Below are 104,271 nucleotides of genomic sequence, written 5' to 3'. Positions count from 1 at the left end.
TTTAGCGAAAAAAAGAAAACTTTATGATGTTCTAACTCTATTGAACCTTTTAATAAAAAGAAAAATAACCATTATGATGATCTGAAACGTAAAGTTCCAATCACCATAGAGTAATAAGTATCCTGGCTCGAATGTTTTTTTATTGGTTGTTCATTGTTTCAGTACAATGTATTCTCTCTCTCTCTCTCTCTCTCTCTCTCAGTTCAATGTATTCTCTCTCTGTCTCTGTCTCTCAGTTCAAGGTATTCTCTCTCTCTCTCTCTCTCTCTCTCTCTCTCTCTCTCTCTCTCTCTCTCAGTATTCTACCTAAATAGCCCTTTCTCTCTCAAATCGTCCTATGCAAACCCTTTCTATCTCCTTATTTATATATCTATATATGTGTGCATATCTCTTTTGATCTTCTCGCTGTCTATTTCTCATCTAAATATCTATCTACATTATCGTTTACATATTTTTGGTAACTTTATTTATCAGCGTATGGTTTTAAGGAGCCAACATAGTTAAAAAGAAGCAATAGCTAAATAATTATAACGCGTTTTCTCAGGATCTCCCATATTTTATCGGATTCTTTTACTTGTGTTGCAATGTTATTTTGAGGCAAGCTCAAATTTCCAGTCAGCTTGCCGAGGACTTTTATAAAATGTGCAAGCCCCCGCATCATGTCCACAATGACCCTGATATTAAGACCTGCGTCTACCAGATAAAGTCGTCTGTTGCAGATTTTGAAGTAGGAAAGATGCATAATAATTATTACATTCATCATTGACCTGTTTATAAGATAATATAACATACTGTGATTTATCCCACATTATCCACGTGAAGTTCAATAAGTGATATGTTATGTATATTTCATTTTTATTGCGTAATTGAACTTTGTCCATTATTGAGGGTAAGAGTTTGGTCATACATGACTAATGTAATTTTTAAAAAAAAATGTTTACTTGAGTTTGAGATCTAGATACAGCATTGATTCTGACCTTAGAAGATTCCATAAATGAATTTTATTTACATTCTGGAGTAACTTTCCATTAAGATGACAGGGTATCTTCAGAATATGGTAACTGCGACATTGGCCAAGTGGGAAGGTATATAAAGGTTGTTTTCATCAGAATTATTTATTCCTATCTTTAACTTATGTTGCAGTCAGATATAGTTTGAGAATAATCTTTTATTAATTGGAATTAGAAAGTGCTCATTAATGCTTTTGGAATAAATCACTGTTTTGGGATTATTGTTAATTTATTTAGAGACTTTTTAGACTATATCATTGTGATACATCATGATTGTTTTCACATCATCACTATTCCAGACTACTGGTACAAGAATGAAATTGATCCGGGACACTATTGGAATTCATTCGGAACATTAGGGACTTGTGATATAACTTTTATGACTATTTGCATTTAATTCACAATAATGTAAGTTACTTTTATATTTTTTTTAACTTCCGTTCTAGAGAAATATATTTTTTTTGTTGAAATGGACTAAACTTGATGGATTTCGCTCTTTTTTGTTACGTAGTTCAAGACCATAATGTCTTAATAGCTGATATTAATAAAACACAACTCGTGGTTAAATTAATTCATTTTATTCAAAAATATTTTGATATTAATGCACAAGTATAAAAACAGATAAAACAGTTCAACCTCCTTTTAATATATATTGATATACAACATAGACTGGTATCTCAGCTCGTTATTTATACAGTCTAAAGAGATATTACAAATTACTAAAAACAATTAACGTTACCTATAGGTATGATAATACTAATTGCACAAGCCCCAGGCGAGCGGAGCTATACGTGTTGGGAACATTCTACTCAGAAATAAACAACAAAGCTAGCTGTAATTAATGCAATATGCAGGAGCTATAGTTTCTGTCAGGCTTAACTACAAGTTTAGTCTCTTGACTATACATGAAATAATCTTAATTCATATCTATATAATGTTTTGTAGTTTTAAAAATATTTATTTCCTTCAAAATCTGATACACATCACTGAAAATACGACTGAAGAACTCTTACTCCTGTCTAGTTCCAGCAGTCATCTTTCTTAAATGCTATATAGTACATGGTTTTGTCCGTGTTAAAATGATGGTCTTACATTTATGCCATGACAATGTGTAACACGCGTGCTGAAGTAGGATTGAAGGTATATTTTTTTCACCAAACATTAGCATTCAGGTCTATGGAAAAACAGTTTCTTTCATGCTACTGACATGCACATGGGCTCGTATCATTACTTACAGTTTACCTGTAAAGCATATATGTATTATATAATTGTATTATTATAAGTAGATACATGGTTTATAGGTAAACTGAAAGCAACGATACGAGCCCCTGTTCCTACATAGGATGTTGTGACTGGAAATGCGTTATAAACGTCCGTGCCATTGCAATGTGTGCGGATCTAATTCATCAAGGCGTATTGTTTATCTCTACACTGATCAAATTGATGGTTGACATGTTTTTGTGAACACATATACACGTGGAGAATTTCATTCATTTGTGCTGTGGACATTCACATGACATCACGACGAACTGTGATCTTATTTTCCGTACATTTTCTTTTCAATACTGGATTCGTATATCTGTAACTGACATCTGTTTTGATAACTTTGGATGGACAGTGAAATTGCTTAGTTATTTAGTTTTGAAGGACAGTTATTACTTCAGTTTTTATATCTAAGTTTCATTTGAGTTCTTACCGTTTGAGTTTGTTGAAGGACTTGCTTGATATTCATTTTCCTTGAATCTTTTATATGGCTTCATGTCGCCTTTTTCTTAGCAGTTTTAGGTCGTATGATCTCACTATATTTATTATTTATCAATCTGCACCTTTATTGAATTGGCGCGTGCAGATTTGTCATATGCATTTTCCTCTATTGGCAATCTCTCCTTCCTTCATTGTTTTATTTAGTTCATGGCCTAAGGACGTTTTTGCAGTATCATGTCATTAAGTACCTGTAATTAGTTAAGCAATTACAGAAAACAATGTAATCTTTGGCTTTTCATGTTTCTTCTGTTCACAGACCTGATGGCATTAGTACGATGCAGAAAGGTCAATAACAGCAAAGGACCAGACAAACAAGCCAGGATTTGAAAAGACTATATACAGATTTTAATGAGAAAGCACGATTCACACATTTATATGCAGACTTTTGTATTAATTAATTGTTAATAATCATTTAGGGATATGGACTTAACACACCTCACAAGTACAGAGGCGTAGCTGGGGGGGGGGGGGGGGGCAGGGGGTACATATGTCCCCGGGCGCCAAGGTACAGGGGCGCCAAAATGAGGCTTACAACGTTACATTATAATAAGTAAACAAGGGTAATATTCAAAAATGTGATTAAACGGGGAGGGGGCTGGGGCGCCAATTTTATAGTTCGTCCCCGGGCGCAAAATATCATAGCTACGCCTCTGCACAAGTACATCAAGGCATACTCCGGTATCCCCTTTTCGTGTATTCCGAGGTATCATAATTTGTCCGGTCATGTATGATACATGTTTGAGTGGAAAATCAGCTTATCGTTTTATTTTTTTCTGACGTGTTGTAAAAAATTAAGTAGGTTAAGAACTGTTTCATGTAGCTTTATTGAAAGCATGTTAATATTTTCTTTTTGACATTTTTGGTGATGTTTTGTATTTTCAAGATAACAAATTACTCTTCTAACGTTCAGCATACAAAGTAAAAATAGACGGCCTTTTTTTAAAAAAAAATTAAATAAAATTAAAAAAAACAAACAACAACACCTGTTAATTTAGAGCATTGACTTTAGTCATAAAAGTCAAAACTCCAGTTGATACCAAATTAGCTTTTGTTGGCTGTCCTTGTGAGTCGGTTGACCTTATTCTGTCTGTAATCAAACACTATCAGTTATTCTGAGTCGAAGATTTGCTTTTGGTTATAGTTGCTAAAGCTATTCAGTTTAAGTGAAAAGCAATTCACTTTGTGTTTTCTTTTATGTTAGAAAGACAAAGCTGTTAAAACAACTATATTAAAACAATATAGATATTTTTGGTTAGGTTTATTTACAGTAAAATAAAGCAAGCAAAACCTCAGTTTTTCAATCGTTTCCTTTACCTTTATATCTGACCTTGACTTTTTGGTGTCAAAATAGTTCATAGTTTTTGCCATATGTGTCAGAATTGCATTTCAGTATTAGGACTCTGAAGTCTTCACTAGTTCTTTTGTTTAGTGTAAGCTGCTCTATTACACTTCAGTATAGTAGGCAAGTTCGGTATGAGTTAACATTGCATGAAGTGCATTCTTTAACTTTTGTCTCCTTTTCTTCTGAATCCAGTCATAACTTACCTATTTTTTTCCGTCATAGTTTGCTTTCGGTTTTGTTTTTGGCTTTACAAAGCTTAAATAGAATATGAAATTTTGGTGTTTTTTAAAAGAGTATATCAAAGTCAAATCTGATCTGTAATCGACTAATACTAGAGTTGACTAGAGTTTTGATTTGGTCTTTCACATTTAACAAACAAATCTAAGAAATGTACTGCATTCAGAACTATTACAGTCAGAAATAAAGTTAATGTCTATGGCTGTAGAAGAGAAGCCAGAAGAGCTGAAAATAGAAGAAGCTGAACAGCTAACGCGACTGAATGTCAGTCTTGTTACTGATGTACTGAAGAAGAGAGTATGATCTACATTATTGACTAATGAATAATGCAAACGTCATTAGTAGAAAGGACATCTACCCCATAACCTGTGTTTAACATTTCATGGTGGAGTTAGTTTTGAGGTTTAGAAGTATGAAATTAGATGCTTGTAAGGGACGAATACTATCCTGAATCTATGCATAAAGAAGTTGTTGGAACATCTTTTAGAGGGATAGCAAAAAGTAAAGTGCTACTCTCAAGAGGAGACGAAGACTTTGTAGAGGAAATATGGCGAACACAGGAAGCACTTTTGGAAATGTTTATTCTGGTGAATCCATTAGGCAGAAGTGTTACAAAGACAACCAGAACAAAAACAATGCTTCTGCTGCTTAGTGGACATGCCGCGTGGGGGAGATTCTACAAATAGCAGTTGGAAAATGGTCATGTTAAGGAGACATCTAAAGATGACATGCTGAGGAACACGTGAACTTGATTAGGTAGTGAAAGGATAAAAAATGCACCCAGGCACAAATACGACACAGTTAAGGAATTTGATATGCTGCTCAGCGAGGTACGAAAACTAGATCAAGAGCTGCCAGGACGGGATAGATTTGCCACACAGGGGAAAGGTAATATTTCCAGCAGCATGTTTTGACAGCAGATAAAAAAAAGAACCTTCCAGTGTCATCAACGATATTTTCTCTCAGCTTGAGAGCTTCATGAAGAGGATAGAAAAAACTTAATGGAAAAAATAGAGAGTCAGAATATGTAAAACACTCAACCCGTAGACAACAAGAAGGCTAGTCATGGAGTCAAGGCTGGTCCTTCACCAGAATAGAAATGTGCCCTGATCTGAAAAGTAGAGCACATAATCATGGAGTGCAGAATTTAAACTGGAAGAAACTATCATTAGGCAGATTGGAGGAATCAAAGCAGTAGGCCCCAAGGAAAATTTATTAACGATATTCTTTCGTCTGAAAGTATTTTGCCCAACTTTAGTATTACTTGACTTGCAGGACTTTTGAGTTGAAGTTAACCTTGCTAATGGTAATACTTTACCTTGTATGGGCTACAGAGAGGCACATTTTAAAGTATTCTCGTTTGGAGAGAAAATGTGTACTGTCCATGATTACTTTGCCAACAACAAAGTGCAATAAAAAAAATTACCCGTCATTGTTGGGACAAATTTCATTTGTCGAGAGCTATTTGATAGTAGTAAGTCTGTTCCTGAGGAATGGGCTATGACTTTTCAGACCATAAACTCATATTGCTATAGTATTGGTGCAGTGAAAACCACCCTTAAGATAATAATCACAGTGGCCCCCATTAAGTCCGTCATCATCTCTGACTTTTTAAAAAAGCAAGGTAACTGGGACACAGCTGTGATGAGACCACGTAATAAGCTTCCTCGTTGGTTGACTATAGGCCCCAGAGAGGTATTATTGGGAGCAGCCAGAAAAACGCAAAGAGTTCCACCTAGTTTACGTTACATTTCTGCCAAAGATTGATCTATACGACCCTAGATCACTATCGGAGAGCTGCAAGAATAAAAGTCATGAGCACATGAATTCCAGATGAATTGCGTTCTAAACAACCCAAACCGTTGAATGGTCGAAAGATCTAAACTGCTTGGAAAATGAGGCATCGATGTTGACAGTGATTTCCTTACCCTTCTGCAGCAGCAAGAGGTCAAAAACTAACTCGAAAATGGGAATCTTTATTTTTCAAGGAAATAGCTGACTTGTGTTGCACTAACCTAACTGATCATGAACTCAGGTTGATGGATGATATTCCTTTTAAGGAAGCATATAAAAGATACCCCCTGGACTCTTTAAAAAAGTTAACATCTCCAGGAAATGCTAGAATAATGAGCAGTAAGGGAATCTCAAAGCTCCTTCTTATTCAGCATTGTCTTCATGTGGAAAAAAAAAATACAACCTAAGAGTTTGCATATATTTCCGAAACTGTATGAAAGACTCATAAGAGACATGTACTCCTTACGAAGCATTAAGAAACGATTGACATACTGGCTGAATCAAGCTACTTCAGAATTTGGATCTGACCTCCAGTTACTGGCTTGTCTTCATAAAAAGCTTAAAGTTCACGTTGCAGGAAGATAGCCATATATGCATATAAAGATATGTTACTTATATATGCAAATTTTGAATTGAGTTTAGACTCCTGTAAACCTAGAGGTTTTAGGGTAGTGAACGGCGAAAAAATGACATAATTTAAAAGGGAAATGTATTACTAAAATTGTCCAGTTCAATAGATGAACAATTTATTGAAGCTTTAATTACATAAATATATTTCGATAAAAGTAGTCTTCAAAATATAGATCTATGCTTTATTGCAATGGTGTATCCTAAATATTCAAATGGAATGACAAGAATGATCGTTCATTTTATTCAAACAATAAATGGCCAAATTTCACTAGAATAACACATATGATCACAGATTGCAGTGATTAAACAAGCACTATAATTCAGTTAATTTTCTCCGCTTATGTTTGCCACAACAATTTCATTAATGACAGTTATGATCATAGATTTCATCAAAACAGTAATTTGCCATCATTACATGGAACTAACAAATATTCAGATACACCAAGTATGTTAGACTGCATGATATAAAACAACAGAGGGCTGCATCTGGAGGCAAGTTTTAGTCAAAAAGGAAGATAAACACAATCAATGTTAGGACCTTTGGGCTTTATGAATGCAGTCAGACGGCATTTGGACTCAAAAATGTACCAGGTAATTTTGAAAGGCTGATATCGTGTTGTATGAGTGATCTCAATCTACAAGATTGCCTGAATTACTTTGCACAATAATGTAAAATGTTAGATGCTGTCTTTAGCCAGCTAAAATAACATGGTCTAAAGCTTAAGGTCTATAAATAAGATCTTTTTCACCCAAGGGCGCAGTACCTGTGCCTTATTGTATCAGACATGAGAATGGAAAGTGATCCCGCGAAGGCTGCAGCCTTAAGAAATAGCCAGTCCCCAAAGCATCAAAGATGTTAGAAAATTGTTATGGATTACATCGTATTTCAAAAGGTTTACGAAGGACTATGCCAAGACAGTGAGACCCTTAAATGACATTCTTTTGGGACGAATCACTAGAGAGGAAGCAAAATCAAATAAAGCCGGCGTTACGTGGTAATGGACAGTGGTCAAATATGAAGGTTCTGATGGCTTTAGAGGACGACTGATATGAGACATATTCCAGGCTGTACATTATACTGTCGCATTCATTTTGAATTTTGATGCAAGTACTGATGGTTTGGGATGGTGCTATGTCAGAGTCAGACTGGAATTGAAGGTGTCATGGGTAATCAAGACAGAGACTTTACACTGTGCCTTATTGTTTACAGTTTTTATCTGTCCTAGAATGGACAAGGAGACTGTTAAAAAGATATAGACTTGTGAGCGTTGCAGCAGGAGAAAACACCATACTTAACAAGGCAACAACACTTTTACCCATTCATTCAACTTCATTCTTGGAGTTCGTTTGCCTGAAGTATCTCTCATTGTAGAGATAAAAGGGTGGCTAGTTATAATAATCATTTCACTTATTATGCTCAAGCCATACCTACCAAATGTTAGACTGCGCACACAATAGAAGAAGAAAAAACACATTATTGGGCCAGTTTATTGTTCCATTGGTTTTCCTTGTAAGACTCATTGTGGTCAAGGTAAAAGCTTCGAATCAGTTGTCATTAAGAAGTTGTGTAAAGAAATGTACAACTCCTTGTCACCTTATGGGCAATGTAATGGTAGAAAGACACACCCATACACTATGCAGTAGAACCTATAGATGCATCAAAAACAGGGCTGCACGTACTACGGCCCTACAAGTAACTGCATATGGTGTTGCCAAACATGAAAATATGGGTTATCCCTCTTTTTCTCGTTTTTGGTAAACACCCAAACTGGTAATTGATGCATTTCTGGAATATCTTCCAAAGAAACTGGAGGCGGACACAAAAGCAGCTATGCAGCTAAACTCGAGGCCAGATTAGGTTTTGTCTATACCACTGCTTCATCAGAAGCCTCAAAATCATCAGGACGACAAAAGAAATCATATGACACAAATGTCTTTTCTTGATGTTGGTGATATATCTTTAGTGAAGGATATGCATCTTGACACGAACACGAAATTAGGTGAGTAGTGGTTAAAAAAAAGTTTAAATGTTGAATGCTCACACAAATAGGGAGAACCCCATTTATAAGGTAGGGAGAGAAGATGGGTGCGTTATGAGTAGAAGTTTCAATCGTAACTATTTTATTTTACTCTCAAGACCAGAAAGCGAAAACTTAAGTTACGGGGCCAGTAAAAGACCAATTAAATATGCAATCAAGTTCTTCTGATAGATACACGGACACATAAATTTAAACTTCTTATAACACCAATGACTCTTATTCAGAATATATATTCCTGGCGTTTCCTCATAAGAGGTGCTAAAAGCTTCAATCCAGAAGCCGCAAAATTCATGGCTCTTTCTATCGAAGCTGACCCATTTACCTGTATCATGATGACGAGACATGCACGATCGTGGAGACACAGGAGACCGAATATGGACGTAATTATTTTAATTTGTATCCGATTTGTACATTATGACTGTAAATAATATGTCAGGACGACCTTTCCAGAAGGAGAGAAGTGTGTCACAGAATAATGATTTGACTTTTTGATTATTTCCTTAAGAAACTCATTCAGTTATATATACACAAACACTTGATAAAACAAATTATCACACATTTCATAATGAGTTATTGAAATGTATCATTGGGGAAAACTTAAATAGCCACAATGACGATATTACTTTTGGAACTTTCTTTTTCCACATAGGATGTCTATCTGTCCTTATGTATATTCTTTAGACATGTATTTCTCTCTTTCTCTTTCAGTCTGTCTCTCTCTCTCCAACAGGATGAATAGATCGTAAAATGTGTTAACCCTCTAGTATACATTTATGTAATCAATGAATTGGCGCCATCAAGAATGCATCAAATTGAACACAACTAACAAAAAGACAGCTGTTAGCAGTATTAACTGTTTATAATTAGTTTTCCACATGAAACATACAAATTGTCAGTAACTGAACTTACATTACCTGTTGTTAATGGATTTTCTGTTACACCCATATTGTACTGTTGTTGCCTGTTACGCTCAACGACAAAAGGTACACATTGTGAAGAAAAATTCTTGAATACATATCGCACAAAATTGTTTACGTAGCGATTTTTACTCTGATCACGATTATAAGCATGTCTCAAAACGATGGAGAAATTAGGCATTGATTAGTGTCGACTGCAAATAAAAATTAAGCGAAAATCGAAATTTGGGTGCAGCATCGATCACCACAACAGACTTCAAGCCTGCGAACCTACACATCATTCCACGTCTGAATGCAAAAATAAACAACAAATGCGGCCAAAATCCTTAGAAGTTAACTGACAATCAGTAAAATCTCGTATTTAATGATGTTACACTCAGAAGTCTGTTGCAGTATTCTGGCATGTTGCTATATTACATTCACCACTGCAATGTTCGCTGTATCATTACCCGCAAGAAATGTGTTAACGAAAATAAAAATCTCTTCATTTTTGCATGAAAACATACTTTAATTTGAAGAATTACATGTACAATCTAAATTTATAAAAAGTCGCTGCCTTAACATTAGTGTAAAATTTCGGAACTTCTTTTTATCGATGCAGTAATGCAGCCGTTAGTCGCAGTGGCATAGAATATAAAAAATAAAAAAACAAATTGAAAGAATCTGCAATAAAATTATACAAATTAAACAATCTACCTTTTTTATATAGATTCAAAGAAATATTTCACTCGTGAGGTGAACACAGTTTGTTACGTCACGAGTGGCTTCGCACGTATGCCATTCAGCCATGTTAGAATTAAGATTCCATTTTTGCTGTGATGAAAACTAGTCTTGTTGTCATACCTATATTGCAGATACGTTATTACATTTTTCCTGGCTACAAATAATGTTTAATTTATTATCTTTATTGTAAATTTGATCAATAGATATTCATAGAATATGTGATTTCAGTAACGTTTTTTGACGTAGATCTCTATTGATTTTCTTATGAATATTGATCACATATTGAACGCTCTTCCAAGAGAACATTTATGTATTTAGAGATCACTGTCTCAGCCTTTCATTTCTTAACTAATTAACCCCTAGTGACGCATTTATGCATAATAGGGTTGTACCCAACTTTCGAGCTCTGTAGCGTCAAGATCACCAAAATGTAGACAGATGAAGCTCTACAATGATACCAAATAATCTGGACTTTTTTTAATCAGAAGGAAGCAGGAAAAACAATTTTTTAACCCGACTTTTACCCTTCTGCACACGCGCGAGCGAAATAGCCAACGAAAAACGACACTTTTCACACAACTAGCATCCGGTTAGACGGAAATCTCTTGGAAGCATATGTATTTGGATGTATTCAGAAGTAACCCCAAAATGCGTTTCCTGCTCCCATTTCAGTCGAAAATGATAAAAGTCTCTCGGCCTCAATGAGTTAATACGTAAATTTGCTGTTCTCGTTTAACGTTCTTATTATAATTATTCATTACATATTTTTCTGTGTTCAAATGTATATCAGACATTTGCCATTTAGCTATGTTAAAATGAAAATGTTATTTTTGCATTGATGAAAATTAGTACCGTTTTCTTATCTGTATTGGAGTTCAAGTTATGCATACGGTTTGAGCTGATGAGATGCATTCTTGGGACTATTACAAACCCATGACAGAAATATGCATCAGGAACACATGTATGCATATAGGCTTAATAACATGTCAGCACAATTTTGGCAATATAGTGGTGACTAAAAGTAAAGTTCTAAAAATAAAAGGAGAGAAATGGCAAAAAATTTTTAGCCTGAAACTATGTTCAGTTACGAACCAAGTCAATTAATTAAGAAGTGGTATAGAAAATAAAAAAAATTAAAAAAAAAATGTTTTTGGTGATAATTGCCAAGCCATACCACCTGAACGTGGAACACAGTTTTAGAAGTTCTGCAATAATAATCTCATGTGCAATGAAAATAATTTTGGAAAATTCTGTAATATTTTTATTTACAGAACGTGACGTTTTTTGAGCAACGGCTTTCAAAAACACTTGATCATTTCGAGAATGGTCCATTTTGTCATATTGTTTTTGATGAGTATACCATTGTTATGAAAATACGCTAGAGCTATGAAATCTGAAACAATTTAAAGCTGTTGTAGAACTTAAAAACTGTATAAAACTGAGAAATGGAATGGTATGCTCATGGTAAATATTATTTTATTACAATGTCATGTTATGCCTGTTACCACAAAGCATTTTCAAAAACCTAGTACAGTCAATGGATCTAACTAAACACTGTTACAACGAAATGGAAATCAATGCAAAATCTTCAGTACTCATCAAAACGTGAAAGTACGTTACTGTTGCCTCCTTTTGCTGGTGTTTGGGAGTATTCAAAACGAAAGCAATCAAACTTCACGATTGTGCAAGCAAATGTTAAAATAAAACATACTAGCTAAACGATTATCTGATGATGCTATACAAATTTTAAAAAATTAAACAAATACTGCTTACATTAATGTTGATATAAAAAGAAGAATGGGAATGAACCTGAGGATTAAATCAAAGACAGACAGACAATGTCAAAGCATAGTATATTTAGTTGTGTAATCTTACATGAGACATAGAATCCAGTGTATGACTAATGAATACAAAACCTTAAGGAGAGAAGAGGGGAAAAGGGACGGGGGACTGAATAAAGTGATGACTAAAGAAATTATAGTTACCTGCAAAACAAGGTTTTACTTATAAACATGAATCCACTCACCAAATCGAGTACATGTCAAGTATTTGACAATATAGAGCGTGGTATGGAAGATTCGTACTATGGCTATGGGAGTCCACAGGAGCACATGTCAAGTAGTTGACGATATCGAGCGTGGTATGGAAGACTGATGCAAAGGCAATGGGAGAGAGTGCTATGCATTGAGGTATGCTATGACAGCAGATCGAGGCTAGTTTGAACAGGACTAAACCTGTTACTGGCTGGTTGTGAGTTGTCCAAGCTAACCATTGCAATATTGTGTGGTGCAAGGGAATTAGGATGCATCAACATGCCAAGGTTCATCGGTGTAGGATCGAAACAGAGTTGGATTTGTCTAGATATAATAGAATTTAAAAAAATACCAAAAATGAAAGACACAAATGGCTGAAAATAAAAAACCTTTCTCAAGCATGAATATTAGGTCACAGTGGCCTAAGTTTGGTAGGGCTGAGCTACTCTCTTTGAGATGCGATGTTAAATGCAAGACGAAAAAACGAAACGATGAGTACATGAACATAAACACACAAACAAATGAACGAACACAGGACTGAATGAGCAAAATATTATCTCCCATTCGAGCTTCACTGATGAATGGATAAATAACCCTTCGACCACAATCATGACCATATAAACCCTGTCTCAGAAGCGATTATTAAGTCTTATCTATGTAAAAAATGGATCTGAGATGAGACGAAGGTCAAGATGACCTATTTAACATCTGAAAAGTGAACACCAAGGACTGTAGCTACAGTTGTAATGATGATAACTATGACGATGACAAGCATCCACTTGATGCAAAGCTGTCTCCTTTTTTTGGCAATGGTTCTCTGCAAAAGCCTATCATATCTTGGGACCTCCACTCCTATAATCTTGCCATTCTGAAAAGCAAACAAATATACAACTGTATCGACAAGTATTTTTTTTTTCTTCAGAAATCATTAATATGATTGCAAAGAATTAAAAAAAAATGGTCGTTAGAACATGCGGCCTCGCCTACACATCATGATCTATTCTACGTACTCCATCTTTATATGACTCGCAAGAACTTAACTAAAGACTTTGACAATCGTAACTTTTACCGTGATAAATCATTATTATTGAAAAGGTGAAAGTTCTGTTGGTCCATGATTATGCTAATTAGATACAAAAAGAATAACGGAAATGTCAGTCATAGTTGAGTAATGTTACTCAAGCTTCAATCATCTAACAATTACCTTAAGACTTTGTTAGTCTACATCATTTGACAAATCCCCAACCCCACCTGACTACCACCGGCTTTGTAAGTGTTATTTATTCAGCAATAAATTGCTGCCGAGTCTCCAGCTGAGTTCAGGTTTGATTATTACATAATGATACACATGGGGTGATAAACATATCTGAACATAATATTTTATTTTCTTTCAGCACTTTTTGCACAGTGACATTGACATTTTACATTTTGATCCCAAAATTTATGGGGTTCTTCCTTACCGTAAACGCAAGCTATCCACAATGTTTGTTACTGTAGATGTCGGAGAGATTGAGTTATTGATCTGAATATTGAATATACTTTCATAGAGAAAACTTAGATATGCATTACGCTGTTTACAAAATAAATGTCACTGGTCAGGTACACCGTTAACTTGATTTTGGACAAAAGTCAAGTGCAAAATACAGATGTACATAACATATAATCGTTAAGAAAGCGAACAAACAATACGGATTAAATATACATAAAAACAGCAATATGTTAGCTATCAGGCGAGATTATCTCTGATAAAGCAACATTATTTAGACTATTAGGTGTGATTATATCGGATACAACAACATTATTTAGACTATTAGGTGTGATTATCTCTAATAAAACGACATTATTTTGACTATTAGGTGTGATTATCTCTAATAAAACGACATTATTTAGACTATTAGGTGTGATTATCTCAAATAAAACGACACTATTTAGACTAATAGGTGTGATTATCTCTGATAAAACAACATATTTTTGACCATTATATGTGAGTATGTCTGATAGAACACAATACTATATTAACTATTAGATGTGGTTATCTCTAATAAAGCATCGATATTTTAATTAGATGTGGTTATCTCTGACAAAACAACATTAGCTTTAATTAAGTGTGATTATCTCTGATAAAATACAACAATATTTTAACTATTAAGCGTTATTATCTCGAATAAATCGCAACAGTATTTTAATTAGGTGTGATCAGCTTTGATAAAACACATTACTTTAACTATTAGGTTTGAATATGTCTTACAAAACAACACTTTGTTAACTATTACGTGTAATTATCTCTAATTAAACAGCGATATTGTAATGATTAGATATGATTGTCTCTGATAAAACACAACACTGTTTAAACCAATAGGGTGTGATTTGGGGATTAGCCAAACACAAATCGAGTTTTAGGAATTTAAATAAATTTCTGCATGATTCAGATGACAGCCTGTTGTAGACCTCAAGGTGGAGGAAACCATAGACTTTGGAAGGGTTGAAACTGGCGATTGAATCCCGGGACGCAGATGCGTAAAACAAACAACAGGGTGCAATATTATTGCCAGCTTCTCAGCCGGAGGCCGGTATTTTTCGTTTTGAACTGGGGACATCAAATTTACAAGTCTTCCTTTGCAGCTGATTGTTTGACTAATATTGCTAAAATTAATACAGTTAATTTGAATCTTTATTTGCAGGAGATTTCATTAATTCCTGACCGAAGGGAAGTACCCACTGAAATTATAGATGCAAATATTTTACCATAGACCTGACTTCAACTACTGTAAGATTTGATTGGAGATCTCCAAATAAATGAGCCGTTCTATAATAGCTATGCTAATGCCATGTTTGACATAAAGAGTCTCTTTCAAATTGTGTGGTCTCAGAATTAAGGAAGTTGATCTACTTGTTCATAACTACAAAGTTTATGAAACAGCACCGTCCTTGATCAATTTTTAATTTTAAAATTTCTGAAATAATGTGTTATAACCTACAAAAGCCATTAAGTCATACGTATACTAATACTTATTTAATGAAGGGTCATGAAAATGGTGGTATGTTGCGTAATATTTCGAACTCAACATCTTTGTTCTGGCGTTTTAAGTAAAAAAAATAAATTATTTCATTGAAATGCCATTGTAGCGAAGTATTAGTCCTCATTAATAACTTAATTTTATTTCATACTTCTACGATCTGGTCTACTAATATACACAGAACGAGAGAAGTCCATCACGTAGAGGATATATAGCTTTCCAAAACGTACAGGACATGCTAGTCGGTAAGGACTTACTGGACCTGCTTGTCAGTAAGGGCGTTATATAAGGTTAAGACTCTGTGGGATGCTTTCCTTTGAAACTTCTTCCAGTGTTGTTGATTGCATACGCATTATGAAAAAAATGGTTCAAGGTTTTTTATCATCATCCATCTCTGATGATACATCACCGTCATTTGTCCAATAATGACTGCTCCTATGTCAGGACAATTTGTTCAACGTTAGTCAAGCCATGTTCAGCAATTAGTTTTAAAGATGAAGCTAGTAAAAATAATTCCACTTTTATATGTTAATTTAAACCGCTACCTTGGCCTAGTGGTTAGAGCGTTGGCCTCGGAAGCGAGAGGTCGTGGGTTCGAACCCCGGCAGAGTCATACCAAAGACTTACAACAAGCTTGGCGCTCAGTATTAAGAGGTTAGTGTTAGGACTGGTCGGCCTGGTGTCAGGATAATATGACTGGGTGGGACACCATGCTACATGTCTGCGGCATGATGCCCCAGTGCTAGACATCACTATAAACTGCCACACTGCAGACATCGTTGCCATATGACTGAAAATGTTTTAAAGCTACGTTAAAAATTCTAACCACATACCCACGCATATATTGATTTTACACCATCTACATACTCCCTCTCAAACCTGGTCTGATACAGTTCATTAGTTTTTAGAAGTCGCTTAAATGATTTTTTTAATTCGAGGTCATAATGGCCACATTTGATGACAGATTGGTATTATTTGCGTAAATCTGAAAGGTCTTCGTGACTGGATACTTTCTATAAAGATTTATCAAATTCTTTGCGGTAATTATGAAGAAGATATTTTAAGGTTTTTCTATTTTTAGTAGTGATGTTTATATCTGATGGTGGATCAGCATTAGATGTACAAAATTAGAAGCCTTCGTTGTCAGGATGCATTTCGTCAAATTCCGTTTTCAAAAAGATATTTAAAGGCTTTTCTATTTTTAAGTGACAATGGCCACAACTGACAGCAGGTACGCATTATTTGTACAGACTGGAAAAGTCCTCATTCCATAATGTTTTCTGTTATGTTTTATCAGCTTCTATTCAGTCGTTTTTTTTAGAGAAGTCATTTAAAGTTTTTTTTTTTAATGATTCAGTACCAGTTGTACAAATCTGTGACCTTTCTGTTTAGCGATTTTTAAGGATAAGTCGTTTACATTTTTCTGTGTTTAGTAACAGTTACCATATTTGATGGCCGATTAGGGTCTTCTTTCAATCTTTTAAATGTTTTTATGCCAGGATGCTTTCTTTCAAGTTTGGTCAAATTCTACTCGACAGTTTAAGAGAAGTCGTTTCGAGTTTTCTGTGTTTTAGTAACAACTTTGATATTTAATAATCTTTCAGCAGAAGTTCTACAAATTCAAACGCCTCTACGCCTGAACGATTTCTGTTAAATTTGGCTAAATTCTCTTGAACAGTTTTTTGAGATAAAATCGTTTAAACGGTTTCTTTTAAAACATTTCCTGTAACAGCGGCTTGTCTATGTTTAGTTATAATGGCTATTTTTGAAGGCTGACCAGCATCATTTGTACAAACACGAAAAGTCTTTCTGTTTTGAATGCTTTGGGTCAAGTTTGACCGAACTCTGGTAGAAGGAGTCTAACAAAAGCTGATTAAAGCCTATTAGTAAGAATGGCTATATTTGATGATGGATCTACATCATTGCAAAAAAATATAAAAAATCACGTCAAACTGCTTTGTGCCAAAATGTAATGTTCGAAAGTCCTACAAAACTTTAACAGAGAAAGTTAAAAAAGCAATAGTTGATGGACTCATCAGGCAGGGTTATACCATAACCTGAAAAATCGTGCATATACTGCCTCATTGATGAAATTACATTAACGTATTAGTTTACCAGGTAGAGTAGATGAGACATATCATTCGTTTATCCCATACCATTGTGATCCTTGAGTCTTTAATTTTGGTTTATCATAAAGCATTCAGAATCTTGTAATATTCTTTTGATGTCAGTAAAATGTGGAATCCAGAATGAGAAGAAACGTTTTTGAAAATTAAATTCTAGTTGGGCAAAATTATGTTAAAGCTCCTTCAAATGTTGCTGGTTTTATTATAAGAATAAGGATTCCTTGGATACCAATGCTTCACCTGCGTAGATAGGCTGATAAATCTGTCCCGATAATGTTTTATCTGATTGCTATTGGGACCAACGTATGGGTCTACGCATACAGTGCTATAATGTACTCACGGTGATTCACAAAACCTTAAACATAACGCTTCAGCTTAATGTTGCTGCTACACTTAAATTAAAATTGTCATGCTATTTACTAATGCAGCAATGATCTAAGCTTTTAACTTACAGAATACTTAATATTATTTACATGCAAAACAAGGGATGTATGGCATGTAGTATCATGAACTTTTAGGAGTTATGGACTAGCTTGCACACCATCTTTAATGTTGGATGGCAGACAAATTATACTATTGACTCAATACCACCACTGTCGGTACAGTAGATAACATCATAATTGCTATTTCTTGCAAAGTACATGCTTTTCTACAAATTAACCAGCAATCATGCTTATGTATGTGGTCTTACCCTGTAAGCGCTTTGTCGGTCTGTCCTATGGAATGAGCGTCGAAATTCCATTTTTTCATCATCTGTCATGCTATGAGCTTTTTCTCTGTCAATGTCACTCAAGTTCTCCACATAAACTGGATTCATTTTGACAAAGGCTGCATCATTGCTTATTCGACCACCATAGATTTCACGAAGATTAATTTGTTCTGCTTTGTATTTCTTTGGTCTGTCTTCATTGAACACAGTATCTTCTGTAAACTTAACAGACTTGTGTTCTGATACAGAATTAGTCTGTGACTTACTTTTGCTATTCCCCGTTTGCGCATCAGTATTTGTAATTGTCAATATTGATTTAATTGGTCGACTGGAATTCTGTTCAACATTACCTGAGTGGGATTTACGCTGTTCTTTGTCATATTCAGAATATTTATCATGACTAGAATGAGATGAATTTATTGGCTGCTCATTGCTAAGTTCACCTGAATTTAAGTTTGTATTTGTTGTCACCTCAACATCAAGATCAACATCAGTTCCTGTAGCAATCACAAAACTGTTCACATTTGAAAGAGAATTGTTTTCCCCCTCTGAAACTGATGCAGAAGATGGATAATCTGATTTTGAGGAGTTAAAATGTTTACTTTCACAAGACTTGGTATCAGAAATTGTGTTTTGAATTTCACGATTAGTTACCAACTTTTGTTTTAGTAAATTCTGTTCATCAATGTTCTTTTCCACTGTTGGGCTAGGCTCTTCATCAATTGATAGAGTTATACTATCTAAATCTGGCCAATCTGAGATGGGGTCAGAGGTCAAGTCAGTTGTGTTCTCTGGCTCTTTTTCCTTACGCAAAGCACTATGAACTACAGCCTCTGTAACAAGAACATTAAAGTTAATTACTGACTGTGACCCAGTCTCTAACTCTGGCTGGTTTTCAGCTTTGATTATCACCTGAGACTTTGAATCAATGGGATTTTCATTCTGATCAAAAGCTGGATTTCTTATGCCAAATATATTCTTTCTATCTGCATTTTCATCCCTCTGGATTAAACTACTGGTATCCTTTAAAAAAGTTTTGGAATTTGAGGTCACATTATTCATTATTTTCTTATTATTTCCGTCGCTGAAGTTTCTTTTCACTGTTGCATGAAGAGCTCCTTCATCCATTTTTGCTTGTAAAATCCGTATAGGTTCATCCTTAATAGTTTCATTATTCGTGATTCCTGACTTTGTTTGTCCACTATCTTTATTCTTGGGTGGAGCACTTCTAGTTTTTTGAAGGATACGTTTGTTATGCACGGAAGGAAATGTCTCATAAATCTCAACATATATGTCTCCGTTAGGATGTCCACTGGAATCTTTATTCTGAATACCCGCGCTGTACTGCCCGGATATGTCACTGTAGATTGGGTTCACCTTTAACCCCTTGGATCTTTGACCAGAAATATGGCCTCTAAATATAGCCTGTCAACAAAAAATATTCTAAGTTGAGTAAATACCATGAGCAATAAATGATCTAAGTACATGTGTACTTGTAAATTACATATGATTCTGATATAAAGTCATGAAAATGTAATCAGGTCATTACTCATATGCAAACATGCCAAACCAAATTTCAGGTATCTACCTCGTGGAGTTTTTGCTTTAATATAGTAAAAAGGATTTCATCAAAAACACATAGAGGTATTCTTGGCTTAATTGTGCTAAAACGTTTTTGCCAGAAAAGAAAGTCCCAAAAATCAGGAAACGTTTTAATAAATGAAGTTAAATGCTGAAAATCTAACTATGTCATCTAATGACTACATACTTTCATGGATGACAACTTTGTTTATTCTTACTGTTTATAATTCTTTACGGCATAATGTTTAATTTGAAAACAAATTGTAATTTCATCAGCATGTAATTCCAGGAATGGATACTGAAAAAGGTTCATATTTAAAATTTTGGCATGAGTGACATTGTGCAAAACATGTCCAGGAGGAAGTATTTTGTTGTGTTTCTTGCTGTTGTTCCCTGGAGGACTTGATATCTTCGTGAATGAAATGCAATATCCCACTATTTTACTCAAACCTGAAGCCTGTTTGAATCGTTTGTACGTGTCTATCTGATTAATTATACGGCATGTCATCGGTAGAAAGTCTTACTCTTGAAGTATTAGAATTAGGCAAATAGTTGTACTTTCATCTTATAATCATTACTTGAGCATGCGTGTGGTGATAGCAATTTCCTGAAAAATAATTGCACGTGTTCAAAGACGGATCTTATTAACCCGGACATAAATGAGTCCGTAAAATAATTTAATCGTACTAATCACATATGACACTTCTACAAAAGTTCGTGAGAATAAAACTGACTATAATGGTAATATTTATAAGAAAACAAATGATCTGTACTGCGATGACGTGCATAATGCTTATGTAACTCTATATCTTGGGATAAGAAAATTGACATGGTATTGGCCTGGGCGGGGGGACAGATTAGGAGAAACTACATCACTTTGAGCTAATCTGTACAAAGCAAGAGAGTGCTTTCAATAGTCTTTTTCTGTTTTACTAAATAAATGAGTGCCTATGCCTATAAACAGCTCAGATAAATTCTCAATTTATAGAATAACAAGGCAAACGACACATAATTATTCACAACTGCTGAAGATTAAAATAACTTGCATACGATATGTATCGTTTTGTATCGATTTGTCACCTCTTGTATCGATACATGTATCGGTACCGATATGTGCATCGGTAAACCAAAAGTACCGATGCATCGCTTGACCCTTAGTAATGGGAGATAGAAAGCATTAAATGAATTCATGAGTGATGGAAAGTGTTTCAGTGGGAAATTGTTATGAAACATTAAATGTAGCAAAGGGTGAAGGAAAGTAGGTGTGTGGTAATTCTTATTGAAACATTAACTCCTGTGTAGGAAAGTGCTTTAGTTTAAAGATACTAATGTTACCAGTAGCTTTTCAATGTACAGTGTCATATTATAGGGTTTATATGGTGGTACTTGGCAGATGCAGTTGATTCTTACGAAAAAGACGCCTGGCCTTTTATATTGTGAATATTGTGAATATTAAAGCAGGAAGCCGACAAAACATTATTAATTAGAATGAATTAACTACATTACAGACCGCTCCGGTGGCCTAGTGGTTAGAGCGTCCACCTCGGATGGGGGAGGTCGCAGGTTCGAACCACGGCGAAGTCATAAAAACGGCACTAGCAGCTGCCTAGCCTGGTGCTCAGCGTTAAGAGGTTAGTGTTCAGAGTGGTTGGCCTGGTATTAGGATAATGTGTCTGGGTGGGACATGATGCTACATTTATGCAGCATGATGCCCCAGTGTTCGACATCACTATAAACTGTCACATATCGTAGTGATATTACTGAAAATTTGTTAAAGCTACGTTAAAATCCAAATCACACACACACACACACACACACACACACACTACATTATTACACTTAAAGGCTTAAAAACAGGCATGGGTAGACAGGCAATTTCAGCCATTCCACTTTTACGTTAAACAATAACATTACATACTGGCCATAAACAACAGTCATGTGCAATTATTTTGTTAACAATCATACAGTGAAATATTTAAATTCTTGAAATAAAACGAAAGTAAAAGAACGTGTTCATATGACCTGTATCTTGCCCCATCTCCGAGCTTAAATGAGCAAAAAAGCACTCAGAATGTATGCATCTGATGCAATGCGCATGAACATCTGAAACAGATATTTCGAACAAAAAAGAAAGAAAAGAGGCGTAATTTGATTAAAAAAATCATTGAAGCACAATGACAGAGGATGTTTCACCTGGTTATTCAGGTTATTCCATCAAAAGATGTAGGACTAGATGCTCATACAAGAATTCTCACACATGGTATAGACATATAACACCTGACGGTATAGACATCATATAACACCTGATGGTATAGACATCATATAACACCTGATGGTATAGACATATAACATCTGATGGTATAGACATCATATAACACCTGATGGTATAGACATATAACATCTGATGGTATAGACATCATATAACACCTGACAGTATAGATATCATATAACACCTGACGGTATAGACATCATATAACACCTGACAGTATAGATATCATATAACACCTGACAGTATAGACATCAAATAACACCTGATGGTATAGACATCATATAACACCTGAAAGGGGAGAAACTCTGGAAAAATGGATCTGAGCGCAGTACCAAACCAGATATACATATTCATCTGATGTCAATAATACCTGCCAAGTCTGAGGACAATTCGTCTAAAACTGTTAGACCTGCTACCACACATAAATTAATCATAGAGTATATACATTTAACACCAAAAATGGACATTACTTTGAAAAACACATCACAGTGTGATGACAGAATGATATGTCTATAGTGTCACCCAGTGTCGATAATATCTGCCATGTCTGAACACAGTCCATGGAAAGTTGCGAAGTAGTTGCACACACACCACACACATAAACAAAGAAGATTTTTGAGATGAGAATACAAATGAAAAGACAAGCCTAATGCAATTTTCTCCTGCCATGTTTATGGGAGGTGGCATAACTACTACACTGTTTTCAAATAAACAAGAATATATTCTCATCTAAATTATAAAGAAATGTTCTTTATCCTGACAAGTTCTTTACAAGCTATTCATTTCAATTTCATATGTCTTTACTTAGTAACAAGACAATTTTATATAATATAAACATTCTTTCAGACAGTACCCCACAAAAAATTAACACTACTTTCATCAGTAAAAGAAAATCAGATTCTAGGTACAGTCTACCCTTTTACATGTTTGATTTTAAAAATAAGTCTATCAAAGGCATTAGGGGGCCCCGAGTGGCTGAGTGGTCTAAAGCACTCTCCGTTACAGATCACTGCCATCTCACCTCTGTCTGCGCCGATTCGAGTCTTGGATTCAGCCAATGTGGGTATGTGAGAAAGCATACCAGTAGCTTCTCATGGGTCCATGGTTCTTTCCGGGTTTTCCAGAGTTCTTCCTCCACCATTAATACTGGCCGCCATGTATAGCCTATCATGTGCTGAAAAATGGCATTAAACCCCACAACAACAACAACAACAACAACAACTATCAAAGGCATTAATGCTCTTCTTGTTGAACAAGATATGCAGAAATTCATAATATGTTCACTTCTTCCCTCCTTGTATCATTTCAACACTGATCATGGAAACCATTCCGATATGATGCGATTAAACTGTGAAAATGTTTGCCTTGATGGCCTTTCTAAAAGTCTTTATATGTCTACTTTTTTAAAGAATGGTCTTATCTGAAAACTGGCCAGATACACCATCAAGATAGTGGTGGTCCTGAGTAACTCTTGCATTGCGAAAAAGGACAACTTACTGAAGTAGAAAACCAGCTACACCTTTTTCTGCAGTGGCAGGTGATCTCAATAGCACCATTCAAACCTTACTTTGAACTGTGTTGCCACTTGAGTTGATAAACATATACACAAATTATCAGGAAAAGTAGTCTTATAATTTAATAGTTCATATTTATGTAAAACAACCCCAACAGCACCTGCCCTGGGAGCTGTTTCAAAATTTTAGAACCAATGTCCACATCTACTAACCTCTCCCAATCAAAACACAGAGTCTGAAGTCTCTAACTCGAACAGTTATTGGAGCACTTTGATGACAATCAAAGCACCTGAAATCATTAACAATCTTGCATATAAAATTATTTAGATACAAAAGTGTACCCATCCCAAGTTCTGCCTTTAAAGGAAGGATGGAGTATGATTTTAAAACTACTCTACACATCTACAGACCACCTCCTCCACTCTATCATATCCTATTTAAACAGTATAGGAGGATTTGTGTGACATTATACATCTCCAGATAAGCAGCATGGTAATCCTTGCCTTGTCTTTGATATGTGCTGTGATTAAAAATTTAAAATTTCTTATACTTAAGAGGGGTAGGTTTTTTATTGAGCTTAGGTTCATAATGGAAGTACTATTTCATTACAATTCGAATTACAGAAATAAAGTATAAACTCTGGTTCCTCTTCCAATAATCTAAATTTCAAGGATACAAATGTCAAGGAATCATACCTAATTATACTTATAGACGTGTCCATCCATCCATCCATCCATTTTTCCATGTGTCCATGTATCCATCACTCTACCTGTCCATAATTTTTGTTGACCTTGTAACATGAACTCCATCTACACCATTTTAGAAAAAGTGATAAAATTTGGTAGATGGCAATAACCATTTCAGTTCCTGCATGCTGCCATCAGGAAAGGAAGGGGTGATGGTCAAATGTTACATTCTCATGAGTGATATAGATTCTTCCTTGTAACCTGAACTCCATCTACCGACTGAGGTAAATGTCCAATTTTGTTATATTGTTTCATATTGTTTCTTATTGTTTCATAATGATGTACAGATGAGAACATTTCTGATCCTATATGCTGGCAGAAAGTGTGTCTGGCTGGTGAGAAAAATGAAGAAAATTAAATAGCTTATGGCAATGTTTTATATCTCCATTTTTGTAAGCATCAGCTTGAGTTACATTCCTAAAAGGTTTAAGAATATGGGGCTAACACAAATCACATAGACTGTATTCCTTGGACTGGAAACACAAAGCAGCAAAACATTTTTGTGCAAAAAGTTTGACATGGTCACCAACATTACAAAACACTTTTTTTACCCCCTTAATTCAATAGGCTCAAACTTGTTGAAAGTTAATAAAATAGCCCATATTAGTCTATGAGGAATCTAACTAAAATAACATTCTCCACTATTTATACAAATGGCCTCAGTTACTGGTAGTCTATCAGGAGTCTAACTAAAATAACATTCTCCACTATTTATACAAATGGCCTCAATTACTGGTAGTCTGTGAGGAGTCTAACTAAAATAACATTCTCCACTATTTATGCAAATGGCCTCTATTACTGGTAGTCAATGAGGAATCTAACTGAGATCGCATTCTCTACTATTTATGCAAATGACCCAAATTAGTCTATGAGGTGTCTAACTGAGATAACATTCTTCATTATTTATGCAAATGACCCAAATTAGTCTATGAGGTGTCTAGCTGAGATAACATTCTCCACAATTTATGCAAATGACCCAAATTAGTCTATGAGGTGTCTAACTGAGATAACATTCTTCATTATTTATGCAAATGACCCAAATTAGTCTATGAGGTGTCTAGCTGAGATAACATTTTCCACTATTTATGCAAATGACCCAAATTAGTCTATGAGGTGTCTAGATGAGATAACATTCTCCACGATTTATGTAAATGACCCAAATTAGTCTATGAGGTGTCTAGCTGAGATAACATTTTCCACTATTTATGCAAATGACCCAAATTAGTCTATGAGGTGTCTAGCTGAGATAACATTTTCCACTATTTATGCAATTGACCCAAATTAGTCTGTGAGGTATCTAGCTGAGATAACATTCTCCACTATTTATGTAGCTCATTACAAAAACATTTCTTCAATGGTTTTGCATGTGTGTGTAATTGTTAAAATGGCAAATCGGCACATGAATAATATATTTTCCTTGAAGCCAGTAAATGATTTACCCAGGAGTTTGCCATGGCAATTGATTCAGACTGATTCAGTTAAAGGGTTCGAACTTGCATCCATCTGGTCATGAATCCAAAACACTAACCATGCCAAGAAACTGCTGCTGTTCTTCATTCATTAGTGCCATGTGCTAAGAGAATAAATTCTCATACACCCTTTGTATCATATTAGTGATGTGATGCTTATTTTCATTCACAACTGCGCTGTTAGTGCCGGATTTACATTTAATTGAATAACTTTAATTATATAAACTGATTTCTCATTTCTGGAAATAGTTTTGAATGTGTGAATATATTTTTGCAATGGATAGTACAGTAAACTGACTAAATATATGGCACTTGCCTAAGGGATGACTCAAAATCACAGTATTTACCCACATCACAGTGTGCACTAACTGATGGGCATTGACCTATATCTGCCATTGTATACGATGCCAGTAGAGCTGGGTCTGTCCTGTTCCCTTGAAATCATATACCAAACAAAAAGCATACAATAGACCCTAATCTGCCTGTCCATTATGCAAGAGCAGATCTAGGTATACGCTACTTGCAGTTGGGTGCACATAAGACAAGAACATAAATGCTGAGCAGCTTCAACAACAAGTAGTTGGAATAACAGAAAATAAGACCAAGTTAAACATCCATCTAACTTTATGGCTAGGGCTCTAATTAGTGGAAACAAATGCTAGATTTAGCTTTAAGATTGTAGTAAATGAAATCTTCCATATTAATTGAGAAAATATTTGATATCAGAAATTACATTTTCAGATTCTATGCCCCAACTCATTAAACTGAATAGATGATCAAAAACTTCAGCAATCTGGCTTTAAATAAATATTGTTTCCTTTATGGATGAAAACTCTCTGTCATCATTTATTACCTATGCATGAAAATTACAAATCAGAGATTGAAATGGAAGGTACTTTGGTTTCAAAATTCAAATATTAGTTACAGCAATCATCAATTATACATAAACATTGTTGGAGCATGTATGATTAATTGTTCCACAACAGATTAAAGCTGATTAATCAGACAAACTGCAATATAAATTACAATGACTTATCTTGTCTGCACTTAATTTTGCTAATGTGATCTTAACCTTTTCACCTTTTGACCTACCAACCTTAACCTTTGATCCCTGAAACTATTGGACAATATTGAATTTCTTTTATCCATTTGGTACACTTCTTTGCATTATAATAAAAACAATGATTTATATTTACACAGTAGCATTAATTCTCTTATCGTTAAAATTATTTCTTTTAAAGGCAATAACACTTTTATAATGAATCAAACTGTGTTTTGAGAAGCTGGTCTCTCAAGACAGGTGGTCTCTCATATCACTGGTCTTTCAAGACACGTTTTACTGCAGTAATATATGATAATATGGTCTTTTTACTGAAAGGAATATGAGTGGACTACTCAAGCCAGATTACACTAAAACTAAACCAGGTAGTTATGTCTGTACGTAAACATATACAGAAATTTGTCTAAGTAAAGTAAATGAAAATAAACACTTCCATGCTTGATTTGCAATTAATACCAACAAAAAAAAACAAGTGAGATAAAATATCTTCCAACTAGAAATTAATTAAAATGCATGAACAGATAGACAGACAGAATTTAAACAAAAATATAATGAAAAGCAGAGCTTTGAATGAGGATAGGCCTTTTGATGGTAACAATCAAGAATGGTATGAATTATTTTTATAACATTGAACCATACCTGAAGGAAATCAACATAATAACAATTTGGCTATTTGATTCTGTAAAAGCTCAATTAGACTTAATGAACAGACTTATGAAGAAACCAACAAAGGATGTAGAGCAAGTAGTGCATCAAAGGTTTGGGTACAGGTCTAAAAAGGCCCCCAAATGTATTAAATGGAGGTGAAATGGGTAACATGATTTGTATTCATCCAAAATTTGACATATCAAATTTGGACAGGAAATAGGTGGATGTTTGACAGAATACAATTTTACAAAGTTACATATGATCTAAAATGCAAAATTCATTAAGAGAGTTGTTATGTGGAAATGACAGTGGGTGGGACTGGCAATCAGGCAGTGGATGGGACTGACAATCAGACAGTGGATGGGACTGGCAATCAGGCAGTGGATGGGACTGGCAATCAGACAGTGGATGGGACTGGCAATCAGGCAGTGGATGGGATTGGCAATCAGGCAGTGGATGGAACTGGAAATCAGGCAGTGGATGGGACTGGCAATCAGGCAGTGGATGGGATTGGCAATCAGGCAGTGGATGGAACTGGAAATCAGACAGTGGATGGAACTGGCAATCAGGATCTATAACTACTCAATAAACATGCAGAATGATAACAAACCAACTCAGCAAAGGTCTCATCTGTATCAAGCTACATGCCAAATTGGAATGAAATGCAAAACTAATTCAGGAAATTATTGTTCAGAACAAAAGTAGAACAAATAGATGAATGAACAGAAAAACAGAAGGTTAGAAAGTCAGGATGATTGAAGGATAGACAGGCCCAATCTAATACTGTATCCCCTTTTTATACAGAAAAATGGTGACAATAGAGTTAAGTCCAAAAAAGATTCCTGTTCTATTTAAAAGGTTGCATTTCTGGCTTTCCAAAAGTGGTTTCTTTGGAAATGTTCCAATGCAAATGTGTCTTACATTAGTAGCTACATGATTAATCAATCGTTTATAGTTAACCCTTACTTTCAAAACTCTTCTAAATATCACATTTTCCAGAAGTCATTTTTCAAATAAGTCAGTTAGTACTCTAACCCTACAAACTGCTATAGTGACCACTTCCTGTATTGGAGGTATGCTCCAACAAGGTTGTGTCATACTAACACATCAAATCAATATAAGGTATTTCATAATGTTGAATAATAATTTGTTCCCATAAGCCAGAAACTAAACTGAAGTAAAATAATTCAAGTAGCAAAGATAAAACAGAATTCAGACAATTTAATGGAATGAATGACTATACCCATATGATCAGCAGTAATTTCATGAAGGACATTGTACCGAATGATCACTTTATTGGGTAGCTTTGATTATATCAAAGTTCTTATTAACTATATTAAACCCTGGTTTGCTATTTGCTATCTGATTTGACATTCATGCCAATAAAATAATTAATATGTTCACATTTTTTCTTTAAACTTGTTGATATTTCACTGTTAACAGCATTTTTTAAAAAATACTTTCTTTCCACTTTGGTGAAACAAACAAATTGATGAAACCCAGACTGTTAAAAACAGTCTGGCAGTTGATGCATTGGTTACCATGTTTTTTCTCAGTACCACTGAAGTTTATGAAACAATTAAGTATGTATTATTCCTGAAAATTAAGTACCCTTATAAGCTCATTGAGCAATGGTCAATGTTGCTGATAGTTCCCAATTATTAAAATACTTAAGCACAAAAAAGTTTACTTACATCAAGTCTAACCATGTAAAAAGACCTTTTCCCTGTAAAAAATATAATTTTCAAAAGGTCAAATCATCTACATTTGGCTCAGTGCATACAAAAGAAATACTGTGGAAAATACAAACACGGAATTAGGAAATTAATGAAAATGCTGAAAAGTGAAACATTAACCAGAATCCCCATTTTTAAGCTATACTTGAGGAAAGTTGTGTCTGACTAAAATAACTGGTTGAAATTTTTCATATCTGATAACAAAAGTTCTGTGTAATGTACGTTGCACCCCACCACCATTGTTAGTAGTACCATATTTATATCCTACAAAGGCATTCCTGACTCTGAACAGCATCATAACAATGGCCACAGTTACCTTGACCTTCTATTTCCCAAATCATTTTGTTCTTCCTTGACCAAAAAGGAAACCTTTCATATACATGTACTTTGTTAAAAAGATATGGTGCAAGATATGTTATCATTAAAAACTATTTGTCCTTCTTTAGGCCATTGTGACCATGACCTTTAAGCTGTCAACCCCTGCATCTATAACTTACTTCCTTGCCATAACAGGAAACTGTCCAGAAGCTCTGGTTCACATTGGTGGATCTTAATTTAAAATATTTTACAAAAACTATTTCTCTTTATTGTGTTACAGTGATGTTGACCTCTGACATTTTACTTTTGAGCCCCCAAAGCACCATCCATGAAATGTGATCAAAATACATGGTTAAGAACTAACTTTATTGTAAAGAAACCATTACCAATTTTCTTTCTTGAGAATTGGTGATTTTGACTTAAAATGTTTTGGTCCCTACACCATAAGTTCCTTCATAAGTTCCATAAGTCCACAATGTTTAATCAAGAAATGCTGTCTATTGAATAAATTAATAGTGCAGACATTATTATTTTGCTATCATGGCACCATTTTCATGACAAGAATTGGTTTTTTTTAGTTCCTAAAATCTAAAATCAGTAGGGTACTTTCTGTCCCCAAGTGCAAGCCATACAAACAGTTTTGTCAGAGTAAAAGGTATTAAACTAAAGTTATTGTACAGAAACCAGACACAGAGAGATACATAATGTTTTATCACGATACAGTGTTTTCAGCTGGGCATTAAAAAAACTAAGCCTTGAAAAATACCCAGGTCCAGCTGTGATGCCCCATGTCTTTGAGACAGTTTGGTCACCAAAATTTTAATATTACAGAACTGATCAAAAAGTTAACACAGAGTGAATATAAGGACTTTTTTTAATGACAGGTCTCGTGTCCCACATGCTGAATTTAAATGATGATTAGAGACACACATGATAAATGTCTAATTATTTCAGACATGTCTAAACTAAGTGTGCTTCAAAACTTTCCAAAAGACAAGGAGCTTTCTATCTCTCAATTTGTTTACATTAAAACATATCTCTCATAATCCTTCACATACTAGGCAAAATAGAAGTAGCCATGCTGCATCCTTACTTTCCTAAAGTACTTACCCCAACCCACCACATACTGGTACATGTTGGTAAAATAGATGTAGCAAGTCTACATACTTACTCTCCTTAAATATCTACCCCAACCCACCACATACTGTAACATGTTGGTAAAATAGATGTAGCAAGTCTACAGACTTACTTTCCTTAAATACCTACCCCAACCCACCACATACTGGTACATGTTGGTAAAATAGATGTAGCAAGTCTACATACTTACTTTTCTGCTGTCTTAATGATTCACCTTTGTAGAGTGTATACAAAGTATGAACAGACTGTGGTGTGGGTGGACATTGGTGTGGCATTTAATCAAATGTTTGCTGTAATTGGTCTTATCATGTAGGATGTGCAGACTGTTTGTGTTACTATGCAAGTTATCTCAACACCTCTAATCGGGAAAAACTAGCAACAACAAAAATTTCTACATCCATTTTGCAAAGTTATTTGTAAAGAAAAAGATGTCTGGAGAAAGATGCACACATAAGAATGTTTAATTTTTAAAAAATAAATTTAAAGTAAGTATGCTCCCAAATTTTAACAAGGCAAGGTTTTCTAGCTCACAATTTTTGTAGTTTCTTTTACTCAAAAAATATCTCTCCCAATTTATAATTTTACCTCCTTTGGAAAAGAGTGTTTACTAACATTTGGGTCAACCTTCTACGGCATTACTAATGGTGGTGACATAAGTTTTAACATATTGTAAAACTCGACTAAAGAACATTGCACACTTCTTTATCTTTAAAATAAAACTTAGTAGCAATATTACAAGGAGTATACTACTATTTTATTAAAAAACAGAAATATCAACAAATAACTACAAATTGTTACTTTTTCAAGGGATGGATTTCTCACAAACATTTCATACCAAAGAATGACCTATATAAACATAGCAGTCAGGGTGGATGATCTCAATAAAGATATCTATATAGTGCTATAATGTCATATTAAAACTTGTATATACAAATATATATATTTCTTAGCTCACTTTTCCATCATATATATATGTATATATGTTTTAGGTGAACAGGATTAAATGATGGAAATTAGTTCACATTGATGAAACAACTGACACTTTTCATCCAGTGTGAAGTCAGTACAAGCTATCATTAGTTCACATTGATGAACTTCATACTTAAATGAGAGAACACAACACGTTTACATAAATAATGTTCTGTCTGAACCTGAAACAATTAGATATGGAGTACCACAAGGCTCAATTCTAGGTACACTACTATTCATTTTATTTATTAATGACCTACCACTTTTACTAAGAGACTCAATATCATCTACAGATCTCTATGCAGATGACACAACATTGTCAGACATCCAAAACACAAAGCATGAGCTCGAAATTTCTTTACAGAATGCACTAAACAAACTGGAAAACTGGTGCACATGTAATGGCATGGTGGTAAATACTGGTAAAACTAAAATATTACTTATCTCAACACGGCAAAGAAGGACAAATCTTGATAGTGATGAACTATGTCTGACATGGAAGGATACAAATCTGCAAATTGTCTGTCATGATAGGCTACTTGGTGTTCTGGTAGATAATAACCTATCATGGACTGAACATATCAAACATACCAGTAAAAAAGTCAATTCAAGTTTATGGCTTCTCAGTAGGATAAGACATTTTCTCCCTGAAAGGCACAGGAAACTATCTTATAACAGTTACATACAACCCTATTTGGACTACTGTAGTACAGTATGGGGTAATTCAAATGATAAAAACATAGCAAAGCTGGCACATCTTCAAAAAAGAGCATTTGGGCTAATATCAATCCAGAAAGAAAGCAAGGAAAGTTTAGCTGGTAGGTTAAAAATATTACCTATTAAAGACTGAATCTGTTTGAGAAAAGCCAAATTAATGTACAGGATATCTCAGAATAGTGCTCCTGAATATTTACAATCACTATTCCAGTATAGGCTACCTGGTAATACTCCCCACCTGCGATCCATGTCTACCAAACAGTATAAAATTCCCAAACCAAATAAGGAGTTATTTAAAAAAAGTTTCCAATACTCTGGAACTCTGCTCTGGAATAGTATTCCAGCTGAGATTAGAAATGCCCACTCTATTTCCTTCTTCCAAACCCAATATATCCAGTGGCTTCAGAGATGCAGCTTAAATAAATAAATTCCTTTGTATGAGGGCCTCAAGGTAGATTAGTTTTTAGCTAATTGTGTTACCCTCTTTAAATAAGGTCATTATTAGTATTATTATTATTATTATTATTATTATTATGAAACAACTGACACTTTTCAGCCAGTTTGAAGCCAGTAGAAGTTATCATTAGTTGACATTAATGATACAACTGACACTTTTCATCCAGTGTGAAGTCAGTACAAGTTGTCATTATTGCACATTGATGAAACAACTGACACTTTTCATCCAGTGTGAAGTTAGTACAAGTTATCATTAGTTCACATTGATGAAACAGCTGACACTTTTCATCCAGTGTGAAGTTAGTACAAGTTATTATTAGTCACATTGATGAAACATCTGACACTTTTCATCCAGTGTAAAGAAACTAAATAAAAGCTCCCAAGTATTCATAACTAAAACTATTTCATGGTTTCGCATGACAAATCCATGTCCTTTGTAAAAAGAGGATCTCTGCCCCTACCCCTTCCAGAGGTTAGAACCCAAAAATCTGTTACATATATTTTTCTCTTCCTAAACTATGACAGCACACAGAGGGCTTAAAAATTCTACTTATCTACTCGACCTGATGGGTCAGAGTGCCTTTTTTATAAAAATAAAAAACAAGAAAAACAAAACATAGTCACATTATTATCTTTTGTTCCATAGGATAGGCAGAAATTAAAAAGTGTAAGGCTTGAGTCACAAACTATCTGAAACTGTACATACACCGGTGTAAATATGACTTTTGAGCCCCTCCCAGAGACTCTAGGTGTGGGAGCCAAGAAAAAGTATGTTCCTCTTATACCTGGTTACTATATGGAATGGACTGATGAACTGATAGATAGAAAACTTTATCCAAATAGTAATATATTTTGATATGCTTAAACATATAATTCAATAAGATACCTTGGATGTCCATGGATAAGTAAGCCTCCTGTTTGTGACGAAAATTTCCTGCTTAAATAAGGATAGCATGACATCGATTACCATCACTTACCACGGCTGGATTGGGTATGCTCCAGTCATGACCCTAATGTCTGATGCAACTGGTAATCTTCTAAAAGAGTTTGATAGAAATTAAAGAGCTGATTCCTCCATTCCCCAGATAACCAGCAATGATGTTTGTATCATCCCAGTATCATCACACATTACTGAGTGGAACTTTTAGCACTTACCATATATACCAAAATAAAAGCACAACAGATTTTATCATAATTCATAAAAGACGTCCCACTTAATGAGATATTGCAGTCTTTATATATATATATATATATATATATATATATATATATATATATATATATATATATATATATATATATATATATATATATATATATATATATATATATATATATATATATATATATATATATATATATATATATATATATATATATATATATTGTGTGTTCTTGTTTAATCCCTGTCTTATTCACTATTGGTTATTTAGCTTCTGGTGACATCTGAATGAGTATCAACAACAGGAAGATTCTTAATGCATTTTTATGTCTATCAATTTTAAAGAATTCCAGAACGCTAAAAAAAATGCTTAACTTGGTCATGAAGTTTTCATATGTATATGAAAGATATTTTGAACTGTTTGGGTTTTTACTGCAGAAAAAAAGTAATGCATTATGCATTGATAGACAGATGGAAAAATCATAAAGATACTGAAACTGACAACGTTATCTCTCTCTCACACACATACACACACACACATGCGTGTGTACACACACACACACACACACACACACACAGAGGTCAGGTGTCATATGATATACTGAACAGTTTTATTGTTTTCCTCTGAAAAGTGCAGTATGTTTATGGTTGGATGGATGGACAAAAATGTAATAAATATTGAAAATTTAAGAATTTCCTTATACAGGCCATATACAGACCACTAGTCTAATAAGTGTATTCAGCTTCATAGGATTTCTTCAGTGATTTTGGAGTTCTGCTATGGAAATAAGGTGTGAATAATGGATGGATGGATAAATGGTTAAATGGATGAAAACTTCGAAAATAATGAACTGAAGAACTGTAGATCTGCAAAAAGCACACCTGGACCACTAGTCTAATATCTGTACCATGTTTCATAGACATTTGGACCACTAGCACACCTGGACCACTAGTCTAATATCTGTACCATGTTTCATATACATCTGGACCACTAGCACACCTGGACCACTAGTCTAATATCTGTACCATGTTTCATAGACATCTGGACCACTAGCACACCTGGACCACTAGTCTAATATCTGTACCATGTTTCACAAAAAATTTTGACCACTAGCACACCTGGACCACTAGTCTAATATCTATACCATGTTTAATAGAAATTTGGACCACTAGCACACCTGGACCACTAGTCTAATATCTGTACCATTTGTCATATACATTTGGACTACTAGACTATTATCTGTTCCAAATTTCATAGACATATTTTGACCTGATTTAGAGTTATGCCCCAGAGACAAATGTATAACTGATGGATGGATGAAATAAATAATAAATAATACACTAAATCTCCAGGCATATGAAATAAAGAGTCATACAATAATAAATCTTCAGGTAGAGCAAACAGAGTTTGCAACAACAATAAAAACATCTGGATTGACCACAATCACCAATATTTGCTCACCTCTAATGTGCTTCAATTACACATAGCTTTGAGTCCAAGTATCTGCCATCTTAGAATATGCTGACAGATCTATGTCAACTCTTTATTTTCTGCTAATGATTTCAAGATGAAAGTATAGACCTTGATTTGATGGCTTATTTTTACAAGTCAGATCTATGTCTATACTGTATTTAGATGTTTCTGTTATACATGGGTAAATACAGTACCTTTGAATCTGCTTGCAACATGCATTGAACCCAGGACCACAGAGAAGCTAAGTGAGTGGTTTACATAAGTGTTTTCAATGAAAGAAAGTTAAATAGTATATACTGAAGTTTTAAGGTAGGCCATTTATCAAAAGCACATAAAACTATGTAAAATCATTTAATTTTCATGGACTGAAAATCTCTAATACATTTGCTAAGGGGATGTGGAGATAACCAAAATCATGTCTGACAGGAGTGTTAAAGGAAGCAATCATGAAAGCATATGACATCATATGAAAACTATCTATAATTCTCTCTTGATAGTATCAAGTCTACAACTAAGGATTTCTGCAGTCCAGTTTCATACTTTGCAATAATGAACCCCTCCTATCATCACAGAAAACAAGGGATTTGCATATACTGGTTTAATACATTCACAGAAACATAAACTTTCATCTCAAATTTGTTTTGTACTTCATCCCCTGTATGAAGGGTACTGTGTGTATTTCACTGATAAGTCGACTCAACCTGAAAAAAGCAAAAATCCTGATCTGCCATAGCATAATGCCAATGCAGATCAGGGTCTATGTTGCTTGTTCTTCAGATTACTCCCATCAAACTGCACAGACCCAGATCTGCTGCACTTTATGTGACAGCTGATCTGGGTCTGTGTAGTTTGTAGTTGGAGTCGTTTTATAAGTGAGTATATATGGTATTTTAGCTCTCACATGTCCATTTACACTTTGATAACAGTACCTGTGACTATACATTACACTTCAACAAACGTGATTGGAATTAGAATGTACGTGTGTGATTTGGATTTATAATGTAGCTTTTAACAAATTTTCAGTCATATTGCTATGATGTCTACAGTGTGGCAATTTATAGTGATGTCTAGCACTGGGTCATCATTCCACAGACATGTTGCATAATGTCCCACCCAGTCACATTATCCTGACATCAGGCTGACCAGTCCTAACACTAACCTCTTAATGCTTATCACCTAGCGAGACTGAATTAGAGTGTGCTTATAGTTACATAAGATGGTGCTGTTTATATATAATTTTTTTGAATTTCTTTATATTATTTTATTCTTTTATACTTTCAAAATCTAGAAAGAAACATGAAATAATGGTTTTCTTATTTTTTTTCCCTCGGTGCTTTAGTAGATCAAACATTTCTAATACAATAAAAACCTGTCTTGAGGAAAGATCCCCCTTTCTGCCAACAAAAGTGGTTTCTGAAGATAGAGGGTCTTTCAGTAGAGCTCATCACTATATATATATATGGACACAAAAATTTATAATGGTGCAAATTCAAAACTGTTTCCCAATGTTTTGGGCTAACCACACACACACACATACATTTGGAATCTACAAATCTGAGATTACTGAGACTGACCTAAACCAGATAGAATAAAAATAATTTCCACAAAATTATTTTTCATCTACAAATTTATTAGGCTGGTCCTATTTTGGAAATAAAACTTGAAGGAGAAAATTAACTAAGATCCTGATCAACTGATACATTTTACAACAACTGATCTGGGTCTACATTCTAGATATGTGCTAAACTTGAGCAACTCTAGTAACAAGTCACATGACCATTCTAAATTTTCCTTCATCACAACTCAGTTATTCATCCAACCATTTTCCACCAAGGCCCAAAAAAAATATATGCATGTTTCCTATTGCACTGGTTTTAAAATTAAGCTAGGTAGGTAGGTAATTTTTTTCTTTTAAACATTATATATATTATAATGATTAGTATATATAATGTCTAAGCTGCTTCAAGTACTGGTCAAAACTGGCTCAGTTAGATGCACAAAATCAATTTGGGGAATTTTTTAAAACTTTTTTAATTTTTTAATTTTTAAATCTGGGGTGGGGGGCGATGCTAGGGTTGGCAACAAAAACGGATTGTCAGCTGACTGTAAAACACATATTTTTTATTCCCAATTGTAAATTCCATCCACTAGCAAAGGATCTGAATTCTTACAGCTTGCTGCCCAGCTCTAATAGGATACACTCCAGGTATCCAAAAGGTTTTAAATCTCTGTCTCAAAATGTTGTTCCAAAACATCATAAGCTGTAAAACTTGTGCATTAAAAAAAATGGGCGGACAAAAAGTCAGAGGTGTTATGGACTAGATCTATTTGCCCTGTCTATGAATTCTAGGTGATAATGAAAAATCTGTGTGGTGATTTTGCCTTAATAAAGCCCAGTAACATATTAGCCTCTATCTCCTCTACAACTTTATTTATCCAATGACAAGCCCAGGCTTTATGATTAGTATTTCCCAATTTGTTCAAAAGTTTGGAAAATATTTCAAAAGGATAATCAGTCTCATGATAAGTCCACTCCTTAATTGTTGACCAGCTACCATATATATTCTCTTGTAAGTAAAGTCTGAAAACTGTACAGACCCAGATCTACCATTTTCGTTTGTTAGGAGTAATTAGTAGTACAAACATAATAGATCCTGACCTGCCAGCGTATCATGTGACAACAGATGAGGATCTACATTGTTTGCTGTTGGATTTGACTTATAAGTGAATATATACGATGATTAGGCTTGTCCACAGGTTTTATCACAGACTCACATACTTAATGATATACCGCCCACAACTTTTCCAAAATTGTGGTAAAGTCTTATTAACATACATTTTTCAGTGACACGTCAATCTCCACTTTTGCACACACAAAAGATAAAGAAATTACATGGTAGGCCCTATACGTCTGTGATGAGAGAAATACTGTACTCATAATTCTTGATTTAAGTCACTAGTTACTTTACCACATTTAAGTTAGACCACATAAAATTATGAAATTATCTATATTTAAATGATATTATCAATGTAAAAAATGTTACAGACATTATCAAAGTTCTAGAAGCTAAATATACATATTATGAGTTAATTATACAGAGTTGTCTTATTGTATAAACACTATTTAATACTTCTCTGTAAATTGTTCTGAGAATGATAATCCCAAAAAATTGTAGGCAGAAAAACATAAAATTATTTCTTATGGCATCATGAATCCATCTCATGACCATTAGCTTTAATTTAGAAATTCCTGCAATAAGTGTAATGATAATGATAATAATGTTGTCTTTATTTATAAAGGAAGTTTGAGTGAGTTGATGAAATACTCTCTCTCTCTCTCTTTTCTACACACACACACACAGACACATAAATCATAGCTATAACAAACCATCAGCACACGTCACATACACACTTGAACACTCTCAGCTCTTTCCAAATCTGCCACCCCACCCCACCATCACTTTCAAATAGATTAGCTAGAAATATATAGCTGTGCTAAATGTAACTAATGAAGTGTGCTTTACAACTTAAATAGATCTGACAACAGTTCATTTTCCAATGTTAATAAGGCATAAAAGAATAAAATCCCAGGTTACCATACGTCTCCTACTGGAAGACCATGAGGACTGCCTAGTAAATTTGTCAAGATCTGAGAGCTGGACTTAAAATCAACATCTACCATATATACTCTCTTGTAAGTCAAGTATAGCTGCAAACAACATACACCATGATCTGCTATCACACAACATGCTGGCAGATTATGATCTACATTACTTGTTTGACTGATTGCTACTAACAAATTGCATCGACCCAGATCTGCAAGCTCATTTTGTTATTGCAGATCTGGGTCTGTACAGTTTGCAGTTGGACTCGACTTATACGCGTATATTTATATGTTACTTGCCAAAAGAGTACACCAGACATGCTCTGTTGATTTTTAACAATTCACCAAAACTAAATGAAAACTTTCTAAAATGATGAAAGTGAAAAATGTAATTTTGAACATATTGTGGCTTACAGTAACTCTCTCAAACACAAAATGCAATGCTTAAACTTACAGACTACTCTTATGAAGTGGACATGAAAGTATAGTGGTCACCAAAACGTGAACTCGTGTTAATGCCTTTCTGATCTCCATTGTGTCTGTGATATTTAGTGTAATCATGCTTCCTTTATTATTGGACAAATACATCCTTAGTTGATATCTACCACAATTTAACACTTAAAACTCTTTGTCTTTCTGTGTAATTCTATAAACAAATCAAAGAATCAAAACATTATGCTGTTCACACCAAGCGTATGACATTGTACAATATATTTATATTTTCCCATTATAATAACAAGTAATTATTATAACTGTACATTTATCAATATTTCATATCTACTGTAAGTAATCATTTGATTGGTTAGCATTTCATTCCTGTATTAGAAGTTTAAAGTGAACTGAAAACAATATCGAATCAAAACTGCTGTATGATACTCACATTTGAGCCAAGGTAAAATCCAAACCATCAAAAAGAGTTTATTCTAGCTTCCTGAATACAGTACAAATTCAACTCCATCGAACTGTTGACAAGTGAATCAAATATTCATGAGTCTATATGTCAAATTACATTTTAACAATGGTACATATACTAACTACAGCAAAGGTACAAAACAGTGTAATAACTAAATCAACTGGAATAATAGAATGATTTACTTACTTTAAATCAAGACACATTCCAATCCATGAAAAGAACTTGGACTAGCTTCCCCATACGTAACGTTAGTGTTGCTCTAATAAAATGCTGAAAGTGAATGGAGACTTATATACATCAACATCAAGTCACACTTCACCAATGCTATTTGCCTGTAATTTTATAGCAACATCAGATGTTAGTGTCAACTATAAAGGGCATACAATTTTACCTGCATACTTACTCTTTTAGCAATATCCATTTATATATCATAAATTGGGAGCAAATTACAAACTTGAATCCTATCATGAAAATCACCATAATATATAATCCATATATATTATGGCTCATAATCCATGTTCTTCTAAACTTGACAAGTGGAAAATATTAAATTTCCTCATTCAAGAGTGATTTAAATTTTTTCCAGACATGGTTGCCATGGCATACCCAATTAATCTGTTTTACACTTATTTTATATTCTCCCCTCACATGCCACTGATCTATTGATCAGCAGTGACTCTACGCAATAACTGATGACAATGTAAATGATGTAGGAATGGCATTAACTCTGAAAAAAAGATGTAGCGACAATGCCTTTTGTGGTTAAGAGATATTTTCTTGGTAGTTATTTTAAAGAGGGTAATGACTGATATAATGAAATGATATCTACATAGCAGGTAATATCAAATTTGATAACATCATCAACAATACCTGTATTCTTAAATCCCAGAAAACAAATATGTGTAACTCTAATGTCAATAGATTTACTGGCATAGACAATATTAATTTCTGTATAAAGATTTAAGGGCATGGTGCACTGATGTTTGTAAACAAATTTAAGAATATGTTGTTATTGGTGTATGTAAATCAATCAAAGGGCATGGGTAATATTGGTGTATGTAAATCAATCAAAGGGCATGGGCAATAGTGGTGTATGTAAATCAATCAAAGGGCATGGGCAATATATAGTGGTGTATGTAAATCAATCAAAGGGCATAGGCAATAGTGGTGTATGTAAATCAATCAAAGGGTATGGGCAATAGTGGTGTATGTAAATCAATCAAAGGGCATGGGTAATACTGGTGTATGTAAATCAATCAAAGGGCATGGGCAATAGTGGTGTATGTAAATCAATCAAAGGGCATGGGCAATCAAAGGACATGGGCAATAGCGGTGTATGTAAATCAATCAAAGGGCATGGGCAATATTGGTGTATGTAAATCAATCAAAGAGCATGGGCAATATATAGTGGTGTATGTAAATCAATCAAAGGGCATGGGCAATATAGAGTGGTGTATGTAAATCAATCAAAGGGCATGGGCATTAGTGGTTTATGTAAATCAATCAAAGGGCATGGGCAAAAGTGGTGTATGCAAAACATATAACTCAAGTTCAGATAGAGTTAATAACATGGACAATTTTGGTGTAAGTAAAACAGATAACTCAAGTGTAAAAAGAATTAACGACATGGCAGTTTTGGTGTGTGTAAAACATTCAACTCATGTGTAAAGAGAGTTAAGAGCATGGGCAATTTTTGTGTGTAAAATATTTAATTAAATCGATTTTAGGGCAAGTATAATATTGGTGTATGTAAAACATCTAACTTGAGTGTCAATCGATTTAAGAACATGGGTGCCACTGGTGTATGTAAAACTTCATACATGAGCAAACTTTCAGCACAGATAATTTTGAAATGGCTTGTTAGTAATTAGACTGAGTACCCAGTAGTCAGCATGAAAAATGGATGCAGAAGATTGGTCTGAAGCTGATAGTATGATGTTGTTCTTATTGTTATGGGTTTATCTCCATTTTCAGCATATGACAGACTTAGCATGGTGGCCAGTATATTTGGTGCAGGAAGAACCAAAGTAAAATCCTGGGAAGAGCTATTAACACATGGAAAGCTACTGGCAAGCTTTCTTTCATAACAATGCTGGCTGAACCCAAGACTTGAACATAGACAGAGGTGAGATGTCAGTGATCAGTATAGGTGTATGCCTTAGACCACTTGGCCATCCAGGACCCAATAGACCACTTGGTCACCCAGGGCCCCTTAGATTACTTTGTCATTTGTGGACCCCTTAAACCAATTGGTCATTTTGGGGTCCCTTAGACCCCTTGGTTATTTGGGGGACCCTTAGACCACTTGGTCATTTGGGGGCCCCTTTGCTAATACATAGAAGTTTAATAGAGAATAATATACATATGAGAACTCTTATGAATTCTTAAAAAACCAATAAGAAGAGAACCAAGTGGGCTTTATAACACTCACCTGACATACACTAATCTCAAATGCAAATGTAGCTGTAAAGAAGCAAGCATCATGTGTTGAAAGGCACCAACATGAAAATAATTTACAGCCATTTGGCAGAAATTGTTGGTATTTGACATCTTGTGTGCAGCAAGACTAGATGTTGTGTCAGCATATTTTGTACAACTGTGAAATTATTCAAGCTAGGACTCAGCATATTTTGTACAACTATGAAATTATTCAAGCTAGGACTCTTTCTATCACATCTGGTCTCAAAGCAGTTCTTAATAGAAAGTCATTCTGCACTAGTTTTCTTTATGTATTAGCAACAATAGCAGTGCTTGATGTGGGATGAATCAATTATTGATGGGTGAGAAGTGTCATTTGTAGGTTATTCATCTGGTTGTTGTGGAAGCCATGACACTGCTTAAGGGGAGCCATCTCTACCACAATTCTGGCATATCATATTCTAAGCAACATTCCTACCAAGCTTGATGAAAATTGACTGATCCATGCTGGAGACAGCTTGCTTGAGAAGAAAGCTGAAAACAGATTTTATACATGGTTGCAATGGAAGCCATATCATTGATGGTGGGAGCCAGCCAGGAATAACGTTTGGTAGAGCATTTTTTTAAGAATTGTTCATACCAAAACTGGTCCTAATTGGCTCTGACATTCTGGAGAAGGACTTAAAAACAGTTTTTCAATCAACTTGCTAAGGAAGCCACACCAATGCTATGGAACCACTCTGGGGTGACATGCATGGTAGAACATATCCAAAATATTTAGTATAAAGTTATATAGGCTCAGCTGTTCCAATGAAGGAGATGGAAACTGATTTTCTGCATGGTAGCCACAGAGGCCTACAACACATAAACTTCTTGGCAAATTCACATAAGGTCAACCTTTCCAACCCACAATCCAAGCATCCCATGATGGTGCAGAAATGTGGCCTTTAATGGTCCTTTGTCCCTTTTTGCATGAGGGGGAGGGTCACTTACTAGTTACATCCATGTTACAGCCTATCACTCAGTCACAGGCTGTACCTGAACTATGCCATGCTTTAAATTTCAGTAATTTGGACACACACCCATAAAAGAAACTGGAATGGGGCTGCTGCTGCTGATGACGCTAGAGGTCTTTCTGATTCCTATATTGCTTTTCTGGTCAATGGAAGTCTGATGATAGAGGTCTCTCTGACTCATAGATTGCTTTCATGGTTAATGGAAGTCTGAAGCTATAGGTCTTTCTGACTCCTATATTGCTTTTCTGGTCAGTAGAAGTCTGATGATAGAGGTCTCTCTGACTCCTATATTGCTTTTTTGGTCAATGGAAGTCTGTAGCTCTAGATTGTTTTGACTCCTAGATTGTTTGTTTGATAAATGAATGTCTGAAGCTGTAGGTCTTTCTAACTCCTAGATTGCTTTCTTGGTTGATGGAAGTCTGATGATAGAGGTCTCTCTGACTCCTTGATTGGTTTCATGGTCAATGGAGGTCTGATGCCAGAAGAATTTCTGACTCCTAGATTGCTTTCTTGGTAAATTGAAGTCTGATGCTAGAGGGTCTTTCTGACTCCAAGATTGCTTTCTTAATCAATGGAATTCTGATGCTTTAAATGCTATATCAGACACTCTACACTGTAACATGCAACTTCCACCACCTAAGTAAAACTTTAGGACTACAGTATCATGTCTCATACTATTAAGAATATTTGGACCATTAGTTAGAATGGCATATTTTCCCTTCATTACTTCTTGGCACTATGGGACTCATGACATCACATGCCCTGGCCAATCATGCCCTTCAGTCCCTGGCATTTTCTCTATATTTATTGTCAGTAATTTGGGAGTTCATGGGGTCAAATGCCCTATCCATTCTTACTTACAAATTAATGTCACATGAGGGTCTACTCCATTTGTGCCCAATTGATCATTCAATACTGTCTACCTGAGTTTATTTCATATGTTAAGTATTTATATGTGTAAGTTTTTATCTAGTTCTGTTTCATACTTTGGCATCATTTGTCACAAACTATTATAGATTTCTTTAATTCATATTCTACAAGTATACAACACTTCACACTATATAATATGGTCAAATGTTTGCTGTCAACTGAACTAGTATATGTCATTGGTTGTGGGGTGTTTTATTTGAGGTAATTCAATTGTGAATCTGGGGAGTCCAAGCTGATGATACATTTTTCACTTTCATTTTAACTGAATAAGTTTTTGCATAACAGTGATGTGCAATCTGTTTAATCTGGGATTAACCAGGAGATTATTGTGTTGTGATCCATTTTTACATCACCTTGCACTCATCATCTACTTTCATGAATATTGGGGAGGGGCACAAAATGGACCTGCAATGGATATCAGGCTACAGACATTGCTAATATGCATTCTAGGTATTCCTGTTTTAGTATGAAGATTTTTTGAAGGCACAGCAACACAAGTAGGTTATTTGCTAAATTTAGTACCAAGGCAATTCGAGTAAAGTGATTTTCACAAGGACACACAAATAAACTTTATAATTACTCATGTAACACAAAAGAGTGAAATCCATCATGTTTTGTAAAATTCAACAAATAATTTATTTCCCTATAATACAAGTGTCAATTTTAAAAGAACCTACATTACTGTCAATTAAATACCAAAAAGTCCTAAAAGTTCTATCACAAGTCCAAAATTATAGAATATTCCAAATGAATTCTAGTGGCATTAAAATGAATTTGAATTTTGAATGTGCTGATGTACCAATAGCATGGAATAGTGTTTATGTGCTACCAGTCTTGATGTATCACAACTATATAATTCAAAATCTCTCCTAATGAAATCACAATAATTCCAAAAAATAGTGATTAAGTCCAAAAGTATTAATGAGCGCTTGGTAATTCCAATGAATAATTTAAATATAAATAAAACCTCTCAAATATTATTTGAAACAACTAAAAGACTGATTCCACTTCAGATGTTAAGATTAGAATTAGTAATTCTAATATAAACAATCATTATATAAATATCTGAGTTTCAATAAGAGGACCAGGATAATAATGATGGTCATCTTAATGGAAATATCCATCAAACTGTAAAAAAATTAATTTCTAGAATCTTATAAGGAAAGAATAATGTTGCATCTTGAAATCAAAATCAAGTAAACATGTTTACCTAAAATTAATAATTATCTTAATATATAATCTACAATCATAGACAAATACTATCTTTGTAATATGTTACTTATAAGAAACATTAGACTGGTAGGCTCAAATTCCTACCCTCAGTTATGGACAAAAGTCAGTCACATAATACAAATTAAATATAGATAGCATATAATCATGGACAAAAGCCAACACACAATACAAATTAAATATAGAAAAAAATACTTTCACTATTATTTGTGAGGACAGTAATAGAACATGCACATTCAGTGACTCACAATTGTATACCATTTACTGCTGTATGTGTTATTTGTGATGAGATGACACTAATAGAACACATGCACTCAATGGCACACAATCTGATACTATTTACTGTTTATATGCTATTTAAATTACTGTGGACTACTGGCATATTCTTTTACTGACTTCAGTGGTTTTGGCATCTGCCATTCATATGCGATTATGACATGTTTTTACTGATTTAATTTTCCCATATCATTTATATGGTCACTACTTTTTGATTTAATTTTTTGGTGTGCAGGAACAGTAAGTCTCTGCCATAATTGCCACCTGTGTGATAGTCATTTTTATATGGCTGCATTCAAAGCAATATGGAGATTTTTACCATGTCATTTCCACAGAATTGTGTATTCTAACTTGTATATAACTGTATATCTGCAATGGAACAGTGTTTTAATTTTTCTTGCAACCTATAAAATCCATCCAAAAGCAGTCAATATGCATCATCAGTACTCCCAGATCTATTCTATGGTCAGCAGGAGATCAGTAATCATCAGTACTCCCAGACCTATTCTTTGGTCAGCAGGAGATCAGTGATCATCAGGACTCCCAGATCTATTTTATGGTAAGCAGGAGATCAATGATCATTAGTACTCCCAGATCTATTCTATAGTCAGCAGGATATCAGTGATCATCAGTACTCCCAGATCTATTTTATGGTCAGCAGGATATCAGTGATCATCAGTACTCCCAAATATATTCTGTCGTCAGCAGGATATCAGTGATCATTAGTACTACCAGATCTATTCTATGGACAGCAGGAGATCAGCGATCATCAATACTCTCAAATATAATCTGTTGTCAGCAGGAAATCAATGATTGAGAGTTTTGCAATGTTTCCAGATTTGCTTTTCAATGATGCTTTGGCAGAGATTCAGTGTGAGTCTTCTCGTCACCAGTCATGGCATGTACAGCTCCATTTACATGGAAACTAAATGCCATTAAAGTAATTGGAGTCAAATTATCACTTTTAAAATCTTATAATATCATCATGCAAAGAAATTTATAATAACAATAAACCTCCATTGTATCATTATGATATTCCCCATGCTATCACTGTATCATTATGACATCCCCAATGCTATCAATGTATCTCTATGATTATCCCCATACTATTACTGTATCATTATGATTTTCTCCATACTATTACTGTATCATTATGATTTCCCTGATACTATTACTGTAACATTATATTCCCAATACTATCACTGTATCTTTATGATATCCCCAGTACTATCACTGTATCATTATGATATCCCCAATACTATCACTGTATCTTTATGATACTATTATGGTATCATTACAATATCCCCAGTACTATTGTATTATAACGATTTATTCCTGATACTACTGCTCTATCATTACAATTGCCAGCTAAGTATAACTATGTGTAGGAAGTTAGCTAAAACTGAAATTAGATAACAATAAGTGCAGTGAAACAAAAATTTAGGAAATTGAAGTATTGACAATTACAGTTGCAGGGAGTCTGGATCTATTATTTACTGACAAAGATGGCTTATTATCCACCTGAGACTAATTAGAAATTTCCTATCCTCTGAAATTTACTGATCATTAACAATGATAGTGAGTTATAAAAAGCTGAAATTAAAAAGAAAAAAAAAGTGAAAAAAGCACTGCAGTATCTTCTGTCCTGGAAGAGATGGAGCATTAGCTTTATCATTCCAATTTTGCTAAAACAGGAGAGAGAAAAAAAGTTTCTATCTGAAAATAAATCAATACTTTCTTAATACCAACAATTGACAAATCATAGTTCATTATATATAGGTTAGAATGACATTTAAATGCACAACACTATTTACAAATTGCATTCATCTCTTCTCAGGATACAAGTATTAAAGAGATTCATGGCTACCCCCTACATCAATAAGAATACAAGATATATTCACTTACAAGCCAAGGCAAACTGCAAACAACAAAGATCCTGATCTGCCATAGCATAATGCACCTGCAGTTCATGGTCTATAGTATTTGTTCTACTGACTACTCCTAACAAACAGCACAGACCCAGATCTGCCAGTGCATTATGAGCTGGCAGATCTGGCTCTGTGCAGTTTGCAGTTGGTCTCAACTTATAGGCAAGTATATATGGTACTAATACTGGTGTCATGGTCAGAATGCAAACCACGATATACCGGTCCCAGTGATCTTGACTTTCACTGATGGCTGCAGTAATTCTCATAAAATATTTACATAGCAAGTCATGGGACTCAACATGCATTGATGTCAGATAAAAATGGCCTACCTCAGCGCTGATGCCTCTTGGATAGACAGACAGATTTCAGTTGAGACATTATCAACTAATAAGATGAATAGCTTTGCACACTGGACAGTAAGACATCATTTGATACAGCATTCACTTTGAAAAGGGTAGCAACAAAACAATCTTAGCCAATCAGACACCATACCACTTCAATGATATGCACGTATATTTATCATAAACTTATCGGATAATTTGGCAAATAAGCTTGGATATTAAGTATGATAAAAGGAAGAAATCTATTTACATAAAAATATAGTCTCTAGGGTGGCAAAAATATAGCTTCTAGGGTGGTAAAAAGCTCAGCTAATCAGACACTGCACTAGATAGTGCGTCATTATATGTATGTGACTCCCTCATTTTAACACACCTGGATAATCCATGAACCCAATATAAAAACAGGTGTGGAAATGGCAAAAGTTAATTAACTGAATAACTGTCTTCAGTCAATTACAAATCATGAAAATTGCTCACATCACAGTAATAGTAAAAGCATTATAATGAGAAATTAACCAGTGCAAATACATTGATAGGTTTGGCCCCTGAATGTAATTCTAGCTATGAAACTTGAAAATCGAAACATGCTTTGATACTGAGAGGAACGCAAATCAAACTGACTCAAAGCATGAATTTGTGAGAAATGCATGTCAGCTTGATTTATAGTAAAAGTCTGTCATCAGTGTATGAAATTCAACTTCTTAATTTCAAACATTAAAAAAAATTTATATGAAAAAGAACATAATATTTCTCCAGTATTGTTGAAAAATTGCTAACAACAACTCCCATTCAACAAGCAATTAATGTTAACAAACTGAGATACCCTCACTATCTTATGTCATTAGTTATTCTAAGTCAATGTTTATGGACCCTGTTGCTCACAAGTGTTTGAGGCAGATGTACAACTGTCCATCAACAACTCACAATGGTGTCAAAAAACATAGACTAAATAGAAAATGAAGTTATTTGCTTTTCTGTATATATTGCCTTTATTTTCAAGAAAACTAACCTTTCTAAAATGATTAAAAACACTCCAAGAGGTTTTGGTATAAATCACAAGAGGAAACATTGTCTATTACATCACTGATTTTTGCATACAAATGTGGATACATTCTAGTATTATTGTTGATTCAGACCAAAACTAGATTCATTTTATAAAAAAATGGACATTTGTTCTGAGAAACACCACAAACATGTACACATGTAAGCACACATTCACATAGTCACATCCATGCAACATATTAAATAAAAGCAATACACCATGTTTCTGTCTTTAAACTCCATTGAAGAGTGGAATACAGTCTTAACAAGATGCAGTCTTGCTGTCCTCAATAGTTCATTTGTGTGGGGTGGGGGTGAAGGTGATGCAAATATTAGCATTCATCTTCTCACTCATCAGAGACCGAATGGCAAATTTATTCAACCTCTCCAAAAATGTTGTTGATGTTGTCGATTTTTTCTCAGCATATAGAAATTGGTCTTTCTGCATCAGCATCACTCTTAACGGAGTGTCAAACATACAATGAATGCTCTAGTTAGAATGTTTAAACATGACAGTTACTTATGGGATTGACTCTGCATTCAAGCATTGATTCAATAATTGTTCACATTACTAAGTCAATGGAGGTTGAATACTCCAGAATGACTGATGTTGATATGGTTTGGAGTATGTGCAAGGAATTAAATACTCCCCTTGCTGCTGTGTGCCACAAAGTCAAACTCCATGAGCCAGGAGTTAAAAGTTAGTTTTGCTGGGCTTTGCAAGCACACTGATGGTTCATCCTTCCCAGTCATCACAGCTGCATTGCAACATTTTGCCTTCAAAATTGAATTACATTTCCACACAATTCTAACTAAAAATATATTATGTGATGTAAAATCTGACTACAAAGAAACATTGTCTTTACAACGCATATTTTTGATTTATTTAACAGAAAACAAAATGTCTGGGTTGATCCACTTTGTACTTTATTGGGACTGAGACTAATGGATTCTTAAGACAATATTACCCTAGCTATTGTGGGTCAAATAAGTTACTCTGTGCAAGGCTAGATGTTTATCTCTGATTGATTTACCTTTTGATCACCTCTATCGCAATCAACCGTATAAACTGCCTTAAGGTGATATTTTTTCAATAAGCATTAAGAGAGACTGTTTTCTGTTTATACTGGCTATATGCAACTGTCATGGTGTCAACAAAGTTAGATAGCTCTCTCTCTCAAGATTATTGCAAATAGTATTTTTTAAATAAAGCCATGACAGATGTTTGTAAGTAAAAAAAATCATGTTTTTCATGTAACACATCGTGTTATAGTATGTATAAGCATACCTTTTGTTTGTTACCTTGCTTTCCACTAGCTCTCATGCAGGTAGGATTTGCATGCCTTTTGATTTTCTTTCAATATTCAAATTACTTGATTAATATAAAAGACTAATTAACTTGACAATACATGTATAAGGCAGGTATACTTTTAATTGATTTATTTTTAAATCCAATGACTCTTCTGCAAGTTGCAGATCAAAACACAGTCAGCACTTAATCAGGTTTTATGGAAATGCTCTGGCAGTATTCACATGGACGATTGTCACTTTTTGAATTGAAAGACAATAAATTTAAATAAATCACATTTATGATGAATGAATTGAAAGTGAATTAAAAGAATAAAACTAAAACATGAATTTCATTTGAGAAGAATTATTTAATTGGTATTACCAACATTTTCATCAATCAATTATTCATTGTACATTGTTATTGCCAGTGTCTTGAGAATATATAATCTTTATTACTAAATTTAAAATTATATGATCTCTTATTAAAAGTTGTAAATTTCATGACATTGATTCCAAATTTCCAGGCACAAATCACCATTTACAATAACAAAATGAGTGATATTACTGTACCAATTTGTATTGCCATTTTCGTCATACAACAAATAGTGTCCTATGGAATATTTTCTGTTTATTTTTTAAAAGAACAAAATGTAATACACACCTGTTCCTGCATTATAATCAGGTTCATAAGTTCTCTAGGCATGCTATAATGAAGCAGTTGTGCAAAAGTACAAAAATAGAATTAATACAAGTTGGTTTTTTATATCAGGTCATTTAGCAAATTTGAACAAAATCTGTTGAGTTCCTATTGTAATAATGAGCTTTTTTTGAGTTCCTATTGCAATAATGAGCTTTTTTTGAGTTCCTATTGCAATAATGAGCTTTTTTTGAGTTCCTATTGTAATAATGAGCTTTTTTTGAGTTCCTATTGCAATAATGAGCTTTTTTTGAGTTCCTATTGCAATAATGAGCTTTTTTTGAGTTCCTATTGCAATAATGAGCTTTTTTTGAGTTCCTATTGCAATAATGAGCTTTTTTTTAACAATGCATTTTTAACCAGCTGAGTGAGAAAAAAACAATCATATAATATTTTCTACCAACCTTCTGATCAGTGACTAAGCCACATCAATACAGTCTGATCCTTTCTGATATTTCTTCCTCTTTAAGACACAATTGAGAGCTGTATTAACAATTATACTGTGACAACAACTGTCCTTTGAGTATCTACATCGTGAGTTTGTTTCTCCTGGGTAAATTAATAATGTCCTCCATGATTAAAAGTACCTTAATAATTAAAAATTTTTTACCTAATGTTGGAAACATCTATATCCTATTAACATTAATATGACTGGTAAGCTTTAATGTGAAATATGTCCTTGAAATGACTCCAGTTCAAATCCAATTGTTACACTGGTTGTTGTGACCTTAATTAAATCCTTAAAACGAGTTGCTTATTCAAAACCAATTACTTTATTATTCCTGTGGGCAGAATAACTTTGTTGGAATCTTCCATCCATATTGGTATGAAACCACAGACGTCTCTGTTCAACCAGGGATTCTTAACACAACATAACCCTAATGTTTGTCAGGCAGTTAAGTAGTCTGTGCAAGGGTGGTTGCTTATTGATGACCAATGTACCTTTTAATCACTTCTATTGCAATCAGCTGTAAAAAGTGCCCCAGGTGATAGTTTCCCCTGCCCATTAAGTAGAACTGTTTACTGAATAGACAAATTATGGGCAAATATCATTGTTTTCTATCTCTCTCTATTTATTACTCGGATCACTGAAAATCATTTTTTTAAATAAATACAACCATGTCAGAGATGCAGGAGTCAAAACTCATGTTTTTTTTTGTGGCAAATCATATTCTGGCAGGTATGAGTACGTCATTCATATGGTTTCCTTGATTTCCTTGATTTCATACTTTAATTATATTATTTAAAGAATATTATTTAAAACATTGTTTGTTCAAGTGAAATGAGCTGACCTGTCACATGACCATGACCACTACAGCACTAATGCTGGTAGAATTTGCACACCTTTTAACATTAATACTCCCTTTTTTTGATTTGATACAAAATACTAATTAACATGACAATACAAAGCAGGTCTACTTTTAATTAATTTTTTTTCGATGTGACAGATAAATCTGCAAAGTCATAGATGAAAACACAGCCAGTAATTAATGAGGCTAATGTTTTATATTGGTTTTGATGGTCAATTGACACTTTTAAGTCTAAATTCTAGAAAACATATCATATCTATGATGGCTACCCTGAAGCTGAATTAAAAGAAAAAACTGAAACACAAATTATTCTTGAGAAGACTTAAGTGGTATTTATTTCTTAAAGTATTGATACGAGAGGGCAATGCCAACATTTTCATCTACCGATATTTCATCATATATATTTTTTACTTGACGGTGTATCGAGAATTTTCATTTTGAAACAAAATTATATATGGTATATCATGTCTAATTAAAAGCTGTGAATTTCATGATATGGATTCCAAAATTCCAGGCACAAACCATCATATGTTATGATAAAATGAGAGATATTTGCAATTTTTATTAATAATTTAGTTTGCAATTTTATCTATATTCATCAAATAGGGATCTATTCTATTATTTTGCAAAAGAATAAATGTCATCCACACCATCCACACATTATAATCAAGTTCATGAGTTAAAATGAGGGTGATATGTACTATACATAGTAAAATAATAAAGCAATCAAAGTAATTTTCATCAAAATTTATGAAGCTTCCTGTGTAATAATGAGTAATTTATGACAGGGCACCTTTAACTAGCTGAGTGACGGGAAAAAATCTTACAATGTTATTTTTCATGTATACTAACCTCCAGATCAATGTTGGAGCCACATCGATACAGGCTGATTTCTTCCACAGTGATCCTTTCTGACATTTCTTTTTCTTCTTATATGACACAGTTGAGAACAGTATTAACAACCACAGTGATACCAACTGTACACCAAGTATCTAAATTGTAAGTTTGTTTCTTCTGGGTGAATTAATGTTGTCCTCCACGATTTCTTAATAATTAGTTCCAAAGTCATTTTGCTACTTAATTATTGAAAACACCTATATCTTCCTATTCATTACACAATTGTGTTCTTGCAATGACTGTTCCATTTAAATCCATTTGATTGATTGATTGATTGATTGACTGATTGTTGTGACCTTGTTCTCAAAATTACAATTTCCTATGGCTAGAATAATATTGCAGGAATTATTCATCCATATTGCTCTGACACCACAGAATGTCATTGTTTTATCAAGTAAGAATGAAATGAAGATTCATGAAAAACTCCATGTCCCAGTACCTGAAAAACAAAGATAGTTAATACATATGTATAAATTTGGGCATAAATATTTGAACAGCATTATTATCAACATTTCCTTTTTGCAATTGAACTAAAATCCAAACAACGATAATCCTTGTGTATACAATCAAAAAATCTAGATGAATAAAAAAATAATTTTCTCAAAAATCAGTTCAAGATATACAAATAAATATGTTTTTGTAACCATAGACATGGCTAAACCTCATTATGACCATAGACATGGCTAAACCTCATTATAACCATAGACATGGCTAAACCTCATTATAACCATAGACATGGCTAAACCTCATTATTACCATAGACATGGCTAAACCTCATTATGACCATAGACATGGCTAAACCTCATTAAAACCATAGACATGGCTAAACCTCATCATTACCATAGACATGGCTAAATCTCATTATAACCATAGACATGGCTAAACCTCATTATTACCACAGACATGGCTAAATCTCATTATAACCATAGACATGGCTAAACCTCATTATGACCATAGACATGGCTAAACCTCATTATTACCATAGACATGGCTAAACCTCATTATGACCATAGACATGGCTAAACCTCATTAAAACCATAGACATGGCTAAACCCCATCATTACCATAGACATGGCTAAATCTCATTATAACCATAGACATGGCTAAACCTCATTATTACCACAGACATGGCTAAATCTCATTATAACCATAGACATGGCTAAACCTCATTATGACCATAGACATGGCTAAACCTCATTATTACCATAGACATGGCTAAATCTCATTATAACCAGAGACATGGCTAAACCTCATTAAAACCATAGACATGGCTAAACCTCATCATTACCATAGACATGGCTAAATCTCATTATAACCATAGACATGGCTAAACCTCATTATTACCACAGACATGGCTAAATCTCATTATAACCATAGACATGGCTAAACCTCATTATGACCATAGACATGGCTAAACCTCATTATTACCATAGACATGGCTAAACCTCATTATGACCATAGACATGGCTAAACCTCATTAAAACCATAGACATGGCTAAACCTCATCATTACCATAGACATGGCTAAATCTCATTATAACCATAGACATGGCTAAACCTCATTATTACCACAGACATGGCTAAATCTCATTATAACCATAGACATGGCTAAACCTCATTATGACCATAGACATGGCTAAACCTCATTATTACCATAGACATGGCTAAACCTCATTATGACCATAGACATGGCTAAACCTCATTAAAACCATAGACATGGCTAAACCTCATCATTACCATAGACATGGCTAAATCTCATTATAACCATAGACATGGCTAAACCTCATTATTACCACAGACATGGCTAAATCTCATTATAACCATAGACATGGCTAAACCTCATTATGACCATAGACATGGCTAAACCTCATTATTACCATAGACATGGCTAAACCTCATTATGACCATAGACATGGCTAAACCTCATTAAAACCATAGACATGGCTAAACCTCATCATTACCATAGACATGGCTAAATCTCATTATAACCATAGACATGGCTAAACCTCATTATTACCACAGACATGGCTAAATCTCATTATAACCATAGACATGGCTAAACCTCATTATGACCATAGACATGGCTAAACCTCATTATTACCATAGACATGGCTAAATCTCATTATAACCAGAGACATGGCTAAACCTCATTATTACCACAGACATGGCTAAATCTCATTATAACCATAGACATGGCTAAACCTCATTATTACCATAGACATGGCTAAACCTCATTATAACCACAGACATGGATAAAACTCATTATTACCATAGACATGGCTATATCTCATTATAACCAGACATGGATAAACCTCATTATAACCACAGACATGGCTAAACCTCATTATAACCATAAACATGGCTAAACCTCATTATTACCATAGACATAGCTAAATCTCATTATAACCATAGACATGGCTAAACCTCATTATTACTATAGACATGGCTAAATCTCATTATAACCAGACATGGATATACCTCATTATAACCACAGACATGGATAAACCTCATTATAACCATAAACATGGCTAAAACTCATTATAACAATAGACATGGCTAAACCTCATTATAACCACAGACATGGCTAAATCTCGTTATTACCATAGACATGGCTAAACTTCATTATAACCACAGACATGGCTAAACCTCATTATAACCACAGACATGGCTAAATCTCATTATAACCAAAGACATGGCTAAATCGCATTATAACCACAGACATGGCTAAACCTCATTAAAGGAATTATCAGTTAAGTTTCTGCATCTCCCTAGTACAGACAGATAATCAAGGGAACAAACTTTTACAGGATATTCAATGGTTAAGGTGAGCTCATACCCTAGTGCTCACATCACCTCAAAGGGTTCATATCTGCAAGTTACCACTTTTGGTATTAAGGATAGACCAATGGTCGTTGGAGTCACAACAATAATCTGAAAAGATTCTGTTCAACTATCAGGGTTTTCAATAGTCACCATATCACATTATCAAGGGACATATGTTTAGCAATTGTTGTTGTTTCTGATGGATGATGGTGAAAGTGAATCCATGTGACTATTACAACAGTTGGAATTTTTTCCGCACAATATTTACATTGAGACATTAGATAATTTATCCACCTACCCCAAAAGAGATCTGTAAGTTGCTGACATTTTTTCCAGCAGATATACGTGTATAGAAATTGTAAACAAGAGCACAGTGAATGGAACATTACATGCATACTCCAGACCTTTTCCCTACTAACGACCTTGACCTTTGAATGGGAGACTTGACTTTAGTATGATATGATGTATATCTTGGTCAAATTTCATCAAAATATCTGTAGGAGTGTTATGTATATTTGATTTAATTTATATTTGATTTAATTTAATTGTTTGTTTGTAAATTTTAATTTTTTTTATTCCATTACTTGCTATTGTAATGTAACTTTATTTACAGAGTTCAGTTCTGACTGATTTTTAAAAAATATTTTTGAAGCAAAGAACTTTATAGAAACATTGTTTCTAATGCTGACCTAGTTCCTGACCTTGATTCAGAGCCAGTGATAGTTTGTAGTAAACAAGTTTTTCTTTCTCAGCATAAGATTCATAAAGTAGCATCAAGGCCAAACTTGGGCTACATGTTAAATAACATGTATCAATTAGGTTTTTCCAGAGGACTGACCCACATCTGTGCATCTGTTTTGTGTTGTAGTTAGATTTATTACTAATGTTCTGAGAAATAATAGATATACTTGCCTTAACACTGAAGACATCCAGGTGTTTAATGTTGTGACCAGTTTTTGAGCTAATTATTTTATTTTCTTCAAATTATTTTAAAGAAAAGTGATTATTTTCTCTGGAAATACTAGTGCTCTAAATTATTTCTTGAATAAAGACATTTATTGAAATTTATCCAGAATTCAAATTGTAATATTATTTTCTGTGATTCAACAAAGAATTGTTGACACATCAGTACAATGCTGACCACAATATATGTCATCGCCATTTTGGGTATCATCAGGACTTGAACTCAGTTTCGTTAGGACTTTTTGTTTCTAAGACTTCTTTTTCTTAATTCTTGGATTATTTTTGGATCTGATTCGTAAAACCATAAGTTCATTTTTTCATTTTTAACTTGTTTTTCTAGGGAAATAAATTATTTGTTAAATTTTATAAGGCAAGTTGTCTTCACAAGGTGTGACTGATTCATAGTTTCTCTTGCAAATGGCATTTGACACAATGTCTAGTCATGGTTAAGTTTCATTAAAATATCTTCAATGGTATAAAGGCTACCATCTCCTCCAGACAAGAACAAATGTCATAGTCACACTTTTCCTTGTTGTAACCTTCACCTTCTTGTAAGGAGTGTGGCTATGGTATGTGACTCACCATTCATACATGATATACTGGACTGCACAAAAACGGGATGGTTCATCGGTTCTATCAGTAATATTTAGGAAAGAACTTCTACTCCCATAATCAATGTAAAATACTATTTTTACTATGTGGAAAAGTACAATCTGGATTTATCTTAAACATCTATTTTCATTTTGTTTCTATTTAATGATAAAGTCAACAAACAATCTAAGCTATATTTATGTAGATTTCCATGGGATTCTTGTAGATAATGATAAGAGATTAAAACATGACCAATTCTTTTTCTTCATGACAGAAGTTTTGTTTTTCAATATCCTTGCATTTTCTGGTGGATTTAAATAAAATAGGCAAATTTAGGCAAGTAGTATTAACTTCTGTTCATTAACATAAGCATAACGTATGATTACTTTGCTGTGTGAAATAGCCTAATATATGGTTCTAATAATGGTGGCATGGTCATAATAGCCTAATATAAGGTTCTAATAATGGTGGCATGGTCAGAATAGCTTAATATAAGGTTCTAATAATGGTGGCATGGTCATAATAGCCTAATATAAGGTTCTAATAATGGTGGCATGGTCAGAATAGCCGAATATAAGGTTCTAATAATGGTGGCATGGTCAGAGTAGCCCAATATAAGGTTCTAATAATGGTGGCATGGTTGGAATAGCCTAATATAAGGTTCTAATAATGGTGGCATGGTCAGAATAGCCGAATATAAGGTTCTAATAATGGTGGCATGGTCAGAGTAGCCCAATATAAGGTTCTAATAATGGTGGCATGGTTGGAATAGCCTAATATAAGGTTCTAATAATGGTGGCATGGTCAGAATAGCCGAATATAAGGTTCTAATAATGGTGGCATGGTCAGAGTAGCCCAATATAAGGTTCTAATAATGGTGGCATGGTTGGAATAGCCTAATATAAGGTTCTAATAATGGTGGCATGGTCAGAGTAGCCTAATATAAGGTTCTAATAATGGTGGCATGGTCATAATATCCTAATTTAAGGTTCTAATAATGGTGGCATGGTCATAATAGCCAAATATAAGGTTCTAATAATGGTGGCATGGTCAGAATAGCCCAATATAAGGTTCTAATAATGGTGGCATGGTCAGAGTAGCCCAATATAAGGTTCTAATAATGGTGGCATGGTTGGGATAGCCTAATATAAAGTTCTAATAATGGTGGCATGATCAGAATAGTCTAATATCATTTACATATGGGCTTGGTTGCTTTGACTTGGATTTATGATTTGTGACAAAGTTTAACCTAATATCATGTGTGGGTTTGATTTCTTGGGCTTGGATTTGTCACTTTGATGAGATATTTTTGCATGTTTCGGGATAGAGAAAAAATTAAATTAAATTAATGTTTTTGCAATCATAAAACATGCAAATAACACAATAATAATATTTTACATGATGGTTGAAGATAGAAAGAAAAGACAGAAGAAAGAAAAGCAGTAGCAAACTTTATAACTGTAAATATATTAAAGTCCTCCAGTCATTCATAGGGAACAAAATAATCACGAGGAAATAAAAATTATGCTTAAGGACTTTTTTTAATTTCATGTTTAAATTTGCTTCAAAAATTAGAGGAAATACCATGTGCACCTATTTTCCATCTGCTGTTGTATTCATTTACACTTTTTTTTGTGAAATTGTATAGAAATAACAAGCTATCATTTATATGTTGAAATCACAATCGCTGTTTTATCATGTGAAATTGTATAGAAATAACAAGCTATCATTTATATGTTGAAATCACAATCGCTGTTTTATCATGTGAAATTGTATAGAAATAACAAGCTATCATTTATATGTTGAAATCACAATCGCTGTTTTATCATGTGAAATTGTATAGAAATAACAAGCTATCATTTATATGTTGAAATCACAATCGCTGTTTTATCATGTCTCACAAAATGTACCTGGAAACTTTAATTATCACTTGTACACAGATTATCCTCTAGATTATCTCAAGGCTGAACAAATACAATGATCTTTAAGAGTGCTTGTAAATCATCAGATCAATTAATGCAATTACTTACTCATCCAATTCATCATAACAAGACCACATGCTCCTAACAAAATCAATAGACTGTCCTACTTTTCTCTGTTTTCCAAATTCTGTAGTACACTGATGAAACAAACATGAGACCAGTTTGGAATATGTTAAAGGCTGAACAAACAACTATTAGTGAAATTTACATAAACTATGACATAAACATATTGTTTTCCATACTGATGTTTACAGAAATTGATCTCAGTTCCTTGTATTCATTTAGAGTTAAAAATAGTTTATTTTTTAAATTTCCAATGACATTGGCCTTCATTTATGGCCTTTCAACGATTATCTTTAGAACAATAGTTGAATGTAGATGTTTGTGAAATTAAAACACCAATATTTTTTTTTGTTAACAAGAGGACTGTGAATCACACATTATATACTAACCCCATGTTCAGTAGTACTTGGGGGATGGCTGCTTCTGGAGAGCATGGACAATAAAAAAGGTTGACTGTATGTGGATTCTTGTAACCTTGACCTTCAAGCTGTCAACAAGTTTTGCAAAGTCAACAAATAATTTATTTTTCTAAGTTACAAAGTAAAAATTTAAGTTTAATTTATAGTGCTGTGAATTAAATCCAAAATAATCCTAAATGTCTTATCACAGGTCCAAAAGTATAATGTTCTGAATGAATTCCAATAGTCTGGAATGTCTTGATGTACCACAATCACAGAATCCAGAATGTCTTTGAATGAGTTCCCACCCGTAACCCTCAAATTAACCCTTTACAGTGATCCCCACCCCTTCAATATGAGGTACATTATTTAGTATGTGATTATGTGAGAAATTTGATTATCTAGTAGAGAGACACAAGTTACCAAAAATTTGACAGTTCTATATTCAAGGTTTCTTCTTATTAAAGTTATAGCTTGTCAAAGTTTTGGCACTCTGAGCCTTAATTTGAGTTATAACTTGTCCAATGGTTTGGCACACCAAGCTTTAATCTGAGTTATAATGTGTTCAATGGTTTGGCACACCGAGCTTTAACTTGAGTTATAACTTGTCCAATGGTTTGGTACACCAAGCTTTAACCTAAGTTATAACTTGTCCAATGGTTTGGCACACCAAGCTTTAGCTTGAGTTATAACTTGTCCAATGGTTTGCAACACTGAGCTTAATTTAACTTGAGTTATAGGTTGTCAAAGTTTTGGGACATTGGGCTTTAACTGGAGTCTCTTGTTTAGATAGTTGTATGAATACTGGGGCTTGATCTTGGGTTTTTATAAAAAGAGCTTTAATGAAGTCTACTACACATGATAGTTATAAAATAAAGTTGAACTGTTTCAATATTTATAATACAGAATAATTTCGAACAACCATAGTGCTATAGGCCCCTCCCCTCCGATTTACTAATTTAAGTTTTGAGTCATTAAAGTTTTTCATCCATGTTCCAAAACCAAATAAATAATTGATTCATGCTGAGCTAAGCAGAACCATTGAATGCTGTCAGATACAGAGATTCCTCACTATGAAGTTCCTCACTATTATGCTGTCCTCTGAAAACAAATACAGGTATCATGGATTCCATTAAATTTTGAAAAATTTGTTTACCAATGTTACTGAGTTTATTTCATATATTGTAGTATTAGTTGTTAGCTAAAATTAAACAATTTGTATGTGATGTTAATATCCTGTACACTGTTGCTTATACTTTTATTTGATTTTAAAAACAACAAAAAAGCAATGAATTGGGGGTGACATCAATAACATTATATTTCTTATCTGCCTCAGATTTGCACACCAAAAAAAACTCCTTAAGTGAGAACAGAATGATAGCATTGTAAATTACCATATATACTTGCTTATAAGTTGAGTCCAACTGCAAACTGCACAGACCGAGATCTCCTGTCACATAATGTGCTGGCAGATCTGGGTCTATGCAGTTTATAAGGAGTAGTCACTAAAACAAACAAAATATACCCAGATCTGCAGGTGCATTATGCTATGGCAGACCAGGATCTTAATTGCTTACAGTTTGACTTGATTTATAAGTGAGTATATAAGGTATGTTAATTTACCCGTGCAAACCTAAACCCACACTGTAGGGTGTGTAATTGATTGTACCCAATAATTGTCTCATTCACATCAAATCCATAAAATGTATAATTATACTACATTTTTGAATATTTGGTATATAGGGCATCATATAATAACCAAGCAAATTTCAGGTACCTAAGAATAGGAAATTAACTTTCTTGTTCAAATAATTATTAAAGAGTATACAAAATTTAACTATTAAAGAGTGTACAAAAGTTAACTATTAAAGAGTGTACAAAAGTAAACTATTAAAGATTGTACAAAAGTTAACTATTAAAGAGTGTACAAAAGTTAACTATTAAAGAGTGTATAAAAGTTAACTATTAGTGTACAAAAGTTAACAATTAAAGAGTGTACAAAAGTTAACTATTAAAGAGTGTACAAAAGTTAACTATTGAAGAGTGTACAAAAGAACCTGAGTGCATAACTTGTCAACCAATATAAAAAATGCAAATATCTACAAATATACTGTATATTAGGAAATTTTTTACGCTAAAAATAAAAGGCAAAGTTTGTGACATATTATAAATTGCAAAACAAAACCATGCAGATTGAAATTAAATAATTTCTGAAAAATTGCAAAAAATGAACCATACAAATTAGGCAAATAAGACGTTTAAAACAAATGTACATACAATATTGAAATTTAAAGTTGTAACAACTACTTTGGTCTTAATAGTTGCTGTATTCATCCCGCATCTTAAAAAATGTTTGTCTACAGAAAAAATACATATCCCAACCAAAACCTTTCTTTTTTTGCAAAGATGTGTCACTATGTACAGTGAAATCTGTCTTTATAGTCTCCTCTCTTACCACCACCCATCTTCAGCAGGCACCTTTGCATGACCCTTTATTTTTATATATAAGAAACAGACCGTATTAAACAATCACCTGTCTTGGAATGTCCCTTTCCTCACTTTTAACATGTGACAAAATCAGTTGACTACATATTGATAAATTTGATGGTTTGGAACTTAAAGATTCCTGTTTCAACTTTACAGGGATGTTTGAACTGTATACTTACTGACTGACCTATTTTCCTCTGCAAATACTGCAAAATATGTTTTGGTTTCAGTCTTGTGGCAAAGTTCATTGAGTATCATTCTCGTATGTTACCTGGATTTTAATTTGTAGACTCAATAAGATTCTCAGTGTTCATTTCTTGTCTTCTTTTTAAGACTTAACCTTGTTTTTGTATTTTGTATTTGAACTCATCAAAATGATCCTTGTTTCATAGCATCTATTATTACTACCCAACACAGACTAATTTTCAATGCTTTTTTCTTGTTGCACAAACAAGAAAGTGGCGACTCATGCTTAAATTTGCCACATATACCATTGGCAGATTGTCTGAGTCAGTGCTGTATGCATGATCAACTAAAGTCTTTGATGTTTATGTTCCTCTGCTTAGTTCATTCACTTACAAGGACATGTTTATAATTGACATATACATTTAGTCAATATGTTACTCCTAAGATTTTGTTCATATCAGCCATCATAAGGATTTCTTTAATGGCAGTTAAGGCCATATCTGTTCAAATATGTCAAATTACCCTGCCCTAGCTTGAGGCTGTCTATAAAATATACACAACAAAAACAGTTTACTATTTTGTTCCTTTGTTCTTTACCAAAACACTTTTCAGAGCAGACTTGTTAAGAAATGTGTCATTAAGAAATAAAATACAAATGAAGCTTTTTTCTGACTGCAGCACAATAGTATTGGTCAGTAGTTATAGGTGTCTACAAAGTAAGAGTCTGGCTGACATACAGAAATAGGTTATTGCAAAGGATGTGAACAGAACAACCTGTGACTGACATACAGAAATAGGTTACTGCAAAGGATCTGATGTTGTTGTTGTTGTGGGGTTTAATGCCATTTTTCAGTACACAATAGACACGACATGGCATCCAGTGTTAATGGAGGAGGAAGAACCTGAAAAAATCCAGGAAAGAACCACCCACCCACGAGAAGCTACTGGCAAGCTTTCTCACATATCCACATTGGCTGAATCCGAGACTCGAACCCATGCAGACAGAGGTGAGATGACAGTGATCCGTAACAGAGAGTGCTTTAGACCACTAGGCCACTCAAGGCCATGCAAAGGATCTGAGCACAACAACCTGTGACTGACATATGGAAATAGGTTACTGCAAAGGATATGAGCACAACAACCTGTGACTGACATACAGAAATAGGTTACTGCAAAGGATATGAGCACAACAACCTGTGACTGACATACAGAAATAGGTTATTGCAAAGGATATGAAAACAACAACCTGTGACTGACATACAGAAATAGGTTGTTGCAAAGGATATGAGCACAACAACCTGTGGCTGACAAACAGAAATAGGTTGTTGCAAAGGGTATGAGCACAACAACCTGTGACTGACATACAGAAATAGGTTATTGCAAAGGGTATGAGCACAACAACCTGTGACTGACATACAGAAATAGGTTGTTTCAAAGGATATGAGCACAACAACCTGTGGCTGACAAACCACCTAAATAATATATCAGAAAATCTGGAATGGCTCTCAATCACCATGCTTCCAGTTTGTGCTGCTTATTTCTAAACCCTGCCACAGAAACCCCACCCCACCCCTACAGTAACCCTACACCCAAAATGCAAAATCAGTCATATATAAGTTGCGTCTTCTTGCTATCACTACAAACATGAAGTTTCATCCAAACTATTTAAAAATGTCATTGCAACTGATTTTTTAAAATATATTTGACCTTTGACCCCTCCCATGGACATCAGGTACAGGCAGGGTTATCACAAGTTTGGACTGGATGAAACAGTTCCCCAGGAGAGTGACACCTTTGGTGCCCACCAATTGAAAAAAATAAAGCACACTCTGTGATATGGTGCCATTGGGAATTGTCTGTATTACATGCCCATTATGATGTCCCAAGGCACAGGAGCAAAAATCACACACACATGCACACACCCTCTTGCAGACAGTCACCACTGGAGAAATACCATAGATGCTTCAGATCCATGGTTTACCATGGAAGATCCCCATGTCACCTAATGCTCCCCTCCCTATACATTTACACTCATATCCCCCACTCTGGACTATGACCCATAGGTCATTATGACCAAAACAGATTAAACATATATCCCAGAGTTCAAAGCCTAAAACGCATCATACCTATTATATGTCCTACTCCTAAGGATTCATTTACAAAGTTTGGTCCAAAGATAATAAGAAATGCCACCATCTGGATCCAAAGAGGTTTGCAACAAAATCATTATACCCTCTCACACATGGTTGCCATTTGGGCAAACTATGTACATGTACTAAGTTTGGTGAATTTCCACCCAGCAGTTTAGAAGGGGAAGCAGTCACAAACAGACAATGGTGTGTTTCACAATATCCCCGAAACTTGAAAAAAATTTGGACATAATAAGTAACACCTACCCTCATCAAGCTCCTCCTTCCACCCCCACCCCCTCTAACCATTACCAGGAATCATTTGCATCCAAAAGTGAACTTCTTTCTCTACAGCAATCAAAGACTACATTTTCATCACATTAGTAGTAATAAAAATCTACTTTAAAAGAAAACAAACCAAAAAAAAAAGCAACAAAACTTTAAATCAATCATGTGATCTTTATGACTTTATTAAATTTGATTATAATGAAATGACATTTTTTTTCTTCAAAATTAAAATGAATATGACTTCATAATGTCAGATGACTGTGATGTTGCTACTACAGTTATTATGACAAAACCAAACAATAGGAAAATAATAATAATTCAATAGGTACTATCATTTCCAAATTATTTACCAATCTGTGTCTGGATTATCCAACAATGCCTACTTACATGATAACACTAAATGCTATATTTAACAAGCAGTTCATAATTGAAAACTTTGCTATTAACCTTAAGAAATTGTCATCCAGTTAAGGAATGTTTCTTTTGATATTTTGGACTATTGACACACTGCAACCTTACAAAGTGGTGGATTAACTTTGAGTAATCCTGGCACAACTGGTATTTCTATTTTAAACTTGCTAGCATAATTAAAGTCACCAAACAAACGACCCACTTAATCTTGTCACAACTGACAAATTTAATCCCTTGTGTATAGAACTGACATCCTGATGGAAAGTGATGTCAAATCAGTTTTACAAGTTTGACTTTACCTGTACTATGCTGTAACTGTGTTTGTTACATGGTAAAGCCCCGCTAAGAACATGACATACACAAATGTAAAGAGCTTGTTGACAAACCGAGTTCCTTGCTAACATTTTTTTCTTTAATTTGGCATCCCAAACTTGTCTAATAAAAGCTCTGCCATCACTCCTACACAAACCACATTCTTCATGACATCATGTACAGTATTTCTGCCATGACATGCTAGACAATGTGGGTGGGGAAGGGGGCACCCCTTGTATAATTTTTCTAAACAGTAGAGAAATGTATTCATCATTGAGAAAAAAAAACTTACTTACAAAAAATTGGTAAAATCTTCTTAAAACGAGAAATGGATTATTTTTAATCATGATCTTATCTTAGAATCACAGGTATTTTAAATATTGCAGTAAACAATACTGGATTACATTTGTTGGTATAATTCTGCTTGCTACTGTATGGGTTACACACAAAAAAATTGCTTCTCAGCAAGCTTTCACTCCTCATGGATTGTGAAACACAAAAATAAATACAAGAGTTAGTGTACTAAACAAAAAATGCAGTCAATTTAGAACCACTAAAATTACCAGTGATATGGTAAGTGAAATCATGACTGGTTCATTCAAACCACTGTGTACAAACCATATGTACTCGTTTTTAAGATGAGTATAACTGCAAACTACACATACCCAGATCTACCAACATATAATGCACCAGAAAATCTGGGTTTGTGCAGTTTGTTAGGAATAATCAGTAGAACTAACAACATAGACCCTGATCTTTAGACACATTATGCTATGGCAGAGCTGGATCTTTGTTGTTTGCAGTTTGACTTGACTTAAAAATGAGTACATATGGTAGGTACACATGACTGGCTTCAAAGGGATTATTTGAAAGTAGCATATAGAGTAAGTTTAGCATATTTATAGAATATAGCACTTAATAACTTCCATGCTGACAGATTGATTGATTGATTGATTGATTGATTGATTGATTGATTGATTGATTGATTGATTGATTGATTGATTGATCAATTGATTGATTGATTCCAAGGGTCTGCCTTCTCCCTTCCATTTTAGGGAATTTATTTTCAGAGTACATTTGAAAACTCTACCTGAATAAAAAAATAGCATCATCACCTTCATAATGGACATGACATCATTTAGGATGTCAATGGCCAGTAATTGGAAATAACAAACAAACTTTAACAATAAACAAAAATGAATTGAAATCACATCAAATTGTTAGTTTCCTATTATTTGTACACATGCAATAATAGTAAACAGCTGAAATTCCATGCTGTGAATACACATGTATATGTATGGGAAAGATGGGGTATCCCTGTGAATACACATGTATGTATATGGGAAATATGGAGTATCCTGTGAATAAATATTTAGACATTGGGGGTCTATGGGATACTGGCATCCCAGTGAGTACACTTGAATATATATGGGATATCCCTGTGAATACACATGTATATGCATGGGAAAGATGGGGTAATTCTGAGAATACACATGTATATCTATAGGAAATATGTGGGATCCCTGTGAATACACATGTATACATATGGGAAATATGGGGTATCCCTGTGAATAAACATGTATATGTAGGGGGTATTTAGGGCATCCCTGTGAATAAACATGCATATGTATGAGAAATATGGGGTATCCATGTCAATAAACATGTATATGTATGAGAATTATGGGGCATCCCTGTCAATAAACATGTGTATGTAGGGGGTATATGGGTATGCATGTGGATTTAGGGAGACTGACTATTCTGCATGCCATAAGAGGCTACTAATGGGCACACTCTGGGAGGCATCCCATGGTGATGTTTGAGATTGGGAGGTCATGGACTTTATAAATCAGTGCAATTCACACACACGCACGCATGCACACACACACACACACACACACACACACACACACACACACACACACACACACACACACACACACACACACACACACACTGTATGTGTGTGTCACTACTAAACATAACAGCAAAAGCTGGAATTAAGTTAAATATATCCCTATTTAAAGAGGAATCAGCAAAATAATATGTCATTGCCTTGCCTGTCAACATGCAGTAAAAATTCCATAAAATTTACAGAAAAATGTACAAGTCGCATGTTATCTGTTCAAAGATTAATCATTACAAATTTCCTTACTCTAAAAAGTTTCTATTTCTGTCTCCCTCTCACCTTTTAATTAAACCAGGTAATCACTAACATCTAACCATCAATATAAACCAAAAAACAGTACGATGTTAAACAGCTGTCACATGTCAAAGTAGTAGTCACCATGAAAATATTTCATAAACCTAATACAATATTTTCTGAGTACAAAACTCATACAAATGGGAACAGTGAAGATTTCGATCTGCCATCACATAATGGACTGACAGATCAGTGTCATTTGATTCATGACTTCCTAAAGTGAATAGTATAGAATCAGATCAGCTGTCACACAAGGGACATAATACAGATTTGTGTTTATAATATTCATTTGATTTATGCATACTGACAGTGAACAACGTACACCCTGTTTAGCTGGTACATTGTATGATTGTAGAGCTGGATCTACAATATTTGTAGTTGGATAAAGTAACATATTCAATGTAATATTTGCACTATGTGCTTCAAACATTATTATTTGGGTAACTTTCATTGGGCTGAATTTAATCATAACAAACACATACAACACACACCAGCAATGTAAAAATAATGGCCCCATTGTGTGTATGTTCAGCCTAAACAAATTACCTCCCTTTGGCTAGGAGCTCATGATATGGAGGTGCATTTTCTCTCCCAGCATAAAAAAGATATAAAGATCTTTTTTGGACCTTGATTTAACACCAAAATTTAGCTTGCAACAAGCAACCATGCATGGTACCATAGTAAATTCAACAAAAAATGACAATGTTCTAGACAGGTTTTAGCATTCACTTCCCGGTGCCACATAACATGCCAGCAAACAGTTATATGCAGTCATAATAATTATTGTTATTATGAGAGTTGAAATAAAAGATGGATGTACCATCTTAACAAGGTATATGTAGATATTATGCCCAATATGGTATTGACACCGGTAAATGTAAAAGATATTCTGCATCTTACCAGAAATTTGTCATTAAAACACAGGAATTTTATGCTGTAGTTCTCCATAAATTGCAGAGTTCTTGTTACTACCATATATTGATCGAAATCATTGAAGTTCAACAAAACTCTTTGTAAACTACAATGATGCAATTCACTGTATTTTTGCAACTTTTCATTGATTTTTATTCATTATTTTATCAGTTGTATAAATAACTAGTGAAAAAATATTTCTTATTTCAATCATTTTTAAGTACAAAACTTTCAATATTTTCAATTTAAAAAAAAACAAAACTTCTGTTTAAGGAAACATAAAGTGTACAATTTCATTATAACTTTTATGGATTAATGGACAAAAAAAGGACAAAAAATAAAGTTTTCTGTTGGCATGAACACCAGTGACATTGATGCAAAATAAAGCTTTCCATCGGCATTAACACCAGTTACATTCATGCAAAATAATGCTTTCCATTGGCATGAACACAAGTGACCTTGATGCAAAATAAATAAAGCTTTCCAAATGGCATTAACACCAGTGACATTGAAGCAAAATAAAGCTTTCCATTGGCATTAACAACAGTGACCTTGATGCAAAATAAAGCTTTCCATTGGCATGAACACCAGTGACATTGATGCAAAATAAAGCTTTCCATCGGCATTAACACCTGAGTGACATTGATGCAATAAAAAGCTTTCCATTGGCATTAACATGAGTGACCTTGATGCAGAATAAAGCTTTCCATTGACATTAACACCAGTGACATTGATGCAAAAATAAAGCTTTCCATTGGCATGAACACCAGTGACATTGACACAAAATAAAGCTTTCCATTGGCAATAACACCTGAGTGATATTGATGCAATAAAAAGCTTTCCATTGGCATTAACAACAGTGACCTTGATGCAAAATAATGCTTTCCACTGGCATTTACATCAGTGCCATCCATGCAAAATAAAGCTTTCCATTGTCATTAACACCTGAGTGACATTGATGCAATAAAAAGCTTTCCATTGGCATTAACATGAGTGACCTTGATGCAGAATAAAGCTTTCCATTGACATTAACACCAGTGACATTGATGCAAAAATAAAGCTTTCCACTGGCATGAACACCAGTGACATTGACACAAAATAAAGCTTTCCATTGGCAATAACACCTGAGTGATATTGATGCAATAAAAAGCTTTCCATTGGCATTAACACAAGTGACCTTGATGCAAAATAATGCTTTCCACTGGCATTTACATCAGTGCCATCCATGCAAAATAAAGCTTTCAATTGGCATTAATATCAGTGACCTTGATGCAAAATAAAGCTTTCAATTGGCATTAATACCAGTGACCTTGATGCAGAATAAAGCTTTCCACTGGCATTAACACCTGAGTGACATTGATGCAAAATAAATTGGCATTAACATCAGTGCCATCCATGCAAAATAAAACTTTCAATTGGCATTAATACCAGTGACCTTGATGCAAAATAAAGCTTTCAATTGGCATTAATACCAGTGACCTTGATGCAAAATAAAGCTTTCCATTGTCATTAACACTGGTGTCATTCATGCGAAATAATGCTTTCCATTGGCATTTACATCAGTGCCATCCATGCATATTTCCATCAAAAAACAAGTTGACTCAATTCTTTTACAAATACATCAGATGTTATAAAGATCCATTATTAAAAAATATAAACAGATGTTGTCTCCACATCATAAATATCATGCAACTTATAGAACAGTTTTAAAACTGACAATTTTTCCAAGTTCTAATAATAAGTGGAAATTATATGTATGGAGATTTCATATTTCATCTTCCATCACATTTTTACAAATTTAATGCTGAAAGGACAAAATCCCAACTAATGAAGAGATAGCATTTAACAACTTTTATTGATGATTTTTTCTTATGTAAAATATGTTCACCTTGAATTAAAATTAAGTTATACTTGTGCAATATGAATTTATTTTTTTCCTGTCATTCAATCACTGTTAGCAGTAATATTTTAGCTTCATTAAGCTTTAATAAATCAGGTAAATGGAGTATATTTTTTATGCAAAATGTACAAATTTTGCTCATTGACAATTCTGCAAATTATATACTTGTACAATGCAACCTCACATAGTGTACACCTCCAATATAAAGGACACCTCATGATCAACAACATTGATAAACCCATTTCTTTACTATATACCTACATAGAGTCTACAAAAAGGTACACCTGTTTATAAATGACAACATTTTGAAAGTCCCTTAAGTGTCCATTTTACACAGCAGAGGACAACAATTATCTAGCCCAACTAGCTAGATCAAGTCAAAATCACTGCTGGGCTAGTGAAAGAACAAAAATTAAAATATGAGACCACATTTCTTGCATCAACATAGTAGGTCAATGAGTGAATTGTTGTTCACTTGAAAATGTTTTCTGGATATCATTATGGTTGTTAATGTAAATCAAATATTTAAAAGTTCACTTGAAATCTGACAGAATGTATGCATGGCTTGAACATCAAATTTGTGCCATCTTTTGTGATGATACGATGTTTTTTTAAATGAAATGAAATAACCATCCAGAAAAATTATGAACTCACCTGCTATAAATAACATTCATCCTGATAAATTTCCATCTGATGTTTGTACTCCTTCAATGTGCTGAATTGCATGTAGCCTATCATTTGTATACATCCAAACCATGGATCCTTTCATACAAACTTTGATTTGTGTCATTTTCCATTGGCAGTCCTTGTTGTATTATCCATAAATCACCTCTACTTTGTTATTGATTTAATTATTTTCAAGAGAAGTCAGTGAACAACCCTGCTCTGTTTGGCATGCTAAATTGGGATGAATGGAGCTATCCAAAACACACCTCTAATTCTTGATAACATATGTTAGAGTTTGATGACAGATTAGGTTGGACTCGAGAGCATTCTTTTTTGTCTGATCAATGGACAAATTCCTCATGAAAGGATGAGTGTTTTTGCATCTCTGTGATTGACAACAGTAAAGCTCCAAATCTAAAAGTGACTCTGATGGAAGGTGTATGCCTAAAAATGTTGACAGTGAATAGAAAATAATACAATCAATAGTCTGAAGGGTTCATTACTTCAAATGAAATGGTTGAAAGGTTCACAAGTTCAAAGGTTTGTAATTCTGAAATGTCCTTACAAGGGGTTAATTGGTCTGAAGGTTCATTAGACAAAAAATATTTGTTAAGGGTTTCACAAGTCCAAAGGTATTTGAAAATAGGTTAATTGGTTAAAATAGTCAATATTTTCATTCTTTAATTCTACTTGAATCTTTGAGCAAATGGCACCTTGGACAATTTAACCTTTCTTACAGACCAAAGAACTTTTGAATTGATGCACCTTCAGAGCACTGAATCTTCAGAACATTGAACTTTTCTTTCAGACCGAGACACCTTCATAAAACTGAACCTTAGGACCACTGAGTCCCTCATTCAAATTGGTGACCCTTCCAATCAATGAAACTTGGAAACAGTGAACCTTTCTTTCACATCGATGAAATCATCAGATCAATGTACACTACTGAAATATATGCCTATAGCATCAATGTTGCAAAGCAAATCAGGTTCAAATAATTTGGCATTGGTTACAATTCACCAAAAAACAAGAACTTTACCAACTGTTCAAGGATGATGTAACTCTCCAACAAGTGTGAAATCTTAGCAAAAAACAAAATCTGCATATAGTGAACACACGTTCCTGACATGTCAGCTCCTCGTAAGTTCTCAGCTATATAAACTGGTAGCCTTTGAGGAGTCACCCCCATGTGTCCAAAAAGATAATGGCTTGTTTATGTTGGTGTGTGCCCCAAAGGTTTGTAGCATTGTATCTTTGAAAAATCTTAAAATATATAAAAAGAATTTTGACTTAAAAACTTAGTTTTACAATTTGGGGTTTTCTACTTAATATCAGTACTAGTCGGGGTACCTGGTCTGGTTCCCCAACATTCCCTGTTCAATGAGATTAAGGGATTCATACTCCCTACTAGATGCAAATGTATTAGGCAGGTTTCCTCACTCTTCTCTCTAGCGACTTTTTGCCACAAGGTTCCCTTACTGTCCTATGTTTGCTATGTGATATGATATATTATGTGTATGGTTGGATTTTGTGTTAGGATGGCATTTGTACCAAATTGGTCTTTCCATTGGTTGTCTGTTCATTTTTGTTTTATTGGTAAAGACCTTTACAAAATAATGGGAAGGTAGGTTTTTACTCTTCCTCTTTTATTCATTTTGCTTTGTATAAAAGAATTTTGCCTAGTATCATGGAGAGACGTATTGTGTTCATATGTTCCAGGTTATCCTTTGTACCAGCAGTTCTAAGTAGCAAGACCAGAAGTCCAATAATCAATACTATTGATGGTTATCAAAGCAAAAAAATACCCTTTTCAAATGATATTACAAAAACCAACAGAATCTGTTTTCATTTGAACAGCTAAGCAGAACAAACAAGGTAAAACATGTGACATTGATAATGAAGTCCACTGGCGGCACCTGTGCTACAATGTAGCTGGAGAAAACTCGACTGGGAAATACCATATATACTCACTTATAAGAAGACCAACTGCAAACTGCACAGACCCAGATCTGCCATTGCATAATGTGCCAGCAGGTCTGGATCTATGCAGTTTGTTAGAAGTAGTACATAGAATAAACAGCAGAGATCCTGATCTGCAGGCACATTCTGCTATGGCAGATAAGGATCTTTCTTGTTTGCAGTTTGACTTGACTTAATAGCAAGTATAGATTGTATGCAGGTCAACAAATTATAGTTTCTTTCATCTGTGTTGAAATTGCTTTTAAGGGGACAGAACAATGTTGCATATTTGGGAAAGCTATAGTAACATGGACAGAGTTTTTGAATTTAAGTTGGTTAATTATGAGAAAGTGTAATCAACTGATAAACTTTATATTTAGAAAATGAATGGGGGGGAGGGGGATTCCTGTTAAACTCTTAAATGATGGTCAATCAATCTATGCTGGACCTATTATAGATCTAATTAACAAAACATGACACTCAAATGTTTTCCAGATCATTTTAACAGCAACTTTGACCGGTAGTTCCAAATTTCAAAATTGATAATCCTCTTGACAAAAGAAGGCTCAGACTACACAATATTTTTCATATTACACACCAGCTCTGGGAAATAAAAAGCAACCTGTCTGGCATCATATGATGAGAATATTTCTATCTAATATTTTGGGTACTTAATATGAAATAGATACCAGACCAGCTTTTTACATTTACTGGGAAGAAGACTAAATATTTTGTTGCTGCAGTTCTAATGGATTTATCTTAAATTTTTTAAATGTCTCCCTCGTGACATTCTCATTTAAATCTAAGGGCTTATGGCTTTTTCAGATGGCTTGGAAAGTCTGTTATTTGGCAACTGTCAAATTTTAAATAGCAAATTAAAATGTAGGGTATCCTAAGTAGCTAATTCAAAAACTTCAAAACAATTTCCACAGGAATCAATTCATTAAGCTGCCATTATTTTTTAAAGTTTTGATTACAATTACAGTTGTTCACCTTTTGTGAGAGTAACATTAAAGCTCTAACTCATTTTAACACAGGTCTGTATATAACACAGGTCTGTATATAACACAGGTCTGTACATAACATGGTACCATTTTATAATGGGCTCTGAGACCAAAATTAAAACCACTGTACATGAATTGGTCAATTAGCTGTATGGCAATATGGGTTGAAAGGAAAGAACATGAAATTAGTACTATATTGTTATTTCCTTTTAAAAACATTATTATTTGATAATATTAAATACCATGATGTGAAGAACAATTTTTTAAATACATAAATTAAATTAATTAGTATACATTTCCTTCATAATCAAACTCATTCAACGTCTTGATAATACAAGACTATTTACCAAGTCTGACCAAAATCTGAACAGAAACATGGTTGCTAGAGTGCTCACAAGTTCAGCCAATCAGATACAAAATAGTATCATTAATATGCAAAAATTTCAGTCATAATCCCGCTTAACCAAGATCTTGAGAGCATAGGCATATTGACTGAGTCTGTTCAATATCCTATCAAAAATACAGTTTCTAGAGTGGTAAAAATACTCAAAACCAATCCAGTACATAGGTCTCACTCACAACAAAAATCTACATCTTGATGATCCTAGTCTGTTATAAGTTTCATTAAAGTTGGTGAGAAATACAGCATCTCATGTGGCAAGAAGCTCAGCTAATTATATATAAAATTACCTCTTTAATATTTGTAAATCTTGCTCATCCCATAATACATAATAATAATAATAATAATAATAATAACACTGGTCAACAGTGAAATCATTACTGACTTGAAAAGGCCCTAATCTGTAGTATTTTGGTGTGCCGAACACGAATATAACCGTGAAAAATTTGTATTGGCTCTCGTTTTGAAGATATTCATATACCTCATTTTCTATGTTTCACTGTGTAAATTTCTCCAGTAGGACTGCAGCAACATCCGGAATAATGATGTAACATTGCATAATACCATCATGCTCACATCATCCACAGTTGATTGCATCATTTTCTGATGCAATGCAATACTAATGCCATGCGGCTGCTGAAGTAAGTTGACGTCAGCAGTGTACTATACATGTGTAGGCCTATTATACTAATGCCAGGCGGCTGCTGAAGCTGACGTAAGCAGTGTACTATATAAAGCCCAATCAGATAGGTTCAGCATTTAAAATATTTTAGACGTTGTGCGAGACAGTTCAAGCTACTGTTACATAAAACTTATTTTTTTATCCATTTACGTACAATAAAGAACAGTAATGCCTCGAAAGTGTGTTAATACCACGGACAATTTTTGCTATATTTGTGGGGAAGTGACATTTGCCAACCAGAAGAAAAGTATCAATTCTCAAGTGAAGAAGGCATATCATCTTTACTTCGGATGCAAGGTTGGTGACCAAGACAAGCCTTGGGCTCCGCATATATGCTGTGCTACATGTACAACACAGCTTTCACAGTGGTTGAATTGCAAAAGGTCATCAATGCCGTTTGCAGTCCCAATGGTGTGGAGAGAGCCAAGCAACCACCTAAATGACTGTTACTTCTGCTTGGTTCCTCCTCTTTCCGGCGGAATAACGAAGCGAAAGAAGTCGAGAATAGTCTACCCAAACATTCCGTCTGCATTGAGACCAGTTCCACATGGTGAGGGACTTCCTATTCCAGAACCTCCAGCAGAATATTCTCTTGATTCATCTGACGAAGACAAAGGTGAGTCGACCTGTTCTTCTCCTGGTCCATCAGCATGCAGTGATCCAGATTTTCACTGTGGTGCATCATCAACCCCACACAGAATAACACAGGAAGAACTAAATGACCTGATTCGTGATTTGGACTTATCAAAGAACAAGGCAGAATTGCTAGGATCAAGACTCCAACAATGGAATCTTCTAGAAGAAGATGTCACAATTACTGCATATCGAAAGCGCCACCAGCAATTGGAGCCTTTCTTCAGAAAGGAAAGTAATCTGATATTCTGTTCCGATATTGAGGGCCTCATGAATGCTTTAAAAATCACTCATGACCCACAAGAATGGAGACTATTTGTGGACTCTTCGAAACTGAGTCTCAAGGCTGTGCTTTTGCACAATGGAAACATTCTTCCATCTATTCCAGTAGCGTATGCTGTCCACGTGAAAGAGACATACGATAACTTAAGGCAGCTACTGAATTCCATTGAGTATAACAAGTACAGCTGGCACCTCTGTGGTGATTTGAAGGTAGTTGCCCTTTTAATGGGACTGCAGCAAGGATATACAAAATACACGTGTTTCTTATGCGAGTGGGATAGCCGAGCAAGGGAAATGCACTACATGAGGAAGGAATGGACTCACAGGCAGAATGTAGCCATTGGAGAGAAGAATATCCAACACCCAGCTCTGGTTGAGGCTCAGAAAATCTTGCTACCACCCCTTCACATCAAACTAGGTTTGATGAAGAACTTCGTGAAAGCCATTGACCGGACTTTGCCAGCATTCCGATACCTGCATGAAAAATTCCCTCGACTCAGCGAAGCAAAGATTAAAGAGGGAGTTTTTGTGGGTCCTCAGATTCGAGAGCTTTTCAAAGATGACCGGTTCAACAACTTGCTGGAAGGTGACGCGAAACAAGCATGGAATGCTTTTCGCCTAGTTTCTACAAACTTCCTCGGAAATGTTAGGGCAGAAAACTATAAGGAACTAGTAGAAGACATGTTGATGAAGTATAAGAAACTTGGCTGCAATATGTCTCTAAAGATTCACTTCCTTCATTCCCATTTGGATTTCTTTCCTAGCAACTGTGGTATTGTTAGTGATGAACACGGCGAACGTTTTCATCAAGATATCGCAACAATGGAACAAAGATACCAGGGAAAATGGTCCACTACAATGCTGGCTGACTACTGCTGGACACTCCTCAGAGATGCTCCCGAACAGCTGTACAAGAGACAGGCGAAGAAATCTAAGATGTAGTCAATGACTTGATTTTTTATAGGTAGGCTATTACAGTTGACCTTTTACTATTGGAATGCATTTCGTTATGTAAACATTAATTTCTTGCAGATTACAAAAAAACTAGAGCCAATTTTGCAATTTGACTGTCATATTCGTGTTCAGCACATAAAAATTGATAAGAATTGACTAATTTTATTTCAGTAACATGACTTTTGTAAAAATTTGTTGTCCAGTGTAATAATCATAATTTATTTACAGTGGGTGACTCATTTAGTCAAGGACTATTCTTCCTTGAGGCCCTCTTAAGAAGAGTGTAATAATGTGCATTATATGAGAGATAATAGTAATTATTGTTCATTTTAATGTGTTTAGTAATAAAATGCTAAATTCCATTATCTATGTGAAACATGTACATAATTATGATATCTCTTCTTAAATACTGTATATTTTCAACAAATTTTACATATAGTGGAAGCTCATGTTCCACAGAACTGTACCAGAGTATTGGAATGCATTTTTCAAATTGCTCTGTTCTTGGTTTTGGTGCTTGAAGGTTTCCAAGTGGCACTGATCACAACTGGTACTGAGTTGAAAAAGACCTGAATAAATCCTGACGATACTCTGCTGCAGTTCCATGTAGACATTTAAATATAACAACTGCCTTGTGAAAATATGTCCTTTCATATATTGTGAACTATTTTAGTTATGTAAACAATGCTTTTGAGATATGATCAATAAATGCATCTAAAATAGTGCAGGCTGCCTGTTTCTGAAGTTTTGTAATCTCTTCAAGCTGAGATTTGGCACACTTTCCCCATACATTTGAATAAGAATCCATTTTTGGAAGAATGTATGAATTGTAGTATAGATTGCGAATTTCTATAGGGAAATATTTCTCGTTTCTGCTGATTTTGAATGACATTGTTTTACAAAGCTTATCAACATGGTCATCCCATTGTAAATTATTATCTACAGACAGACCTACAAGCTTTTCATGTTTAACATTATCAATTGATGATTATTTATTTGAAGAGATAGTTCTGGGTTCCCTAACTTGTGTAGCTTTTGTAATACATATCCCTAAAATCATACATTTTTTCTTACCTTCATTAATTACCATCCTATTTTGTTGTGCCCAATTTTGAACTCTAATAAGGTCTGAATCTATTTTGGATAACTTCAGTGTCAGAGCTAGATCTATACAAGGTTGCATCATATGCAAACAAATCTGTATTTGTGGATTTGTTATTTAATGGTAGATCATTTACATAGATAGGAAAAAGGAGAGAACCTAAAACAGAGCATTGAGGGACCCCTGAATGAATAGTGCAAGTTTGTGAGCTAATATTGTCAATGCTTACTTGTTCAGACGTTTGGTTTAGGTATGATCGAAACCATTTTAAAGAAGGATTGTCAAATCTGTAACAGTTCAACTTTTGCAGCAGAATTTCATGATCAACAAGATCAAAGGCTTTCTTGAAGTCAAGGAAAACAATCCCAGTCATATGTCCATTGTCCATTTCCTTCAGCCAAAGATCAATTAATTTGGTAAGTTCTGTTTGGCATGAGTGGTATTTTCTAAATCCTGATTGACCTTTATGAAATAGAGAGTATGTTTCGAAAAATTTATAGACCTGAATGGCTACATGCTTTTCAAATAGTTTTGACAATACAGGTAGAATTGATATTGGTCTGTAATTTCCTGGATCCTCCTTTTCTCCTTTCTTAAAGATAGGTGTAACCTTTGCACATTTCAATGTTTCTGGAAAATTACCACTCATTATACTTAAATTTATGATATGCGTTAGTGACTTTGTTATTACTGGTGCAGCAATTTTAAGAATTCATGGACCAATACCATCCAATCCAGAGGATTTATTAATATTAACCTTAATTAGCATATCAAAAACATCAGCTTCACTAACATTAGCTATTGAAAAATAATTATCATCAGGAATTTTAGCTCTTATAGATAATAGAAGAGCATCAAGTTCAATTGGGATGTTAGTCTGGTTCTGAATACTCTTACTGGAGATGCTTATGAAGAAATTGTTGAACATTTCCACAATGTCTTGTACAGATGTTGCTATATCATCATTTTGCTTAAGTCTAGGGGGAAGACAACTGTTCTTGCATGGGTTCAGCTCTTTTAGATGCTTCCACAATGTTTTGGTACTCTTACTTTCATTAATAGCCTGTTTATAGTAGTTCTCTTTTGCCTTATCTATCAGGTGCTTGGTTTTATTTCTCCACTTTCTATAGCTTTTCATGTCTTTTTTCTTGTGGAAATTATCTCTTAGGTGCCTAGCCTCATTGATCTCAGGGGTAATCCACTTGGGTGTAATTTGGTGTTTAACCCTTTTTGTTTTAATTGGGGCATGCTTGTCTAAGACTGCATTGAACATCTGATACCATTTGTCCAAGGCAGTGTTGACATCAGCTATAGTGCAGACTGATTGGAAGGGTAGCAGAATTTCTTGATCAATGAGATCAAAGGCTTTTTTGAAATCAAGGAAAATAATCTGAGTCATAAAACCACTATCCATTTCTTGTAGCTAAAGATCAGTTAATTTGGTAAGTTCTGTTAAGCATGAGTGGTACTTTCTAAATCCTGATTGTGCCTTATGAAATGAAGAGTAAGTTTCCAAAAATTCATCTACCTGCATAATTACTTGCTTTTCAAATGATCTGGATAATAGATAGGTATAATGGATATTGGTCTGTTATTCCCAGGATCCTCCTTTTCTCCTTTCTTAAAGATAGGTGTAAACTTTGTGCATTTCAAGGTATCTCTAGGAAAATTACAATTCATTATACTTAAGTTTATGATATCCATTAATGACTTTGTTATTTATTGCAGCAATTTTAAGAATTTGTGGACCAATACCATCCAAACCATATGATTTAATAATACTCAATTTACTGAGCATATTAAAAACATCAACTTCACTAACATAAGCTAGTACTGACAAATATTTATCATCAGAAAGTTTAGCTCTTACAAATAATAGAAGAGCATCAAGCTCAACTGGTATGTTAGTCTGGTTCTGAACATATAATTGGAGATGCTTTTGAAGAAATTATTGAACATTTCAGCAAAGTCTTGCACAGATGTTGCTGTGTCATCATTTTGATTTAATCTAGGGCAGTGCTGTCCAACCCGCAGCCAGCAGGCTGCATGTAGCCTGTGGGCTGGTTTTAAATGGCCTGCCAGAGCTTGAGCAGCTATATAGTCATTGCTTTTTAGTTTTCTGCTGCGGCCCTCGGCTTCAAGAAAAACATTTTTCAGTGGCCCATGGTGTCAGAAAGGTTGGACAGCACTGGTCTAGGGGGAAAACAACTGTTTTTGGGTGGGTTCAGCTCTTTTAGATGCTTCCACAATGTCTTAATACTCATAGCCTGTTTATAGTATTCTTCTATGAGGTGCTTAGCTTTATTTCTCCATTTTCTTTTGTGGAAATTACCTCTTAGTTGCCTAGCCTCATATCTCATGGGTACTCCACTTGGGTGTATCAAGATCTTGATAATATACACCCATATTTCAAACACAATTTAAATTGGATCAGAAACATGGCTTCCAGAGTGGTAACAATCTGATTGAAGATCACCTCATTAATATGTGTGTATCTCATTATCAAAATTGTCTGAGATCTTGATGATTTAAGCATATGTTCCAATGGTGTGCAAAATCAGTTCAGAAACTCACCTCCAGAGAATTAACAAGGTCAGACAATGAAATACAAGATCACCATATTAATATGCATGGATCTTGCTCATTAATGAACTAATGCATGCTTTAAATGATATTAGCCAGTATTTCATGTCTGGTTGAAATCAGGTAAGAAATATGGCTTCAGCAGTGATAACAAGCTTTTGCTACTGGACAAATGACTGATGATGGATGACATGCAATAGATGCAGGAACAAACCATATGCTTACTTGGTCTTATGGCCATATGAACTAAAATTGCAGTTTAAGTGATATTGCTACAAAATTCCATGAAACACAATGGAACTCCATGGAAGTAACCAGAGTTAATAATTATTTTCCATTACAGGTCTGAACTATGAAATTATTTCCATAACGGTGTCCATATCTTCTGCTGTAACATGTCTGCTGAGTTATTACTGCAATGTCACAATATAATTCTCCAGAGGTACTGAATTCCTTTCAATGTGTATCTCTGCTGATTTTTTAAAAGTTTTTATTTTATATTTTATAACATGCCTGCCAACATCTCAGACAGTGCTGAGGGATTTTTGAGACTCAGAAGTGTGTTTTGAGGTCCCAAGAGGAGTCAGTACATGCAATGCTAAAAAAGCACTGTCATACAATTGGGACAAAATTTATCTACTCATAGCCACACATTAAATAAAGAGACATAATCTAACAGTGGAATCCAATCTTAACTAGATGAAGTCTTTGCTATTCTCACTAGTTCAGTTTGCTTTGGGGTTGAAGGTGTATTAGAGTTCATCTTTGTACTCAACAGTGACTGAAGGTACTGCAGTTCAAATTTACCCAAAGATCTTGCTGAATGTCTTTTTGCATAGTAAACAATATGTGCTACTCTGAGGGAGTGTCACATATTCAATGACAACATGAGTTTAAACATGTTAGTTCTGCGACTGAGCTCTGAATTGTTAAACTGTCCTGATGCTGGATGTTGTTACTCTAATTCAAGGCAATGAAGGGTATTAACCTTGGTATTTCCATAATAATGTCTCTCACCTGATCTAGTTCTACCACAAAGGATTCTCAACACAACATGACCCTAGCTATTGTGAGTCAATTGATTAATTTGTGTAAGGGTGGATGTTTATCTCTGATGCATGCCATTTCATACCCTCTATGACAATAAACAGTATAAACTGCCCCCAAGTTGAGCTTTTCCATGAACTATGCACCACTTCTGTTCATACAGTTTATGGGCATATATCATCATGTCAAGAAAGGTCTCTCCCTAATTATTTTTGTCTAACACTAATGAAAATGTTGCTTTCAAAATACAACTGTGCTGGGAATGGGAGGTGTGTTTAGGAGTAAATATTCAAGTTTTTCACACAACACATTCATTTTATGGATAAGGAGGGCACTCAGACATTATCATCATAAGGATTATATAGAGTTATACAGATGTTCAACAAAAAGAACTCCACAGAATTCTTCTAAGATTTTACTGACTGAGTACCTCTCCACATTGCTTGACAGAGTTATATTCAGACTTAAGGAGAATCATCTCAAAATGTGATTTGCTTTGTTCTTTTTGTTTTGGAGACCTTTTCTCTGCAAAAGCCTGTGAAAATGTTGTCTAGTCAGGTCAGTGAAGACCATTTCTGCAGAATTCCATGAAGGATGCATTTTGTTGGCACATGTTAAGTCACCCATCTTTAAAAAGGGCAACAGAATGATTAAAACTAAGTATGTCACTTACCATATTAGAATTATAACTAAAGTTCAACCTTTCTTCACAGTTATTATCCTTGGCAAAGATGGTTGTAAATCTCTATTGTAGTTTTGGTACTCATTCACACCCCAACATATCACCAGTCCAATATTTATTCTAATTATGACATTTAGCAGTGCCATGCATTGTTATTGTTATAGCATCACCTCTCAAATATACAATAATAATAATAATTATAGTAATAATAAACACTTTATTCTATGAGGGTATAGCAGATAGTAACATGTAACTATTATGAAGTCCTCAGGACACATTAGGTATAAAAAGCACAAAGTGTACATGATGTCCCTTAACAGAGTAAAAATTTGAGTACAGGTATTTAAATATTACAATGACAACTGCTACTGCAGATTATCATTATGCAATTTTGTCTTAAACACATTTAGATTTGTTTCTGATCTAATATTTACTGAGAGATATAAGATACCACCAGAGTAAGCAAATGCTGTTTTATAAGTATTTCTTTTTGGATATGGTGTTCTGCAATGATCATTTGTAACAAATCTCAATTTTGGTTCTTGGTGTTGTTCTCCTGACTTAAAATGAAACCTATCATACAAATATTGAGGGCAACAGTCGTTCTTAGCTTTGAAAATTAATAAGGACATGTGGTAGGCTAAATTAATAAGGACATGTGATAGGCTAAATTAATAAGGACATATAGATAAGTTCTTGAATGTTGTAATACAGTGGCAAGTCATATATAAACAATATGAATAATGCAGGCCATATAATAGATCCCTGTGGAACTCCTTTGTTCATGGGCATTTGTTCTAATTTAATGTTACCAATACCAAATTGTTGGCTTCTATCACATATATATGATATGAGCCATGAGAATGATAAGTCAGAACATTTGTACTTTTCAAGTTTACATGTATGTATATCAAAGCCAACTAAGTCAAAATCCACCTTAAAATCAAGATATATAGTTCCAACCAATTCCCCACTGTCCATATCAAGCAACCAGTCATCAGTGAGTTTTGTTAGTGCAAACTGACAGGTGTAGCTGTGTCTTAATCCTGACTGGGATGAGTGAATAAAATAGCACTTTGAAAGGTAACCATAGAGATGACTTTTAAACAGTTTAGAAATGGTTGGCAGAATGGATAATGGTTTATAATTATCTGGATTTGATTTTAAAGCCTTCATTTGTGATAGGAAGATTTCCATAGTAATGCTTTAATTATATAGGAAGGAGATGGAGCAATAATATCAAAACAAATGTTTAAGATTAATGGACCTATCTGATCCACTCAAGTTGATTTTTTTAGAATGTAACTTTTCAGCTCACTTACTAGATCTACACATGACACAAATGTTTCATGATTTTAGACCCGATAAAACCCTTTAACTTTGTATTTGTTTATTTTAGTATTTGATATTTTAAAGTTACATTTGTTAAATTAAGGAAGAGCTCATTAAATCTGTTAACAATATGGTGTCTTCATCAATTATTGTCCATCAAGTATTAGTTTGATGTAGGATCTTACCATTTCTATCTGGAGTGAAATCCTTCAGAATTTTCCACATTTCATTTTGGACCCTTTGCATATTCAACTGATCCTTTCTGAAGCATTCATTTAGCATACTAAATGTTAGCAGTGCATTTTCATGCCAGAGTTTATAGTTATTGCTTATCCTTGACTTTATGAAGAAAGAAAAAAAAAAGTCTGGCTTCATTAATTTCTGTTGTGAGCCAAGGTTTCTGAGGGTGTTTCACTCATTTTGTTTTAGGAGGAGCATGTTGATCTAAAACAGTTTATAATAGTGTGCCAGGTTTCCTCTACATTTCTTAAACAAAATAGGTTGGGACTTGCTAAATCAGATAAAAAGTTTTAAATTAATTTTTTTTAAAATATCTATTGGAGATAAAATTATGCTCTGCATCACATATATCCTTACTATTTACTTTCCATGTAATACAGATAGGATAATGGCCACTTACTGATAAAAAAGGGACCTGTACTTAAATGGTATTCTCTGATTTATTGCTATAAACATGATAAATTAGAGTACTTAATGTTTCATTGACTCTTGTAGGCAAGGTAACAAGGTGAGATAACCCATAAGATTCAATCATGCTTAGCCATCTACACTCCTACAACCTGAACTCTGTATGCACAGCATTGTTAATTCAAAAACCTTCAACGTGCTTTGAATTAATATTGTAGCCATATTTCATGCAATCTCACTCAAGAATCAAATCCTGATTCCTAAAGGTACCACATCGTACAATAACTGGCATAAAAATACTGAAAATGGAGAATAAACATTGAACAGGTAAACAATTAATCTTTTTTGATCACCATGCAAGACAACTGGAGGCAGACTGGTTATAACAAATTCAAATAACAAAGGTACCCACAAATTATTGCACTCCTGAACCATCCCACTCTGAATATCTAGGTTGGTAAAATGTCTGTGATATGGTAATTTGGTGATTTTGACCTTTGCCCCTTTTTTGACATCACCTACTGGTGATCTGAGAAGTTTAAAGGATCAACAGCATACATGTAAAACCAGTAGACATACACAACAGTTTAAGTATGTATAAAGAACTAACACACACACACACACACACACACACACACACACACACACACACATACTAATAATAACAACTAATTTCAGTATATTTATCTTTACATATGATCAGGTTGCATGTAACAGCCAAACCAGTACATAATTCAAGAGCATAATACAATTATCACAACTGTCTGTACAGTAAAGCATGTAATGTCATTACTTCCTATCTTAGAGATGTAGCATAAACTTGGTCACAGTTTCTATTTAAACAGGACTGCATCACTATTATTCACAGAAAAGTATGATTGCATATCCATTCTCCTCTGCAAAGTATACACATATCCACTATCATCTGCAAAGTATACACATATCCACTATCATCTGCAAAGTATACACATATCCACTATTCTTAGTAAAATATACACATATCCACTATTCTTAGTAAAGTATACACATATCCACTATTCTTAGTAAAGTATACACATATCCACTATCATCTGCAAAGTATACACATATCTTCTATCCTAAGCAAGGTATAAATATGATTTCTACATTTACAGGATACTTAAAAGGAATAGCATTTATGGTGAAATGTTTCAATCTCCTTCACAACTCCCATATTTGATTTGATTTTTTTTTTTAGTCTGGAAAATCTTTTTTTATGAAGGATGATAATTTTGGGCCTAAAATTCAAGATTTTAATGATGCAGACTTACTTAATGTCTGGTTTTAAAAACACAAAATGCATTTAAAACTAGCTTACTAGCACAAGTTCTGATTAACTGTTGATTTTGTTTTATACTGCAGTGTACATTGATGGGACAAAATGAAGATATAGTCATACGTGAAATAAGATCAAGGACATTGGTGTACAACATTAGTGACATATACATAAACCTATCGGGGAATTAAATAATACAGCTGGTAATGGAAACACTGTAAGATCAAAAGTTACATGTCTACCTCAAGTGTGAATTTTTACAGCAAGATGTAAACATTATTTGAGCTACTATCATGAAAGGCCACTGATGCTAGGTATAATGTCTCACAAGTACAAGGTTATCTACCTGCTTTTACCTCTCCCACTTAGAGGTACATTTTAATATCACTTCAATACTCACTTAAAGTTTTATATATATATATATATATATATATATATATATATATATATATATATATATATATATATATATATATATATATATATATATATATATATATATATAACATGAAGTACAATATTTTTCAATCAAAATCTCACTAAAATAGCACAAGCCAGAGATCCATTATCTTGTTAACTAAAACTATTATTTACAAACATGCCACACCTGTTGTTGAAATCAACTTTTTACAAACATGTCACACACCTGTTGTTGAAATCAACATTTACAAACATGTCACACCTGTTGGTGAAATCAACTTTTTGCAAAATGTCACACATTAAATATCCCATTAACCTTTATCATAACACTCTGGCCAGTGTTTGATTTGCTAAAGCTTACCTGATTATATTTTTTAAACAATTAAAAATTAAAAATTTAAAATGACTGTCACTGAAAACAGGAAGGAGGTAAACAAGCGGGATTGTCCTAATTTTTTGCTATACATTTTAGATTAGTATATGCACTAAACATTTTAATTTCAGTCAGTAAAATTATGTGTAAATAATAATAATAATGCAAATAAATTTTTTTCAACACACACCTTTTAAAGGAGTAAAATAAAAGTAATTAATCATAATTTTTCCTAAACAATGTAGGACATACCATGGATCTATTCTTCTGCTTTCTAAATCAGCTTTATTTATTATTCCAGCATTAACCATTCAGAACATATTTACAAACCCCTCTTTGATGCATATGGCTTGCTGCAGTTTGGCATGAGTATATTTTTAATCTATTTATTTCTTCTAAATTACTGGTAGCAGAGAAGGAATAAATTGTGAGAAAAGTCCCTGATTTTGTAACATAACTACCTGGGTTGATACATGATGAGAAAATAGTTTAAGTGTTTTGTGTATTTGATTGAAAGTTAACTTCAAAATTATCTGGACTGTTTATGCCTTGCAGAACTTTTTAAATTTAAACATTAAAAAAATAACATTTTTTTCAGCCACTGGCAATTGTGAAAGGAGTCTGTGTGGAAAAATTCCAAGGATTAAACCTATTTAAAGTAATATGTGATAAAAAGTTTAAATTTGAGGTATTTATTAAAATATTATGAAACTGACAATAAGTTCTTGATTTAAAATTTTAATAAAGTTTAGTAAATGAAAAAAAATATTTATAAAATTAAACTGCCTAATAAAATAGCACCCCTCTGCTCCCAGAATATCTTTTTTTTTCAAATTTGTCAAATGACATCCACATTGAAGCCTTGGTGAAAACTGTTTAGAAGTATATCATTTGTTGCAACTGGGTTCTAAAATATTAAATTGTATTTTACATCATAAAAATAAGAAATTATGGACAAAAAGTAAATGATTTCAATGGGAACATTTCTGATGCTGATAGTTAATTTTCTAAATCCATTTTTTATTTATAAAGTGAAAGAACTGAGCATTTTTTTAAATTTAAAAACTTTCACTTTTTAAAAAAAAATTATTTAAAAGAATCTCAGTTGTGTAAAGTCACTATCATTTGTCAGAATATTGCCAAAAAGGTGGCACAAACCAAAGATCCACATCTTTCTTTTCAAAACCAAGCTTTGAAACCAGGCTAATGTTGTTTTAATTTTAAAGCCTTTGAAAGTGCTACTGAGAGTCTCTGATATTTTGTGGCCATTCATAATAGATGGTAAAGTTGTACTTATTGCATGGTTCTCTGGGACAGCTATTTAATCCCATTGACGTTTGCTGCCATTTTCATTTCATGTATTGTTTACTTCTTTACCACTCCATGTTTCAAAGATTGGCATGTTCTGAAGTATTCAGTGGGTATTTTTGTTGATGAAATGATGAATTGCCAGGTCACTTAGGCACTTTAAATGAATTGCCAGTCACAAATGTGTTCTAAATGGATTGCCCGGTCACCAAAGGCACTGTAAATGAATTGCTGGACACTAAGGCACTTTAAATGAATTGCCCGGTCACTAAGGCACTTGAAATGAATTGCCCAGTCACTAATCACACTTTAAATGAATTGCCTGGTCACAAATGCACTCTAAATGAATTGCCCGATCACCATGGCACTTTAAATGAATTGCTGGTCACTAAGGCACTTTAAATAAATTACCACTGATCACTAAGGCACTTTAAATGAATTGCCAGTCAAAAATGCACTTTAAATGAATTGCCCGGTCATAAGGAACTTGAATTGCTGGTCACTAAGTCACTTTAAATGAATTGCCAAGTCCCTAAGGCTCTCTAAATGAATTGCCAGGTCACTAAGGCACTTTAAATGTATTGCTGGTCACTAAGTCACTTTAAATGAATTGCCTGGTCATGAAGTCACTTTATATGAATTGCTGGTCACTAAGGCACATTAAATGAATTGCCAGGTCACCAAAGGCACTTTAAATGAATTGCTGGTCACTTAGTCACTTTAAATGAATTGCCAGGTCACTAAGTCACTTTAAATGAATTGCCAGGTCACTAAGGCACTTTAAATGAATTGCTGGTTACTAAGGTACTTTAAATTAATTGCTGGTCACTGGGTCACTTTAAATGAAATGCCTCGTCGTTAAGTCACTTTAAATGAACTGCTGGTCACTAAGTCACTTTAAATGAATTGCCAGGTCACTAAGGCACTTTAAATGAATTGCCTGATCATTAAGTCACTTTAAATGAATTGCCTGGTCACTAAGGCACTTTAAATGAATTGCCAGGTCACTAAGGCGCTTTAAATGAATTGTCAGGTCCGTAAGGCACTTTAAATAAATTGCCAGGTCACCAAAGGCACTTTAAATGAATTGTCAGTTCACTAAGGCACTTTAAATGAATTGCTGGTCACTAAGGGACTTCAAATGAATAGCTGGTCACTAAGGCACTTTAAATGAATTGCCTGCTCATTAAGGCACTTTAAATGAATTGCCTGGTCACTAAGGCACTTTAAATGAATTGTCACTTCACTAAGGCACTTTAAATGAATTGCCAGGTCAGTAAAGGCACTTTAAATGAATTGCTGGTCACTAAGGCACTTTAAATGAATTGCCAGGTCAGTAAAGGCACTTTAAATGAATTGCTGGTCACTAAGGCACTTTAAATGAATTGCTAGGTCAGTAAAGGCACTTTAAATGAATTGCTGGTAAATAAAGCACTTTAAATGAATTGTCAGTTTACTAAGGCACTTTAAATGAATTGAACAGGTTACTAAGGCACTTTAAATGAATTGATTGCTCACTAAGGCACTTTAAATGAATTTCCTGGTCACTAAGGCACTTTAAATGAATTGCTGGTCACTAAGGCACTTTAAATGAATTGTCAGTTCACTAAGGCACTTTAAATGAATTTCCTGGTCACTAAGGCACTTTAAATGAATTGCTGGTCACTAAGGCACTTTAAATGAATTGTCAGTTCACTAAGGCACTTTAAATGAATTTCCTGGTCACTAAGGCACTTTAAATGAATTGCTGGTCACTAAGGCACTTTAAATGAATTGTCAGTTCACTAAGGCACTCTAAATGAATTTCCTGGTCACTAAGGAGCATTAAATTAATTGCTCGGTCACTAAGGCACTTTAAATGATATGCATTCTTATGTTATATATGCAGGCATTTAAAACAGAGATTTTACTAATAAACAAACAGCATGATCAGTATGCACATTGATTGTGTGGACCTGGAAATGTTGTATTGAAGAAAAAAAATTAAAACAGGAGATGGGAGTTTGCAAACCTTTACAGGAAGGATGGGAGGCATTGATGATACCATATGTACTTGCTTGTAAGTCAAGTCAACTGCAAACAATAAAGATCTTGATCTGCCATGGCATAATGCACCTGCAGAGCTGCTGGGTCTGTGCAGTTTGCAGTTGGACTCATCTTATAAGTGGGTACATATGGTAGCTTAAGAATTATAACTGTCTTAGGAGGTTCACATGTTTACAGCAGTAAATAAAAACTCCTTGAATGATACTATCTATTATGGGGATGCTTTAGAATTAATCACAAGGAGATATGCATCATGTTCAGTGTATACTCATGGATGCAATGGAATTGGATATTATAATTCCTTGTTTGGGCACACAGGACAAGTCAAAACTTTCCTGGACAGAAATTGTTTTTGTCAATTGCACCAAAAATTTACAAAGAATATAAAAATATCCTGCTTTTTGTTCAGTTTTATAACAAGAAACATCCCTTTTTTATGCCTGCCTTTTATTCAGTCAAAGTAACAGCTTTAACGTTGTGTTAAATTTAGCAAACTTTACCAGAACCATAATCTTAATTTTTGGCAAAGACATTCTTTTTTTAACTTTTCCAGATATGTTCAAATTATTGATGGGAACATTTATATCAGTTTAATAAAAAATATTATATAAGATAAAATTCATAGAATTCTGTAGAGATTAATTTTAATATATTGTGCCCTAAAGAACATAAATCTAAAACTGACCATGAAAAAACATGATCAACATGTCTTACACAGGATATAAACAATTCACCATCAATTTTTTGTGACTCAAGTACAGCCACCAAATTCAGGCTACAATCCAAAAATGACCCCACCCCCATAACAGAATTTACAGAACAGTCTGATACTATTTAACAAAATATATGATAGAAACAATTTTCATTTAAAAAGATAATAAATGTGTTTCAATCTTTAATTAAATTTTGAATGACTTCAAAGAAACTAATATCATTTACATTACCCCAGGAAGTCCACAATTTTAAAACATCTCAAAATAAATAAATTCTATATGGTATGATGTAATTAACTATCACTTATTTTAATCTCATTTTTCCTAGAATATGATTGGATGAAACATTCTGGAATCACTCAAACTAGAAGAAGCCAAGAACCCCATTTATGACCATTAACTTGAATTGTTTCGTCTGATCACCTGGAGGTCATAATTAATTTTATAATGTATACAAGCAAATTCAGCAATTTTGTCCCCAGCCTACATTGGCAAGGTCACACAAATTGATAGTAATTAAAACTGGCTATGTCCTAGGCAAAGCTGTCAAGTTACTGGGCAAATATAGAGATAAACTAGTCTGATGACCCTATCCCTTAAAGGACATTAGAGTAAAAGTGCAGAAAAGGGGTAAACACAATTGATTAGTAACCTATACTAATAAGATCAAATTTTGTCTCTGACATATAAAATGCTACAAATTACAAAGTGTAAGGGTGCCATGGTTCATTCCCATAACAACAAATAGTTTTTAGGATATAAAACAGAAACAACAGTAACCTTAAAATACTTACCTGTGACCCTGACCCTGTGTATTGGACCTAAATGTGGAATGCAACACATTTTAAATGACAATTAATAAAAATGTCAAGTTGAATCTGTTTATTTAAAATACTGCTTAAGTTAGAAAACATTAAGAAAAATGTGACTGAAATCCAAGTTATTGACATGTGACCTTGACCTTGAGGATTGAACCCCAAATGTGGCATGTAACATACAATCTATTCATGAGATTTGGTTGTACAAAGTTTTATCCTTTAATCTCACATGGCTATAAAGTTATAAAGTGAAGAAAAAAAAGAGTAACGGAAAATTCAAGACATTACACCATGAAATTGACTTTAAAGATATGACCCCAATTGTGGTATGTGATACAATTGCTAATGATTATATATATTTATACCATCTTGCATTTATTAAGCTCAAACAGATCTAAAGTTATGGAGTGGACTTGAAGGGGTGGTGGAAAACTTAAAATATTGAGATGTGACTTTGACTTAAAGAAGCTCAGTGTGGCTCACATCAAGTCTTCTGATGATAATTTACTAAGTGTAACACAAGGTTCTAAAACTTATGGAGCAGAAAAGAAAGTGCCATGGAAAACTTAAGATAATGAGCCATGTTCTGAACCTTCAAAATAGAACCCCAAAGCCATTGACCTTCTAATGGGGATGCATAGGCATATTAAGTTTCTTGTTCTTGTTATTATTTTTTTTAGGGTTTAATGCCATTTTTTAACACAAGATAGGCTATACAATTTGGCCAGTATAAATAGTGGAGGAAGAACCCGGGAAAACCCCGGAAAGAACGACCAACCCACGAGAAGCTACTGGCAAGCTTTCTCACGTACCCACATTGGCCGAACTCAAGACTCAAATCCATGCAGACAGAGGTGAGATGGCAATGATTCATAATGGTGAGTGCTTTAGACCACTCGGCCACATGGAGCCCCGCATATCAAGTCACATCCCATAATCTCAAACAGCTCTAAATTTACAGAAGAAAATGAAAATGTGATTGAAACTTATAATAGTATTCCATGACCTTGACCATAAAAACATTAGTCCAATGTGGTATGCAGCACGCTTTCTAGGGATGATGTATGATTGTGCAAAGATTGATCTAAAACAGTTCTTAAGCAGAAGGGAAAGTGTTATGGAAAACTTATAACACTGAGCAGTGACCTTGACCCCTATATTATGTGAACCCAGTATGATACACAACAGACGGTCTAAAGATGATGTATAAAAATATACCAAGTTTCATCTATTATTCACAAATGACTTTAAACTTAGAGATGATAGAATCACATGATGGAAAACAAAATATTTAACCCTGATCCTGAACTGGAAGATCAGTCTCCATTTATGGGATGCAGGACATCTTCTAGGGATGATGAAATAAGCATACCAAATTTAATTCTTTAATAACAGCTTTTAAAGATAGAGAATGTCATGAAGAGTGTGATGGGACACTTAAAATATGGAGCCATGACCTTAATATTCAAGTCTCCCAATGTGGCAAACTGCATACCTTTTAACAATATATACCAAGTTTCATCCCTTAATCTCAAGTGACTTTAAAGTTATAGTGGGTATGAGAAAGCATGATAGAAAACTTGTAATACTAAACCATGACCATAACCTTCAAGATCTATTCCCCACCCCTGCCCCCAATGTGGTATAATAACACAGCTTCAAACGGTGATGTATATGTATATCACATTTCATACCTTAATCACAAATGGCTTAAGCATTATAGAGCACCGAGACAAAAATGTGATTGACAGATGGATGGATAGAAATGTATATACTATGTCCCCAAAAATGGGGATACTAAATTAACATACTAGCCTTATGTCTGTGTAATGTATTATATCATGAATTTTAAATTGAAACTTCTCTGGCATTTACAAGCCGTTTATAAATGATATATATTTTCATACATCTTCATTCAACTGGAAAAGTGCCCAAATAACACAGAGAAGAGGGGGAAGGGATAGCTTATTATCTCATAGTTCCACCTTCTAGACCAAGATATGTATATATGTATGTATTAGCATTTAATGGCACATTAGCACACTAATGGCTATACAGTTCCCATTAAAAATAATGACGCAAATTATTTTAATATAAACCCTTCCATAGAAACATAAACATGAAGCAGCAGTACTGCAGGATCAAATAAGAAAGGTACAAGTGCTAAAATGATGCAAAAGGTATATTAAATAAAAAATAACAGCAAAACATGTAAAATCCATAAAACATTTGGTTAAAATTTGTTATATAATCTGCATTCCCTCAAAAAGTTCCAAATTTGCTCGCATAGTTTATGATCATAAAGTTTGTTGAATGATTTTTTTTAAAAATCGTTTGTCTCACAGGGTGTTGAAGTCGATACACTTGACAAGAGTGTGTCATGGAGAGGAACTCACTACCCTATAATCAATGAACACCCATTTGATTTTGAAAATAACTATGATTTTCTTTGTAAATGTTTGAATTGTTGTTACAATACATTCACACCTAGATGTAATAATAAATTTACCCTGAATGCAATTTAAATTGAATACAGGTGATCTATCATGATAATTAGGATCTATTAAAATATTACATATTTAACACTTACCATTTAGTTCTGATGTCCAATTCAAGTGTTAAGTCAGAATTTGTTATCTATAACTGAAAGCGAAAAATACAGGAAATTCATAAACAGATATACATTGAATTTACCTGGAGCATTTAAATGTCAATATAAGGCTATTAATCACACGATTTGACTCAAGGCATACATGAACTAATAATGACTGACAACTTAGACTGCCCATGTGATACAGTCATGCACTGTGTGAGAGAGAGAAATCAAACAGTGTGACCTCAACCTTGATAGCATCCAACTGCCACCAAAATAATGAGGTACACATTAAATAATTTCTTTTCAAACACTTGGATTTCTGGCCAAAGGCTATTTACTGATACAGTCATCAGTGACCCAGTATGAACATCAACCTTTCAAGTCCTTTCACCTAAGGGAAATCAAGAAAACAGATTAGGTTCACAGATTATATTGTTGATTTTTAAACAGTATGACAGGCAGTGGAAGATAAGACAAATTAGTAGTAATTGATGTCATTAATTTGTATCATGGTGAGGCACTGTGCTTTTTGTACCACTATGTTCAAAGGAATTAATGGTACATAATGTCATAATGAACCCCTATGAGAGAGAGAGAGTACAAGTACATATTTTCACTAAGTGTGTTAACCAGTGTATTAGGCTTCAGAATATTTGACTAGCTTTGAAATAGATTGAATGTGTTTTTGACTTCCAAGTTGTACTACTTAGCAATCCAATAACCTATTCAATAACCTACAAACGTACCTACTACATATGCAGGGTATTACATTATTTATTGAAGTAAGGGCATTACAAGTTTATTCAAAGAGGCATTGAGAGTAAGCCTGTTTCATTCTTATGATGAAATCAAACATGAATTCAAATAAAAAATATTTTGACTGACCTACAAGTAATATGATTAAACATTAAGAGATCAAAATGAGATTTTGGACGGTTGAATCAAACCCCAATTAAATTATAATTTGCAACCAAAAAGAGGAAGTTGCTATAAAATGAGCCACCACAACACAAAATAAATACCTTGTAGAAAAATAATATTGGATCCACCTTTGTAAGATATACTGATACAAGGTATGCAGTGCGAGAGTCAAACCTGTATCTGTCATCAGCTCCATCTCAAGCTGGTTACCTGCTTATAATGGTCACTAAGCCGCTTTGATTAAATTTTATATAGATGTGAACACAAATACAGGTTTGAACTCTGAATCCAGTCCTCACAGTCCTATCACATGTTGATACATAAATTTATTTACTGTATATAGTGATTACTTGCTTAGTGTGTTTTGTGGTTACAGTAATTGGTCCCCGGTAGATAGTGTTTGTGTATATAGTGTCATTACTTGCCTAATGTGGTTTGTGATTACAGTATATAGTGTTTGCAAATGTAAAAGTTACCTGCTCAGTGTGGTTAGTGGTTACAGTAAATGGTCCCACATACATAGTGTTTCTGTATATGGTGGTTACCTGCTCAATGTGTTTAGTGGTTACAATCAATTGTCCATATACATAATGTTTCTGTATATAGTGATTACCTGTTTTGTGTGATTTTGGTAAATGGTCCCATATACATAGTGTTTCTGTATATAGTGGTTACCTGTTCTGTGTGATTTTGGTAAATGGTCCCATATACATAATATTCCTGTATACAGTGGTTACCTGTTCTGTATGGTTTTGGTAAATGGTCCCATATACAGTGTTTCTGTATATAGTGGTTAATTGCTCATTGTGATTAGTGGTTACAGTTAAAGGTCCCATATACATAGTGTTTCTGTATATAGAGGTTACTTTCTCAGTGCAGTGGTTGTAGTAAATGCTCCCAAACACGGTGTTTCTGTAGTGAGACCCAGATGGCTGAGTGGTCTCAGGCACTTATTTTCACAGATCACTCAAATATCTCATCTGTGTATGTGTGAGTTCAAATCTTGCCTCAGTCTAGGTGGTATATGAGAAAGCTTGCCAGTTAATAGCTTTCCATGGGTCAGTGACTCTTCCTGGGGTCTTCCCATGTTCTTTCTCTGTTAGAAATACTGCTGCCATGTATAACCTAGCATGTACTGAAAAATGGCATTAAACCCAACAACAACAACATTTCTATATAGAGTGGTTACTTTCTTAATGTGGGCAGTAGTTACTGTAGATGGTCCCATAGACAGTTTCTGTATATAGTGGTTACCTTATTCATTGTGGTTAGTGGTTCCTGTATGTGGTCCCAAAAATTAGTGTTTCTGTATATAATGATCAGTTATGACTAAGTCACATATACTTATGTTTTAAATGGTGAGAGTTTAATCTTTATTGTTATAGGCAATATTATAGCAAACAACTACTGTCTAAATTCTAAATACTGCTTCTACTTTCTCTTGCTAATTCTTGTGCTCTGTCCATCCATCATCTCTTGTGTTGCCCAGATGGGTGTCCCGGATCAATATATAGGGCTATAGGCCATATGTTTATAAAGATTAATTCTGACCTGTCCACAAGGTGACTATTTACAATTTAATTGTGGATGGTAAGGCAGCTACCTAGTTAGAGCGACTGACTGATAAACAGACAGATGTAGTGAGATATAAAATATTACATTAGCTAGCTAGATTGATTGACTGAAAAATAGACAGATGTACTGATATAAAAATGTTACATTAGCTAGCTAGATTGACTGACTGAAAAATAGACAGATGTACTGATATAAAAATATTACATTAGCTAGCTAGATTGACTGACTGAAAAATAGACAGATGTACTGATATAAAAATATTACATTAGCTAGCTAGACTGACTGACTGAAAAATAGACAGATGTACTGAGATAAAAATATTACATTAGCTAGCTAGATTGACTGACTGAAAAATAGACAGATGTACTGAGATAAAAATATTACATTACCTAGCTAGATTGACTGACTGATAAATAGATTAAGATGAAAATATTATTTTCCTAGCCAGAGACTGTCTGATAAAATGACAGATGGAATGAGATGAACATTATCTATTGAGAGACTGTTTGATAAAATGACAGATGGAATGAGATGAACATTATCTATCGAGAGAGACTGTTTGATAAAATGACAGATGGAATGAGATCAACATTATCTATCGAGAAAGACTGTTTGATAAAAAGATCGACTGAGATGAACAATGCATAGCTAGAATGTCTGATAAAAAGATCGACTGAGATGAACAATGCATAGCTAGAGAGACTGTCTGATAAAAAGATTAACTGAGATGAATAGTGCATTAGAGAGACTGTCTGATTAATAGATAAATGGATTGAGATGAAATATTTAATTACCACATACTAAACCATTCATATTTTCATAACCATTCTACAGGTCACAAGATCGGCAAACATGGTCAGATCTAGAAACATCTTGCATGCATGAGGTGATTAAACCAAATCCTCTACCACACTTCTCTCTCTACAATGGCAACTAAATATAGTAGCAAGGGTGTTAGATTCAGCATGTCTCACTTAGTAACTGTGCAATGATATAGTCTCCCATTATATAAAACCCTGAGAAAAAGAAACTGCCACAGAAGAAACTCATAACATTTTAACTGTTGCCATCAATGCAAAAACATGCTTCTGTTCTGCCATAAACACAAACTTGAACAAAAAGCTAATTTTGAAAGTTCTATGATGCATGTTATCTACAGATGCAAATAAATGTGATTTCTTCTTAATTTGTGATTTCTTCTTTATAAAAAAGAATGTATGATGCTGAGATTTTTATCATATTTTGCCATACAAAGCTAATTATATTGTTCTTTTGAATTAGATAGTTTCCTCTACTTACATCTTGTCCTGCATAGAGTACTTACCTTTATTAAATTAAAATATTTGTTATCACCACTAACTTGTTTCTTATATACTAAAGTGATGAACAAACCCAGGTTCTCAACAATAAAGACTCAACTTTATCTCTTGTCAGGGGCTTGAACGGTGCAGCTTTGTAGCCCTACAGTAGTTGGCTTGCTCCTAGCTTTCAAGGATGTACCATTACCCTTTGAAAATGTTTGTGGGTTTGTCTACATTTTCTATTTTCCTGCTGTATGAAGTAATAATCACATATATAAATATTAACCATTATATTTAGATGAATCATATATATATATATATATATATATATATATATATATATATATATATATATATATATATATATATATATATATATATGTAATGCGAATTTCTCATTACAAAGAATAAAAGAATTACGATATTTTATCTGGATCAATGGTGTATACATAATTAGAGACTTTGGTAAATTGCAGGCAGTGCTAAAATTATATAGTAAATGATATGGAAAATCATTGTAAACATTAACATCAAACTTGGTCTAGGGTAGCATGCCCAGCTGTATGCATCCAATGTTTATCTTCCTTTAAATTGGATGAATATACATGATTATTATTATATTTCCAACATTTTACAAAAGGGGTTAATTTAGTTTGGATTTTCATCCACCAGACATATCTTACATTAATGAGCAGTTTGCATATGTCTGTAAGCTAACTTTTTTCTCCCACCAATTCAGTAGCATAGGACACAATTACATAACCAGGTCAAAAGTTATTACACCAGAAAACTCCTCTATAATGCACTCTATATAACACAAATTCAGTAGCATAGGACACAATTACATAACTAAGTCAAAAGTTATTACCCTAGAAAACTCCTCTATAATGCACTCTATATAACACAAATTCAGTAGCATAGGACACAATTACATAACTAAGTCAAAAGTTATTACACTAGAAAACTCCTCTATAATGCACTCTACATAAAACAAATTCAGATAAAATGCGGAGGCAAGGGGGGAGATGGTCATTGATGCCTCTTATTCCCTGACACTACTCAAAATATCAGCCAAGCTCACACATTAGAAAAAGCTATAACTTACAGGTCATAATTAATGGTTTTAAACAGTAAGGTGCACAAATTCTTTTTGAACTGCAAAAATGTCCCTGATGTCGAAAATAAGCTATGACAGTCGTGTTGACACCATACTCTGTCTGAACACCCTTGCAAAGGTAGCAATACGGCTTTAATTTCTCGATTGTTGATGTGGAGGGTTGATTCATCCAGAGTCCCAATGACCCTGGAGGATACTGCCCTCCTGTTCTAAATGAGCGCCCCAAATGGAATCTGATATGAATGAGGGTTGGGTGTGTGCACAAAGTCTTCAGTCAGAAATCTGTCCTGATTCATCCATGAATGGAATCAGAGCTGACAGGAAATCTCTGTAGTTTTCACCTTGTGAGAAGGAGAAACTGATGAGAGCACATATAGCAACATTGTGGCTCAGCCAGTCATTGAAATACTGTATAATTGGAGTTCCCAGTATTCACAGGCATATTGCTAATGTTACCCATGATATCTCAAGTGAAGACTCCGTACATGGTAGTAATTTCAAATGGCAGAAGCCAGAAATGGAACACTTTCTGATCAAGTAAAACTTGAGGTATAAGTGATGTGGAGGAAATATAGGGATGTGCATGTATGCATTTTGAAATTTTGAAGGTCGAGAGACTGTCCAATCTGAAGAATGCATTGCATTCCAGACTGATTATACGATCTCTGTCTTGAAAGATTCCTCAAGAAGAAACCAATTTAAAGGGAATAGATCGATTATGAGACTAAACATCCAACTTTTTATGAATGAATGAATATTTTAGAGTAGACTGTGGGAGATAATTGTTCAGAACCCTCTCAACTGACCCTTTCTATAAAAGGGTGTGCACCTCCTCCTTTAACTTCACCAGACTGGTTTGGTGAAAACAAGAGGTTCTTGATGGTGGGGTTATTCCCAAAATGAAAAGAATTTTTTTAGCCTGTGTTCCAGACAGCTTCAGGTACATGTCTGCGGGTAAGAGATGGTAAATGGTGGACCAGATCCCTTCCTCATCCCACTGAAGGGAGCTGGTGGGCCAGACAGGATGCATCCTGGGAGCTATTTCCACGCTGAATTCATTGAAGTTGACCAGAATAGATATGGCACCATCATATGGTACACTCCAAACAGGAGAGTGGCTGGGCTTCACTGTATCTTTCTGGGGTGGTGACAAAAGAGGACTATGCCCCACTGTCCATCGTTCATCATTGCAAGTAAGAGCTCCATATGTACCAGATGCTCCAGTGCGAAGATGAGGCAGTTTATATTTCCTAGAATGTACCACACATCTAGCCTTCCTGGCTGATACCATCTGATGAGGAAGGTAACGGCATCACAGAAACCGCAGCATCTACTCCTGGTTCAGTAGTACAAGTAGGCATAAGGGACCAATTCCCTTGATGTGGAGGACCACATATCCCTTAAGGATTTATCGAGATAATCGTGAACAAGGGATACCAGTATGATCTCGTTTTCTGTACAGTATGTAAACATAACAATGTATTTAGTAGCAGACAGTCACCTTGGAAACATAAATATGCATGTTTTGTTTCCCCAAACATCATGATGTACTTTTTAATTTATCAAGGTGCATGGCTATTGAAATGAAGGAGGTGACCTGTGTATTTAACCTGTTTTACTGCAAAGCCATATTTTGGTATGAAGTTTTACTACTGTGCACATCAGTAATGCATATGACCATTATATTACGTTTGCATGAAAGGCTAGATACAGGTTATGGCACAAGAGACTATTTTTCCAGATTTTAAAATTGTCTTCACTTCAGCTGTAATGACTGACCAGGGAACAATGCTGATATTGAAAACTAATATGGTAAGCTCTGCTTTCTGTTTTGGCTTAATAAAATTAATTTACCTCATCACGTCATCTTTGAACTAAAAAAAATCTATTTTGGCATGTTGATCATGACATAGCAGGACAAATTAGATTGATAAAAACTTAGGGACCGAATTTTAATTTTCTGGGAATGAGAATGATATGTATCCAGCTATCAAGAAAACTGAAATAAATATTTTTGTTCTAATTTATAGTGAAATAAAACATTATATCCACTATATTAGTTGACAAAATTAATTATACTGCAGTAAAAGGAATTTTAAAAAATCATCCCACTCACCCAACCCCAGCACCAAAAATTAAATGGTCAGTCCCTTATAATTTTGTACTACGGAAATGGGCATGGTCACCTAACACAGACATAAAGATTTTCCATCTACTCTTTGGAATTTTCCAACATCTGATACCCTGTAATGCATGAGATGAATAATACCCACTGTGTCAGTCAAGGCTAAATATGTTTATCTTCAAATATCTGAACCAAAAGTACTTGTGGACTCCGGTCATTTTGACTAAGTATGAAGTTTACAGCAGTTATTTCTTAACCTATGTCCATAGTTGTTACATCTCAACTATTGTACATGCTGAAACCTGCATTAACTTTAAAGCAGCACTAGTCACTGCAATGACAAAAACTGGTTCCTTCTATTCCTTCTTTGTCATGGAATCATTGTGGTTCTTTATTCATTGTGTTCCTTTTTTGTTTAGTCCATCTGCAATATCTGGTTTACCATAAACTGAACTAAGTTATAAAGCTCCCTTTCATGTGTTTATATGGTTAGAACATCTGCCTCGGAAGCAGGAGGTTGTGGGTTTGAACCCTGGCCGAATCATACCAAAGACTTACAAAAATGGTAACAGCTGCCTTACTAGGCACTTAGCATTAAGAGGTTAGTGTTAGGACTGGTTGGCTTGGTGTCAGGATAGTGTGACTGGGTGGTAGCATATATGCTACATGTCTGCGACATGATGCCCCAGTGCTAGACATCACTATAAACTGCCATACTGCAGGCACCGTAGTGATATGACTGATATAAGTGCATAAAAGCATTTTTAAAAACCCACACTGAAATCAACTTTGATGAACCTTAGGCATCAAAGCTAGAGTAAAGCAAATTATGAAATGCAGAAATGAATCACATTTCTTATGATATGTGTTTAGGTTTGAATAAACAGTAACACAAGAAGGAGTGAAAACAACAAGCTTTGAAAAATATAATAATTTATTTCCCCAGGAAAAATTCTGTAAAAATGAAAAAAATATGAACTTATGGTTTTAAGAATAAAATCCAAAAATAATCCAAGGATAATCCACAAATAAAATTTTAGAAGTCCTAATAATAAAATGTTCTAATGATTTAAAGTTCAAGTCCCAACAAAGAATCCAAGAAGGCAGACGATGATGTATGCTGTAACCTGTAGTGTGTTGAAGTCTACAGTTCCTTGTAGAAACAAGAAATATCACTCCAGTTTTGGAAATCTGAAGAATTTTTTTTTTATAAGAGCTGTCTTTTTTCACGAATTTCATATAAGTACACATATATCTCCAGGAAAAAAAGAATTAATCCTTTTGAATCCAAATAATTTGAAATAATTCCAAATGACACAAAACTTTCCAGAGTAAAGAAAAAAGCCCAACTGAGAATATTTCTCCAAAACAAAGGTTATATCATATTCTAAAATGCAGTTTCAAAAATCCCCAAGTTGCAAAATCGAAAGGGGGTATCACATGATCGTGTTTATATCATGTACGTCTAACATGACCCTGATGAAAACCAATCATTTTACTCTGAGAAATAAAACAAAAAAATTGTTTACATCTTAAACCACATAGTCCCATCATGACCTCGACAACAACCAATCATTTTAAAATAAAAATAGAACTTATTTATGTGGCTACTACTAACTTTGAATCAAGGTCAGGATCCAGGTCAACATTTGGTGTTTATTAATATGAACAGTCAAGGTCAAACTATTTTCTGGAAAAAGTATGAGTTCCTAGCAAACATTATTTTGACATATAATGAAATTTTAAAAAAGTAAAAAGATTTTAAAACTTACAAACAATTAAATCAGATATAATTAAATCAAATATACATAACACATTATATTTTGGACACAACTCAAAATGGATATTTTTAGTATCCAGCAATAAATTATTTTCTATAACTTCATTTTTACAATATTATTAATTACTAAACATTAAATTATGTATATTTTAAAGAATCATAGAAAATATTCTATTGCTGGATGCTGAAGAACTAATCGATGCTGAATATATATTTCAGAGGCAAAAATCTGGAGTCCATTAGATCTCCATGGTGAATGCTGTGGTAATTTATGTTAACCATACTTCCTCCTCTGTTTCTGGAATTTAAGCCATGGCAGTTTACAACTGGAACTTTGGTGTCTTGGCCCCAATAACAGTTTTGTTTTACATAATTTTGTGCTTTTGGGCATGGTGCAATATATACAAAAAATATCCTAGGATTCGCATGCTGACAATTATCTTTTTTTAAGAAAGCGTTCGTGTACAAGTCAAGGTAGAATGGCCATTGAATTCTTAAATAAAATTACAATGCTGAGTCAATGCAGTTCAGATGCACTTGATGATGATGATGATGGATTCTGCCAAAGACATACATTTAAAAGAAAATTGCGTGTCCTATTTGGTTTATGGTTGTCACTATTTCAGCTAAAATATTCATACTGAGCAAGCTGTTTCAAACATTGTGGTTCAATGTGGCAGATCAATATACTGGAATCGTTTCTCTAATTGCCATTTAAATAGAAGTGTGTCAACTACTTATAAGGTGTGAACTTACTTATTGACAGACATTTACATGT

General features: G+C 34.1%; 1 protein-coding gene across 1 annotated transcript; it reads right to left on the bottom strand.

Annotated features, from left to right (window-relative positions):
• Window positions 1-1,572: 1,572 nt before the first annotated feature.
• Window positions 1,573-95,815, bottom strand: LOC149801701 (uncharacterized). Its single transcript, XM_089955971.1, has 7 exons — window positions 95,697-95,815; window positions 94,669-94,721; window positions 53,444-53,927; window positions 40,301-40,384; window positions 29,323-29,354; window positions 18,324-19,766; window positions 1,573-13,357 (listed from the first exon to the last, which is right to left on the bottom strand). Exons 5-7 carry the CDS (start codon window positions 29,335-29,337, stop codon window positions 13,187-13,189), a joined length of 1,629 nt encoding a protein of 542 aa, XP_089812097.1. The 5' UTR covers window positions 29,338-29,354; window positions 40,301-40,384; window positions 53,444-53,927; window positions 94,669-94,721; window positions 95,697-95,815; the 3' UTR covers window positions 1,573-13,186.
• Window positions 95,816-104,271: the final 8,456 nt, after the last annotated feature.

The sequence above is a fragment of the Sinohyriopsis cumingii genome, chromosome 4, assembly GCF_028554795.1.
Source record: "Sinohyriopsis cumingii isolate HCF-2022 chromosome 4, ASM2855479v2, whole genome shotgun sequence".
In the NCBI taxonomy this organism is placed as follows: Eukaryota; Metazoa; Mollusca; class Bivalvia; order Unionida; family Unionidae; genus Sinohyriopsis; species Sinohyriopsis cumingii.
This window is presented reverse-complemented; position numbering and strand designations above follow the sequence as displayed.

Excerpts from the sequence above, each read along its gene's own strand:
- LOC149801701 (XM_089955971.1), bottom strand. Across the intron at positions 13,358-18,323 it reads ACCGACAAAGCGCTTACAGG|AATGGCAAGATTATAGGAGT; the intron begins GTAAGACCACAT and ends TTTGCTTTTCAG.